At 34.0% G+C, this 144,179-nt stretch overlaps 2 protein-coding genes across 2 annotated transcripts; one reads left to right on the forward strand and one right to left on the reverse strand.

Moving 5' to 3' along the window:
- Nucleotides 1–5,314: 5,314 nt before the first annotated feature.
- Nucleotides 5,315–65,976, reverse strand: LOC149412725 (serine protease inhibitor 3/4-like). Its single transcript, XM_089645398.1, has 5 exons — nucleotides 65,899–65,976; nucleotides 64,564–64,704; nucleotides 62,900–63,109; nucleotides 60,257–60,401; nucleotides 5,315–5,493 (listed from the first exon to the last, which is right to left on the reverse strand). Exons 1-5 carry the CDS (start codon nucleotides 65,974–65,976, stop codon nucleotides 5,315–5,317), a joined length of 753 nt encoding a protein of 250 aa, XP_089501524.1.
- Nucleotides 65,977–103,906: 37,930 nt separating this feature from the next.
- Nucleotides 103,907–104,658, forward strand: LOC149412726 (uncharacterized). The gene is made up of 2 exons (XM_089645399.1): nucleotides 103,907–104,087; nucleotides 104,313–104,658. Exons 1-2 carry the CDS (start codon nucleotides 103,907–103,909, stop codon nucleotides 104,606–104,608), a joined length of 477 nt encoding a protein of 158 aa, XP_089501525.1. The 3' UTR covers nucleotides 104,609–104,658.
- Nucleotides 104,659–144,179: the final 39,521 nt, after the last annotated feature.

Below are 144,179 nucleotides of genomic sequence, written 5' to 3' on the forward strand. Positions count from 1 at the left end.
TGGTAGATAGGTACTTTCAGTATCGCCATGTTACGTGAAAAATGCAATATTTTAAATAACTACAAAAAAGTTGTTAATTTTTTCGCCGTTGAGATTGAGATTACGATCCTTGACTACGAATTTGGAGGTCGCGGGTTCAAATTAGGGCGTGCGCAAGTAAATTTTATTTGATAAATTTCTATAATTTCACAATATTTATTTTGTTTAAATAATACGTTGGTACCTAAATGATATTTTTGCGGCAAGTTCAAGAATGGTAGATAGATACTTTCAGTATCGCCATGTTACGTGAATAATGCAATATTTTAAATAAATACAAAATAGTTGTTCATTGTGTCATTGAGATTACGATCCTTGGCTACGAATTCGGAGGTCGCGGGTTCAAATTACGGCGTGCGCAAGTAAATTTTATTTGATAAATTTGTATAATTTCACAATATTTATTTTTTTAAATAATACGTTAGTACCTATATGGTATATTTGCGGCAAGTTCAAGAATGGTAGATAGGTACTTTCAGTATCGCCATGTTACGTGAATAATGCAATATTTTAAATAACTACAAAATAGTTGTTCATTGTTTCGCGGTTGAGATTGAGATTACGATCCTTGGCTACGAATTCGGAGGTCGCGGGTTCAAATAACGGCGTGCGCAAGTAAATTTTATCTGATAAATTTGTATAATTTCACAATATTTATTTGTTTAAATAATACGTTAGTACCTTTATGGTATATTTGCGGCAAGTTCAAGAATGGTAGATAGGTACTTTCAGTATCGCCATGTTACGTGAAAAATGCAATATTTTAAATAACTACAAAAAAGTTGTTAATTTTTTCGCCGTTGAGAATAATGCAATATTTTAAAAACTAAAAAATAGTTGTTAATAGTATAGTGTTTGAGGTTGAGATTACGCTCCTTGGCTACGCATTTTGAGGTCGCGGATTCGAATTCCGGCGTGCGCAAGTAAATTTGATTTGAGCCTGAATTGTTGATGACTTAATGCGTTCATATGTGTTCATTCCGTGTCATGGGGAAGTATGGGAAAAGGACACGAGGTTTCCATGTCTAATGGTGGGCTCTGGCATTTTAAAATTTGTATGACCATTTTGCAACTAGACGCGCGCGATTCGTTTCAACAGATGTGTATATTTCATATAGTTTAGAATCAGGGTAAGGAAGGCGAGAAAAGGAGGGGAATATCGGAGTGAGGTAGGGTACGAATTATGGGGAGGGGGGAAAGCGGGGAAAGTGGAAGGGTAACGCGAAAAGGAGTGACGCGGAAGGGGAACGGAGCGGGAACGGGGGTTTATGGGAAAGAACACAAAAGTTTCTATATTTCATGGTGAGATCTAGCGTTTGTATAAGCATTTTACAACAGTGTGTGTATTGCATAATGTTTAGAGGCATACATGGAAGGCGGGAGCGGGGAAGGCGGGGAAAGTGTAAAAGGAATAATTTATATGGCAGTCATTGTACAATAATTTTATTTAAAAAAAAAATGTTAGGTTCCAAATTTTTTTAATTAAAAAATTTTGTTAGGCACAAGCTTAATGTAGATGTGTAAATAATAATGATAGATACCTATTTCTAATAATAATTATGTGACGAGAATATTGTCAAAATGGTGCCGCACAAATTATAAATCCATTTATTATTATAATTATGTCCTCTGCGTGCAAACTATATCTAAATTTTACTAAAAAACAATAGCGTCATTCTCAACCGACCTTCCAGATTAGTATGGTCCTGTATATTATCTGCCTGTATAGAATGTAAATAAATACATAATAATTGTACATTTTAACGCAATATCACGTTCGTTGGTCAAATGAATTGTACATACATATTGTCTTGTATTAGTGATCGATGAACCGGTGGATGCAATCTGCTAGCCATAAGTTGCTATAATGGTTTGCTTAATCTGTAGGTAAGATAGATTATAGAAATACATTAGTGATATATTAAATAACATATTATAAATTTGTACAGAGCCCTTTAGGTGATTATGATTTTTCACAAAAACGGCGCTATACAAACCATCATTAGTATTATTATTATCCAACAGTTTTTTTACGCCAATACCGCACAAGATGACGCCTCCGTGGTCTAGAGGTATCGCTTTTGACTAGATATCCGGAGGTCGCGGGTTCAAATCCCGGTGTGCGCAAGTAAATTTTATTTCACTAATTTGCGTTATTTCACAAATCATTGATTTAAAATATTATTTAGTATATTTGCGGCACGTTCCAGACTTGAGGATACTCTCAGTATAGCCCTGGTGAAAGACCACCATTCAGAATAGAATCGTTGCTTGAAATGGCTTTAGCCGTGTTTAGTGACCAAATCTGAATAGCCAGGTACTTTCCCACCTCCCTCTTCCACATCGCCTTCCTCTTCCCACCACCTACAGCCTCACAACATACCCCATTTTTTTTTCAGAAAAATAATATCTTCCGCACATTTTTAATTGTATTCATAGTTTGTGAAACTTTCCAAATGGATTATTAAATAAATCCAACATGAACTTGACCTCTTTAAAATCGAAAAACTTTTAATTTCATTAATTTTGTGTAAATAAATTGATTACATTTTTCAGAAAACTTATTGTTCATAGATATAATAATAATAATATTTGGCTAATTTATATAGCGCCGTTTTCGTGAGAAATCACCTCAAAGGCGCTGTTCAAATATATTTCTTAAATAGTTAATACTAGAACTACCGACTTATCTCTAAGACTTATATCTAGTGACTTACGACTAAGGCCTATAACTACTATCTTAATGACATATATACGACTATGTAATACGGCTATGTAACTAGGTACCTAGGTAACTGGGCTAAATATTGGTAGGTTACAAGATGAATTTTAATTTAATTGAAAAACTTCATAGGTAGGTGGTTAATAAGAAGTGTAAAAATTAATTCATAACAAAGTCTCAAACGATTTGCTGTGAATTCACTCCGCGAACACGTGAACATGTTAACACGTGTTACTGACGTGCTCCTGCCACCGCGCAGAAAAGAGACAGCTACCCAACAGTTTGTTCCATAATTTGATTGAACCCTTTCCACATATTCTCGACCGGATATATTCCAGACAGCTATCGGATTACATCGATATTGCTTTTAGGAAAGGGTTGTCACAACCAATGATAATTAAAATACATTTTTAATATTATTTTTAGTTAGTGGCCATATAAGATTATCGGTATTATCATTCTGTGAACCATCATTTCTATTTGTTGTATTTTAGGGAAATCAACAGGAATAAACCAGTTTTAAAATGAAAAATGTTATCCTTATCAAAACCGTAATAATTACTAGTGTTTAATTTTTTATCAAATCTTGTATTATAAAATTCTAAACAATGGCCGAGACTCGCCAGAGCTTACCAATTTAATAAAAATTCCAATTCCATCAAGATCAACCCGACAATCCAATTTATTCCATTTGCCCACATGTAGAACAAACATTAGAAAAAAAATTCCAATTCCCGGAATATGTACGCATTATAACAAAAACATTCACAGCATAGACATTTAAAAAAAAATCTTCAGAAATGTCGAATAGAAGAAACGCGTACGATAAATTAATACGAAAGTATGAAATGTATCGGGAGCATCTTATATCCTTATCATATATTCCTCTCCTTTTTCTCTAACCAAACATTAATTTTAAGATATAATAAAACTCCATCTCCAAACCAATATTAGCATTAGAAACTTTTTTGGCTTGACTGCAATTCACTTGTGTGAATACACAAGTGGATTGCAGTCGTATTGTAGGTATTGATCTCTGTATTATATATTATGTAAACTGTAAGCTGTTTGTTTCTTACAAATAAATACATATCAATTAGTTAATTACTTATCTAACTTATTTAAATATCGAATAAAATAGTTAATATTTATTCAGTTGTTAGATTTGAAGAGGTTTTAATTAAGACGTTTACACAGTAATTAACTAGGTTTGAACAGTCAGGATTCGATTGTATTCTCTTTACACTCTTTTCTCCATTAATCCGTGCAATATGCCTAATCCATATAAAGCGTCCACTTCTTTATCGTGTTCATTATAATAACTTTAGTCTTGCTTGGTGACCAGATATAAATACCTAGTCAGGAACCTTTACCGCTCCATTCCCTTCTCCTCGTACCTACAGTACCTAGTACAAGTAAATGTTCGTTTCGGGACACCGACTGGATTCTGATTTGGTAAGTACCTAGATAAACAAAATACACCAGAGATTTTTCCGAAAGGCGAAATAGCGAACCTAATTGTATTGTAAGAACTGTGGTAGGTATGCGGTCTATCTTCTTTGATCTTACGAATTCGAATCAATTTACAGAATGCAGCATAATTATATTCCTACCTACTTTTTACGTATCTTTTCATAAATTATCATAAAGTCCAAGTAAGTAGCGACCTAGGTAGGTACCTGCCTACCGAAGTCTAAAACATCAAGATTTGATTTAACTATCGATATCAAGCAAGAAACTAACTTGTTTGTTTTGTGTATCCCTTGCCGGAAACCCTTTAGGTCTTGTGGCGTGATACATTTTAGCTCTCACTGGTTAGTGGTGTTATGTCACACTATCGCGTAGGGATATATAATAGTGCTATTCTATGGGAGTTCGATTTATATGCACCACTTAAAAATTTTCAACACTCCTGATGGAGAAAATTAATAATGTTTGTGGTAAGGTTTGGTCGAGGGGTAAGGCTCTCAACTAGCAATTCGGAGTTGCGAATAAATTTTATTCAATTAATTTGTCATATTTCACAATCAATTCATTTGTCTTATTTCATAATCAATTCATTTAAATAATCTGTTGTGCACTTGCGGCGCATCGCATTAGTGAAAGAGGCATTCTGAGTAAAACCACCGCTCACAATTGAAAAGTTGCTTTAAATAGTTTTAGCTATATTTAGTAACAAGATCTGAATAGCCAGTTATTTTTTTTAAGTTTTCTTAAGAAACTGTTTTTCACCTTCCGTACAAATTAAATTGGTGTGGCATGGAGTTATCAAAATATTGATCGATGAAAAACATGAAAAAAAAATATATTTTCTTCCTAGTTATAATATAATAAAGCATTGTATTGGGGTTTGGACATTTTGAAGTCTGTTTCTACATTAAAAAATATATTATGTTGCCCTACGAAAAGTTGCGGTTTCGGAATTCGGTTTTGTTATCGAAATATACGAACATTCTTATCATATCTCACTGCAAATTTTTTATATATATTTTTTAATTGTAACATTTCGATATTTATGATATTGTGATATTTCTACGAACCATAAAAAGTGTTTTAAGGGGCGCCCACATACTTGTCTCGGCTTGGCAAGCGTCCGCAAGCTCCAACATGTTTGGCTTGGCTTGAATAGGCTTGCGATAGCTTGCCGCCGATCAGGCCGGGGTCCGGTTGGTATTCTGTCCACAAGGCCCGGCAAGCGTTGGTAACTTGCGCCTTGTATATGGCAATTAACCCTGAGAAGAGTACAACTCCGAGCTGTTTATAGTAAATATCGTAAAAATGAATAACTGGACAAACAATAATCATTTTTTTTAAATTATATCAAGCAGGGTCCTATGTATGGATTTATTAATTTAAAAACATATTTAATTAATTCAAGTAAATTAGTTAATTTTTATATGAAAAAGAACAAGTCACAGAAAAATAAATAAAGTAACGGTTGAAACTGGGTCTCTCGTATATCCGGGACGAATGCATTATACCACTCTTTTTGTGTGTGAATACCGCACAAGAGTCTCAACAGCTCCAAGCCATCTGGAGCCAGTGAGACTATGGCATCCCCAATTGAGGTATGTTGTGATGCTGGAGGTAGTGGAGGAGGGGAAGATAAGTAAATGGGGAAGAGGAAGGTAGGGAAGTACCTAGCTATTTAGATCTGATCACTAAACACGGCTACAGCCATTTCAAGCAACTTTTCTGCTAGCGAGAGCACTTATTTTTAAGTTGTTTCTGACGATTTCAAATTTCAAAATTAACAATATTATCTTCAACTATTTTTTCCCATAGTTTTGGCAGCAATCTTTTTACATTATTTTCAAATTTCTTCTCAAATTATCAATAAAATTAATTTGTCTTTTTTTTGGGCAATTTCTTCGTTTAGCTTTTAACCTTTTAAATGCCAGTAGGTAGAAGTGTAGCTGTGCACAGCAGGCCAAGAATGCGAGTTAACTCGCTCTTGGCACAGAAGCGGTTAAATAGAAATATGAAAAATGACAGCTGTCACAGCTGATGTAGTTGCCTCAACGTCCGCCAAGAGCGTAGATGCCGACGTTTGGCTTGCCTACGCTTACCTAGGCTTGCGTTGCCACAAGTGTCAAGTGGCAAGTGTCTGGGCGTAGCATAGGGCGTTTGACGGCCGGCATAGTCCAGTGGTAACGCATTGGACTGCCATTCCGAAGGTCGCGGGTTCGAACCCGGCGTGCGCAAATAAATTTTATTTGTTTAATTTGTGTTATTTCACAATTAATTAATTAAAATAATATATAGTATATTTGCGGCACGTTCCAGAGTGGAAGATACTACCAGTATCGCCCTGGTGTAAGACCACCATTCAGAATTGAAACGTTGCTCCAAATGGCTTTAGCCGTGTTTAGTGACTAGATCTGAATAGCCAGGTACTTCCCCACCTTCCTCTTTCCCTTCCCCATTTACCTTCAGCCTCACAACATCCCCCAATTGGGGATGCCATAGTCTCACTGGCTCCAGACGGGGGCAGTTGGGACTCTTGTGAGGTATTCACTATAAAAAAAAAAGCATTCACTTTTCGTCGGGACAGTTTTTTTTCGAGCTTGTTGCCGTGAATTCAAGGTAAAATACTTTATTATTTGAGGTGATTTTTAAATTACTAAGAAAGCGGTGTAAGTGGTGTAAACAAAGTGATTTGTTTTTATTTAATTTGTTATTATTATTAGAAGTGAGTGCATATAATAAAGGCTTCGCATTTATCGTTCTCGATGGTAGTCAACGCGCATGGACTTGGCACGCGTGAATCGAATGTTACCTACAGGCTGTTTCAAAGTTCGTTCGTCGCTCAACAATATTAAAATATTTAGGTACTACTATTTCGGATTTTCTTCGCTCAACAATATTAAAATATTTAGGTACTACTATTTCGGATTTTCTTCGCTCAACAATATTAAAATATTTAGGTACTACTATTTCGGATTTTCTTCGATCAACAATATTAAAATATTTAGGTACTACTATTTCGGATTTTCGTCGCTCAACAATATTAAAATATTTATGTACTACTATTTCGGATTTCTTTCGGAAACTGCTTCCTTGAACCCATTATTAGAACCATTTAGCGCCCATCTTTCACAAAAACGGCGCTCTACAAATTATCCAATTATTATTATTATTTGTATTTGCCTGTGATTAATGAGGATCGTTAATTAAGCTAGTGTGTGTCGGAGTAATCGATAAATACTGAAAGCATGCCTTCCGTTCGATGTTTCCTGCTTTAATTAAGACAGTTACTATTGGCAAACTGCGTTAATTGTATCATTTTGTGGAACAATAAAAGAAATCAGTTTTAATCGAATACTAAATGTTGTTTTATTAATTTAAAACCAGGAATATTTCTGTGTCATTTATGAAAATGAGATGTAGTATATGCAGTTCTACTATAAAAGGTAAAAAAGTGTTTTTATTTTATTTAATGGTGTTACTAAGGTTAGGTAAAGAGATGCAACTCGGTAAAAAAAACTTAAGTATTTAGAAAATAAAATTGGTATAAATAGGTATTCATCAAAATTAAAAAGTAATTATGGGAATAGAGGTAAAATCTTTTTTGTTATTTGTTTTTGGGGTGTTATGCCGTTTTGAGCTAACTCATTCTTTAGCCAACGTTTCGGACAGCATTGCAGTGTCCATTATCAGGGCAGAACCAAGAATCAAGGGCAATAAATAACACATCTGCCCTGATGATGGACACTGCAATGCTGTCCGAAACGTTTGCTAAAGAAGGAGTTAGCGCAACACGGCATAACACCCCAAAAGCAAATAACAAAAATACTTTTGGCCGTGAAAATCTTAAATCATATTTGAGGTATAATCTGATTACTATAACATGACGGCCACTTTTGTCTAAATATTGACGTAAATAAACTAACGTGAAGTTGACAACACGCCGAAAATGTTAAATGCTAATGAGTATTGCCACGCTAAAAAAATCGTCACCAATATAATTCGTCAAATCTTCTTGTAAAAAATTTACAATCCGGCAGGATCAGTCCCCTCCCCAGAATAGCTAGTACGATGTTGAAGCGTCGTTTTAGGGAATATTTATGAGTAGGGCCGTAGATATATTTATTTTCAAATGTATTGACTTAATATTTAATATACGTAATAAGTATGCAAGGACATTTTAAGAAATAAAGGAAGTGAGAAATTAACTTTATATCTCCTAATGGAGAATAGGGAATTCTCGTACATTTTGTAAATAATTTATTTCAATAAAGATAATTATTTTATTATGCGCCTCTTTTTTTTCTTTTTTTTTTAAATGCATTTTCAATTTTTTGTAGTTGTTTTAAAAATTGCGTGCTATTTCGGCTCTGAAAACGGTCATGCGCCATCTTGACCGCTACGTCACAAGTGCTACGTCACACCTTTGCCGCCGCTGCCGCCATCGGTTTGCAGGATCTACTCGGGCCGGTCAACAGTGACGTCATCGTTCGCCCTTGAACGCTTGATCAATCACCGGGCGTTTTTAGCTGCATTGAAATATTTCGTTCGCGCCTGTTTTTAAAGTCATTATAACTTTAATAAATGATTTTTGAAAATTATAAAAACTATGTATTCTTGTGTCTGAAGTGTTTCTACATATGAATTATTTATAATAAGTGATTTTTTGGTGTGAAGAGAATTCCCTATTGTGATAAAAAAGATTCATCTAAATGTTACAGATTTAAAATTTAATGTGTTTTTGTTGCTGTAGGTAAATGCTTATTTTTTTTTCTGAATGTTTAGTCGAATTACACATTTTTTGTCGAAATCATAAAAATATATATTTTCAATTCATAAACGTTTCCACTCCTTTAGTAAATCCTTTTTTGGTTTGCGAAGGATTACCACGCACAAGTTTCATCATGAAAAAGATTTACGGCAAAAAAATTACTTTGTGAACTCCATATATTATACTTTGCATCAAATATGCACTCACTCATTCAAGGCTTCGGCCAATAGTGTTATACGAAAAAACTCACACAATCACAGACCAAGTTTTACTCCCCACACGATGCAATCTCTGAGAACAGGAATTGCGTAGAAAATTAGTGCGAGAAGCAACTACATTAAATGGAGCATGGGGTCAAGTATTGTATTTATTGGGTACGTACTAGGTCAGGGCTGCCTGACCAGATCTGAATAGCCAGGTACTTTCCTCTTCCCCATATCCTTCCCCTCCCCACTACCTTCAGCCGCAGAACATAACCCAATTGTGGACGCCATAGCCTCACTGGCTCCAGATGGCTGGATGTTGAGACTCTTGTGCGGCATTCAAATATCAACTGAAAACAATACAAATAACTCCTCGATTAATATATTTGTTATGTGAATACATCACAAGAGTCCCGAGTGCTCCCAACCGCCTGGAGCCAGTGAGACTATGGCATCCCAAATAATTGGGGTATGTTTTTATATACATATATGTGACACCTCACAAGAGCGTCCCTGCCTGTGCAGTGTACCGACAGGGGAACTATGTCACCACCCGGTTGGGCGGCGTTGTGAGGCGGATTAAGGTAGGGGCTGTAGGAAGGGATTTATTAATGCGGGCCTTGAAGAGACTCGGATTATAGGAGGGAGGAAAAACAGATGCCGGTAGCTCGAAATTGCTCGTTGATAAGCTAAAAGTATTGGAGAGAGGAAGGAGATGTGGAAGAGAAAGGTGGGGAAGTACCTGGTCACCAAACACGGCTAAAGCCATTTCAATCAAATTTTCAATTCTGAATGATGGTATTACACCAGGGCAATACTGAGAGTACCCTCCAATCTGGAACGTATCGCAAATATACCTTACATTATTTTTAAAGATAAATTGTGAAATAATACAATGTCATATCTGCTTTGTTTCTATTATCTATGGGTAAAACCATGTAGGTGCCTACCTAACACAAAAGTTAAAATGTGTAACGGAATAAGGAAGATAGGCCATTAATCGTTGTTAGTTTGTGTGTAGTGTCGCCAACATCATATAACCTAATAATGCCCTGCATCTACACTCCTACACAGTCACCAAACGTACAACCCGTGCAGTATGGTCTAAGCTCGATGATAGTTGGCAAACTTCCATGCCATATCCGCCTTGTTTCTATTATCTATGGGTAAAACCATCTAGGTACCTACCTAACACATAAGTTAAAATGTGTACCGGAACAGGGAAGATAGGCCATTGATTGTTCTTAGTTTGTGTGTAGTGTCGCCAACATCATATAACCTAACAATGCCCTGCATCTACACTCCTACATAGTCACCAAACGTACAACCCGTGCAGTATGGTCTAAGCTCGATGACAGTTGGCAAGCTTCCATGCCATATCTGCTTTGTTTCTATTATATATGGGTAAAGCCATGTAGGCACCTACCTAACACATAAGTTAAAATGTGTAACGGAACAGGGAAGATAGGCCATTAATCGTTGATAGTTTGTGTGTAGTGTCGCCAAAATCATATAACCTAACAATGCCCTGCATCTACACTCCTACATAGTCACCAAACGTACAACCCGTGCAGTATGGTCTAAGCTCGATGACAGTTGGCACGCTTCCATGTCATATCCGCTTTGTTTCTATTATCTATGAGCAAAAGTTTGTTGGTACCTATAAAAAAGCTAAAATTAACAATAAGTGTTAAAAATGTTTTTTTTCGATATGGATGAAATTTTTCACTCTTACCTTTCGAAAAACTCAACGAAAAAGTTTCATAATGGATTTGACTTGAAGACGAAACATTACTTTATCATAATGTACCAAATTCACAGCGCGTAAATATCTACATATTTGATATTATTATTTGTGCCATCTGGCGTAAAAAATATTAATAATTACACATTATTCCAATGGAAGTTTCCTACTTACCATAGGTCCAAAGTATGCTTTATGTACACGAAACACCTCTCTGTGAAAAGCATTATTTGAGACCACGACGGGAAATTATATATAACGCATACATTGAGGACTGTCTTCAAACTATCGTCTGTACAGAATAAAAATATGTCTTCAAAGTATGCTCTAGATGTATGTATCGATATATATTTTAAACGGTACATCATAGACGTATATAGCTGTGAGGGGGTAGTTTTAAAGGGTTGATTAAACAAAATGGCATTAAAAAAAAAGTGTATATAATGTGGCTCAAAGTATGCTTTATACAAATATATATATATATATATATATATATATATATATATATATATATATATATATATATATATGTGGGAAGCATTGAATGAGGACAGTTTTTCGAGCGCGCCCATAATTCGGGGACATTTGTATAGTTTGGGGACAGGCCCAAAGTATCTGTCCCCAAACTAACACTTTGCATTATATACGCAACGCATAGATTGAAGCCAATTTTAAAATTATGCAGAAGGCATGCTTTGAGCCATACATTACTAAAATATCCATAGATGCCACTATCGTATCGTTCTCAGATTTTTGAAATTTTCTATTGTGAATTTTCGAATTAGCAAAGGCTCGGTACCTATTTACCTAATTTATGTTTGTATTCTTTTCCGCTTGCTTTTGTCAGAGAATGTCGTATTTTTAAACCCGGTGTCCGCAAATATTTTTTTTATTAAATTGTTAGTATTATTTTTTCTCATTAGATAGTAATAAAATTAACATGCTTATAATATATGCTCGTACATAATATGATGGTGTATTAAAAACTGATTTTAAAATAATATAATAAAATAATTACACATATAACGTTTGTGTAAACATTAAAAAAAATACTTTCATAATTTTTAATCATATTACAGATACATGTATTTTCAAAATAAATTTATTTTCATACTTTGACAATGTGGGCTTCACTTTTTTATACTTTTTATTTTTTTAAAGTTTTATACTTTTTATTTTTATGGTTTTTTTTCTTGTTACCTATTCAAAAGTATAAATGTATGAAAAATAATAATGAGAAGTACATACTTCCTACTCTCATGTAACGTGAATAATGCAATAATAATATAACTATAAAAAAGAATTCAGAAATCGCGGGTTCAAATTACGGCGTGCAATTTGCATAATTTCACAATATTTATTTGTTTAAATAATACGTTAGTGCCTATATGGTATATTTGCGGCAAGTTCAAGATTGGTAGATAGGTACTTTCAGTATCGCCATGTTACGTGAATAATGCAATATTTTAAATAACTACAAAATAGTTGTTCATTGTTTCGCCGTTGAGATTGAGATTACGATCCTTGACTATGAATTAGGAGGTCGCGGGTTCAAATTAGGGCGTGCGCAAGTAAATTTTATTTGATAAATTTCTATAATTTCACAATATTTATTAGTTTTAAATAATTCGTTAGTACCTAACTATATGGTATATTTGCGGCAAGTTCAAGAATGGTAGATAGGTACTTTCAGTATCGCCATGTTACGTGAAAAATGCAATATTTTAAATAAATTTTTTCGCCGCTGAGATTGAAATTACGATCCTTGGCTACGAATTCGGAGGTCGCGGGTTCAAAGTACTGAGTGCGCAAGTAAATTTTATTTGATAAATTTGTATAATTTCACAATACTTATTAGTTTTAAATAATTCCTTCGTACCTATATGGTATATTTGCGGCAAGTTCAAGAATGGTAGATAGGTACTTTCAGTATCGCCATGTTACGTGAATAATGCAATATTTTAAAAAACTAAAAAATAATTGTTCATTGTTTCGCCGTTGAGATTGAGATTACGATCGTTGGCTACGAATTCGGAGGTCGCGGGTTCAAATTACGGCGTGCGCAAGAAAAAAATATTTGGTAAGTAGGTGTAATTAACAGTTTATTAAGTTGACTTAATACGTTGGTACATATACTATAGTATATTTCCGGCACTTTCACTTTGCACAGGCACTTTCGGAACATTTGTAAATGTGTACTTTCAGTGTCGCCAGGCGGTTAGGAGCAGACTCTTGAGTGATTTTTTTGAATACCGCCTATCTTTCACAAAAACAGCGCAATATAAATAAAATGATCCATATTTTATTACTATGATGCGCTCCGTTCAGACTTGTTTTTAACATTAATATCACATAGGAGGCCCCGAGGAAAATATTTTCTCTCATGGTATATGACATCTTTGGGGATACTGTATGAAGGGTCTTTTGGATGAGAGGAAGGATTGAACAGGGCACTGGAAGAGACCCATGTTGTAGGAGGGAGGAAACACAGAGGCCGGCAAATCGTCCCACAGCCGAGCTGTTGAACTCAAGAACCAGTCGTAGGTACCGAAGAGATCAATGATGCTGGTTCTTCAGAGCATCTTTCATTTTAATACCGGTAGATCAATAAAAGCCCACATACTTCACGGCTGTTCTCTAAAGATAGTTTTCTGCACAGGGAAAAAGGTCTTTTCAATTATTTTAAGGCTCTTGGCTATTTGGCTAGCGATTTGTACAACAGTGGGGCCCACGTAATATTTTTTTAAACAGAGACAAACATACCCAGGTGACCAATAACCTGACAATCTTTAAATATATCCCACTACTATCACAGTAAGCGGAAAATGTTACTTGTGTCATGATGGAGGACTTAGCCAGCCGAGGAATTGAATTCACTAAGCCTGGGTGGGACCCTAACCTAAACCAGACCTAAAGGGTAATTATTACATATATAGATAGATCTATTTTAATAAGAAGCAGATACTTTGTGTTTTGACATTATAATTAAAAATATAATAGTGCTAGATCTGAATAGTCAGGTACTTCTTTACCTTCCTCTTTCTCATTTCCTTCCCCTCCCCGTACCAGGTACTAGTAAACGTTCGTAACATAACTACATTCCTACAAATTGTCGTAAAATATATAATCTAAATCTAAATCTAAATTGGCTTCCGAGAGAACATGGGAACAAGTGATGCTGCATTAAAAATGATCACCACAGTCGTAGAAGCTCTTGATACTGGCAATAAAGCAATGGCCGTCTTTTTAGACTTGTCTAAGGCATTTGATACCGTATCCCACGGTTTACTCTTAAAAAAACTCAGTTCAATGGGTATTGTTAATAAATCTTTAGATTGGTTCAGATCATATCTTGAAAATAGAACACAGAGAGTAATAATTAATGATCACATTAGCTCAAATAAATCAATTGTATATGGTGTTCCTCAAGGTAGTGTTCTGGGTCCAATTCTATTTTTGTTATATATTAACGACCTCTGTAAACTGAAATTTTCTGGATCTTCAATTGTATTTGCAGATGACACTGTCTTGGTGTTTGCTGCTGACACGTGGAACGAAACGTATGCTAAGTGCGAGGCAGGATTAAGGGCAGTCAAAAATTGGCTTGATCAAAACTTGTTAACCTTAAACATGAACAAAACTAAATATATTACTTTTAGCATTTCCTCTGTAAATCAACCATCTTTGGAACGTTCATTAAAAATACATTGTTGTGTGCAGGAGTGTAACTGTCAATCTTTGGAAAGAGTAGACAACATCAAATACCTGGGTTTAATTATTGATAAAAATTTAAAATGGAACAATCACATTACTACATTAAGAAACAAAATAAGAAGGCTAGCCTACATTTTCAAAAATCTAAGAAACATATTGGACAAAGTTACATTAAAAACTGTATATTATGCTCTAGTTCAATCAATGCTTTCATATAATGTTGTCTGTTGGGGTTCTTGTAACAAGACTACCTTAGAGCCTTTGAATGTTGCGCAAAAATTTATTTTAAAAATAATGTATAAGAGAAATTTTATGTATCCATCAAAGTTATTATATAGTGAAAGCAAAATTATGACAATAAGGCAGTTGTACATAATACAGGCTCTCTGTAAATTTTTCAACAACACTATTACTGCCAAAAGATCTCAACAAGTGCGCAGCACTAGAATGGGTTCTTCTTTAATGTATCAGCCGGTGTATACCAGAACATCCTTCGGACAAAGGAGTTTTTCATATAAAGCTCCGTTGCTATATAATATGCTTGGAGAAAATATAAAAACTATAGGTACGTTAAATTCATTCAAGAAAATGGTCAAAATCTCCGTACTAGCTGAGAATGATGATTTTGGATCACCCATGTTGTCGCTTATATCATAATTCCTTGTGGAAGCTCTGTTTCGATACAATCCTTATTTACTTACTGCGCATGCACTTATTTACTTCTAAAATAACTTTTGGTTATTTATTATTATGTTACTTATTATTATTATTATCTACTTAATTATCGTATTAATATTTACTTTAATTATTGTCTAGCTAAAATATTTACTTACTTACTTTTTATTATAATATTATCTACTTACCTATCGGTTATTATTTACCTTTTTTTATTTAGTTATTTTTTATTTTTTCTTATAATCTATTATTCATACTATCCATGTTGTAATTGTCAGTATGGTTTCCCTATGCTTGTGTCTGATAAGCCAGCACAGGTACCTTGTACTTTAGTTAACAGAAGAATATTATTGTTGCCAAACTTACTTAATAATGCTTCTTTTCTTTTCTTTTCTTTTGTTGACTTTTTTGTTTTTTGTTTTTATTTTTTTTCATACATTTGTTACTAAAATTTTGTTTATTTTTGTCTACCGGTCTCGAAACGTCCGTGTCATAAACTTTTCTTTTTTTGTTTAAATTTAATTTAATGTTGTTATTATTTTAAATTTACATATATGTATTTTTTTAAATGATATTATTGTAAAGCTGCACATCTTGATACAGGAATGCCCTAGTAAGATGTGCAGAGTATGCTTTTTATGTAAAAACTGTTTTTTGAATTAAATAAAAAAAAAAAAAAAAAAAAAAAAAAAAAAAAAAAAAAAAAAAAAATAAATAAAAAAAATCATGAAACAATCGGACCATGAGATATGCACCTATCAATAGGTACCTACTTATGGTAATATAATATTATCATTTCTATAATTTGGTAAAAATGTCCGTTCCCGAATTTGTTTAGCATGAACTTGTAACTACATGTCTAGGGTTGCCGTCCCGATATATCGGGACTGTCACTTTTATTGAGCTATCTGTCCCGACGTCCCGACAAAAGCCTTAAATGTCCCGATTGAAATTACCTACGCAATGCAAATTTTAATTTTCCGTGCGTCCCATAGCCCAGATACTGTGGAGTCGATTTTACAGTGTCAAGTCAATTATAACATGACTTGTACAGAGTTCTACAATTATGTTAAAAGATACCCAGAATTGTTGAGAAAAGCGAAATCTTCTGAAAAGTATGGCCAGCCAAATACTTCTGCTAGTACCAATTAAAGTAACCTATAAAACAAACACATTTACTTACTTATTATAAAATAAAGAAATTGTTTAAGTATTACAAAATTTTTATTTGCTCCATCCTGAAACGTCCCGACGAGACCCTGGCCGAATATGGCGACCCTATACATGTCCCAACTAAATATGTAGTTACATTTAGATAGGTACTTACAGCCAGCCGTAGCGATCACGCGCCGAAGACGTGTTATAGGATGGTTCACATATAAACCTAGCTCACAAATAATAAAAATGTATGCATTTATTTTAGACCGAACCAGAACATGTAGGAGTAGGTACCTACAACAATCATACTACGAGCTGATTTCTTTTGGGAACTTTCAAACATACTTTCAAAAATTCTAATTTTAGCCACATAAAGATCGCGAGGGAATTGAACCCTTTTAATTTCAGGACTTACATTAAAATAAATTTAAAATGTTATCTTTTTTCCTTTCTCACATAACTTGAATGCCATGGTAAAGTTTCGATAAATAAAAAAAAGATCACTATTTCACCAACAATTATTTCTGGATATATTAAACTTTATTGATATGAAACATCATCTGATTCTATTAAAGTATTTAAAAATAATTCATTGCTTCTTATATCCTATCTACTAACTTTACTTCACCTCCCCGCAGTGTTAGAGCGAGGGTTAAGTATTTTTTGCATTCAGATACGATATAGATTGTGTATTTGTTTGTACTTTTTGCTATTTCTCGAAATTCCCCTATCTTTCTGTACTTTGTTTGTATTTATGGAGTTTGTGTAAGTTGGGGGGTAAATGGAAACATTGTAAGTATAGTTATTGTTATTGTTATGGTCTAAAACATCGACATAACTGTAGATTAGATCAAATTAGATATTAAATCATGACATAACACCCTTACAACATTCTACAATCCGCTTCGGAACAAGAATACCCAGTGAGGAGGTCTTTGAATAAAATTCTTTGCCTTGTGTTTTTAATATAGCTATTACTAAAAATATAAAAAATAAAATAATAATGAAATGGATGCGACCACTTTTGGTAATAGGCCTAACCCCGAGGTTCGAAAGAAAGAAAAATATATTTAAATCTTGTTTTATTTAAATTTGGAACATTAATAAAATTACTGCTAAACCAGTGCATTTCTGAACATTTTAGATGGATACAGAAAGTGTTCTATTTGGCCCATTTGTTATAATGTTTGAATTTTTATTATTTAGCCATGTAAACCTTTTTTACTGTTAACTTTTCGGCTTCGGCCAAATCTGAACTTGACTCGATGCTAGTTTCTTATTAGATTAAAAATATATATTTTTTATTTTAAAGAAAAGTAAATATTGTGTACTAAAAAATATAAAATGAGGCTTTTATAATAATAATAATAAAAGATATCATAAGAATTTATTTCATAAAAAATATTATTTGTTTCGGTTATCTCAATATTTCGTGAAAATTTGTAAATGATTAAAACATTTCCTTAGTAAAAGTTTAGTAAACATTTTTAAATACTAATTAAATAATTAATTTTAATATTAAAATAAATACAGAAAAAATCTAATAAAATTACACATTGAAGATCTCTTTGTATGTTTGGAAACACCCAGTGCAACAGTACCGATGTAGAGAGGATTACAAACAAATCCTGGGTTGCAAACTCTTGGGTTTCTCAACTCAACTCAAGTTTTTTTCTGAATTGGTTATTTTGCGGGAAGAACTTATATTCTGTGTATAGAATGCGGGGTTCTAGACATTTCTCGATTATCCAACAACATTAAAAATAATATTTACAATAATTGTGAGAATGTACTATAATTTGGTTTTCTTTAGCAGTAAATATTCAACGAAATTTCTACTTTTAAAGCCTGAACGAAAGAAAAAAGCCGAAAATGACTAGATAGTAAAAAAAACTAATTTCGTAGAATTTTGTTTAATTTTATTTGTAAAATTATATTGTGGGTTTTTAATGCATTTGCATCGGAAACCCTGCACAAAGTATTATGTGCTATTATGCCAACATGGCCTTTTTAGGTTCATGTTGTGCGTGCACAAAGGTCATTGCCCATAAAACCGGCCCTATAGAAATTTTCCAAATATTATTATTAACTTCTTCAAATTTTGCAAATAAAAATAATAATTAATATTTTTCATTATTATTATTAAAATTACATACCAAATGTAACCCGCGCAGTATGCATATGGTATACGCTCGTCGACGGTCGGCACGCTTCCATGCCATACCTCCATGGCTTCTATTGTATAAATACCTATAAAACAGCTAAATTACACATAAATGGAAACAAGAAAGATAGGCCATGAACCGTTGAAAAGTCGATGAATAGTTTGTGGGTCGTGTCTAGTACTGGGCGTTGACGATAATTCCATCCAACGCCAACTTCGTTATCGTTGACGATTTTCAACTGTTGAAAATAACGCCGACGTTAACGCAACTATAATTGATTTATTTGTAATGATTTATTAGCTCAGGTCTGTTTTCAGTGCTTAATTCTCCATACTCGATGAAACCTCATTCATCACATATGTTATTATATTTTTTTAGATAATTTAGTAATTACGGTTTTTAAATTATTTTAATTTAGAAACGGTTCCGTGTTGACCACATTCGCTGGATATATGAGCTCCAAGCAAAGAAAATTCAATCGGGTGCTTGTGCTTTAAATGGCATTTTAGATTGGAAATTGTTGATTTGTGTGAGAGTGCACGCTTACAAACATTACATTTTGCAGTTTTTTCTTTTCATCAGATTATAAATACTTCCACAAATCACTCTGATTATTGTTCGCCATTGATATTTGATATCTATTTAGGAAAGCACTTTGACTGTTTAATATTTATCATCAGTTCAAAGTTCAATCACACTACGACACTAGTTTATTATTTATTGTTTATTGTTGTATTTTAAGTAGGTACCTAGTTATCTATGTCCTAATACAATCCTTATATACATATACATATAATTATAGTAACACATTTAAAATGAATTACATATTTTCTTAATTTAATTTTAAATGTTTTTGAGTTTTCTTCTGATTTTATTTCTTCTGGTAGCTCTCCAAATATCTTCAACGCTCCGTACATCAATGACTTTTGACTCTGTGTTTTTTTCCTGAAGAGGAGTCTCAATTCATTTCTTTTCCCCGTCTCATGTGTGTGTTTGTTCTGTAGTTTATCAATTTTTCTTAGGAATTCACTAGACGTATGGCCATTGATTATCTTGTAGATTAAAAATATGGTATTAAAGTAAATAATTTGTTTAAATGACAAGATATTTAACTCCTTCAACATGTTCTTAATTTTTGTGTATCTATTTTTCTTCAATATGGTTCTCATTGCTCTATTTTGTAGAATTGTCATTTGTTTCATTAAACCGTCGTTGGATAAGAATAGGATGCTACTACAGTAATTTATGTATGGTACAATAATTGCGTTGTACACATTTTTACTGGAAACTGTGTTAAGGAATCTTCTTATTCTTCCCAACAGTGAGATTTTTTAGTTTAGTCATAAAATTTATATCAAACACTTGTATTTTTACTTCCTGAGTAAAACAATTAACAAAAACAGATTGAATAGACGCGCGACAAGCCAGTACAATCAAACTAAACGTATAAGAGATCGAAACGATACTAACAAAAAAACAAACAAAAAATAGATCAAAATCGTATTAGAATCCCTATTAACAGGTTGTTCCCCAGATAATTGATGCATTATGATTATCTCTATGCCTCACACAAGTAATAATAATCCTATAATAAAGTTGAAAGTTGAAACTGTTAGAAGACATTCATTTCGGTGTTGAAAACATTACCCTGTTGAAATATTAAAGACATGGAAGATATATTTTGCTTGTCGTTGATAAATTTGATTGTCCCTTGGCGCTGCGTATCGGCCGTATTGGATGGGAAAATAAAAAAAAGTGCAGTAGGTACGTACATTACCAAAATACCATTTCAAATTACGTATAATATCGTTCACGAAGTGTAATCTCTTGACCCTTTTGATTTAACAAGTCAACACTGTTGAAAACAATAGGTACAAAACGTATATTAATATTTACGATAATTATCAATAGGTTATTTTTTGCTTGTCGTTGATAAATTTGACTGTCCCTTGGCGATGCGTATCGGCCATATTGGATGGAAAAATAAAAGTAAAACGTCTAGCAGGAGTTACGTAACCAAAAGACCATTTGAAATATCGAGTAATGTTGTTCACGAAGTGCAAACTCTAAATCTTTTTATTTATTAGGCAGTTGAATCGTTGACTGCGTTAAGTAATATTCGCAAGTAGGTATTATATTTCAACTATTGGCTCTAATTATTATCAACAGAGTTTGATGTTGAAACAGTAAAACTATTGTTTCCAACGGCTAGTTATATTTTGATACAGTACTAGTCGTGTCGCCAACACAGTTCACCTATACATTTATTTGATGCCAATTGTATCTACGCCCACACATGCCAAACTTAATAACCTGTGCAGTAAGGACCAAGCTCGACGACGGTCGACACACTTCCACGCCATATCTCCATTGCTTCTATGATTAAACCATAAAGGTACATAAAGATATATTTATATATATATATATAATGTGTATATATATGAACGTAAACAAGGAAGATACATGTCATGACCCGTTTTTAGTATGTATGTAGCGACGCCAACATAGTTCACTTATATATTAATTCTATGCAAATCGCATCTTCGCCCCTATATACCAAACTTATAACCTGTGCAGTATAGCCCATACTCGATGGCAGTTATTCTAATGTTTCTAATATATATGAATAAAACCATGTAGGTACATATAATAAAGCTAAATTAAACATGGACGGAAATAATGAAGATAGGCCACAAACTGTTTTTTTGTTTGTGTGTAGTGTCGCCAAAATCTAATATGCATTTATAAAAATATTATGTTTATGTTATATTTCTCAGTCAGATATAAAGCATCCTTAGAGTGGTGTACGCAAAATCGGCGCTATAAAAATACTGTTCACAAGAAATGACACAGTAAGTTTTCGAAGCGAAATTACAAACGCTATTAGATACTTTCTAATTCAGCCATCGGAAATATGAGAACGTAAAAGATGTTCCAAGCTCATCTATGATAATTTTTTTGTGAAACCAACTGACACGCAAAATACGCGTGATTATTTTTTGCTACAGAATGCGCTCACGGGCGCACAGTGATTTTATTTTGAAAATTACTGGCCTATACTTTCATGTCTTCATTTTTATGGTTAGTATTATTATTGTTTACAACGCAAATAAAATAAAATAAAAATGATTTGACAGACAAGAAAATAATTTTTATCGCATTTTAAATAAATAAAAAATATCAAATTTTGTATAAGTAGGTTTACAAAGAGTAATTAATGGAAATATTTGAATAGGAAGCAGATACTTTGTGATGTGACATCATAATTCAAAATATAAAACTACAAACTCATTATTTAGTGGTAATTATTACAATTCGCCAGTGAATACAGAGCCGCTCTGTGATTCAATCACCTCAATGGCACTTACAGTATTATTTATTGGTAGCCTCTTCTAGTACTTTTATTATCTTTTTAAAACCAGATGGCTTCTGAACTTTCCAGAGTGGAAAATACTCTCAGTATCACCCTTGTGTAAGACCACCAGTCTTGAAACGTGGCTTGAAATGGCTTTAACTGTGTTTGGTTACCCTCCCCACTATTATCAGCTTCGCAACATACCCCAATTGGGGATTTCATAGTCTCACTGGCTACAGATGGTTTGGAGCAGTTGGGGCTCTTATGCGGGTTAATATTAACATAAATAAAAAATAGATTAAATGGCAGGTCATTTCAAGAATTTGAAAAACGTTAAAAATTAATGAAAAAATTATTTAAATTACACCAAGAAAAAATGTTTCGATCTGCAGTTTACAGAAGTAAGTGGTAATTACTGCAAAAGATAAATAAAAAAAATGCTTGGAAGCTAATGCTGCTGCAACAGAAATTAGTTTGTGTGGTGAAACCATGAATGCTCGTGTGAGAAATGTGGAGATCCGCAAATAGTGCAAAGCTGATGTAAGTGTAATGAGTAAAATCAAGAAATGGACGCTTAGATGGTTTGGGCATTAGAGCGAATGAGCGAAGATAGGAGTGTAAGGAGAATATATGATACAAATGTGAATGGTAGCAGAAGTCGGGGACGCCCAAGGAAGATGTGGCACGATCGAGTGAATCAGATACTAGAGTCGGGCCATGTAAAGATTCAGAATAATAGAAGAGTATGTATGAATGTGAATGACGCAAGGAGTGTGTGCCAAGACCGAGTCGTTTTGCGGTCCGTCCTCTCTGCCTACCCCTGCGGTGAAACGGCGAGATGGTTGCTAAGTTAGTTTAGCAATAGAAAAGCAAAACATCAAAATATAAATACTAAACATTTTATACATTGCTTATATGTTTCCAAGCAAGGTGCTTTTCGGTTCTGGAAAGTATAGTTGATTCTTCAAAAAATTGCCTGGAATGGACGCTTAAAATATTTTTGTTCTTACCTCTTCCGTATTTTTTTGATATAGTGACATACGAGCTTCTGTTTCCGTGCGTATGGTTTGTCTAGTCTGCGCGGGGCAAGTCATTTTAAAATAATAAAGTACTCATCTGCAATAAGTAAAAAGCGCCAGGCGGGATCTCCCGTCGAACACTAACTGAAACTAACTCTTTTTAACAGGTGGACTTTTTAACTACCGGTGGTTTTTGACAACTCCCGGTCGAGAACGCGTCTACTTTTAACTGCCGATAATTCTCCAACTTTAAGGATTACTGATTAATATATTTTTTTTTATAAAATTAAATTTTCGTAATTTATTTTAATACGGAAAACCAACATTTATTATATTTTACAATGTATAGTAAAAGGGTGCGTATAAACAGGCAAAGTTTTATCGAGTCGAACCACGAATTAGGGAAAGGAACGAAAATACCGCAATTGGCATCAATCTTATAATAGCTCTTTTTTATCTTATCTTCGGATATATATTATGTTTTCTAAATTTTTGAAATAATCTCTTATCTTTTTGAACTATACAACGGTTACAATTTTATTTATTTATGTTTAATTTAAAAGAAAGACGAACATCAAATACGAATAACCTGACAATGTTTGAAATTCTCCCACTACCCCCGTAGTAAGCGGAAAAGGTTGCTTGTGTCACGTTGGAGTCTTGGCCAGCCGAGGAATTGAATTTGCGACGCCTGGATGAAACCCAGCCGCGATGCCAACTATATAATATTATTTTATTATTTAATATTTGTATTTTTTAGAAGAGATATTTTTACATGTTTTATAGTTCCCTTAATGTGATTTTGCACAAAAAAGGCGCTACAAAAATCATCCAAATATTTTATTATTATTATTTACAAAGGAATATAAAATACAGCCTCATATCATTACTTATATTTTTTATATTCTATTTTCATTGTAACTTTTCATAAAAAGATATACTGCGTTGCATGTAAAAGATATATGGGCGTGTAAAAATTAGATAATAATTTATAAATTAAATTGCGCGTTATTTACAAAGGAATATAAAATACAGCCTCATATCATTACTTATAAATGACCTATGGGCGTTGTAATGATCTGCCCTTTCTACTTCAAACTTTTCCTTCTCTTCTTTCTACGATACATTTTCCTTAAGTCCCGTAGGTAACTTTTCCATAAGGCTTTGGTTATATATATATCCGGGGTAGGAAGGTCCTCCCTGCCGTCTTTTCTTTATTACACACCCCTTCAAGTGTGTACATCCTAGTTTGTCTACGTGACGTACGACCTTGAACGTACTCATTTCACGTGACGGTTCAGTATAAAAAGGCTTCACCGAACGTTGTGTTGGGTTTTTGTTTCTCGGTTTAGAAACCTAGTTATTTATGTTTTGTGTGGTATCCCTTGGTTCTTTTGAGATAGAGTGAGTTGAATCCATTACCGCTGTTTTTCAAAACCATTTTATAAACCTTATCTTCTAAGTCGCCTGCTCACCCCCCCCTAGCTACTCGATTCTACCTATCGTAGGGTAATGTGAATATAATAAAGTGTTAGATTTTATATATGTGATATACATACGATAAATTTATGGTGTTAGTTGTCGGCGCCATCCATGTATATATTTTGGGAGGGGAAGGAGAGGAAAGGAAATGAATTTTTTTCAAGTTAAGATTGGCTCCTCCGCTTACCAAACAAAACTGATGGATGATAATTTGAGCAAGGCGATCGATATCTGCGTGTCTGGATATCACAACCGGCCGGGTCTCCCCTTGTTCCAAATCGGCAACCTTCACGCCAGAATAAAGAAAACCAGGTCTCTTCACCAATTTCAGAATTGCCCCAATCTCAAACACCTCCAGGATAAACTACTTTACTGAGTGTAGAAGGGGAAAACCATAACATCCCTTTATCACGAATCTAGTCGCGAAAATGTGACACGCAAGGTCCTAAGTTACGTGCCACCTCCAGAAAACGTTGTAACTCCCACGCCGTCGGGGATTTACATCCTTTTCTAGGTCAATACACATATAACACACGACGATCTTGTCGACATTCTGCCTGCTTATTAACGATAGGTTGTGTGCCTACCCATTCAGCCAATTATCATGTGAGATATATGTAAGGTCTACTCGATATGCCAAATTTGGGATGAGGACTGTCTGTATTTTAATATTTGGTTCCAGTATTTATTTTATGAGGTTACTAGCATCCTCGTGTATTAGGTATGGGTAACTTCTACTGAATACCTATCCTCTCAGGTAAGGTATAAACGGATAATTGGTTTGATTTTTTGCATTTAATTTAAAGAGGCTGCCTACCTCTCGAAAGATACCTGTTGAGAAAAGTTGTTCGGTTGGTAGTTTTATTTCGGAGATTACCATCTCCCTCTTTCGACTTTAGATTTGTTTTTGTGCATCCCAATTCGTAACTTAGAAAGTCAAACAATAGATGAAAAGTATTAAATTAGAAGGTCAAATAACAGAAGAAAAGTTTTCATTTTGTTCCGTCTGGTTGTATCCGATCGCTTTCAATTTGGGACGGCATACGCTAGAAAAACTTCCCCTTTGACTGACTGTACTCCGCGCCTCTCGGCCTATATATGAAAAGGTCGTTGACTCGTCTCTCGCTCACAGCTGATTGACAATGCGTCTAGCGTATCCCTTCTTATGGGAAGATTATTTGGGTTGCAGGCGTTGCAAACTCGGTTCCTGTACCTCGGTTGTATCCTATTATTAAAAAGGTCCTCTGAAATTTAATAAATAATATAAAAACTCACCCTGTTAGTCACCTCCAAATCCTCGTGTGAAACTTACCTGGTTACACTATATAGCTAAATCACTTTAATTTTCGACCTCCTCCCTACGCTTATAAAAGGGTAATTAAATATTCCTGTAAATAAAATTGTACCTCCCTAATCTGTTAGGATTCGAACCCACAGTTAATAATCTATTTGATTCTCTGGTTTTCGGTCTCCGTGGATAGAATGCCATCTCGCCAAATCAATAACTTAGCCCGATTAAACACTTCCTGCCTTTAAGTACATTCACTCTATTTTAAAACGCAATCAATATTTTTATTATTTTCATGTTTTTAAGACAAGCAATCTAGTTCGAACTGTATACGAAATCACGTTTAAATCAACACAACTTTATAACACAATCGCGATTGCACAACACCTGGCGCCCCTGAGGTGGGTTTTTACAAAACGGCGCTCTACAAATTATCCAATTATTATTATTGTCATTATTATTAATTGTTTTCCCACTGAGTCGAATCACTTTCACTTCACACAAACACCGGATCAATAATCTTTCACTTTAATTCAATATTCCGCAATATTCTCTAATACCATTTGAATTCAATAATTAACTGCAATTTCAAACAACACTTCTGATTTGTATCCCTTTCTCGGGGCTGTCAATCCACCCAAGTTCAAACCTCGACTGTCCTCCGGTCTCTCCTTTCCCGTGGGAATCTGTTTACTCAAGGCCTGTCTGTCAATAAATCTTCCGTCGTTGTTTAAACAAAAAATTTTTTAGAGCACGTTATTTTATTATTTATCGTTTATTTTTGTGGATGTCCAAAACATCACAGCGTGTAAAAAAATATATATACATACTATATTAAAATATAACTTATTAATTTAGATACATGTTTAAATTACCCGTGAACACGGTGTCCGTAAAATTTGCAGCACAATCGGGAAATCAGTGTATCTGGAGAACCAAAAAAAATATTTTTCCGATTTGAGCAAAATCTGTTTTGCTCAAATCGATTTCTTTATATGTTGTATAAACTAGTTCCCTATCGTAAAATTCAAGTTATCGACCTTGGTACGTTTGTGCCCACATTGCTATTTAAAAAAAAACTTGCCAATATCGCCGTACAATCTAGTTTTTCTAAAATACCTTGATTCCAATGCAAATTTCGGCAAACGTAGCATGACAAATTAAGTAGAACATAAAATTTACTAAAAGTTTTTTATGTACAGTTTTTTTTTATCTCTAATAGATAAAAAAATAAAGTCGTAAAATGCGAACATGTTTAGAAAAACATTATACGTTATTAGGTTTGGTTTTCGTGAAATCCAGTGCAATTTTAGGGAAAATTTACAGAAACTAATTCAGTAGAACTTAATTTTTTTATGTTATTTTTACCGAGGTTGGACTTATGAACCAAAATCAGGTAAAAAATGAAAACGGAGGTAGGTAGGTATCAAAGATATTAGAAACTCTACTATTAGAACTTATACTTACAAAGATATTAGAAATTCTACTATTTGAAATTATATTTACCAAAGATATTAGAAATTATACTTACCAAATATATTAGAAATTCTTATATCTTTGGTAAGTATAGTGTGGCTACTGGAAATTAAAAAAAAAATGCAATTTAATAATTTATTTGCGTAGTGCGGGCGCAACAACAATATTTAAATAAATATAGTCAGCAAACTTTCATCAAATTAAATGAACTAGTTATTAAAAACAAAACAAAACCGAAAATTGGATTACACGCATATAACGCGGGTCTACTATTCCTTCGAATATTTTATCGTTTTCTTTCTTGCTTACATGGATATTTGTTTTTATTTTACTATCTATCTCATTATACTATAAAAACTCATTATTAGACCATAAATGCAAACGTAAGGCATATTTTCTCTAAGAAATAAATCATTAAATAGCTAATAAGCAATAAACCTAACGGTTCCGGTATTTTGAAATAGAAAAATCAACCCGTAAAAAGTTCGTCTACTAAATATATGAAACATCTGTTTTTATCAAAAGATGTATTTGAAAATATTATTTTTGGTTTGATTAAGGATTGAATCTTCCTCTCCAAGGACTGGGATCAACCGCGTTAACTATCTGAACTAAATCCCGATTTGGTATGACCGGCATTTATTTTTTATATTAACTGCTGTAATGTCATTCAATTTCAGAGAAATGCAAATATGTCTGCGTGTATTCACGTGATTGCCGCCCGTTCATTGTAATCAACAACGGGTCTATCTGCCGAATTTCAGCTTTATTGGATGTTGGAAAATGGGTGAATTTCCACTTCATTCATACATTCATTTAAGAAAACGCATGTGAAATTCAAGAAGGTGTATTTAAAAGTATAAAAAAATAATATTTAAAAAAAAACACACGAACATATCTTCACAGTTTGAGAACTAATAAAAATTGTACACAAAAAATGTCAACAACGAAAAAAACAGTAAAAAAAACATCTGCACATCCGGTCATCGCGCATCGGCAGTGTATATACCGACCAGCCTCATATATGTACTACCGTATTCAAAAAGTAATATTATCTCATTTGGGTTTCTTTTGCGGCAATTTTTGAAACAAATAATGTCTATTATTAAACACAAATGAAAGAATATCTTTGTTTCTTTTATTAAAGCCCGAACGAAACAGAAAATACAAAAATGACTATTACCAGTTTCTACTTTGAGATTGAGATAACAATCCTTGGCTATGAATTCGGAGGTCGCGGGTTCAAAGTACGGCGTGCAATTGTGAATTTTAATTGATAAATTTGTATAATTTCACAATATTTATTAGTTTAAAATAATACGTTAATAACTATATCGTATATTTGCGGCATGTTGAAGAATGAAAATGGGTACTTTCAGTATCGCCATGTTAAATTAATAATGCAATATTTTAAAAACTACAAAATAGTTGTTAATAGTATGAGGTTGAGATTACGATCCTTGGGTACGCATTTTGAGGTCGCGGATTCGAATTCCGGCGTGCGCAAGTAAATTTGATTTGATAAAATCGTTCCACAGCCGAGCTGTTGAACTCAAGAACCAGTGGTAAAACGAAACGACAAGGTGCCGAAGGGATCAATGATGCTGGTTCCTCGGCGCTTTATAAGAAAGAAAAAAAGTTAATTTTTGTCACAGATAATCTTAGCCATAATTCTGTGTGTTTTTAAGTACCTAGTTACTCATGTGCGTTCTTATGATAAAATACAGTTTTTAGTATTTTACAATTATATTTTAAAATTATACAATGATACAAAGTAATTGAACAAATATATGTTAATTCCACTCAAGCAAAAGGATAGGAAAAACTTTATCAAAAGCATATTTATTGGTGTTCACCTTGTAAACCGAGTCGAATAATAGAGATACTTACATCAATGATTCGTAGTAAAGATACATTTACAGATGGTCGCTATGGTAGAACGATGGTATAATAGTAATTTATGTGAATACATCACAAGAGTCCCGAGTGCTCCCAACCGCCTGGAGCCAGTGAGACTGCAGTGAGGGCATCCACAATAATTGGGGTATGTTTTTATATACATATATGTGACACCTCACAAGAGCGTCCCTGCCTGTGCAGTGTACAGACAGGGGAACTATGTCACCACCCGGTTGGGCGGCGTTGTGAGGCGGATTACGGTAGGGGCTGTAGGAAGGGATTTGTTAATGCGGGCCTTGAAGAGGCTCGGATTATAGGAAAAACAGATGCCGGTAGCTCGAAATTGCTTGTTGAAAAGCTAAAAGTATTGGAGAGAGGAAGGAGATGTGGAAGAGAAAGGTGGGGAAGTACCTGGTCACCAAACACGGCTAAAGCCATTTCAATCAAATTTTCAATTCTGAATGATGGTATTACACCAGGGCAATACTGAGAGTACCCTCCAATCTGGAACGTATCGCAAATATACCTTATATTATTTTTAAAGATAAATTGTGAAAAAATACAATGCCATATCTGCTTTGTTACTTTTATCTATGGGTAAAACCATCAAGGTGCCTACCTAACACAATAGTTAAAATGTGTAACGGAACAAGGAATATAGGCCATTAATCGTTGTTAGTTTGTGTGTAGTGTCGCCAACATCATATAACCTAACAATGCTCTGCATCTACACTCCTACATAGTCACCAAACGTACAACCCGTGCAGTATGGTCTAAGCTCGATGACAGTTGGCAAACTTCCATGCCATATCCGCTTTGTTTCTATTATCTATGGATAAAACCATCTAGGTGCCTACCTAACACAAAAGTCAAAATGTGTTACGGAACAAAGAATATAGGCCATTAATCGTTGTTAGTTTGTGTGTAGTGTCGCCAACATCATATAACCTAATAATGCCCTGCATCTACACTCCTACATAGTCACCAAACGTACAACCCGTGCAGTATGGTCTAAGCTCGATGACAGTTGGCAAACTTCCATGCCATATCTGCTTTGTTTCTATTATCTATGGATAAAACCATCTAGGTGCCTACCTAACACAAATATAAAATTTGTAACGGAACAAGGAATATAGGCCATTAATCGTTGTTAGTTTGTGTGTAGTGTCGCCAACATCATATAACCTAACAATGCCCTGCATCTACACTCCTACATAGTCACCAAACGTACAACCCGTGCAGTATGGTCTAAGCTCGATGACAGTTGGCAAACTTCCATGCCATATCTGCTTTGTTTCTATTATCTATGGATAAAACCATCTAGGTGCCTACCTAACACAAAAGTCAAAATGTGTTACGGAACAAGGAATATAGGACATTAATCGTTGTTAGTTTGTGTGTAGTGTCGCCAACATCATATAACCTAACAATGCCCTGCATCTACACTCCTACATAGTCACCAAACGTACAACCCGTGCAGTATGGTCTAAGCTCGATGACAGTTGGCAAACTTCCATGCCATATCTGCTTTGTTTCTATTATCTATGGATAAAACCATCTAGGTGCCTACCTAACACAAAGTTAAAATTTGTAACGGAACAAGGAATATAGGCCATTAATCGTTGTTAGTTTGTGTGTAGTGTCGCCAACATCATATAACTTAACAATGCCCTGCATCTACACTCCTACATAGTCACCAAACGTACAACCCGTGCAGTATGGTCTAAGCTCGATGACATTTGGCAAACTTCCATGCCATATCCGCTTTGTTTCTATTGTTTATGGATAAAACCATCTAGGTGCCTACCTAACACAAAAGTTAAAATGTGTAACGGAACAAGGAAGATAGGCCATTAATCGTTGTTAGTTTGTGTGTAGTGTCGCCAACATCATATAACTTAACAATGCCCTGCATCTACACTCCTACATAGTCACCAAACGTACAACCCGTGCAGTATGGTCTAAGCTCGATGACATTTGGCAAACTTCCATGCCATATCCGCTTTGTTTCTATTGTTTATGGATAAAACCATCTAGGTGCCTACCTAACACAAAAGTTAAAATGTGTAACGGAACAAGGAAGATATGCCATTAATCGTTGTTAGTTTGTGTGTAGTGTCGCCAACATCATATAACTTAACAATGCCCTGCATCTACACTCCTACATAGTCACCAAACGTACAACCCGTGCAGTATGGTCTAAGCTCGATGACAGTTGGCACGCTTCCATGCCATATCCGCTTTGTTTCTATTATCTATGGGTAAAAGTTTGTTGGTACCTATAAAAAAGCTAAAATTAACAAAAAGTATTGAAAATTATTTTTTTCGAGATGGATGAAATTTTTCACTCTTTTATCTTTCGAAAAACTCTTCGAAAACGTTTCATAAAGGATTGACTTGAAGACGCAACATTACTTTATCGTAAAGTACCAAATTCACAGCGCGTAAATATCTACATATTTGATATTATTATTTGTGCCATCTGGCGTCAAAAATATTAATAATTACACATTATTCCAATGGATGTTTCCTACTTACCATAGGTCGAAAGTATGCTATATGTACACGAAACACCTCTCTGTGAAAAGCATTGTTTGAGACCACGACGGGAAATTATATACAACGCATACATTGAGGACTGTCTTCAAACTATCGTCTGTACAGAATAAAAATATGTCTTCAAAGTATGCTCTAGATGTATGTATCGATATATATATTAAACGGTACATCATAGACGTATATAGCTGTGAGGGGGTAGTTTTTAAGGGTTGATTAAACAAAATGGCATTAAAAAAAAAGTGTATATAATGTGGCTCAAAGTATGCTTTATACAAATATATATATATATATATATATATATTTATCCCCTCTCGTACTATGTTGATCTTGCGCGACGGTACGCCAGGTATATGTTGATCCGTTTGCATTTGTTGATCCACCTCGGATATGTTGATCCATTACCCAAGCTGGCATACATATGTAAATCCCTATAGATCAACTTGTGTCATCGAGATTTAGCTGTAAGCCACGCCCATTTTTCGGTCGCATATACATTTTACACGATTTATTTTGTTGATCTATATATTTCTGACAAACTTGACGGCTTGCATGCGTTGTAAATTGAAAACCGCAGATTTCGCGCGCGTTGTGGTACTTTTTAGATTGTGTTAGAACATCCATATTCTATAAAAATGACTTTGTACTTAAAGAGGATAGACTGCCTCACGAGTATTTATATTGAAAAACTTTCGCAAACATCAAATCCATGCTAAAAAAATCTTTTGAACTTGATTAAACAAAAATTGTAAATTTAATACATCATTTACTACGTTTCGTGACTTAGCAGGGGTGCCCGGGTTCATGGGGTGAGGTTTGTCTGGGTTATTTTATAAGAGAAATTTTGAACTTTGATTGAATAAAATTTTATTTTAATGCATCTTTTACCATCTCTCCCGACTTAAGTTTCTTGTAATGATTAAGTTGAAACAAAGCGTAATATCCATAATATGTGCCTATTAAAATTGCGGCGATTAGATTGGTGAGAATTTAATAATTTCAAATTTTAAATTAAAATTGCTATAAATTTATTTAAATTTGTTGTTTATTAAACATGGCTAAAGTCATTTCAAGCACCGATTCCAACCAACGATGTTTTAGTATATGTTCGTCAATCAACAGGAGCCATAATGTCTGTACATCAGAGCCCTCGAGAACTATTACAATTATGTGTACCGCCGCCCCGGGAACCATTTATTAGATAACCAACACCCCTACCATAGGTCACGGCCAACCTTTAGCGAGATTGTTGTTTATTTCTTATATTTTTTACATCATTTCCACACAGGAGGCCCTGAGGAAAATCGTAACCCTCAGGGCCTATGTCATCTTTGTGAATGCTGTGTTGGGGGAATTTTGAAGGAAAGGAAGGAGAGTGAGTTCTGGGAAGTAAATAGGTTTGATGGGTGGGTAGTAATCTGGGGTTCAGTGTGTTTGAGTGATATACATAAGAATCTAACTCTCCTACTGCGTTGCAAGGCGATGTGTTGAAAGAGGACTAATCGATCCGGCCCACCACGCAGTTATTAGGCAGGCGCATCCGCCGCCAAGCCCCTCACATACCTCATTTAGACGATTTTTTTTTAAAAATGGGTATAAACTACATTTTATTATTTATCCACTGGAGCGATTTCTGCCATATTTTAGACCGGTCGGTGGCCGAGTTGACATCGCGTTTGGGTCCCACCCAGGCATAGTGTGTTCAATTCCTGGGCTGGCTAAGTCCCCCATCACAACACAAGCAACATTTTCAGCTGACTGTGGTGGTAGTAGGAGATTTTCAAATATTGCCAGGTTATTCTTAACCCGGGTATGTTTGTCTTTCTTTTCAAAAATTAGTTTATATTGTTTATGTTTTTATGTTTTCGGGGGATACCAGTACAATTGACCCAGTACTACAACTAAACGTCAGTTTTTTTTTTAAGTTTCTGTGAATACAGCTCCCAAGTCTTGCTCAAGTGCATGTCCGTCCGTAACACTTAGTCAATGTACTTATTTGTTCGTTGTCCTCTCGTTCCTAATGTGAAGTTGCTATTTTAATTTTTAATTCATAAATGAGATCCCTGAGGCGTATGTGTGGTTAAACCATGTTTGATCGTGTGAGGAATGTGGAGATCAGCAAAGAGTGCAAGGCTGATGTAAGCGTAATGAGTAAGATTAAGAAAGGGACGCTTAGATGGTTTGGGCATGTAGAGCGAATGAGCGAAGATAGGAGTGTGTAAAGAGGATATATGATGCAAATGTGAATGGTAGCAGAAGTCGGGGAAGCCCGAGGAAGACATGGCACGATCAAGTGAATCAGATACTCGAGTCGGGTCATGTCAAGAGTCAGAATAATAGAAGAGTATTATGAGACGATGTATGAATGTGAATGAGGCAAGAAGTGTGTGCCAAGACCGAGTTGTTTGGCGGTCCGTCCTCTCTGTCTACCCCTGCGGGGAAACGGCGTGATCGTTAATTAGTTAGTTAGTTAAATATACACGTTGTTTGGGGGAAAGTTTTATCTCATTCATAAAAAAAAAACTTTTTTCCTTCTTTTTTATTGAGATTAAAGCAAACTATGATATAAACATAATTTTATTTTTTTATTTTATTACACTAAATAGTTACGGTTCGTGACTAGACTGATTTTCTTGATGCCAGATAGTGTATTACGTTAAACATAATTGAAATTTTGAAAAATTATTATTCAACTAATTAAAAAACTTCTTTTCCTCGTCGAAGTTATTAAAATTGGACAAATTTGGTTGAATTGGTTCAATTGGCCACATATAGAATTCATTTGGCCCACTGTAAAAAAAACTTCATATAAAATATAATCGAACAAATTGATTAAATATAATTGCATTTGTAACCACCTTGTAGCTGTTTTTTAGTTTATGATTTATTTATTTCAAAGAAAGATGCCGACTTCCGGTCATATTGTTGTATAATATTAAATATGAGATGTTTCTTTTAAGAGCAATTCATTTTATTTAGAGAACTTTAAAATATAAACATTTCCGGTAAGGGTTCCATGATAACTCAACACAGTGACAATTCAACACACCTTTAAAAAGTGATGTAAAGTCATTAGAAACGATGAATAAAAAATTTAAACCTAACCTAACCTAACCTACTTAACCCAGTTAATAATGTTTTTGTTTCATCACTTTCCATGACTTTACATAACTTTTTAAAGATGTGATGAATTATCATTTTGATGATTTATCTGGTCATCTCCGGTAAGATGTAACAATCGTTTATACAGAATATTAATATTTGAAGTTGAGTTGAGTTCTGCGATTATTAAGCTTACGAGTTTTTTTAAATTCTAAAATAATGTGATAATCGATAAAAGATGGGTGGATTCATTGCTTATAATATAGATCATTTTGTATGTCTCTATATTCAAATTCGGAGGTATGACTTTTTTATGTGACACCTCTCACAAGAGTGCCCTTGTCTTTATACGTATACATAGAAACTATGTCTCCACCCAGTTGGGCAGCGTTATGGGGCGGATTAAGATAGGGTCTGTAGGAATGAATTTATTAATGCGGGTCTTAAAGAGGCCCGGATTATATTGAGGAAGAAAAACAGATGCCGATAGCTCGTTCCACATGCGAGCCGACTTACGATAAAACGAGTCGGAGAAACGACCCGTTCATATATGTATCGATAACATCAATCCGCTCGTGTCCGTCGAGTTGTCGAGTATCAAGCAGTTGTCGAGTATCAAGCACGTGCACGGTGCACTGGGGATCAATGCTGCTAGCTCCTTTTAACAGGCTCTAATAAAATATCTGTAGAATAGACACAGCATACGCACATTTCGTCATACATGATTTTACCGTACATATGCCTCAGGGATCTCATTTCTACAGTATTCAGTCTACTTTCAGCCTTCTTCTGCCAGTTCCATGCCTCACTTCCATATATTAGGGTAGGTACCAGCACTCCATTGTGGACTGCTAGCTTCGCTTCTTTGGACAGTTTTTTCTTAGCTCCAACCTCGTCCAATCATCCATTAATTACCCATTATAACCAAGAACCCGGCCACCCCTACTAAGTCACGAAGCGTAATCAGGAGAGATGGTAATAGATGCAAGTTCAATATTTCCCATATAACATTATGCCTTTTGCCGCCATTTTGGATTTTGATGGTCAAAAGGTATCCCTCAACCAGTCTCTTTCGATCCGGCCCGCCACGCAGTAGGTATTTTTTTAATGGATTTGATTTTTGCGAAAGTTTCGTTTCAATCTAAATACGCATACATTTCTTATAAACAATTCAAGCAACAAACAGTCGAATGAACACGTCATTTTGATTTGAAACGGTACCATCTCACAGTCATTTCATGCGATATCCGACTCTAGAGACTAATACTTTGAGTTCAATATCACAAAAGATTACGGAATCAGATAAAGCCTTGTGATGAACAGTCCACCGATTGCTCTTGATTGGTTCATTTAGTAAAACCATATATAGGGACACAGATCAACTTTGTCCAATAACTTCTTACCTGGATCAACATACTACGGGAATAGATCAATATATATGAGATCAACATAAGTATGCCAATTTAGGTAGATCAACATAAATTATGCATCCGATTTCCATACAAATTTAGAAAATTTTATGAACAGTATATCAAATGGTTTTTCTGGCAAACTGGCAACATTGATAATTATTGTACCACTGTTGTCAATTCATTCAGATGTATTCCACAATAGCCAAGTTATATGGTGTTAACGGTGGATCAACATAGTCTAACAACTTCTTACTGGATCAACATACTACGGGAAGAGGTCAATATATATATATATATATATATATATATATATATATATATATTGTCCTCTTCCCGTATTATGTTGATCCAGTAAGAAGTTGTTAGACTAAGTTGATCCACCTTTAACACCATATAACTTGGCTATTATGGAATACATCTGAATGAATTGACAACAGTGGTACAATAATTATCAATGTTGCCAGTTTGCCAGAAAAACCATTTGATATACTGTTAATAAAATTTTCAAAATTTGTATGGAAATCGGATGCATAATTTATGTTGATCTACCCAAATTGGCATACTTATGTTGATCTCATATATATTGATCTATTCCCGTAGTATGTTGATCCAGGTAAGAAGTTATTAGACAAAGTTGATCTGTGTCCCTATATATGGTTTTACTAAATGAACCAATCAAGGGGCAATCGGTGGACTGTTCATCACAAGGTTTTATGTGATTCCGTAATCTTTTGTGATATTGAACTCAAAGTATTAGTCTCTAGAGTCGAATATAGCATGAAATGACTGTGAAATGGTACCGTTTCAAATCAAAATGACGTGTGTTGCTTGAATTGTTTATAAGAAATGTATGCGTATTTAGATCGAAACGAAAATTTCGCAAAAACAAATCCATAAAAAAATCATAACTTAGCAGGGGTACACGGGTTCATAGGGTGAGGTTTGTCTAGGTCCTGGCGGCGGATGCGTTTTCCCATCTACTGCGTGGCGGGCCGGATCGAAATAAACTGGTTGAGGGATACCTTTCGACCACAAAAATCCAAAATGGCGGCAAAAGGAATAATGTTATGTAGGAAATTTTGAACCTGTATCTTTTACCATCTCTCCTGATTACGCTTCGTGACTTAGTAGGGGAGGCCGGGTTCTTGGTTATAATGGGTAATAAATGGATGATTGGACGCGGTTGGAGCTAACTAAAAACTGTCCAAAGAAGCGAAGCTAGCAGTCCACAATGGAGTGCTGGTACCTACCCTAATATATGGAAATGAGGCATGGAATTGGCAGAAGAAGGCTGAAAGTACACTGAATACTGTAGAAATGAGATCCCTGAGGCATATGTGCGGTAAAATCATGTATGACGAAATCTATTCTACAGGTATTTTATTAGAGCCTGTTAAAAGGAGCTAGCAGCATTGATCCCCGGTGCACGTGCGTGATACTCGACGGTCACGAGCGGAACGCACGTTCACAATAAAGTTGATGTTGTTTTTATGAGAACGGGTCGTTTTTCCAACTCGTTTTTGCGTAAGTCCGCTCGTGTGTGTGTTTTTTCCTCCATATAATACCGTGCACCTGCTTGATACTTGGCGGACACGAGCGGAACACAGGTTCACAGTAAAGTTGATGTTATCTATATATGAACGGGTCGTTTCTCCGACTCGTTTTACCTTAAGTCGGCTCGCATGTGGAACGAGCTATCAGCATCTGTTTTTACTCCTCCATATAATTCGCGCCTCTTTCAGATCCGCATTAATAAATTCATCCCTATAGCCCCTACCTTAACCCGCCTTATAACGCTGCCCAACTGGGTGGCGACATAGTTTCTCTGTATTTAGAGTGTAAAGACAGGGGCGCTCTTGTGATAGGTGTCACATAAAAAAATCATATTTGCGAATTTGAATATAAAGACATACAAAATGATCATTGTTGGGCAGCGTTATGAGGCGGGTTAAGGTAGGGTCTGTAGGAATGAATTTATTAATGCGGGTCTTAAAGAGGCCCAGATTATATGGAGGAGGAAAAACAGATGCCGATAGCTCGTTCCACATGCGAGCCGACTTACGATAAAACGAGTTGGAGAAACGACCCGTTCATATATAAACAGGCTCTAATAAAATACCCCTAGAATAGACACAGCATACGCACATTTCGTCATACATGATTTTACCGCACATATGCCTCAGGGATCTCATTTCTACAGTATTCAGTCTACTTTCAGCCTTCTTCTGCCAGTTTCATGCTCACTTCCACATATTAGGGTAGGTACCAGCACTCCATTGTGGACTTGCCGGATCGAAAGAGACTGGTTGAGGGATACCTTTTGGCCATAAAAATCTAAAATGGCGGCAAAAGGAATAATGTTATATGGTATATTTTGAACTTCTTACCACCTCTCCTGATTACGCTTCGTGACTTAGTAGGGGTGGCCGGGTTCTTGATTATAATGGGTAATTATTTAAAATGGGTAATCAATGGATGATTGAACGCGGTTGGAGATAGCAAAAAACTGTCCAAAGAAGTCGAAGAAACTGGGTGGCGACATAGTTTCTCTGTATTTAACGTGTAAAGACAGGGGCGCTCTAGTGAGATGTGTCACATAAAAAAAGTCATACCTCCGAATTTGAATATGGAGACATACAAAATGATCTATATTATAAGTTATAACCAATGAATTCACACAATTTTTATCGATTATCACTTTTTATTAGGATTTTAAAAAAATCGTAAACTTTATAATCACATAACTCTTGAAAAGAAAGTCCCAATGATTGGCATAAATCATTCAAATCGAATAAACATTATTTTTTAAATATTAATATTCTGTTTAAATTATTGTCACATCTTACCGGAAATCGTTATATTTTAAAGTTCTCTAAATAAAATTAAATCTTCTTATTTAAAAGAATTATCTCACATTTAATATTATTTAAACAATATGACCGGAAGTCGGCATCTTTCAGTGGAATATACTAAAAAAACACCACAAGGTGGTTACAAATGCAATTATATTTAATCAATTTTTTCGATTATATTTTATGTGAAGAATTTTTCACAGAGGCCCAATGAATATTAATGAAATACAATGAAATCACTTGCTTCATCGGTAGAGGAGACCAAAGCCAATTGAACCAATTTGACTTTAACATTTTCTACGTCTTGCATATAAAGTTTACGAAAAAAATACTTATAATCAACGTCAGACAATTTAACTGCCCACCAAATTCGTATATGATTTTTTTTCAATCTCATATAAATTAAGCTATATTCTCATAAACCAATTGAGTGAAATGCTGCAATGACCCCGACCCCGGGGTTAGTATTAGTTTAATTTAGTTAGGATTAGTTTAAACTTACTCTTCAAAATTTCAATTTTTTTTAACGTAATACACTATATATCCTCAAGAAAATCTGTTTAATCACGAACCGTAACTACTTGATGTAATAAAAAAAGAAAAACAAATATATGTTAATATCATAGTTTGCTTTAATCTCGATAAAAACAGAAGAAGAAAAAGTTTTTTTTTATGAATGAGATAAAACTTTACCCCAAACAACGTGTAAATATATTAATTAAAATCAAAATATAAACTTCACATTAGGAAAGAGGACAACGAACAAATAATTACATTGACTAAGTGTTACGGACGGACATGCACTTGAGCAAGACTTAGGAGCTGTACTCACAGAAACTTTAAAAAAACTTGGGTTTATTTGTAGTACGGGGTCAATTATTATTATTATTATTATGTAATGAGCAGGCAGCATTCTGCTGATGCGCTCATATCTGATTTTACAACAAGTTTGACAGTAATTGAGTTGTACTGGTATAATTATCCCCCGAAAACATTAAAACGGAAACAATATAAACTACTTTTTTAAAAGAAAGACATACATTCCCGGGTTTCGAATAACCTGGCAATATTTGAAAATCTCCTACTACCACCACAGTCAGCTGAAAATGTTGCTTGTGTTGTGATGGAGGACTTAGCCAGCCCAGGAATTGAACACACTACGCCGCGCCTGGGTGGGACCCAAACGCGATGTCAACTCGGCCACCGACCGGTCTAAAATATGACAGAGATCGCTCCAGTGGATAAGTAATAAAACGTAGTTTATAGGCAGTTTATAAAAAAAAAATTGTCTAAAGAAACAGATACATTTTTAAAACAGTAATAAATAAAGTACATTCTGGAATCGTTAATAAGTCGTTTTGAAATATTTAGCCGTGTTAAGTAATCAATAGTATCCGGAAACGCGGTGGCAAAACGTTGAATTCCATAGCCGTTTTTAATTTATTAAAAATATTTATAAAATCAAAGACAAAACAATTAAATGTATTCTAATCAGGGTGTCGTTATAACAAAAGAACGCCGGCATGGATATATCGCGGCGCGGGCGGTCACGCAGCTGCATTATCTTAACAACGAAGTTTAGGTCTGATCAAATTCACAATAAAGTATTATTTTTTAACGAAATTAGTTTTAATACAGAGAATATCCAAATAAACCTTTTTTGTGTATAAAAACATATCGGCTTCTTTGTCTGGATGTGGTGTGATTTGATTTGTATTTTTTTATGAAACATTATTATGAAGCATCGAAGAATTATCAATATTTAAATAAAAAAATATTGAAGTGTTTTACGCTCTCCTCTAGCTGGTATTAGTATAACATGCAGGTGTTCGGTTCTAGACAAACTGTGAAAAAAATCAGCTTCTCATTGGGTGGTCATGTAAAATGAATGTTATTCATTGATGTATTAATGTCTAATATTAGTCTACATGTTAGTCTGCTATTGTTACAATAATATTGAAATTTTGCCATTTTGCCGTGCTAAAAACACTTTATTCAACTTCTCGAAATTAGCTGTAGATTTGTAGTTTTGAATACCACACCAGAGTCCCAACTGCTCCCGTCTGGAGCCAGTGAGACTATGGCATCCTCAATTGGGGTTGTTGTGAGACTGAAGATATTGTGAACCTCGAAGGAGATGAGGAAGTTGGGAGAGTACTTGGCTCTTCAGATCTGGTTGCCAAACACTAATTGTAAAATAGTACAAATTAATTTTAGTAAAATTTATTTGAGCCCGCGACCTTCGGATTGCTAGTCGATAGCCTTACCCCTCGATAACGGAGGCCGTCATTTAGGAACGTTTTAAATTATGTTTTACATTTGAAAGTAGACGTTTATTACAATTTGGGAGGAGGGTATGTGCACCGCCGCCCCGGGAACCATTTATTGGATAACCTACACTTCTGCCATAGGTCTCCCCAAGTTGTTGGATATGTTTGGTGACTTATCAGGTGTGCCCGAGTTTATGGGGTGAGGTATGTGAGGGGCTTGGCGGCGGATGCGCCTGCCTAATAACTGCGTGGTGGGCCGGATCGATTAGTCCTCTTTCAACGCATCGCCTTGCAACGCAGTAGGAGAGTTGGATTCTTATGTATATCACTCAATCACACTGAACCCCAGATTACTACCCACCCATCATACCTATTTACTTCCCAGAACCCACTCTCCTTCCTTTCCTTCAAAATTCCCCCAACACAGCATTCACAAAGATGACATAGGCCCTGAGGGTTACGATTTTCCTCAGGGCCTCCTGTGTGGATATGATGTAAAAAATATAAGAAATAAACAACAATCTCGCTAAACGTTGGCGGTGACCTATGGTAGGGGTGTTGGTTATCTAATAAATGGTTCCCGGGGCGGCGGTACACATAATTGTAATAGTTCTCGAGGGCTCTGATGTACAGACATTATGGCTCATGTTGATTGACGAACATATACTAAAACATCGTTGGTTGGAATCGTAGCTTGAAATGACTTTAGCCATGTTTAGTAATTAACAAATTAGAATAATTTTTTTAGCAATCATAATTTAAAATTTGAAAAATTTAATTCTCACCAATCTATTCGCCGTAATTTTAATAGGCACATATTATGGATATTACGTTTTGTTTCAACTTAATCATTACAAGAAACTTACGTCGGGAGAGATGGTAAAAGATACATTAAAATAAAATTTTATTCAATCAATGTTCAAAATTTCTCTTATAAAATGACTTAGACAAATCTCACCCCATGAACCCGGGCACCCCTGCTAAGTCACGAAACGTAGTAAATGATGCATTAAAGTTTCATTTTTGGATAATCAAGTTCAAAAGATTTTGTTGATCTCATATATATTGATCTATTCCCGTAGTATGTTGATCCAGGTAAGAAGTTATTAGACAAAGTTGATCTGTGTCCCTATATATGGTTTTACTAAATGAACCAATCAAGGGGGCAATCGGTGGACTGTTCATCACAAGGTTTTATGTGATTCCGTAATCTTTTGTGATATTGAACTCAAAGTATTAGTCTCTAGAGTCGAATATCGCATGAAATGACTGTGAGATGGTACCGTTTCAAATCAAAATGACGTGTGTTGCTTGAATTGTTTATAAGAAATGTATGCGTGTTTAGATTGAAACGAAAATTTCGCAAAAACAAATCCATAAAAAAATCATAACTTAGCAGGGGTACACAGGTTCATAGGGTGAGGTTTGTCTAGGTCCTGGCGGCGGATGCGTTTGCCCATCTACTGCGTGGCGGGCCGGATCGAAAGAAACTGGTTGAGGGATACCTTTCGACCATAAAAATCCAAAATGGCGGCAAAAGGAATAATGTTATGTAGGAAATTTTGAACCTGTATCTTTTACCATCTCTCCTGATTACGCTTCGTGACTTAGTAGGGGAGGCCGGGTTCTTGATTATAATGGGTAATTGATCCCCGGTGCACCGTGCACGTGGCACGGTGCACCGGGGATCAATGCTGCTAGCTCCTTTTAACAGGCTCTAATAAAATACCTGTAGAATAGATTTCGTCATACATGATTTTACCGCACATATGCCTCAGGGATCTCATTTCTACAGTATTCAGTCTACTTTCAGCCTTCTTCTGCCAGTTCCATGCCTCACTTCCATAAATTAGGGTAGGTACCAGCACTCCATTGTGGAGTTTCGCTTCTTTGGACAGTTTTTTGCTATCTCCAACCGCGTTCAATCATCCATTGATTACCCATTTTAAATAATTAACCATTATAATCAAGAACCCGGCCACCCCTACTAAGTCACGAAGCGTAATTAGGAGAGGTGGTAAGAAGTTCAAAATATACCATATAACATTATTCCTTTTGCCGCCGTTTTAGATTTTTATGGCCAAAAGGTATCCCTCAACCAGTCTCTTTCGATCCGGCCCGCCACGCAGTAGCTGAGCAAACGCAGCAGTGTACCCCTGCTAAGTTATGATTTTTTTATGGATTTGATTTTTGCGAATGTTTCGAATAGCTCTAAAGTTGATTCTTTTAAAATCATCTCATATTTAATTTATAAAACAATATGACCGGAAATCGGCTGAACTAAAAAAACAGCTACAAGGTGGTTACAAATACTATTATATTAAATCAATTTTGTCATTTAATTCCCAAACAATGTGTACATATATTCATTTAAATTAAAATGGCAACTTCACATTAGAAAAGAGAGGACAACGAACAAATAAGTACATTGACTAAGTGTTACGGACGGACATGCACTTGAGCTTATAAAACTTGGGAGCTGTACTCACTGAAACTGGAGTTTAGTTGTAATACGGGGTCAATTTTACCGGTATAATCATCCCCCAAAAACATTAACATAGAAACCATATAAACTACTAAATGCGGTTTAAAGCTAACGAATCCACCTAGATTTAATCAATAATCCCATATTTTTAGATTCCATAGGTACCCACTCTATTGTGTACCTAGAGGTAAAACTAAGATATTGCCTAATATTGGCAAAATATGGCAGAAATGGCTCCAGTGGATAAGTAATAAAACTATTTTATAACCACTTTTTAAAAAAAATTGTCTAAAGAAACAGATAAATTCTTAAAACAATTATGAATAAAGTACATTCTGGAATCGTTAATAAGTCGTTTTGAAATATTTCGTCGTGTTTAGTAATCAATATTATCGCGGTGGCAAGACGCAGAATTCCATAGCCGTTGATTATCAAAGACAAAACAAATAAAATTATAATAATTATATGGGTTAAATGTATTATAATCAGGGTGTTGTCACATCCCGGCAGCGTAGAGTAATAATATTAATAATAATACTCTAAGCCCGGCAGTCTGCAGCTGCATTGTTTTAACAACGATTTGTGTGCTAAAAATACTTTATTCAACTTCTCGAAGTTAGCAGCTGTGGCTTTTTGTAGGAAATATGATATCTGATTATAATATTTGTTTCATTTTTTACAAATAAAAACTTGTGTGAATACCGCACCAGAGTCATACAGTCCTAACCGCTCCCGTCTGGAGCCAGTGAGACTATGGCATCCTCAAAGGAGACCTCGAAGGAGATGAGGAGGAGGAAGGTGGGAGAGAACCTGGCTATTCAGATATGGTCACCAAACACTAATTGTAAAATAGTGCAAATTAATTTTTAAAAAAAATTATTTGAACCCGCGACCTTCGGATTGCTAGTCGAGAGCCACCTCAAGTAGTTTGATATGTTTGGTGACTTAGCAGGAGTGCCCGGGTTTATAGGGTGAGGTTTGTTCGGTTCTTGGCGGCGGATGCGCTTGCCTACCAAATGCGTGGTGGGCCGGATCGATTAATCCTCTTTCAACGCATCGCCTTGCAACGCAGTAGGAGAGTTGGATTTTTATGTTTATCACTCGAACACACTGACCCCCAGATTACTACCCACCCATCATACCTATTTCCTTCCCAGAACTCACTGTCCTTCCTTTCTTTCAAAATACCCCAACACAGCATTCACAAAGATGACATAGGCCTTGAGAGTTAAGATTTTCCTAAGGGCCTCCTGTGTGGAGACGATGTAAAAAAATACAAAAAATAAACAACTATCTCGCTAAATTGTATTGGTTATCTAATAAATGGTTCCCGGGGCGGCGGTATACATAATTGTAATAATTCTCGAGGGCTCTGATGTACAGACATTATGGCTCCTGTTGATTGACGAACATATACTAAAACATCGTTTGTTGGAATCGGTGCTTGAAATGACTTTAGCCATGTTTAATAAAAAACAAATTGGAATAAATTTTTCAGCAAATTTTAATTTAAAATTTGAAAAATTAAATTCTCACCAATCTAATCGCCGCAATTTTAATAGGCACACATTATGGATATTACGCTTTGTTTCAACTTAATCATTACAAGAAACTTACGTCGGGAGAAATGGTAAAAGATACATTAAAATAAAATTTGATTCAATCAATGTTCAAAATTTCTCTTTTAAAATGACTCAATGAACCTCACCCCATGAACCCGGGCACCCCTGCTTAGTCACGAAACGTAGTAAATGAAGCATTAAAGTTATATTTTTGTTTAATCAAGTTCAAAAGATTTTTTAAGCATGGATTTGACGTTTGCGAAAGTTCCATTTCAATATAAATATGCGTGAGGCAGTCTATCCTCTTTAAGTACAAAGTCATTTTCATAGAATATGGATGTTCTAACAGAATCTAAAAAGTACCACAACGCGCGCGAAATACAAGTTACAATGCATGCAAGCCGTCAAGTTGGTCAGAAATATATAGATCAACAAAATAAATCGTGTAAAATGTATATGCGACCGAAAAATGGGCGTGGCTTACAGCTAAATCTCGATGACACAAGTTGATCTATAGGGATTTACATATGTATGCCAGCTTGGGTAATGGATCAACATATCCGAGGTGGATCAACAAATGCAAACGGATCAACATATACCTGGCGTACCGTCGCTCGAGATCAACATAGTACGAGAGGGGATAAATATATATATATATATATATATATATATATATGTTATGGTTAAGGTTTTCACGGGTGTAAGATGTAGAATAATATTCTCGGTTTACCCGCGTAAAGTAGTCCTTAAAAGGACTTTTTAATTTCTGACGTTTCGGACAGATCTCACTGTCCATCTTCAGAGGCCTTATGTCCTGAATTTCGTCTCAAACTGAACGCTTTCGCGTGTCTGTTCGGTCCGGAAGTCAAGATACAAGTGGGTGCTTATCAATTCTTATGTCTAGGACGAAGTATGCGTGTTGATTGTGATTTGACGGTAGAGGGGGTGGGGGCGGGGTTGGCAATATCAAGCAGTATGTGTGTAGCGACCCGATTGGGTTGTTTTGAACTTGTTGGAAGTGTTTCTGAGAATTTTGGAAATGTCGGTTTTGGGTTATTTTGGTCAATTATAACTTTCCAGGTGTTGGGAATTCTAATTGAGTCATTTCTGGTATTCTTATTATTTTTATGTTTATGAATTTCAATTGCTTCGCGATAAATTCTTTTTGGCTCATTGTATATGCTAGCTATTGTTGTGGTATTATTAAAGTCCATTTTATGACCTTCATTAAGGACATGTTGTACTATGGATGAAGTTAAGCGTTTATTAGTGACATCTACCTTGTGTTCTGCAATTCTACATGATATTTTTCTGTTACACCGTCCAATATACACCTTTTCACATGCCCCACAAGGTATTTTATAAATACCATGAGACTCAAGTGGAATGTGGTCTTTCGGACTTCTTAATAGAGATGAGATTTTATTTTCCGATTTATAAATTGTTTTGATTTTATTGCTTTTGAGGATACGACTAATTTTATCTGTTGAGCCTTTGATGTATGGGAGAATCGCTATAGAAAGGGGGGGTTCTTCTTCCGTTTTAGGATCAGTTTTTTTGCGTCTATTTATGGATTTGTCTATTAAATATTTGGAGAAGCCATTTGCTTGAAGAGCGCTGCTAAGAAGATCTAGTTCTTCGTGAATATGATCTTTGTCCGCTAGTCGTTGTGATCGGGTAACTAAGGTATTTATAACTGATGATAATTGAGATGGATTGTGATTTGAGTAAGCGTTTAAGTATCTATTTGTATGTGTCGGTTTACGATATACGGTATGGCCAAGGCTGCCGTTATTTTTCTTTTTAACTAAAATATCGAGAAATGGGAGACAACCGTTTTCTTCGATTTCCATGGTAAATTTAATATCTTCGTGGATACTGTTCAAATGAATAAGAAAGTTATTTAATTCTTTAATTCCGTATTGTCAAATAATGAAGGTATCATCTACGTACCGACGCCACAGTGAAGGTTTCAGAGGAGCGCTCTCTAGTGCCTTTACTTCAAAGTACATCATATAAATATTAGCGATTACTGGGCTAAGGGGGGAACCCATGGGAGCCCCAAGGATTTGTTTATGTATTTGTCCCTCAAACTGAAAGTAGGTATTTTTAAGGCAATGTTCCGTCAAAGTGATAAAATCAGCAGGAACGTCTAGTTTTGTTTTAATTAACTCTAATGCTTCAACGATTGGTATTTTTGTAAACAAAGAGACTACATCGAAGCTAACTAAAATGTCCCCTTTTTTTAGAGTTATATTAGAAAGTATTGAAGTAAAGTGCTCAGCATTACGCACGTAAGAATCAGCTTTTTCAACAAAAGGCTGAAAGCGTTGGGCTAGAAATTTTGATAATTTCTGGGTGGGTGAACCACACGAGCTAACAATAGGCCTGAGGGGTGCGTTAGGTTTATGAATCTTTGGAAGACCATACATTTTTGGACAGCGTGATGACTTTTCTCTAGGGATAAGTATCTTCTTGATTTCATCATCGAGTTCGGAGGCCATGATTTTACTTTTTGTTGTTTTCTCAAGATATGTAGTGGGGTCATTTTTATTTACTTTGTAAACAGGATCAAGTAAAATTTCGCGCATTTTTGAGCTATAATCGCTTGTATTCATTATTACTGTCGCGTTGCCTTTGTCTGCCGGTAAGACTATAATTTCTTTATTCAAACGAAGTGCCTTAAGGGCTTTAGATTCTTCTAAGGTAATATTTTTCTTGGGTTGAACGGCTTTTCTAAGAATATGACAAGTTTCTTGTCGGATAATTTCGGCTTTGTTTAGGGGAAGTTTTGAGATGGATGATTCTACTGCGGTGATAATATCTTCTTTTGGAATTTTTGAAGGTGTTACACTAAAATTGAAACCTTTTGCAAGTACTGATTTAGTGGCGTTATCAAGGGGAAAGTTTGACAAATTGTGAACGACTTTATCTATGTCTAAAGCGTGTGTTTTAGAGGATGGAGGTGCGCGGTAGAGAGAGTTGAATTTCTTTATTTGGCGTGCTGTCGTTAGTTCAGTATTGGTATCTACGCGTTTTTGAATCAACATATCTAATTGGTCCCACAAAATGTGATGTATTAAAGAAGATAATTTAAAAAAGGACTCACTGATTTGCTTGCTGACAACGTCAAGTTGGTATCGAATGGTACGGATCTCCTCTCGGACGAGGGCTAGACCGGCTTTATCCAAGATGTTGAGAGTAGCACGGCGTTGGTTGGAGCGTGGTTTAAGTTTAAAAGCACATGGAACGATATTTTTATCACGGCACCGGCGCAGAAAGGTTAAATCACAAATTAGTTTCGCACGCTTTGATCTTAACTTTTCGAATGATTTGCACGAACGTAAAGTTTCCTCCCCGTAGAGGTTTAATATGTTATGGTTATATTTTAGTTAAAAAGAAAAATAACGGCAGCCTTGGCCATACCGTATATCGTAAACCGACACATACAAATAGATACTTAAACGCTTACTCAAATCACAATCCATCTCAATTATCATCAGTTATAAATACCTTAGTTACCCGATCACAACGACTAGCGGACAAAGATCATATTCACGAAGAACTAGATCTTCTTAGCAGCGCTCTTCAAGCAAATGGCTTCTCCAAATATTTAATAGACAAATCCATAAATAGACGCAAAAAAACTGATCCTAAAACGGAAGAAGAACCCCCCCTTTCTATAGCGATTCTCCCATACATCAAAGGCTCAACAGATAAAATTAGTCGTATCCTCAAAAGCAATAAAATCAAAACAATTTATAAATCGGAAAATAAAATCTCATCTCTATTAACCTGTCCGGTGGTGAGTTTCTGGAAAGAAAACGGTCCCGCTGGAGGGAGTTTTTTCAAGAATCAAAATGTAGAAAAAAATAAATGCCACCTCGTAGAGTATAAAAAAATAATAAAAAAATCTTTAGAAACTAGCACGAAAAAACAAATACTAAGCTATTTAGAAGGAAAAAATAAAAACAATTTTGCAGAAATCGCCAACCATCGAAATCGGAGCAGATTTTTGTTTTTACTTAATAAAAATCAGATTCACTTACCACAATTTGAATGATGCCAAGGGGATCAAGGGGGGAAGAACGACCTTTTTATACACACTTACATCATATACGTATTATTATTTACACTTACACTATTGTATTTTCATTATAAAAATTCAACATAGGTACACAATGTACACGCAGTCAATAATTACGATAATAAAAACACTAATCTAATTATTACGTACACTATCTTAGGAATAAAATTGTCTTCACTAACTAATACTGCTTTTTCGCATGGTAGTCTTCGAAACATGGATATACGCAAAATGCAAGATTGCCGTCGGTGCACATATATTTCGTGTCACTTCTTTTTTGAGCTCGAACTGCTGTATGTCTACACACGTGGCGTTGTCGTTGAGTACGCTTTCCTTGGGCTGCAGTTTCTGGTACAAGACGGAAAAAATGTTTTCCTAAAAGGCGAGTTGGTTGATCCACTACTCTCCTTCCTCCAGATGATGGCGTGTGATATTTTTTGATCATTTGAGACACTAAGTTTTCCCGGAATTCGTTAAATGATAAAACCTTTTTCGTTTTCAAACGATGCAAAAAGAAAGCATTTAGTGTTCCAATGTCTATCAATCTGAAGAAAATTTTCTTATACCATTTTAGAGACTTCCTGGAACTGCTTGCAAAGCCCAATATGCGGTCCACTTTGTCAACAGCTCCCATATTCTTGGTATAATCTAAAACTACCTATGGTTTTATTTTATTTTCTCCCGTGGGGAAGTCAATTTTATCAGTAACAATCATTGCATCTGTATGTATGTTACTAAGCATAAGTACATACCTTTTATCGTGCCATTTCAGCGCCATGAGATTGTTCGAATTCAAAGACTTCATTTCAGTTAGTTGAATCGAATTCATGAATAATGGGCGTAAACTTACCCTGATCCCATTTCAAATTTTCTCTTTTTGCATGTCGAACAACTAGGGAGAGTTTCATCCTCATCAGATGTATCAAATTCGTCGGATGAGCTATCCGAATGTATTGGCAAATCACGAAGATCCTCGTAAACATCTTCACTTTCGATTAAAATATCAGCAATGTCTTGTTCATTCAAAGGGTTAACCATTTTTTATAAAAGTAAAATATTTAAATTGAACACGTTATCAATACAAATCACAAAGTCAAATCACAGTAAAACACTGTCCAAATTATAAATAACCTAAAATAATAAAATTTCAATAATAATAACAGTATAACGAATAATATTTCAAATAGTTCACAGCACTCAGATTCACTATTGAATTTTGTTCAAACTGTCAAAAACTGTATTCAAACTGAAAACAAACACTGTCAGTACAATAAATGTAATAAATATTCACATCCAAACACGTGAGGTAATTTTTAATTCAAGATGATTAGGTTATTCAGTGTACAAACAAACAAAAACCACAAATTTCACTTCACAAAAGACGTCGCTCGCAATAAAAATGTTGTTTACCACCGACTACCAGACAGTGACGTCACGAAATATTTTAATTGTGAATAACTCCGTTGGTAATGTACCTAAATCGCTAAAAACTTTTGCAAGTTATGAAAAATTGTCCCTAATTGGCAGTTCATATCGGTTTTCCGGAAGAAATTCAATAATTAATTAATTTTAGGCGCAACCGTACGGGTACGGTCATACTCTTTACGAGGAATTTTTTTCTCACCGTACCTGTACGGTCATACCACCGGACAGGTTAAGAAGTCCGAAAGACCACATTCCACTTGAGTCTCATGGTATTTATAAAATACCTTGTGGGGCATGTGAAAAGGTGTATATTGGACGGTGTAACAGAAAAATATCATGTAGAATTGCAGAACATAAGGTAGATGTCACTAATAAACGCTTAACTTCATCCATAGTACAACATGTCCTTAATGAAGGTCATAAAATGGACTTTAATAATACCACAACAATAGCTAGCATATACAATGAGCCAAAAAGAATTTACCGCGAAGCAATTGAAATTCATAAACATAAAAATAATATGAATACCAGAAATGACTCAATTAGAATTCCCAACACCTGGAAAGTTATAATTGACCAAAATAACCCAAAACCGACATTTCCAAAATTCTCAGAAACACTTCCAACAAGTTCAAAACAACCCAATCGGGTCGCTACACACATACTGCTTGATATTGCCAACCCCGCCCCCACCCCCTCTACCGTCAAATCACAATCAACACGCATACTTCGTCCTAGACATAAGAATTGATAAGCACCCACTTGTATCTTGACTTCCGGACCGAACAGACACGCGAAAGCGTTCAGTTTGAGACGAAATTCAGGACATAAGGCCTCTGAAGATGGACAGTGAGATCTGTCCGAAACGTCAGAAATTAAAAAGTCCTTTTAAGGACTACTTTACGCGGGTAAACCGAGAACATTATTCTACATATATATATATATATATATATATTTATATTTATTTTTGTTTAATATAAGTTTTTTTGGAAAAAAAAAATGATTTTATTTATTTGTTCTTGTTGGTTCGTAATACAGCCCAATTCGGAAGGGAGATTATTGTAGTTTTTTATGGCTTGGTAAATATAATGGTTTTGCATTTGACTTGTTTTAAAGATTGGCGTAATAAATTGATTTCCATTTCTCATGAGTTTGTAAAATTCTTGATATTCTGTGTTATTTTTTTCTTTACACATTTTTATAATGGAAGTTTGCTTAAATATATCATCAATATTTGGTACTGGAAACAATTTAAAAAGCAATTTTGTTGGGAAAGTAGAGTTTTTTTTAAGTATTACTTTTATAATAATTTTTTGCGAGACTTTTACTGAGTTTAGGTTGTTTTTATAAGATCCTCCCCAACCTATGATATGATATTATTTATTAAATTCCAGAGGACCCTTTTTAAAGACGGATACAACTGAGGTACAGGAACTAAGTTTACGACACCTGCCGCCCAAATAGTGTTATCATTAAAAGGAATGTGCTAGGCGAACTGTCAATCAGCTGTGAGCGAGAGACGAGCTAACGACCTTTTCATATGTAGGCCGATAACTTTTGTTTTAATTAATATCGAGAATTTACCTACCTGCCGATCTGTTATTCTTTTAAAACATAACGAATCAAATCATGACGTTGTCCCTGCGGTAGGTATTGAATCGCCGACGAAACATAAAATACCTATTACAAATTAGGCCAACCAATATAAATTCGCAGTATAAAAATACCTATCTACAGGGTACCTACCACAACACTGGCGTACAATTGAAACAGCGAACACTATGAGGAATAGAGGCGTTTAGGCTACGGCAGTGTACAGTCAGTCGAAGGAGAAGTTTTGATAGCGTATGACCGCCCGAATAAAAAGCGATCGGATGCAACCAGACAGAACAAAAATGAATACTTTTCTTCTGTTATTTGACTTTCTAATTTAATACTTTTCATCTATTGTTTGACTTTCTAAGCTACGAATTGGGATGCACAAAACAAATCTAGAGTCAAAAGAGGGAGATGGTAATCTCCGAAATAAAACTACCAACCGAACAAATTTTCTCAACAGGTACCTTTCGAGAGGTGGGCAGCCTCTTTAAATTAAATGCAAAAATCAAACCAATTATCCGTTTATACCTACCTGAGAGGATAGGTATTCAATAGAAGTTACCCATACCTAATACACGAGGGTGCTAGTAACCTCATAAAATAAATACTGGAACCAAATATTAAAATACAGACAGTCCTCATCCTAAATTTGGCATTTCGAGTAGACCTTACATATATCTCACATGATAATTGGCTGAATGGGTAGGCACACAACCTATCGCTAAAAGCAGGCTAAATGTCGACAAGATCGTCGTGTGTTATCTATGTTATTGACCTAGAAAGGGATGTAAATTCCCGACGACGAGGAAGTTACAACGTTTTCTGGAGGTGGCGCGTAACTTAGGACCTTACGTGTCACATTTTCGCGACTAGATTCGTGACAAGGGATGTCATGGTTTTCCCCTTCTACACTCAGTAAAGTAGATTATCCTGGAGGTGTATGAGGTTGGGGCAATTCTGAAATTGGTGATGAGACCTGGTTTTCTTTATTCTGGCGTGACGGTTGCCGATTTGGAACAAGGGGAGACCTGGCCGGTTGTGATATCCAGACACGCAGATATCGATCGCCTTGTTCAAATTATCATCCATCGGTTTTGTTTGGTAAAGAGGAGGAGCCAATCTTAGCTTGAAAAAAATTCATTTCCTTTCCTCTCCTTCCCCTCCCAAAATATATACATGGATGGCGCCGACAACTAACACCATAAATTTATCGTATGTATATCACATATATAAAATCTAACACTTTATTATATTCATATTACCCTACGATAGATAGAATCGCGTAGCTAGTTGGGGAGCAGGCGACTTAGAAGATAAGGTTTATGAAATAGCTTTAAAACACAGCGGTAATGGATTCAACTCACTCTATCTCAAAAGAACCGAGGGATACCACACATACATAGATAACTAGGTTTCTATACCGAGAAACAAAAAAAACCAACACAACGTTCGGTGAAGCCTTTTTATACTGAACCGTCACGTGAAATGAGTACGTTCAAGGTCGTACGTCACGTAGACAAACTAGGATGTACACACTTGAAGGGATGTGTATTAAAAAGAGGGGCAAAGGCTTGAAAGACGGCAGGGAGGACATTCCTACCCCGGATATATACATAACCAAAGCCTTATGGAAAAGTTACCTGTGGGACTTAAAGAAAATTTATCGTAGAAAGAAAAGAAGAAAAAGTAAGAAGGGCAGATCATTACAACTTATCAAAAAAGACCTTTCATCATTGTCATTGTTCATTACTGGGCTAAGGGGGGAACCCATGGGAGCCCCAAGGATTTGTTTATGTATTTGTCCCTCAAACTGAAAGTAGGTATTTTTAAGGCAATGTTCCGTCAAAGTGATAAAATCAGCAGGAACGTCTAGTTTTGTTTTAATTAACTCTAATGCTTCAACGATTGGTATTTTTGTAAACAAAGAGATGTCACTAATAAACGCTTAACTTCATCCATAGTACAACATGTCCTTAATGAAGGTCATAAAATGGACTTTAATAATACCACAACAATAGCTAGCATATACAATGAGCCAAAAAGAATTTACCGCGAAGCAATTGAAATTCATAAACATAAAAATAATATGAATACCAGAAATGACTCAATTAGAATTCCCAACACCTGGAAAGTTATAATTGACCAAAATAACCCAAAACCGACATTTCCAAAATTCTCAGAAACACTTCCAACAAGTTCAAAACAACCCAATCGGGTCGCTACACACATACTGCTTGATATTGCCAACCCCGCCCCCACCCCCTCTACCGTCAAATCACAATCAACACGCATACTTCGTCCTAGACATAAGAATTGATAAGCACCCACTTGTATCTTGACTTCCGGACCGAACAGACACGCGAAAGCGTTCAGTTTGAGACGAAATTCAGGACATAAGGCCTCTGAAGATGGACAGTGAGATCTGTCCGAAACGTCAGAAATTAAAAAGTCCTTTTAAGGACTACTTTACGCGGGTAAACCGAGAACATTATTCTACATATATATATATATATATATATATATATTTATATTTATTTTTGTTTAATATAAGTTTTTTTGGAAAAAAAAATTGATTTTATTTATTTGTTCTTGTTGGTTCGTAATACAGCCCAATTCGGAAGGGAGATTATTGTAGTTTTTTATGGCTTGGTAAATATAATGGTTTTGCATTTGACTTGTTTTAAAGATTGGCGTAATAAATTGATTTCCATTTCTCATGAGTTTGTAAAATTCTTGATATTCTGTGTTATTTTTTTCTTTACACATTTTTATAATGGAAGTTTGCTTAAATATATCATCAATATTTGGTACTGGAAACAATTTAAAAAGCAATTTTGTTGGGAAAGTAGAGTTTTTTTTAAGTATTACTTTTATAATAATTTTTTGCGAGACTTTTACTGAGTTTAGGTTGTTTTTATAAGATCCTCCCCAACCTATGATATGATATTATTTATTAAATTCCAGAGGACCCTTTTTAAAGACGGATACAACTGAGGTACAGGAACTAAGTTTACGACACTTGCCGCCCAAATAGTGTTATCATTAAAAGGAATGTGCTAGGCGAACTGTCAATCAGCTGTGAGCGAGAGACGAGCTAACGACCTTTTCATATGTAGGCCGATAACTTTTGTTTTAATTAATATCGAGAATTTACCTACCTGCCGATCTGTTATTCTTTTAAAACATAACGAATCAAATCATGACGTTGTCCCTGCGGTAGGTATTGAATCGCCGACGAAACATAAAATACCTATTACAAATTAGGCCAACCAATATAAATTCGCAGTATAAAAATACCTATCTACAGGGTACCTACCACAACACTGGCGTACAATTGAAACAGCGAACACTATGAGGAATAGAGGCGTTTAGGCTACGGCAGTGTACAGTCAGTCGAAGGAGAAGTTTTGATAGCGTATGACCGCCCGAATAAAAAGCGATCGGATGCAACCAGACAGAACAAAAATGAATACTTTTCTTCTGTTATTTGACTTTCTAATTTAATACTTTTCATCTATTGTTTGACTTTCTAAGCTACGAATTGGGATGCACAAAACAAATCTAGAGTCAAAAGAGGGAGATGGTAATCTCCGAAATAAAACTACCAACCGAACAAATTTTCTCAACAGGTACCTTTCGAGAGGTGGGCAGCCTCTTTAAATTAAATGCAAAAATCAAACCAATTATCCGTTTATACCTACCTGAGAGGATAGGTATTCAATAGAAGTTACCCATACCTAATACACGAGGGTGCTAGTAACCTCATAAAATAAATACTGGAACCAAATATTAAAATACAGACAGTCCTCATCCTAAATTTGGCATTTCGAGTAGACCTTACATATATCTCACATGATAATTGGCTGAATGGGTAGGCACACAACCTATCGCTAAAAGCAGGCTAAATGTCGACAAGATCGTCGTGTGTTATCTATGTTATTGACCTAGAAAGGGATGTAAATTCCCGACGACGAGGAAGTTACAACGTTTTCTGGAGGTGGCGCGTAACTTAGGACCTTACGTGTCACATTTTCGCGACTAGATTCGTGACAAGGGATGTCATGGTTTTCCCCCTCTACACTCAGTAAAGTAGATTATCCTGGAGGTGTATGAGGTTGGGGCAATTCTGAAATTGGTGATGAGACCTGGTTTTCTTTATTCTGGCGTGACGGTTGCCGATTTGGAACAAGGGGAGACCTGGCCGGTTGTGATATCCAGACACGCAGATATCGATCGCCTTGTTCAAATTATCATCCATCGGTTTTGTTTGGTAAAGAGGAGGAGCCAATCTTAGCTTGAAAAAAATTCATTTCCTTTCCTCTCCTTCCCCTCCCAAAATATATACATGGATGGCGCCGACAACTAACACCATAAATTTATCGTATGTATATCACTTATATAAAAAATCTAACACTTTATTATATTCATATTACCCTACGATAGATAGAATCGCGTAGCTAGTTGGGGAGCAGGCGACTTAGAAGATAAGGTTTATGAAATAGCTTTAAAACACAGCGGTAATGGATTCAACTCACTCTATCTCAAAAGAACCGAGGGATACCACACATACATAGATAACTAGGTTTCTATACCGAGAAACAAAAAAAACCAACACAACGTTCGGTGAAGCCTTTTTATACTGAACCGTCACGTGAAATGAGTACGTTCAAGGTCGTACGTCACGTAGATAAACTAGGATGTACACACTTGAAGGGATGTGTATTAAAAAGAGGGGCAAAGGCTTGAAAGACGGCAGGGAGGACATTCCTACCCCGGATATATACATAACCAAAGCCTTATGGAAAAGTTACCTGTGGGACTTAAAGAAAATTTATCGTAGAAAGAAAAGAAGAAAAAGTAAGAAGGGCAGATCATTACAACTTATCAAAAAAGACCTTTCATACGGTTTCAAACGAGCTGTTTCTTAAGAAATTGTTATCGTTTGGCATTAAAAATACAGGAATGGGTTGGTTCAGATCTTACCTTAGTGATAGAAAACAGCAAGTAGAAATAAATACCTACCGACAATTCCTCAGAACTGGGACATTCCCTTGGGACCTGTTAAATCGCATTCGCGCCATTTTGAACTAACTTGTTGAATAACAAAGTTGCTAAATTTTTGTTATTTGTTTTTGGGGTGTTATGCCGTGTTGCACTAACTCCTTATTTAGCCAACGTTTCGGACAGCATTGCAGTGTCCATCATCAGGGAAGATGTGTTATTTGAGATTGTGGTGAAATGTGAGCTTATGTATGAGGATGTGATACCGTGTTGCCAGCTCCAACCCTCTGAGCTAACATAAACGTATAATTTTTAAAGTGGTTTTCTTCGTTTAGCTCTGGTGTAGCCGTCAATTACCGGATACCAAGAACTATTGAGCTTAGCTCCATCGTCTCTATTAATAGATTTGTAGATTGTGGTGACACGTGTCACGATATAAAATCTTTTAGAAGATAGATTAGCTGTTGAACTTACGAAGTAGTCGTTGTAGGTTACGAAGTTGTCTACCAACTACCAACCTACAGTTTTCCAATAATGTAATACATCTTACCACCAATCAAAGACGGATCTTTATTTTTTCAATTATAGAAATATCACCTGCTTGGATTGCAATTCTTGTCCTTGAAATTCCTGAAATTGTCTGGGCAATTTGTAAGGCAACAATTGAAAAAACTTGTTCATTCCATTTCCAAATGAGTTCAAGTAGTTATTAAAGCCAATGTTGGACATATTTCATATTAGTTAATGCACAGGGAAATATGTTCACAAACGTTTTTATTACATGTGTCAATAGAACTCAACATAATAGAGAAAGCTAAATTGTGCGAATATGTCAGAAATACGCATCAATATTAGAAGAACAGCTGTTTTTAACCCTGCAGAGAAGAAATATTTTATGATTACACCGGATTAATCATTAATTAATATTTAAATGAAGGATGGTTTAAAAATAATGCTTGAAATCCAGTTTTCTTTATTTGTTTTACTTTTAAATAGTTTTAATTAGATCGGTACTTTGATCTTCAGTAATAATTTATAAGAATTTAATAAAAAAATTAACTTCTGACTCGATTTACTCGAAAACGAAAGCTCAATTAAAAAAAATTCGACCACAAAATCGACTCCAAATATGATGTAGATTCACCAGTTTCCCACTTGTACTACAAGTTTCCGGACACCGTGTATAAACGATTTATGCAGTCTAAAAATTCCAGGTAACATTGTTAGTTTTGCAGATGACACTGCCTTAATATTTGAGGGTAAAACTTGGAGTGAAACATTAAAAAAATGTGAAACAGGTTTAAGGGTAGTTAAGAGTTATGTGAGTAATAATATTCTAACTTTGAATACACAAAAAAAAACAAATAAATCACTTAGCATTTCTTATATAAGTCAGCCATCTACCTCTCATAACTTGATTATTCAAAACTGTGTGCAAACGTGTAAATGCAACCCCTTAAAAAATAAAGGATATGTCATGTGTAACTGCAACCCCTTAAAAACAACGGATATGTCATATGTCAATGTACAAGTATTCAATACATATCAAGATGCATGTCTTGAGTTGCAATTGTTGAAAGACTACAATCATTTGGATCTGATACTTGCTGATGCAGCATTTGCATCCACGCCGACTAATATTCGTCAAATGTTCGCAATTATACTGACGACAGGTTATCCCAACACTAGATAATAATATATGTAATATCTAACATAACAAGGAAAAATACAAAACTACATGACTGAACACATAATGCACCGAATTGGACAAACATACCAAGATCCAAAAATTGATTTTACGCTAGAAATGTATAATGAAGCATTAATCGTGTTGATCGAAGATATGTGTATTCTAATTTCAAATTGGACAATTAATCACTACGACATGCCATCGCCAGATCGCCCAGCCGCCGAGTTAGTTCATGGTGATGTGCAGCGAGAACAGTATAACAACGTTGACTTACATTTATTGTGAACAATGAGCCGAACAAACAAGAATTTATGATCGAATTATGCTCACTTTTTCTATTTAAAAAGGCGGCTTTTTCTTCATGGATGCACCAGGCGGAACCGGAAAAACGTTTTTAATAACACTCGATATCAAATAAAATATCTACGATGCGAGTGACTTGAGCATTTTTTCTATGTATGTCAAATGCATAAAATATTCGACACCAGCGCCACCAGATAAAAGGTGGTCTACATAAAATGAGGTCTATATAAAATACGGTCTACATAAAAGGCGGTCTGCGGCAGGACAACGTCTGCTCGGGCACAATAGCTTAATATAAGTTTATCATTATAAAAACCTTTCGTTGTCACTGTAAACTGTTGTCAATGCAGTAAATCTTGTAAAATCTGTATAGTTTAAAAGCCCATCAGGGCGTTAAAATTATTAAGTAAATTTGAAAAAATCAAATTCTAATGAAAAAAACATTCGCATGAAAATCACATTCATATTCAGTAAAAATCACATTTAAGTGAACATCACATTCACATGAAAATCACATTGACGTGAAAAATAGCATTTTAGTGAAAATCAATGATATGGGAATCACTTGATTCTCATAAAAAAATCACTTACATAACAATAATTAATATTTAACATCAATCAAAGACAAAAATTAACTTAGTCCGTCCAAAATGGAATCTGAAATTTATAAAAAAAACCACGAGGGAATATAACACACAAAGAACAAGACACCCGCGACCCTTGCTTTGGTCTTACCGTTGGCAGCGGCAGCTTCAGCTCCTTCCTCGTTTACATCAATGCAGGCCTTCTGTATGATCTTGGAGACCATCAGATACTCATTGTTGACCAGGAGACCTCCGAGTTCCGCCGCATGGCTGTCGAAGATGCGGCTTATTCCCAGCTGGTGGCAATCAATAAATTGTTATGTCAGTACAATTTTAATATTTTTAATGGTGGGGATGAAAATGCTAATTAATAAAATAAAAACGATACAATCATCTAAAAATTGTTTTGCAAAATGACAACAATGTGATTTACAACCAACGCAGATGAACAGGGGATTATTATGTAATCTGTACAGATGAACATGGATAGTCTAAGACCTCAAAAAACAAAAACATGTATTCCTAGGCAGCGTATGAAATGGACGAACGATTTCAATATGTTCATTGTTCGTTCATATTTTTATGTACCTATACTAGACACAGATATGTTGTTATATAGGAAAAAATTACATTTACTTTTCTCACAAAATTATCCGATTGCCCAAGTAAACGAACAAAGATTAGCAGACCAAAAAGAGCAATTTTAAAAAATAATTTTATTCCTGTAGTAACATTAGATCAGATTAAAAGGGAAGTAGCAGATATATTGCAAATGGGGAATAATTTGGAACAAATTAATACAAGTAATAATGTTATATCAGATGTTAAATTTCCAATGATATTACAGTAGATTTAAATAACTTGGACGTTATTTATAATCTTAGGGAAATCAACATTGCAAATTCAAACTTAGTAAATGATAATGTAGTAGAATTAGCTAACTTAATATATAAAAAAATAAATAGATGTAGCCCACAGTTAGACCAAAATTACCGAAATTGCATACGTGAAAGAAATTATCGAAATTAATTTTTTAATTAAATAATATAATTTTACCAAAAATAATATATGAAGATATTAGTTTTGTGGATCTTTATACAATAGTATATGCTAGTGCTATCACTGGTTATTACAGTAATAGGTTAGGAATTAAATTATCGTCCTCTGATGATAGATCATAATATGATCTATCACCGATATAATAATATTATATCGGGATGTTCTGTATTAGCGCCGTCCAGGTATACATTTAGGCACAATCAAGTTATAAAAATAATTCACAAAATATGGTAATTAAACATAACTTGATTGACTACCGCAAAATGGTACTATATTATGAATACGAACCAAATTCATTTTTAGAAAATATATTATGATAAATCAATACTAACAGACCGAACGATTAGTCATAATAGACCCGATATAGTTTTAGTTGAAAAAATTTAAAAAAATAACTTAAATGATTGATGTCGCTATTCCAATTTGCTGTAATATTAAAAAATCTGTTTCTGAAAAAATAAATAATAATAATAACATTTAGGAGACTATTACCATTTGTTGTTTTGGCTACTGGCATTATACCTAGCTCTCTCATTCAAAATTTAGGCGTATTATATCTGTCAAAGAATTTATACATAAAAATGCAAAAATCAGTCATTTTATATACATGTAGGATTAAGAAAGATTTTTAAAATATTTATATTGAGGGTTCACTAGGATTTATAGGCCCTGTTAGGACTTCTACTGAGCCGAACCCTCTGATATTAAAATTATTTTCCCATTTGATCTCTGGTGAGTTGAAGTGTTGTTCTTGTATTGTTTTGTATTTATCATGCTTGTATAATGCATTTGCATAATGTGGATTGACTAGATGATCATTTATGGAAAAGTGTGTGGAAGAGTTTAATTTTTCCTGCGGGGAAGATTTAAACCCTCACAAAAAGTCAAAATAAATGCAATTCAGTTGAGATGTCAATGAAAATTTTATGTTATTACAATTATCATGAATGAGCAGGTGGTAATGAAATAGTTAAATAAGTACAATTCTCAAGAACGAGATGATAGGAATGTAAAGATTATGTTAGTACAATTCTCATGAATGAGCAGGTGGTAATGAAATGGTTAAGTTAGTACAATTCTCATGAATGAGATGGTAGGAATTAAAGATAAAGTTGGTACAATTCTGATGAATATAATATACCTTTTAAAACGGTAGTGAAAGCTCACATTGTGATAGGCACCACCAAATAGAAGAAACATAAATAGCATATCTTCCAAAGCAAAGATCCTTCACCTTTGGATATACACTAGAAAATGGATCTCTTTAATGTGAATACCGCACTAGAGTCCCAACTGCTTCTTAATAAAAATAGGAGCTAGTGGGACTATGATATACCGAAGTGGAAAAAGTTGTGAAGCAGAAGGGAGTTGGGCGGGGAAGGAAAAAAAAGAAAAAAAGAGAAAGGTGGAAAAGTAGAGGAAATATCTGACTACTCAGATCTGTTCACCAAACATGGCAAACACGTTTAAAGCAAAGTTTGTATTCGGAATTAAATTGAACCACGAACTTGAGAATCTAATAGAGTATGAAGCCATCGTTGACTAGAGTGATCAAGGACTAGAAAACATCAACAATTAAAATCATGGCTGAGTGGACGGCCAGAGGTATGCCGAGACTGTTGCTTGAGAAATGGCCAATCGCGGGAGATCGGAGCCAGTGGAAGAGGTCAAATCTCACCTCGGGATGAAGTTGAGTGGTATGGAAAGTAAACTGAACAAAAAATTTAAATAGCACCTTGGACAGGACTTCTTGGAGGTCAATGGTGCTCTCGATGCGGAACTTGGGCAGGTTTACAGTGACCTGTTTTTGGTGAAGGTTTTGAACCAGTGACTTCATGTTGGTGCTCGTCTCCAGCTTCTCTTCCAGCGCAGTCAGACCATCGACCTTGTTGGGCAGGATGATGACCATTGACATCTCTTCCTCCCGGTAAGGCAGCATCAATATCTGTGGATTAATAATACATTAAACCATAGAATAAAGAATAATACAAGAAGTGCCTTGTGAGCGTGTTTCGTGATCCAAATATAAGTTTGATTTTGACCGGAGATGTTCTTTGGATCGAATCCCTGCTTCTCTTCATAGTAAAGTCGCAAATGAGGTGGCTTGCAAATTTTGCACTGAGAATGCCAGAAAACCATAGACATTCAAATTGATAAACCAGCCAATTAAGAAAAGGGAAACAAACTAAGTTGCGCAGAGCGCAGGAGGCAGCGGGACCATCTCTCTTTCTACGATTTATCAACAAATGCATCAGACAGTATACAGGCAACTTGAATTGTAAAATCACTATTCAGCCCTCAAAAACGAAATCTTCTTAAGAATGACTAATAATTTTTACAATGGTGCGCAAATTGCTGGCTATTGGTAAAAACTTTTATGCAAATCTCAAATCGGGTAAACAAAATTTCGGGCTTGTTTATATCAATATGATTCGCACGAACGAAGAAAAATCCGACAGTGGACTTTGCTGCAAACCGCTGCCTTAGCGAATTTTATTGTTGATTTCAATATGCGCTCTTCGGCGGTCAATTTACGGCTTCGATATTGTAGTTTTTTCAAAGCATCGTCACGTGGTTTGCCTCCAACTCGACAAAATGATTCCCAGGTTTCGTGTTTGGTATGTCTATCAATTTGGAAGTTCTATGCAGAAGACCGACTTCCGCCTAAAATAATGCTTGCAAGTTTTGAGGAAAGATGTGCAGTGGGCTGCCGATAATTTTTATTTTTTTTATTTTTTATATTAAATCCACACAGGAGGCCCTGAAGAAAATAATTTCCCTCAGGGCCTATGTCATCTTTGAGGATGCTGTGTGGAGGATCTTTTTGTGGAGAGGAAGGAGTGAACATAGGTCTTGAAGAGTCCCATGTTGTAGGAGGGAGGAAACACAGAGGCCGGCAGTTCGTTCCACAGCCGAGCTGTTGAACTTAAGAACGAATCGTAGAAGCGACCCGTTCTCATGTGACAAATGTCAACCGTGTACAAATGTTGGGCGCGCGTTTGGCGTGTATCCTGACTACGCACCGGTGCCGAAGGGATCAATGACGCTAGTTTCTCAGAGCATCTTCCATTGTGCACTTCTAATGATAAACAAAATTATCTACTTAATATGGATAGAAAATCAGTGACGGAGCTGCTAATGGGACTATTAATAGGACTCAGAGACAAGTACAGCTGTCGGAAGGCACTAATAGCTGAACGAATAAGAAATAAACTCACTGACAGGCTACTAATATGACTATTAACAGGACACTGCCATCCCAGGGACGTTTTCAGCTGTTGGAAGGCACTTAAAGTTGATCAACAATCTGAAAAGTCTGATAAAACAAACATTGAACTACAGTTCAAATATAATAAGCGCGGACGCTACGATAACTAATGGATAATTATGGAAGATTACCTTTGCGTCCAATTCAGAGTTTTCTTCGTAAAAGAATTGGCCAATCTTGTGCATCATTTTAACGGGTTTCTTTTCGGTGGCGGTGATGTAGAAGTCTCTCTCTATGGTCTGGTTCGCATCGAACTTCTCCTTCCAGCTGCCCTGCAACACAAAATGTACCAATTGAATTATTTTAAAATCTAGAACAAAAGCACATATCGTTTTATTATGTTTTATTTATTTATTAGATATTATAGAAACAACAAGTACATGAGTTACAGTGATAAAACAATTTACAGACATTAAATATTTCATATAATAAAATAATACATAACAATCTTAATTAAGTAATCACAATTCCCGGTTAGTGGAGAATTATTCTCGATTCTAACTGGTTAGTTTTTTTAATAAAAAAAAAAAAAAAAAAAGAAAAAAAAAAAAAAAAAAAGTTAGTCAATTAACTTATTTTTTTTTATTTTTATTATTATTATTTTAACGTTCTTCTAAAATAATAAATTGCTATTGCAATTATTTAATTATTATTATTATTACAATTTTATTTTGTTTTTAGTTAAGGTTTTCAGTATAATTATTTCATTGTGATTTGAATTCTTTGAATCTATCATCAAGTGATCTAATATTTTCTGCCAATTTATTGAAGAAATTTGTTCCTGAGTTTTTGTAGTTTTGTTGACCCTTGAGTTTTTTTACAAATCGGAATTGGTAACATGTATTTTTGGAATGGTACGGTTTTGTTAAGGATATCCTCTTTTTAAACTTGTAAGGTTAAGTGATACAGGGACAGAGTATTTAATTTTAAGATGTGTAATAAATCACTATAATACAAAAAAATGGTCCAGAAAAACAGGTCCAGATGCCATTCCACCATTATTTATATCGAACTGTGCTAAATCTCTTGTTTATCCTCTTCATGTTATATTTCGTAAATCTCTTAAAGAAGGTGTTTTTCCTGATCTTTGGAAAACAGCACGTATCACTCCTATCTTCAAATCTGGGAATAAAAGTGACACCTCTAATTATCGCCCAATAAGTATACTCTCATGTTTTGGAAAAATTTTCGAATCCTTAATCTATAAAAGCATTTTTACACATTTTAAACATATTTTAAGTTCTGTTCAGCATGGATTCGTATGCAAAAGATCCACTACCACAAATTTAATCGAATATGTAGATTTTTTATGTACCAATTTTCACAAAAGAACACAAGTAGATGCAGTCTATACTGATTTCCGAAAGGCTTTCGATAAAGTCAGTCATCCTCTTCTGATCCAAAAACTAAAAAGAACAGGTTTCCATGGCAACCTCCTGAGATGGATTATATCGTATATCTCTAACAGGAGTCAATATGTACAAGTTAATAGTTATGAGTCCTCTCCCAAACTTGTCACATCTGGTGTCCCTCAAGGATCCCATTTAGGACCACTACTCTTTATTATACTCATAAATGATCTAACGGCAAAACTTTTTTGTAAATGTTTACTATATGCGGATGACTTAAAATTTTTTCATCCCGTGAATTCACAAGAAGACTGCAAAACTTTGCAAAAAGACCTCCTCACATTGTCTCAATGGTGTATAGATAATAACATGGAATTAAATATTAGCAAATGTAATATCATCTCGTTCACGAGAAATGTCCGTAAAATTGATTTCCCTTACACGATCTGTGATGAAATCCTAAAACGAGTAGACTCCATTAGAGATCTTGGAATCTTATTTGACTCGAAGCTAACCTTCAGAAACCATTACCAAAACATTGTCAATCAGGCTAATAAAATGCTCGGTTTCATCACCAGAGTCACTAAATCATTTAAGAACACCAGTAGCTTCAGAATCTTGTACTACTCATATGTAAGAAGCATCTTAGAGTACGGCTCTGTGATTTGGTCACCACATTATGCAATTCGTAGCAGGAAAGTGGAGTCCGTTCAAAAAAAATACTTAAGAATACTAGCTTACAAATCTGGAGTACATCGGAATCTCAGTAACTATGCTGAAAGACTTACTCACTTTAAAGAAGTCTCACTCGCCAAAAGAAGAAACATATCAGATATAATCTCTCTGTTTAAAATCATTAACAATATATATGATTCATCTTTAATTAATCAAATTAACCTTAATATAAGACCCAAATCCACAAGAAACCCTGTAACTTTTTGGATAGATACTTGTCATAGTAATACAAGTTTTTTCAAACCAACATCGAGAATGACTCGAATGTATAATAGATACTGCAATCTTCTAGATTTAGATATATTTTCAAACTCAATTAATACCTTCAGAAAGAACTTACACATACTTATACCTGATGATCTCCTCACTTAGAGCCATTTTATTATTTCATTCTTTACCAATCACCTACTTATGCATTAGCTCCACTATATATGTTTCGTGCGTGCATATGTGTATATATGTTTGCATAGAATATGCGTACAGTGTATACACTTATGAGTGTGTTTGTATTTAAATTTGTATGTACGCATCTATGTATGTGTATACGTATGTATGTATGTGTATTTAAATGTATGCATGTATGCGTATACATATTACATATATATATATAATATATTAATAAGTATGTAAGTTTCTTCCTAATAATTGATTTCGATCCTCCTTGTTTTTATATACATTCATGTAATTAAATTTATTATTACTGTAACTAACCAATTACTATTACACAAATAATATTGAGATGAATGTTGTGCTCACCTATAATTAGAAACATCATTATAACCATGTATAAATGTAAATTACTGTTAAAATTATGTGATGTATTCTGTTGGCGAGCCAATAAATAAATAAAAAATGTCAATGCGTGATTAATTTTCAATGCCATCACTATCATATATTTTCACTAAAGCCATATTGGGATGGGGATAGTATTTAAATTTTGTTCCAGAAACTAAGTAATTTTTTTTTTCATAACAATTAGCAATATTTTTGAAAACGAGCTTATGAGACTTATAGGTCGGTAATTATAAATATTATTTTGCGTAATGACACATTTTCAATCCCTTCATTTTGAATGTGACTGTACAGTTTACAGAAATAGACCTTCCTCTTTTATTAGCTTTATGTTAAGTGTGCAAAATTTCATTAAACTCAGAACATAGCTTTAGATAAGTATCAAAATAAAATCCACTCCGCACGCCTTGTATCCGCCCGCCCACTATCAGACACTCTTCTTAATGTAAATTAATAAAAATATTATTTCTAGATTTGTATCAGTAGTGCTTTGGAACGCTTCAGGCACGTGTATTTAAGGAAGCAATTGAAATCCAAAAAAACTTGAATATTTATAAGAACGACAGGGCTAAGCTTACTAATAGTTCTTGTTATGCGGTATTAGATGTCTACACCAAAAAGATATAATGGAATTTGTGTTTTTATTTTTGTCTAGCTGAAATTATATAATTACTAATAATATTAAATAATTAAATATACTGACCTCGGTTGTCAGTGTATGTGTGCGTGAATTGAAATCTTACTCTACGTAATGCATAAAATTTTATTTTATGAAATAGTAATTACTTATAAGAAATTGGGATCTTTTGAAAAATAAATTAATTTAGTGAATATGCGTTACTGAGACAACGAGCGTTGTTTCACCGAACTATTTTAATGTTTCTCACTTTGCGTTAACGTTAAACCTTTTTCCATGATTATGTTCTGTTCAAAAATGAAGTTAACATAGATATAATAATTTAATATAGTCACAAAGAAAAAAGAGTTTTGTTGTTTAAAAGTATTTTTTTTTATTAAACCAGTTAACATTAAACAAACTACCACAAACAATTTAAAATCTTATCAATTTCTTTTTTTGAATTATGGTGGGATAGTCATCAATCATTTTACGTTTCAGCGGCCTACTGGCTTCGGGTCCAAAAGTTTTCATAGCGTTGACACCAAAGGTAGCGCCAGCAACAAACATCGAATTGGATGTTTTCTTGGCCAAATGCTCTTCGGTATTGAAACGCCGAAGATTTAGAGGATCACAGATCCTTGACGAACGCACATATCTGCGAAGTCGGGTTCTGAGAACTTTATCTCCCTTGATGACTGAAGACCACACGGGGTCAACCTTGGATGCAGATAGCAAGGATTTGTCATCAAGTTTTCTGAAGATAATTGATGCGATTTCTAAAGGCAATCTGCTTATCAAATCAGTAACATCAGCTACAACTCGAGTAACTCCCATCACACACAATAGCGAATAGAATGAATCCATATGTGGTATTATTAGCAATGCAGTTGATTAGAGTTTGTAAAATTTTGGTTGGTTTGGGTTTAGTTTTCCTGGAAATTTGGTTGTAGTCCGTTGGTTTTGGTAATACCGTGTTGCGGACTTGCATTTTCACGACACATTCAAGTTTTTAAATATTTTTTTAGGCTTATTCGTTATTATTATTAGTTTTTAATTCCAGAATGAATGCGACAGTACCTATTGTAAATTGTTTTGGCTCCAATCCAATATTCTAACCATGAATCTTAAAAAACAGGAATTAAATCATTTTCATCAAATATTTTAACTATGTTTGTTAAAAATACAGGAATAAAATGATATTCATCAAATTTTGTAACTATTAATGTTCAAAATACAGGAATTAAATGATTTTCATCAAATATTCTAAGTATGAATGTTAAAAATGTAGGAATAAAATCATTCGTCCTTATGTACCCTTAAAAATATGAATATAACAACATGCAAATCCTGATACAGGTGAAATATATTGGCTGTGCATTGATAAACAATTAACATTTAAGGCGACACAATACCCTGATAACGGGGATTTGCCCCGACGCTCACATTTTAATTATTTCTGATGAGCTTATTACTAAAATCTTAAATGTTTCTAGAGGGATTCGAAGGGATGCAAGTTATTTATATTTAAGATTAATAAAAACAGGACCTTACATCTAAATTTATTATGTAAAACGATAAGTACATTTTATTAAATGTAAAATGTTGTAAGATAAGCCTCAAGTACCAGATTTTATTTTTCTAGACGATGAATTAGTAACTTCCCGACGACTCCCTCACAAAAGATTAGAGATTTTATTAATGTATTCATATGAATTAATTAAAATAAAAACACTCGCGAAAATTCAATTTCTGGCCAGATACACGAAAGTCGACCGCCAGTACTTCAAAACTCTGGATTGTTCGTAGTATATTTGTGTGCGCGTTGGTAAGGAGTTACTACGTAATGATTCAGACGCCGCCAAAGTTCCGGCCTGTAAGGTTGTGTCACCCGGCCCGTCGCTCCGGTCATTTCTTTTATGTATTTTTTTATTTAATCAAACGATTACTTTTAAATCTATTAGTGAAATTTTCTGTTTTTTATAATTTAACTTCTTCCTCAAGTGAGTTAAGGTTTTTTATATAAATAATAAATATAAATATAAATTATAACCAATACAAAAGAATACATTATTAAATGCGTAAATGTGTAGGCACTTGAGAAAATAGATGACACTAAAGTATTGTCGTTATGTTATTATGTATCATTTCTAGCCCAAGTAGACTTTTTTACTATTAATCCTTTTTTTCACGACACTTGGCGACGCGGCTGTCTGTCCGGTTGTCACAACCAGCGGCACAGAATGTTATAGAGTGCCCCTTCACTAGAATCGTTTTCCTAGTTTTATTTATTTACGCCCTACTGGGCTTTTACATTAATTTCTAATTATACAGTCATGTTAGTTGTAACAATGGAATATCTAATAAATTATGGTAAAATAAAAGGAGTTTTTTACTAAGGAGTGGTATTCTCTTATATTTCAATAAAGTGTTTGTGAAGAGTTCGTTTCATTACTAATACTCCAGGGCAATTACCGATTCGCGATCGTAATTATTCCGGTAGTCCCAATTTTTTTATATGTTTTATAAACTGGTCCCTTGATGTAAAATCTGAGTTTCCGACCTTGGCACACCTGTGCTCGCCCCGCCATTTTGAAAAAAACCGGCCAAAATCGCTCCGAAATCTAGTTTTTCCAAAATATCTCATTCCCAATGCAAATTTCGGCTAAATTAGCTAAACAATTAAAGTAGAACATAAAATTACTTACAACTTTTGGGCAAACAATTTTCTTCAATCTCTAATAGGTACCGAGGTAGAAAGTCGTAAAGGTGCGTATATTTTTGAAAAAAACAAGTTTTTTGCGCGACTAGCTTTGGTTTTTTGTAAATATCTCGTTCCAGTACAATTTTGTGAAAAAATTATTTATACTAATTTTGTAGAAAATAAAATTTCATAAAATAAATAGGTATTTAATTTATGTGTTTTAACTCTAATATATATCCAAGCTCTAATCCACCAAAACCAGTTAAATTACCCAACAACAAATTTTTGAAATTCGAAAGTTTTTTTTCCATAAAACAAAAACTCTGCATCGAAAGTTTTTCTCCATACAGACAATTAGACATATGTCACCTATAAAGTACCTAAAGTCATTCGAATATTAAAAAGAGTCATTAATCTTTTAAGTTTAGATTGTTAGATCATTTTTTGTAGATAGAATTGTGCAATTATCTCCCCAAGTTACTGCACTTACTTACGTTGAAATGATTTTCAAATTTAAGGTAAAATTAAACCAATTTATAATAAATCTCTTGGCTAATATATACTTACGTTTCAGTTAAATATGGGAAAACAGAAGACAAAAGGAGTTTTATCCCGAAAAAAATTACGGCACCAAGGAAAATGTTTAACGGAATGGAGAAGGTACTACTTAAATACACACATAAAAATAGATCTTTGGGATACGTTTTTTACAGAACATAATTGTACAATGTCAGCTTAAATAATTTTATATATGTAGATATATACATATATACGCAGTCGATAAACTTCTGAGCATATTGAATTTGGAGTATAAGAAGTAAATTAATTTTGATTTCCGGTGACATATTTTTATTTTTACCGAAATGCATTTTTTACACCAAATAAGCTCACGAATTGTTGGTGAAAGTTTGTCGGGCATGTCTTAATACATCTCTAAATAATTAGGGAATAGAGACAGTATAAATAATTAACAATATTTCTCATTTTAGGAAAAATTCCGCAAGACTTCATCCAGATAATATTGCAAATAATAAAGAAAATACGAGTATTGTGTTAAACGCTATACCGACACTCAACATGGTAATTTTTTCACAATTTCTGTAAATATAAAGTAAATAATATTAATTTTATATGATTAAATAAGCGCTCTAAAAAAATTAACAAAAACTGACATTATTTTTCAGCACGGACCAGAGATGAATGAACCTGAAAAGTTTTCACTATTTGATGGCTCTAGTTCTTATGACACTAACGTGCATGCCGTTTCCAGCCCCTTATAGCTAGGTCTGACGCAGGCATGACGATTGTTGTCAACTTATATGTTTTCACAACAATAATTGTTGAAGAAAAATAAAATTAAGGAATGAAATTTAAAAAACTTTACCTCTGTTTCAATTTTTGGCCTGGTTTTGGTGGATTAGAGCTTGGATACGTATTAGAATTAAAACACATAAATTATATGCCTATTTATTTTATGAAATTTTATTTTCTACAAAATTAGTATCAATAATTTTTACACAAAATTGTACTGTAAACGAGATATTTACAAAAAATCAAAGCTAGTCGCGCAAAAAACTTGTTTTTTTCAAAAATATACGCACCTTTACGACTTTCTACCTCGGTACCTATTAGAGATTGAAGAAAATTGTTTTCACAAAAGTTGTAGGTAATTTGATGTTTTACTTTAATTATGTAGCTAATTTAGCCAAAATTTGCATTGAGAATGAGATATTTTGGAAAAACTAGATTTTGGCGCGATTACAGCCGGTTTTTTTTAAATGGTGGCGCGAGCACAGGTGCGCCATGGTCGGAAATTCAGATTATACATCATGGGATTAGTTTATAAAACATATAAAAAAATTGGGACTACTGGAATAATTACGATCGCAACCCCCTTTTTGGCGCTATGTGTACTGGCCTATAATACGGAATCCCCAAATATATCGACAACATTCTCCCATTTATAACCCAGATAACATGTAGGTTCGTTTATCATCAACAAATCAATACAAAAACCGACCAATATCATATAACAACAAAGGCAAAGTCATATGGCAACAAAGAAAAAAAGAACAGGTATCCGCTAGTAAGCAGGGTGAAAAAAATCAAAGGCAGAATAAAGAACACAAAAAAAGTGTGCAATTAATGCTTGCTTCTAGACTCAGCAATATACCACCTCTATCTATATTACAGCAGGTAATTTATACACTTGTATATACCCGTCTATACGTACTTAAACGCTCGTGTGTATAATTCCAAAATTTGATTGAAAAGTGAATTAACATAATGTTTCTAATATTGTTTTTATTTCATCACGAAAATACTTAATATATCAATAATCCGATGCCGAAAGGACCGATTTCACCGGAGAAAAATTCTGAGCAAGTAATAACTGATTTAAACATATAATTTTATTATGAACGTATTGAAGTCGTAAAAAATTTTCAAATACATATTTCCCATACATATTGTTTTCAATTATATATCCGTAATAGAAATTTTAAACCGTTAAATATTTATGTTATATACAGAAAGCCTACCTCAAACATTAACGAATTCTTAATGTATCTTGAATCTATTTTAAATAACTGTACAGATGATACCCTTATCTTTGGTGATTTCAACATTGACATTCTTCAAAAAAATAATACATCTCTTAAATACATCAACACGCTAGACTCATACAACTGTTTCATATGTAACACATCTTATCCTACACGAGTAACAGATACCTCTACTTCTCTAATAGACCATATCATCTCAAACAGACAAAATATTTCCTCAACTACTGCAAATATAGATGCCTACCTAAGTGATCATAAAATTTTGATATTAGATTACCAAAACAGCTTGAAACATCACACTAATAATAGAATACATTCTTTTTCAAACAACACCAAAACCGATAAAAACATGTTAAAAACATATGTTGAATCCCACAACTTTCCACACGAAACCACCAGTAATGCCAATGAAATCTATAAAAATTTTAATGAATACATCAAAACAGAAATAAAATCATCCCAACATAAATCTGAGTTACGCATAGGAGACCAACGGAGGGGTAATACTCCATGGTTTGATGCAAAATTAAATGCACTTATCAAACAGCGCAACAATGCGTTTAAAATCTGGAAAAAAAATCAGCAAAGTGATATATTCACAGCACTGAGAAATAAAACAAGAAATCAAGTTACCAACTATAGAAGATATGCTAAAACCAAATACTACACAACTATATTTAAAGAAAACCTGCGTAATCCGCGACAGACATGGAAAATAATAAATGCAATTCTAACAAATAGCTCGACACCCCAGAAAGATGAAATTGAATGTCTTCTCATTAAGAATGAAGAAATAACATGCCCAACACAGATAGCTTCAACTTTTAACAACTTCTTTATATCAGTTGGGGAAAACTTAGCAGCTACAATTGCATCATATCCAGATGATTCTATCACTATAAACACGGATCAAAAAGCAATCCAGTCCTTATACATGGCCAAAACAAATAAAACAGAAGTTCTCAGTATCATCTCTCAACTAAAGTCTAATGCATCTCCAGGTTTAGATGGAATTACACCAGTGTACCTGAACTTTTGCAAAGATATATTAGCTGACCACCTTGTTTTTCTTATTAATCAATCCCTGAATAGTCGAATCTTCCCAGATCAACAAAAGATAGCAAAAATAATTCCGATTTACAAAGATGATTGCAAAAAAAAATCCTTCTAAATACCGTCCTATATCCATCCTCTTTGTCGTCTCTAAAGTTTTTGAAAAGGTTATTAAGCTTAGGCTCACTAAATATCTCCTATCAAACAATTTACTCGCATCCCAACAGTATGGATTCAGAAACCAATCTAACACAAAATGTGCTGCCTTCGATTTTGTATACGCCCTCCAAAAGCATATAGACCAGGGTAAGCATGCTGCAGGTTTATTTATAGATTTAAAAAAGGCTTTCGATACGGTTGACCATGGGATACTACTAAAGAAGCTAGAACACCTAGGCATAGTAGGCACTCCCCTGAAGTTACTGTGTAGCTACCTCTCTAACCGACACTGTCAGACCTTTGTTGGAAAGGGGACAAGCAGCATGGGAACGATAAAATGTGGCGTGCCTCAGGGCTCCGTACTTGGACCATTACTATTTTTAATATATATAAATGATATTGCTAAATGGGGACTTAAGGGTACAATACAACTCTATGCAGATGACACAGTGATTCTTTATCACAATGATGATTTAAACGAACTTGAAAAGGAAATGGAAAGGGATGTAGCTTGCCTGGCAAACTGGCTGCGATTAAACAAACTTAGCCTAAACATAAAAAAAACACATTACATACTGTTTGCAAATAAAAAAAATATAAGTCTTAATATAAGTCTTGATAATAACCGCCTTGAAAGGGCTGATGTTACAAAATATCTTGGCCTTTTCATTGATTCACAACTCACATGGAATCACCAATTTAAACATGTTCTATCCAAAATTACTCCTATAACTGGTGTTTTATATAGACTTCGCGGGTTACTTCCTCCCTCTCTATTAAAATCGATTTACCATGCTATGATTCACTCACATCTAATATATCTCGCCGGAATCTGGGGATTTGCTACAAAAAAAATGATTTCAGAAGTCCAAGTCGTCCAAAATAGAGCCCTGCGAAATATTTTCAGTTTACCTTGGGACACACAAGTCAAAGACATCTACAGAAACACCCAAATACTTCCTTTTAATACCATTCCCACTTTTGAAATAACGAAAACTATATTACAAGTAATTCAACACTCGGCACATTCCAACACTACACTCTATTACAATTACGACGTACACCAACACAACACAAGAAATCACAACAAACTACATATACCAAAAATCAAATCAACAAAATATGGACTAAGATCCCTGGAATACATAGCTCACACAAAATATAATCAACTACCCAACGAGATCAAATGTGCAAGTCAATGTAAAAAGACCCAAACTAACATGCTCAAACTTCATCTTATTAATGACTATCTGAAATAATAATGTTGTGTATGTCCCATCATATGTCCATTTAATACATACAGCTATATGTTTCATGTAATGCGTATCATTCCCGCAATGAGTTTATTAACTCCTGGGAGTACAATGCTTTATATAATATACTATATTCTGTATTGTATACTTTTAATAAAAAAAATTAAAAAAAAAAAAAAAATTGACGTAAATAAAGTAAAAGTTTTGTTTACACAGGAAGAGAAGAAACCCGTTATTCTGGAAGGAAGGAGAATAGAAGACATATTTTTTCTTTAACTGTATTAAATAGAATTTCGCAGCACGACTCTTTTTATGATTGTAATTATCTAACTTAGAGATATTTGAGCGTATACTTCGAGATGACAAGTTCTGGGAAGAAAAAATGCTTATTAAATTAAATAATTTTTAAATGGATTGCATTCTTGTCGAGCTTATCGATCCTGGAGTCACAAGGTCTATGAATGTTCGTGATCCTCCACATATCTTAGATATTGTATGTAAAGAACGTCAATTTGGAAATCGTCGTTTAGATTTCGACGAAATGCTATTTATTGAATAATTATTTTCGTTTTTTATATAAAATTATTTTTACTATTTCTAACTTATATTATAATAAATGATGGCCTTTATACAAAAAAAGTTGCATCTTATGCTTTTTACATTACATAATTATTTGTTTTATGTAACTTTTTGTAAACGATAATAATAAATATTGAAAATGACTGATATTTTATTTATCTTGTCAATATATTCAGATATAATTATGATCAGATATTATGAAAATGATTCGTGATTGAATACCGTATTGCTTTGACATCTGTCAATGAAGAACACGTCGGTTACGAGTCATAAGTTACTGCCTACCGTCTAGCAGTATGGTTACAGAAATCTGATAAGAATCATAAAATCATGAGCTCCTTCTGCAATAGGTAACGTTTCTATCGAAATTTACCTAAAACATGCACATTCAACTTAATATTACTATTCACATAGTTTGAAAGACGCCCATTATTAAGCATTTCATGTTCAAACCTTACTCATGGGTACCATCTAGTGGATTTCATCGCTGCTCTGACTTCGAACTGTTCGTGGTGTCGGGTGTTCCCCGTTCCAACGTACTTCATTCTTCTGCACCCCGAAATATTATAATATTTAATTCGAGCGGAGCGCGTGTGAAACTAATTTGCTTCGCCCACTTAAAGCGCGTTAACGCCCATAACTGATATTTTTTTAGGATCTTATTTCGTCTTAAACAGCATATTCAATATATTAAAGATAAAATCAGTCCCTTTATTAGCGTATTAAACCGGTAATCGTATCTGTTACCAATAATAATTTAAAAAAGGTCTTTATGTAATCAGATTTGACAAGAGCCGTGTTCTTAGCATATACAAAGTGTTTAACATGTGAAAAAAGGCAGTTGAATGGCAATAGTTTATTCATTTGTTTGCCAATCTGTACTTGTTGTTTCCGCCTTGTTATATATGTCATCAATAGATTCACTGTCCTTTCGGCCATTCCTATTTTGTTTTTAGCTTAGATAGTTATATTTTATGGTCAATTGTGTTAAAAGGATATCCAGTATTAGTCGGCTACGTTAATTTACGGTCTATTGTGTCAAAACCTTTCTAGAGATCTGCGAATAAAGCCCAACATTTTTTAATATCATCGTTATTCTTTATGTCAATGCGTGATTAATTTTCAATGCCATCACTATCATATATTTTCACTAAAGCCATATTGGGATGGGGATAATATTTAAATTTTGTTCCAGAAACTAAGTAATTTGTTTTTTCATAACAATTAGCAATATTTTTGAAAACGAGCTTATGAGACTTATAGGTCGGTAATTATAAATATTATTCTGCGTAATGACACATTTTCAATCCCATCATTTTGAATGTGACTGTACAGTATACAGAAATAGATCTTCCTCTTTTATTAGCTTTATGTTAAGTGTGCGAAATTTCATTAAACTCAGAACATAGCTTTGGATTAGTATCAAAATAAAATCCACTCCGCACGCCTTGTATCCGCCCGCCCACTATCAGACACTCTTCTTTATGTAAATTAATAAAAATATTATTTCTAGATTTGTATCAGTAGTGCTTTGGAACGCTTCAGGCACGTGTATTTAAGGAAGCAATTGAAATCCAAAAAAACTTGAATATTTATAAGAACGACAGGGCTAAGCTTACTAATAGTTCTTGTTATGCGGTATTAGATGTCTACACCAAAAAGATATAATGGAATTTGTGTTTTAATTTTTGTCTAGCTGAAGTTATATAATTACTAATAATATTTAATAATTAAATATACTGACCTCGGTTGTCAGTGTATGTGTGCGTGAATTGAAATCTTACTCTACGTAATGCATAAAATTTTATTTTATGAAATAGTAATTACTTATAAGAAATTGGGATCTTTTGAAAAATAAATTAATTTAGTGAATATGCGTTACTGAGACAACGACCGTTGTTTCACCGAACTATTTTAATGTTTCTCACTTTGCGTTAACGTTAAGCCTTTTTCCATGATTATGTTCTGTTCAAAAATGAAGTTAACATAGATATAATAATTTAATATAGTAACAAAGAAAAAGAGTTTTGTTGTTTAAAGTATTTTTTTATCAAACCAGTTAACATTAAACAAACTACCACAAACAATTTAAAATCTTATCAATTTCTTTTTTTGAATTATGGTGGGATAGTCATCAATCATTTTACGTTTCAGCGGCCTACTGGCTTCGGGTCCAAAAGTTTTCATAGCGTTGACACCAAAGGTAGCGCCAGCAACAAACATCGAATTGGATGTTTTCTTGGCCAATTGCTCTTCGGTATTGAAACGCCGAAGATTAAGAGGATCACAGATCCTTGACGAACGCACATATTTGCGAAGTCGGGTTCTTAGAACTTTATCTCCCTTGATGACTGAAGACCACACGGGGTCAACCTTGGATGCCGATAGCAAGGATTTGTCATCAAGTTTTCTGAAGATAATAGATGCGATTTCTAAAGGCAATCTGCTTATCAAATCAGTAACATCAGCTACAACTCGAGTAACTCCCATCACACACAATAGCGAATAGAATGAATCCATATCTGGTATTATTAGCAATGCAGTTTTTATTTTTATTTTTATTTTTTTATTTTTTTATTAAATATCAAAAATAATATACAAAAATCAAAAAGTCCCAATAAACTACTTTAAAGTAGTTTGTCATTGGGTGCTTTTAACTTAAACAGATTATATCAAATATATACATTCATATCATGAGAGGTGTAATACAATAAAAATAAAAACAAAAAACAATTAAAGCGTATGCAGTTAGAAATAGTTTGTATTAGAGTCTAGTACAAACTATTTCTTTCAGCTAGCCAATTTTTCAACAAAAATTTTCTTTTTATATTTGTACATTTTTTGATTTCTGCAGGTAACATATTTAAACAATTTGGTATCATGTAGTCTAGCGTTCTTTTTCCATATTTGTTTACATGCTTTGGTACGATTAGTCCTTCATTTAATGTAAATCGAGTATTGTAAGTGTGTTCCAGTCTATTTATGTACATAGGGCTATTTATGTGCTGAAAAATTATTTTATACCACATAATTGCTCTTACCGAGAGGATTTTCAGATTTTGATAAAGGTGTGGAACATTATGCCTTTGTTCATATAAACTTTTATGAGCTAATAATTTAACAAGAGAATTTTGAACTGCTTGAACATGATTTATATTTGTTTTAGAGGAAAATCCCCAAGCTGTAATTCCATACCTTATGATAGATTCAGCTAGTGATAAATAAATTATTCAAAGTGTGCATATTGGAACATAAAATTTTAATTTATATAATCTACTAATAATAGATCTCAGTCGTTCACAGACTTTATTTATCTGTAAATCCCATTTGAAAAAACAATCAATAATAACACCTAAATAAACATATTTTTTAACCAGTTCAATATTTTCACATGTACACAACGCAGGGATACCAACATGTAGGCAATCTGAATTGTGTGTTTTAATTTCGGGTATAATAGTATTTACCTTGGCATTGGGTGATCTAATGTGTATCAATTTAGTTTTTTTTGCATTTATGATTAGGCCAGAGTCGTGAGACCATTTTAAAAGTTCAATGTAATCTTTTTGTAAAAGTTCAATACATAATTGCAAATCACTACAAGACAACACCAATGCAGTATCATCCGCGTACACAAAGTGTTTTACATGTTTAAAAATAAATTTAATAAAAGATACATAAATTATATATAAAATAGGACCTAATATGGAACCTTGAGGAACACCTGCTAAGATTTTTCTTTTTTTACTTAAAGTGTTCAAAAGCTTTATTTGCATGCACCTGTTGTTCAAATAATTTTCAAATAGCTTTAGAAGTTTCCCTCTTATTCCTATGATTTCTAGTATTTTCAACAATTTTTTATGGTTAATAGTGTCAAATGCCTTGGAATAATCTATAAATAAGACTAATACATGATGTTTATTATTTAAATTATTATTTATCAAGCTGGCAAACTTTTGAAGTAGCACTTCAGTGCCCTTTTTTTTTTGGAATCCATATTGGTTAGTATCAATAATAGAAAAATCTTCCAAATATTTTATTAATTTAATTTGAATGTATTTTTCAAGAATTTTTTCGAGTGATGGCAAAATACTGATTGGTCTATAATTACCCAAAAAGGTGTGATCACCTCCTTTATAAATGGGTCTGATAATACTACATTTTAAATCATCTGGAATTTTTGCTTCAAATAAGATTCTGTTTACAAAATGGGTTATAATTGGACCTAATGTTAATATATGTTTTTTAATATCGCTCATTCTGATATTATCGATTCCAGGAGAAGAGCTTTTAAGTTGCTTCACAATGTTTTCTATATCAGCAATTTTAGCCCTAGGTAGGTACATGCTTTGAGGCATCTCCTCTGGTTCAAACCCAGTTGTCCTGTAATTACATTTATGTAACATATTGCAAACATTGTCAGAGAAATAATCAACAAAGTCATTTGTTACGCTTTCTTCGGTCCGATCTTTCATCAAATATTTGGATGCAACTTGGTCACAATCATTTTTACATTTCTTTCCTAAAATTTGATTACATTCGTCCCATGTTTTTTTTGAGTCTTGAAATATATTTTTGAATTTATCATTATAGTATGAGGTTTTTAATTTTATTAACAATTTATTTAAAATATTTCGAAAACACTTATATTCTTTTTCATAGTATTTGTTCGTTGGAGCATTTCTCCAACGTTTGTATAAAAAATCTCTTTTTTTAATTTTATAAAGTGCATCAGTAGATATCCATTCATTTATGGCATGCGGTCGGTTTTTTGATTTTTTGCTTATTTCAATTGTGCTTTTTTTATACAAGTCATCAAAATAATTTTTAATTTTCAAATAAATAACAGAACATTCGGTTTCCTTTAGAAGCGATTTCCAATCATAATTACAAATATGTTTATCAACCAGTTTTTGCGAAAGAATTTTAACTTTATTATAATCATTTGAGTTTAAATTATCTACCGAGTTATAGCGTATACTTATAGCTGTTGTGTTGTGATCGGCAATGTTATAGTCACATACACATGCGAAGATTGTACTGGTTAATCCAGCGGGCAGTTTACCGCTTATTCGCACGTAGAAATGATCGATACATGAACTATTTATTTTCTGTTTAACAATTACTTCCCTAGTGACGCCATCTATACATTTTTTCAAATAGTTATTTGTAAGAATATTTTCATAATTTATTATGATAGGATCATTTTTGTTTAATAAATTTAAATTTATGTCGCCGAAAAATATTACACTTTCATTTGATTTAATATTGTTTTCAAACACAGAGGATATTTCTGACAAAAATGATAGCTTATTTAGATTCGGGGGTCGGTATATTGCTAAGACATTTAAAGTGCTCTTATTTGGAAGTGTCAATATTCCAAAAACGTTCTCAAAAAATTTGGTGTCCAGAAATATTTGCGAAAAGGAAAGGTTATTCTTTATATATAACAAGATGCCTCCACCGGATTTTTGTTTTCTACAATAGTGATACGAATTGTATCCGGGAATATCATAAAGATTAACAAGTTCCGAACGAATTGCCGTTTCGCAAAGCATGAGTACGTCAACGTGATTTAAACAGTCTTTAAAATAAACATGAAATAGGTCGAAATATTTACATATTGACCTAATGTTTAGTTGAACAAAATTAAGTTTACTTGTATCACATTTCCTTGAATCTTGCTTTTGAAACCATTCACGCAGGTTATTTACTTTACAAAAATTAATATCATTGTCATCATCTATGAAACTAAAAGACATAATGATTTAAATAAAATATTTCCAAAAACATTCATGGTTAGATTATAGTATTGTTCAGTATAAGGTAGGTTTAATAATTTGCACCAGTAAATACATACTGTACATTTTCTACATGAAATATATTTTTTTCGTTGATTGTATTTTAATTGATAACTAATTGATAATTGATAATTAATTGATAACATGATAATTAATGGATAACAATAATTTATTTGTTTCATTCTCCATTTGGTAACGATTTGTAAGTAAGATAGTGTGCGTGATTTTACGCCGCTAAAACAAGTATTGAAACAGTAGTGCAGATTTAAATGGGAATATTGGTATTGCGGTGTATATAAACTATTATACTCTTTATTTAAAATATAATAAAATATTACACTTATAACATTCCGTATAAAAGTAAAAAGTTGAAATACAGTATTTATTAATAGATAATTTAGATGCAAGGCAATGGACATAATAGTATATGTAGAGTAGGTGTATAGAACGTATTTAAATAGTGTAGGCCTATAAACAATGATTATAAAATGTATTTTAATATTCTGTATCTGGTAAAGAAAAGTGTGTAACTTTTGATGTGTTAATTTAATATTAACAAGCATCTTAAAAGAAGAAAACTTACATATCACATACGTAAGTAGTAGTTGATTAGAGTTTGTAAAATTTTGGTTGGTTTGGGTTTAGTTTTCCTGGAAATTTGGTGGTAGTCCGTTGGTTTTGGTAATACCGTGTTGCGGACTTGCATTTTCACGACACATTCAAGTTTTTAAATATTTTTTTAGGCTTATTCGTTATTATTATTAGTTTTTAATTCCAGAATGAATGCGACAGTACCTATTGTAAATTGTATTGGCTCCAATCCAATATTCTAACCATGAATGTTAAAAAACAGGAATAAAATCATTTTCATCAAATATTTTAACTATGTATGTTAAAAATACAGGAATAAAATGATATTCATCAAATATTCTAACTATTAATGTTAAAAATACAGGAATAAAATGATTTTCATCAAATATTCTAAGTAGGAATGTTAAAAATATAGGAATAAAATCATTCGTCCTCATGTACCCTTAAAAATATGAATATAAAAACATGCAAATCCTGATACGGGTGAATTATATTGGCTGTGCATTGATAAACAATTAACATTTAAACAGCATATTCAATATAATAAAGATAAAATCAGTCCCTTTATTAGCGTATTCAACCGGTAATCATATCTGTTACCAATAATAATTTAAAAAAGGTCTTTATGTAATCAGATTTGACAAGAGTCGTGTTGTCAGCATATACAAAGTGTTTAACATGTAAAAAAGGCATTTGAATGGCAATAGTTTATTCATTTGTTTGCCAATCTGTACTTGTTGTTCTCGCCTTGTTATATATGTCATCAATAGATTCACTGTCCTTTCGGCCATTTCTATTTTGGTTTTAGCTTAGATAGTTATATTTTATGGTCAATTGTTTTAAAAGGATATCCAGTATTAGTCGGCTACGTTAATTTACGGTCTATTGTGTCAAAATCTTTCTAGAGATCTACGAATAAAGCCCAACATTTTTTAAGTAATTTGTTTTTTCATAAAAATTAGCAATATTTTTGAAAACGAGCTTATGAGACTTATAGGTCGGTAATTATAAAGATTATTTTGCGTAATGACACATTTTCAATCCCTTCATTTTGAATGTGACTGTACAGTATACAGAAATAGACCTTCCTCTTTTATTAGCTTTATGTTAAGTGTGCGAAATTTCATTAAACTCAGAACATAGCTTTAGATTAGTATCAAAATAAAATCCACTCCGCACGCCTTGTATCCGCCCGCCCTCTATCAGACACTCTTCTTTATGTAAATTAATAAAAATATTATTTCTAGATTTGTATCAGTAGTGCTTTGGAACGCTTCAGGCACGTGTATTTAAGGAAGCAATTGAAATCCAAAAAAATTAAATATTTATAAGAACGACAGGGCTAAGCTTACTAATAGTTCTTGTTATGCGGTATTAGATGGTGCCACGTAACGAATTGACACGTTCAAAACTCCGGCGAATTCAAATTAGTACCTATCAGTTGTAACCATTGTTCGCGGTGCGCATGCGTGCACCGTGAGGTTGGTAAACTGCACAACGCCACACACGCGGGCATTCACCAACGGCCCCCCACTCGCAATCTGGCCTCGGCCTTGATAACATGTGAGCGTTACCGCCAACAGAGACGCAAACATAAGCGCGCCTAAATTAACAACATGTGATTTCCTTCTCAGCAAATGTCCACAAACCGTCCCAAAAAACCGTTTTTTTTTGGCGCGCTCGCAAAACTCGCTTCACAAAATGGCGGTCCTTCGTGTTCACACTTTGCCGCGTCACGAAAACAGACACGACAACCACAAACAAATACAACAGAGTTGTTTTTGTTTCTCAGCAAGCATAAACATCACGAATTCGTGTTTGTTTATTTTTTTTCCAAGCTCACTTCAGGATCGTAATGTACCTCGCATAGTAAACATTACCTTCAGACAAATCACCTTCCGCCAACGAGTTTAAATAAAAACACGGGTTTGTCTCAACACTAATTACACATTTATTCCTAATAAATTATAGGTACAACTGCTTTTTCCTCCAATGTGCAAATACGAGTGTTAACCCTCCAAGTGCCTTCGACGAGTGTTAACCCTCCAAGTGCCTTCGACGAGTGTCAACCTTCCAAGTGCCTTCGACGAGTGTTAACCTTCCAAGTGCCTTCGACAAATGTTATCCTTACAGCAAGTGACGTGAAAAAGTGAAATTAAATTCATTCCTTTTCTTCAAAATTCTCAATTTTAAAGCAAAATCTCTGGCCAATTTTTTTTCTCAACAAGTGAAAGTGACTAGTGAAACTAAAAAACACAGTTTTACAAAGCAAAGTCCTGGAAAAAAAATTTTTCTCAACAAGTGAAAGTGACTAGTGAAACTAAAAAACACAGTTTTACAAAGCAAAGTCCTGGCCAAATTTTCAAAAATTCAAAACACTTCAAAAATTCCGGAACACAATCGTCTTCTTTCTTAACAAACATCAAGCAAACCTTCAAAATGGATCCACCCACTGCACCTACAGGAATTACATTTGGGGTAATCACCAACATTTTCCAATCAAAAAGAGAAATATTACTCCAAGCTCTTCGTAAAAGGGACCTGTCGCCAACTAACAAATCAAGGAAGTCACTCATAAATTACGCCTTGTACTTCAACAAGAAATACATCAGGAATTTACGTTTCAATTGCCCCAAACCAGTGGAAGCAATAATAATTACACCAGTACCACCTGAGTCTAAAAACATACCAACACCAGTCATTCCACAAAATAAAAGTTACGACCTAACTTCCTGGAAAATTAAGTTCAACGGTCGCTCCGATGTGGAAAATTTTATTGACAGAATAGAAGAAACTGCCCAAGTCAGAGAAATTCCCATAGAAATCCTACATCGCAACTTTATCGACCTCATTGCTCCCGAATTACTCTCGTGGCACAAATTACACAAAAAAAGGGCAGATTCTTGGCCCAAACTAAAATCAGCCCTCATCAACAATTTTGGAAAAAAGGAAGCACAGCACAAAATAAAACTGTCGCTGTTTGCAATCAAGCAACTTTCGAACGAATCAGTTGCCAACTTCATACAAAGAGCTGAATTCACAAACGCCAGGCTCTCTTCACCTGTTTCGGACGACGAACTTTTGCCGGTTATAATTGATGGTCTCCTCCATAAATATGAGAACATCATTACATCACAAAAAATCCTCAGCATTAACCAACTTAACGACGTTTGCCTTCTATTGGAAACATACCAAAACAGAAGAAAGGACTCTAACGATGCAAACGAAATCATCAAACCAAGCAGATCCTCTGGTATCAAACCGGAATATAATGAAAGAAAAATCTGCTCATTCTGCAAAAAAACCGGTCATTCTCAAACTACTTGTTTTAAACAAGCTAACCTCCAAGAACCCCGGGACACCAGAGCACCTAAGAGACATTCTTCCCAAAACCGCTCTCCACCTCGCGACAATCTACGAGAAATTTTCAAAAAATCGAGACACAACCACGAGAGATTACACGCTCCCAATAAAGTTGTCAAACCTCCACCGGACTTTTCGAAACCCCCTCCAAATTGGGTAAACAAGAAACAAAAAAACTAATACCCAACCTCTCGGGAATCCATTTCACTCCAAGGCCTAAGGAATGGATAGAGTGGTTGAGACACGTAAAATACTTCAACCAGGCCTTAAATCTTTCAACTGTTAGTTGCAAAGAAGCTCAAGACGGAAGACCCTACGCTCAATTCTCCGTCAATAATGTCACCTTTTCGGGACTTATGGATAGTGGCGCATCTATTAGTTGCCTCGGCAATAATGCACACATACCTTTCGTCAATTGCGGATTTAGAATCAAAATGCATTCTACACACGTTACAACCGCAGACAACACAGCTCAAACTGTCACAGGTTCTCTAGCACTACCTGTCAGTTGCGGAAACAAAACAATCACGATCAACTTCTTAGTAATTCCTTCGATATCCCAGAACTTCATCCTCGGTGTAGACTTCTGGAAGGCCTTTAATGTCGCCCCCCAGGTATTTAACACTTGCAACAACACCTCTCACTCCACTCAAGTTAGTGAGATTCGTACAGTAATACTTTACGAAAATCTAAGTTCTGCTCAATCACAACAATTAAAAGAAATGATCAGCAAATTCGAATCAATATCTTTCGAAAAATGCGGCTTAGGACTAACTAACCTGGTCGAACACCACATCAAAACCACTGGGCCACCCATCAAACAAAGGTACTATAACCTAGCTCCCCAGAAACTTAAACAATTGGAAAAAGAGTTAGACGAAATGTTGAGTTTAGGCGTGGTAGTTCCTAGCAGAAGCGCCTGGACCAACCCAACTCTACTTCAAAAAAGGACGGCTCTGCACGATTCTGCATCGACAGTAGAAGACTTAATGCTTGCACTGAGGCTGACGCCTATCCACTTCCATTTGTTCACGCCATCCTCGACAAACTACGAAACGCCAAGTTTATATCTTCAATTGATCTAAGCAAAGCTTTTTGACAAATACCATTAGACGCTGCATCTTGTGAAAAAACTGCATTCGTCATACCAGGTAGAGGTATGTTCCACTTTAAAAGGTTACCATTCGGCCTCAAAAACAGCCCTGCCGAACTACAAAGGTTAATGGACAAATTATTCGGCCCAGAATCGGATAACAACTTATTTTGTTACCTAGACGACCTCATCATCATAACTGACACTTTCGAAAAACACATTGAAATGCTGGAAAAAGTCTTCCAACAACTCAAACTCGCCGGTCTCACCATCAATTTGAAGAAATCAGAATTCTGCAAGTCCCGCTTGCGTTATTTAGGCTTTATTGTCGACGAAAAAGGTCTGATAACGGACCCAGCTAAAGTCGAAGCCATGGCAAATTTCCCCAGACCCAAAAACGCAAAAGAAGTCTAGAAGTCAAAAGGTTTTCTAGGACTTGTCGGTTATTATAGAAGGTTCATCAAAGACTTCTCCAACATCGCAGCACCCCTCAACAAAATCACTGGTACACGCAAAGGCATCAGTAATTTCCTATGGTCCCCTGAAACCGAAAAAGCCTTCATCACTTTGAAATCTGCTCTACAAACAGCAACCGTGCTGAACTGTCCTGATTTTACGCTTCCTTTCACGCTCCATACAGACGCTTCTAATGTTGGAATCGGCGGAGTACTAACACAGGAATTTTCCGATGGCGAACACCCTGTAGCTTACTTTTCCCGTAGCTTAAACAAACACGAAAAGAACTACGGAATAACGGAAAAAGAATTACTGGCAGTAATGGACTCTATTCACCACTTTCGAGGATACATAGACGGTAGCAAATTCACTGTAATTACTGACCACAGTAGCCTAAAATGGCTAATCTCCTTGAACAATCCATCCGGTAGACTCGCTCGTTGGTCATCACGTTTGTCTCAATACACTTTCGATGTCATACACCGCAAAGGCGCCGACAACATTGTACCTGACGCACTCTCAAGAATCGAGCTTGCTCTCCTAAACACCGAACCAACTGCCCACATCTCTTCTACTAAGGACACCTGGTATCTAAAGATATTCAACGGTTGCATTAACTCTCCTCAACAGTTTCCCAATTTCATCATAAAAGAAGGACAATTGTACCGTAATTGCAAACCTCCTTTGTCTATCCTCGAAGACCATGCTTGGAAACTGGTTGTTCCTCCTGAAGAAAGAGAACAAATAATATTCAACAACCACAGTGCCCCGGAATCCATACACCCCGGAACCTTCAAGACATATAAGAAAATATCCTTGAAATATTATTGGCCCGGCCTTTTCAAACAAGTGCGAAATTATATTTCTAAATGCGACACTTGCAAAGCTTATAAACACAGCACCGCACCCCCTGCTGGTCTTATGGGTAAACCCAAACGCGCCGATAGACCACTGCAATCTCTGTCAATGGATCTTATTGGACCTTTCCCCAGAAGTTATGCTGGACACATGCATATACTCAGTGTAGTGGACATTTTCACCAAATATTGTTGGATTTTTCCTTTAAAAAGAGCTACCGCATCTGCAGTCGTAAGCCTTTTGGAAAAACACATATTTATACCTTACGGAACCCCCCGTACAATTATTGTGGATAACGGAAAATAGTTCATCGCAACTGAATTTAAGGAGTTCCTGTCCAAATACGGCATTAAGGACATATTTTATAACACTCTCTACACACCACAGAACAACACTGTAGAGCGTTATAACCAAAACATCAACACTGCCCTGGCTATCCTAGTTGATAAAGACCAACGCACTTGGTGTAAAAACTTGGAAAAAATTCAAGCAGCTATGAACAACACGGTAAATCTTACAACCGGTTACACCCCATTCTTCCTCAAACACGGCATGGAACAAATTGTTCACGGCTCTCTACATCGGAATATTGATTTTCCATCATCGGTCCCCTCATTTGAAGACCCTGTAGAAACATATGCCCACCGTTTAGAAGAACTCTCTGCTATCTACAGCGAAGTAACAGACGCTTTATTACTGGCCCACCAAAAAAGTGCGGACAGATACAACTTACGCAGGAAACATGTCACTTTTAATAAAGAAGATATTGTCTGGAGAAGAAATAACACATTGTCACAAGGTGCCATGTACTTCTCTGCCAAATTGGCACCCCGCTTTATCAAGGCTAAAGTACTGAGAAAAATCTCAGATTTGGTGTACACCCTGTCCGACATTACTGGTAAACACATAGGCAACTACCACATAAAGGACATTGTCAAGGCTGGAAATATGGAAACAATAGAAACCATCACTCCTGTCCCTACGTTTGTACCTCATTGGCAGAAACAACCACTGTCATACACTACAAACCTTGCATAAACAACTATTTATGATTTGTACTATTGATTTCACAAGCCGTCTACCAAAGTGTTATTCGTTTTTTGTCGAAATCATTAGCCTTTTGACCATAATGTTCTTGATTTTCATAAATTAATCATCCATTATGGTTTGTCGTAAGTAAATCTTACACGACAAGGTACAATAAGTGTCAATTGTAACCTTGACCTCGGCACACTATTTCATTGTATATAAACTTTTGTTCCTATTCTTTTCTCACATTTCACCTTTTCTCATGTATACACCTTTTTTGAAACTGATCATTTCAGAAAAGAGACACCTCCTCAATGTCGGTTTGTATTTTTTGGTACGCGCGATGCTCAAAAATGTTCTCCATTCCCTGTTCCCAACACACCAAGTTCTCTTGTCATATCATTTTATATTATTGTTTCTTTTTGCCCATGTTCTCGCAATTGTCCTTCATATTTGTTCTAATGGGTTTCATCGTACATAAAACAATGACCCTTTGCAACATGCACCCAATTGAGGTAAATGTTCAACCCCTGTAATTTGTAATCATAATGCGTGTGTAATTCCAGTTCGGTATCGTCATTTGATTCAAGTTACACAGGTGTAACAAATACAAGTTACAATTACCATGTTAAAGTTTTTTCAGTTTTACCAAAATTGAATGGCGCTCAACTATCCCATTTGCTCTTGTCTTTTTTCAGAATTTGATATTGACACGTCATTTCTGAAAATAGTTGTTATAAAGAAAGACAAATTGCAATTTGTCTTCCTCATCAATAACATTGTACCATGCATAACACCTTTCGGTCACATTGAGTATGTAAAATCATAGGATCTCAACTTACTGACCTAAACCTGTTATATAGTCGCACTTTATTTTGTCTTGAATGACATTAATTTGCTTTGTTAAAATACACCAAGCCAGGTCACTCATATTAAGTATCCTGTGTCTCAAGGTGCCCTTTTGTATATAAAAATGTATAACATGTATAGTTCACAACATTCGTGTTTGTGGCAATTGTGGTAACACCAAGTGTGTTTCCTTGCTCATTTTGTGTGGTCATTTTAAGTAGGTAAAACCCAATCAGGTCTTAAATAAACCACTACAAACCTTTCTATTGTAAACAAAGAGTAAGTAAAACCAAATAGGTCTCTTTAGCTATATTCACAACTTTTTTGTCTTGTATAAAACATCCTTGTTGACATATGTCTTGTATTATTGCCAACCATCCGTGTAAACTCAGCATAAGTTAGTGTCATCACACAACGTGTAAACTCAACTTATGTTTGTGTCATCAAATACCGTGTAAACTCAACTTAGGGTTGTGTCATCACAGTATATTGTAAGCAAAGAGTAAGTAAAACCAATAGGTCTCTTTCGCTATATTTGTGCACTGTGTAAGTAATTACTACTATCACATCACATGTCTTGTACAATTGTATCTGCTAGTCATGTTACTTTTTGTATTATGCTAGTACCAATAACTATCGACATTACCGTATATGTTTATTGTGTATTTTGTGTATATTCCGTTTGTATTGAAATGGAAACTTCTTCATCAACTTGAACGTAAACTTGTCTTCCACCATGATACGAGAGATCGTTATAAAATCCACCATGATACGTGCGAACGTTATAAAATCCAATGCTATACGAGAAGTTCGTCATAATCACTTATTTTTCGCCAACGCAGCGAATAGGTAATTTGTCTCAATGTTTTGTTATAAATACCTACTGTCTTACACCCTTTCAATACTGGGCTCGTCTTTTTTTCAAATCGTTCAATTTTTACATGATACGTGAAGACGTCATAATACTTACCGTGATTCGTGTGAACGATATAATATCAATTGGTTTTTCTTAAATAAGATTGCCACCTGTTTATACTTGAACTACCTGACGTAGATCATTTTACCCGGATATGTCTTGTCATTAAAACAATTGACACCTTTGTTAAACTTGCCAAACAGCAGGAAATTTCCCTCTTGAAAGAGAAATTTAAAAAAATAACATTGAAGCTGTGCATTCAGCAAATTTTGGTCGAATTGATGCCTGTGGACTTCTTGTAACTAAACCCAAGAACTATCTACTATCCATTGACCATGGACTAATCATCGGCTTCACTTTTGATTATGAGGTATCGTGTCGTAGGAGGTCAATCGGGACATGACACAAAAACACCTAACTCGTCGGCTGGGAAACGAATAAGAAAACTCCCAGGTTTGTGAAATTTGAACAAGGGTCTGTCATTTTCTCACAAATTTGTAGAAGATTAAATCGACCCCTAGTCTTTCATCCAATAAACATGAAAGACTAGAATTGTATTATGTTGTATGTTATGTTTCATCACACTTTCTTGTAAATGTAATGAGTCAGGAAACCTGCTGTCAAATATATTTCGCTCTCTCCTGAAGATCGAATCTGTACTCTAGCCTGTTTTCAGCAGATTTCTATACTCAACCGTTTCTTTTCGTCATCACTTTCACCATGTACATATTGTAGAAAATTATTCCCGGATTTGGAAATAGTACGATAAGCATTGGCTTATCGTCTGTCAAATAGGACAAACCTCATCCACGAATCCTTTTTTTCTCACCCCTTCTCCCATCATCCCTTCACTCTTCAATGAAATATATTCACTATGTTCTCTTCTTTGAAAACCTTACGTTGTTACCGCTTCAGCGATAACATTGACCATGAAAGGTCAATTGTTTTCAAAAAAGTTATTTTCTGTCACATTACACAAACATGTTCTTGTATCAGTGGATTTGTATTCAGTACTATTGCACTGAATGGACTATACAGAGTCACCTCTTGATACGAAAACATATTTTTTTTCACATTTGTAAAATCTCAATTAGTTAGGAACATCTCTATCTTTCTCTTTCTCTGGTTTCTGGCAAGCAAATCTCTTTCTTCTCTCCAAGGCACATTTGTTTCTCTCCAACCTTTATTTCATCATTGGTCTACCAGGCAGGTAAACTTCAAGAATTTTGTTCTAATAATAATTTACCCCTGGACTAAAAAGAAGCCCAGCAGCCTCCCTCACCACCAGCTGAGCCCTCTTCATTGCCGCCTTCACTACCGTCACGGAGGTCCCCTCTCTTCAGCCTCGTCATACAAAAAGCACCCGACCACACCCAACTCAATTAAGTGTGAGCCGTTTGTGCAGTTGCGAACAAAGTCGTCTCACAATATAATGACACTTTCCAAACAACAACCTCCGAGCATGTCAGCCCCAGGTTAGTTGTCCGTTCCTGCCAATCAACTGCTGTCTTTTGCTTCATCAAGCACTGACACAAGCACTGTCCTGCAAATACTAAAACACGCAGACCAACCAGTAGCCGTTCGTGCAGACTCACCAAATGCCGTTTGTGCATACTCACCACCGATCTCCACTTGGCATCAACCCATGTTATTCGCAGCCCTGCACGCTTTAATAACCAATACAACCTTGCTTACTGCCAGCATGGATCCACTCTGGCATTTCTACAAACTTGAAGCACCTATTTTTGACCTCTGTGATAGTAGAACCCCTCCGCAACAACAAGTTCCACTCCGTGTTCTTTTCTCAGACCCTAGTGTTCATTTGAGTGTAATCTCAATGGGTCATGTGTTAGTGAAAATAACAAGTGCAAAGCAAACTCCGACCACTACGCAAACACAACAAACTACGCTGCGCAAATCTTAGCTTCCCGGACCAATGATAAACTTAAGAGTCCTTTTTTTTCCATAATGTCATGTCACATGTTACTATGTTTTGTCTTGTCTTGTCATGTCATATGTTACTATGTTTTGTCTTGTCTTGTCATGTCATATGTTACTATTTTTTTTTTTTATTTATTATTGAACATTATAAATGATAACAATATGCAGACTTATAAATAATTTGTTCATTATTATTCTATTTCTCCATAAGTTGAGCTCCAGGAGCTCGTGTTTATGGGAGGAGTCTTTACATTTAGTTCTAATGATTTTTTAAACAATAATCAAAAACTTTTGAAATAAATACAAACATAATATTAACATAAGTACACAAATTAGAAAATTGTTTTTTTAAAGATAATTAAAATAATTCATCTTTTTACAGATTAAGTAAGCGTGAGGAAATTAAGGGTACAATATATCAAGAAAAATTTAGAAAAGTAGTTTTTTTTTAAAGACAATCAAATTAATATATATTTTTTACAGATTGAGTAAGTGTAAGAAAATTAGGGGTACAATATATCATTATCCAATTTTAGGGACTTAATTAACTTTTTGAATTGTTCATAATTCACAGTTTCGGTTACACTAATTTTATTTTTGGACAATAATATATTGTACCATCTCACACCTAAATACGAATAGTGGTGCTGAGCCGTGGTCGTTCTAAGCATAGGAATGGCTATTAAGCCATTTGTTTTGAATCTATTGCTTATGCTATCTGAGGGGTGAATTTTATAAATAAAATATTCTTTATAAATTTGATATAAGGCGATTCTCTTATACAATTCTGTTATAGATGGTACATTAAATTCCTGAAATATCTCTAAAGTAGGGGAGTCATATGGTTTTCTAAGGATGATTTTTATAATTATTCTTTGAATTGTAATTATGGGCTGTAAAGAAGCCTTAAAAGCCCCTCCCCACCCAATAATCCCGTACTGCAATAAGGACTGAATTAATGCATAATAGACAATTTTGATAGTTTTCTTATTTAAAATATTTCGTATATTATAGAAAATATAGATAAGTTTTCTTATTCTTTCAACAGTGAGATTAATATGGTCTTTCCATTTAACATTTTTATCTATTAAGATACCAAGATATTTTATATTGGATTTATGATTTAGTTTCGCGCAGTCCGTATTACATGTACCGTCATTTACACAGTTTTTAGAATGAATTGTTATGTTAATTAGGTTATTTGGCACATCTTCTTGTAGAGTGAAAGGAATACAATATGTTTTTTCTGTGTTAAGTGATAATAAATTGCCATCGAACCAATTTTTTATAACCTTCATATCCTGATTCGCTGCATTGGTAATTTCGTTCCATGTCTTTTTTTCGATAATTATTGCAGTGTCGTCAGCAAAGGATATAAGTTTACCATTAAGTGATAATTTAAACATATGGTTAACGTAAATTATAAATAAAATTGGTCCAATAACAGTCCCTTGGGGAATTCCAAATTCTAAAGTTTCATCTACGCTAAGTGAGTTATTAAGTTTTACTTTTTGGTTTCTTTGAGTTAGATAGCTTTGCAGCCAATACCTTACCTTACCAATAATACCGATATCATTTAATTTATTAATTAGTTTTGTATGGGAGATACTATCAAAAGCCTTACGTAAATCAATGAAAATGCCAAGGCATTTATTTTTTTTATCTAATGCACGGTATATAGTTGAAGTTAGTTCTGCAATGGCATCATGAGTGCCTAGTTTCTCTCTAAATCCAAATTGGCTAGGACTAATTATTTTATTATTTTCAATATAGTATAAAAGTTGCTTTTTTACGATCTTTTCGAAAATTTTTGCAATGTTTGAGACAACAGATATGGGTCGATCGTTTGATATTTCTTCAGGGCTGCCAGATTTAAAAACGGGTGTTACAATAGATTTTTTATAAACGGAGGGGAATATTCCACTATTTAAACTAATATTTATAATGTGTGTAATTGGAATTAATAATTCATTATAATTTTTCAACATTTCTACTGTGACTCCATCAAACCCTGGTGCAGATGCACCTTTTAATTCACTTATAATATTTTTTATGTCATCTGTTGTTACCGGTTTGAAAACTGACAGATTATTTTGTTTGTGACAGTCCTTTTCGAAATTATCTATTTTATAATTTTCATCAATCCGTGTAGCTAAATTTTGTCCGACGTTAGCGAAATATTTATTGAAGGCATTAGCACATTTTGTCGGTTCCATTAGGGCATTAATAGAATTTTTTCCGATATTAATTTTTTTAATTTGAGTTTTTTTGTTTTTTCTACTATTTATTTCATTTATTGTTTTCCATATATGTTTTACATTTTGTTTAGCCACATCAATTTCATTTTTGTAAAAGTTTTCTTTAGTTGTTTTTAGTAAACAGGTTAATTTGTTCCTAAATTTTTTATAATCTGTGTATATTTTTTTATCTAAGGGAAATTTCTTTGTCAAGCGATATAACTCTTCTTTTTTTCTAATAGACACGATTAAGCCATGTGAAATCCATGGTTTTATTTTTTTGAATTTTGATTTAATTTTTATGGTTTTAATATCTGTTGATGCTGTAATATAATTGCATAGTATATTATCAAAAATATTTGCGCATGTTTCAGCACATGTTGATTCTAATACGGAACGCCATGTTTCTGTTTTTATTTTTAGGCTTAATTTATGATGGTTTAGTGAATTTTTTGTAAAAGTATTGCATTTTGAATCAATATAATTATTAATATTAAGTTTTTGTATATAGATGCAAGTGTGATGATCAGTAATATTATTTTTTAATATTATCGTGTGTAATTTGTCGGTATCTTTAGTGTTACTCCATATGTGGTCGATACAAGATGGACGTTGACCCGTAATTTCTCTAGTATATTTATTTATACACAATATGAAATTCATTTCCGTCATATAATTGATAAATTCAGTTTTTATTCTGTTACTATTTTCGTTTGAAACATCTATGTTGAAATCGCCGATTATTGTTATGTTCTGTTTATTTTTTTTTGATAAGATAATGCTTCTCAATTCATCCATAAATGTGTACTCGTTTGATCCGTGTGTTCGGTAAATTGCAATAATATTAAAACACATTTTATTTACATTTAGATTAATATCTAAGCAATTAACTCGCTGCATAGGTACTTCTTCCACTGCGATGTTTGAATAGCAAGATTTAACAAATACAACAATACCACTATTTCTATTAATAGCACAAGATGTTGCGAAGTAGGTATATTCTGGTATGCAAAATTTATTGTATACGTTGGTGAATCCTTCCGTTAAAACTATAACGTCCGGTTTATGATTTAGTAAATTAATTGAGAGTAAAAATTCATTGAAATTTTGTTTCATTGATCTGATATTTAAATGGAGTACAGAGAATGAATTTGTTATTTTATCCACGATTTTATTACAATCTTTTAAAGTATGACAAATATATTCTGAAATATTAAGCGTTTTATCTAATTCCTCAGTGAAGAAATTATTCATTTTAAAAGAAATAAGGAAATAATATTGTTATAACTAATTGTCAAAAATGAATTTGATTTTGATGACAAACTATAAATTAGCAGCATATGTTCACGGATAATATCAAGGTTGACTTGAAATAGTTTTGGTGACAATATTGAACAACTTAGCATTATATTACTAGTGATGATATTATGAAGATGATACATACTATGTAGTATATTAATTTTGTTTTGTATAAATAATATTTTACAAACATTAACACTTTGAGAGTAGGCTAATATTTTAATGTTGTGTTTTTGTCTTAAAATTTTACAGAAATAGTTAATTAAATATTTTTTGGATATTACTGATAAATCGTTATCTCTTCGATGGTAGATTAATAACATTGAAATGTTTCTCAATTGTTCGAAAGTTTTAATATTAATAGCTAAATTGTGCGAAAAGTCAGAAAAGTGTGAAAAGTCAGAAAAAAAGCGTATTTGAAACAAAAATATAAAATTTGGTATTGAGTTTTTAATCTTGTTAAGAATTTTAAAGTTAGTTATTAAGAATGTTAAAGTAGGTACATACCTATTCATAATTTATACGCCCTTGGGCAATAGTCATCATTTTTTTTAAATACATACAATTTTTGCTATTTGCTTTATGATTTGTATCGTTTGTTGACTTGAAAGTGTTGTTTTGGAAATCACAATTTTTGCATTTCTCTTCTTTGTTTTTATTGGGACAGTCTTTCCAAGGATGGTCCATGGCGCAGTGCAGGCACGAAGCATTCTTGTCCTTATTAAAGCAGTTGACAGCTGAATGTCCAAATCTCAGGCAATGGAAGCATTGCATTATTGGATTAGCATCCTCCACCCGCACTCTGTGGTATCCAATATTAATTTTCTCTTTAGATATGAGATATTTCCTAAGTTTTCCACTTGTTTCGACTATATAGTTTGTAAGATTGTTTTGTCCTTTTGGTTTAAGCATTTTTACTAATTTTACTGAGTTTTTCGGATTTTCATCCATGATGATTTTAATTCCATCATTTTGGGTTATTAATGATTCTATTATTTCTTCTTCTGATAGGTCGATAGGTAGGTTTCTGATGAATAGTTTAGGATTTTTTTTTTCTAATTCTTTCGCGATCATAGTATTTTTGAAGACTATATTTATTTCTTCTGTTAGTTTTTTTGCGTGATCCTTTTTGGGGCAAGAGATGATTAGTTTCTTATTTGATGCTTTATGTACTCCATTTACTGCAATCCCCAAATGCGATGTTTTAATTTTTTTAACTATCATGTCTCGAATATCATCAGATGTTGTATTAGTATTTTCACTTGCAATTATTAATGAGTATTTGGCCTCTGGTATAGGTATTGAGAGGGTTGACTTGTTGTACGTAGTATTAGTTGATTCCTTTTTTTCCTTTAAATAATTTTCAATTTTTTCTGAATGTTTTTCTTCATTTAATATAAGTTTATTTTGTAGCTCAATTATTTTTTCTTGTAGTTGAAGTTTTTCCTTGCACCATATTTCCTCTAGCTGGTGTATATCTTGTTCTATGTTACTCCTTTGTTTTGCCTCTTTGACAGATGAGCATTTTCCTATTTCAATTTTAATTGAGTCAATTAATGATTGGACACTTCGGTCCATAATGAGTTATTTTTTTTGCGGGCTGTCTGGTGACTAAACGCAGCCAGCCTGCTTTATTTTTGCAACAACAATATGTTAAACTGGGTATCACTGTGGTTTGTGGTTACTGAGTTTATCGAAATTTCTGTCCGTGCGAGCTGCACGGCAGCAGAAACTAGACTGACTAGTTATGTTTTAATTTTTGTTTTGTTCTAACTAGACTATGTTTTGTCTTGTCTTGTCATGTCATATGTTACTATGTTTTGTCTTGTCTTGTCATGTCATATGTTACTATGTTTTGTCTTGTCTTGTCATGTCATATGTTACTATGCACTGTCTTATTGTGTCACTATGTGTTCTATGTTTGTCATCAATTAGCTAGCACACCCAGTCAATCTCTCTCAATCTCTCTCTCTCGCAAGCCATCTCTCTGAGAAGCCAGTGTCATGTTTTAAGTAAAAGAGGATTCTTTAAGCCTGTTGCTTCATTGCCACGTCGCTTTTTCTCGGGCGGGCGGGGATGTGTCACGTAACGAATTGACACGTTCAAAACTCCCGCGAATTCAAATTAGTACCTATCAGTTGTAACCATTGTTCGCGGTGCGCATGCGTGCACCGTGAGGTTGGTAAACTGCACAACGCCACACACGCGGGCATTCACCAACGGCCCCCCACTCGCAATCTGGCCTCGGCCTTGATAACATGTGAACGTTACCGCCAACAGAGACGCAAACATAAGCGCGCCTAAATTAACGACTGTTTTCTCGCACAAGTACTTTATAAAACCTATATCAATTCTGTGCCAATTCACGATGAAGAACCGTGCGCGCAATAGCGCGTACAGTACAGCCGATGACCGCTAATTGTGGTTCAACAAGTACGAGATTCATCCTGCAAAACCCATGTAAGCTGATAACTATAATTCCCCTGTATGTGCCTTTTATGTTGAATCATGCTCACCTACAAAGCTTGCCAGCCAGAACCTAAAATACCGATAGAGATTGACCCAACGAAAAGCTAGAAATGTTAGGATGTTTATTACTCTTTTCATGTGTGTATTCTGTTATATAAATGTGCTTTGTGAATATACTTTCATATCCCATTCATTGCGTTTCCTTTGACGAATATGGAGTGGTTGTTTGGCCTTCAGTCCCTCGTGTAAAAGCCCAATTGGCTGACTTAATCCCTGATGTCATGGAACTCAATCTCTACCACCTGAGCTAACGCCGATTTGTTCCAAGGCACCCTTTCTACGACGGGCCCCGTGGGGAATTGCGCCCCCTCACACTGGCGTCCCTTACAATGGCTACACCAGAATGATATAATGGAATTTGTGTTTTTATTTTTGTCTAGCTGAAGTTATATAATTACTAATAATATTGAATAATTAAATATACTGACTTCGGTTGTCAGTGTATGTGTGCGTGAATTGAAATTTTACTCTACGTAATGCATAAAATTTTATTTTATGATATAGTAATTACTTATAAGAAATTGGGATCTTTTGATTAAATAAATTAATTTAGTGAATATGCGTTACTGAGACAACGAGCGTTGTTTCACCGAACAATTTTAATGTTTCTCACTTTGCGTTAACGTTAAGCCTTTTTCCATGATTATGTTCTGTTCAAAAATGAAGTTAACATAGATATAATAATTTAATATAGTAACAAAGAAAAAGAGTTTTGTTGTTTAAAGTATTTTTTTATTAAACCAGTTAACATTAAACAAACTACCACAAACAATTTAAAATCTTATCAATTTCTTCTTTTGAATTATGGTGGGATAGTCATCAATCATTTTACGTTTCAGCGGCCTACTGGCCTCGGGTCCAAAAGTTTTCATAGCGTTAAAACCAAAAGTAGCGCCAGCAACAAACATCGAATTGGATGTTTTCTTGGCCAATTGCTCTTCGGTATTGAAACGCCGAAGATTAAGAGGATCACAGATCCTTGACGAACGCACATATTTGCGAAGTCGGGTTCTTAGAACTTTATCTCCCTTGATGACTGAAGACCACACGGGGTCAACCTTGGATGCCGATAGCAAGGATTTGTCATCAAGTTTTCTGAAGATAATAGATGCGATTTCTAAAGGCAATCTGCTTATCAAATCAGTAACATCAGCTACAACTCGAGTAACTCCCATCACACACAATAGCGAATAGAATGAATCCATATCTGGTATTATTAGCAATGCAGTTGATTAGAGTTTGTAAAATTTTGGTTGGTTTGGGTTTAGTTTTCCTGGAAATTTGGTGGTAGTCCGTTGGTTTTGGTAATACCGTGTTGCGGACTTGCATTTTCACGACACATTCAAGTTTTTAAATATTTTTTTAGGCTTATTCGTTATTATTATTAGTTTTTAATTCCAGAATGAATGCGACAGTACCTATTGTAAATTATATTGGCTCCAATCCAATATTCTAACCATGAATGTTAAAAAACAGGAATAAAATCATTTTCATCAAATATTTTAACTATGTATGTTAAAAATACAGGAATAAAATGATATTCATCAAATATTCTAACTATTAATGTTAAAAATACAGGAATAAAATGATTTTCATCAAATATTCTAAGTAGGAATGTTAAAAATATAGGAATAAAATCATTCGTCTTCATGTACCCTTAAAAATATGAATATAACAACATGCAAATCCTGATACGGGTGAAATATATTGGCTGTGCATTGATAAACAATTAACATTTAAACAGCATATTCAATATAATAAAGATAAAATCAGTCCCTTTATTAGCGTATTCAACCGGTAATCATATCTGTTACCAATAATAATTTAAAAAAGGTCTTTATGTAATCAGATTTGACAAGAGTCGTGTTGTCAGCATATACAAAGTGTTTAACATGTAAAAAAAGGCATTTGAATGGCAATAGTTTATTCATTTGTTTGCCAATCTGTACTTGTTGTTCTCGCCTTGTTATATATGTCATCAATAGATTCACTGTCCTTTCGGCCATTTCTATTTTGGTTTTAGCTTAGATAGTTATATTTTATGGTCAATTGTTTTAAAAGGATATCCAGTATTAGTCGGCTACGTTAATTTACGGTCTATTGTGTCAAAATCTTTCTAGAGATCTACGAATAAAGCCCAACATTTTTTAAGTAATTTGTTTTTTCATAACAATTAGCAATATTTTTGAAAACGAGCTTATGAGACTTATAGGTCGGTAATTATAAAGATTATTTTGCGTAATGACACATTTTCAATCCCTTCATTTTGAATGTGACTGTACAGTATACAGAAATAGACCTTCCTCTTTTATTAGCTTTATGTTAAGTGTGCGAAATTTCATTAAACTCAGAACATAGCTTTAGATTAGTATCAAAATAAAATCCACTCCGCACGCCTTGTATCCGCCCGCCCTCTATCAGACACTCTTCTTTATGTAAATTAATAAAAATATTATTTCTAGATTTGTATCAGTAGTGCTTTGGAACGCTTCAGGCACGTGTATTTAAAGAAGCAATTGAAATCCAAAAAAATTAAATATTTATAAGAACGACAGGGCTAAGCTTACTAATAGTTCTTGTTATGCGGTATTAGATGGCTACACCAGAATGATATAATGGAATTTGTGTTTTTATTTTTGTCTAGCTGAAGTTATATAATTACTAATAATATTGAATAATTAAATATACTGACTTCGGTTGTCAGTGTATGTGTGCGTGAATTGAAATTTTACTCTACGTAATGCATAAAATTTTATTTTATGATATAGTAATTACTTATAAGAAATTGGGATCTTTTGATTAAATAAATTAATTTAGTGAATATGCGTTACTGAGACAACGAGCGTTGTTTCACCGAACAATTTTAATGTTTCTCACTTTGCGTTAACGTTAAGCCTTTTTCCATGATTATGTTCTGTTCAAAAATGAAGTTAACATAGATATAATAATTTAATATAGTAACAAAGAAAAAGAGTTTTGTTATTTAAAGTATTTTTTTATTAAACCAGTTAACATTAAACAAACTACCACAAACAATTTAAAATCTTATCAATTTCTTCTTTTGAATTATGGTGGGATAGTCATCAATCATTTTACGTTTCAGCGGCCTACTGGCCTCGGGTCCAAAAGTTTTCATAGCGTTAAAACCAAAGGTAGCGCCAGCAACAAACATCGAATTGGATGTTTTCTTGGCCAATTGCTCTTCGGTATTGAAACGCCGAAGATTAAGAGGATCACAGATCCTTGACGAACGCACATATCTGCGAAGTCGGGTTCTTAGAACTTTATCTCCCTTGATGACTGAAGACCACACGGGGTCAACCTTGGATGCCGATAGCAAGGATTTGTCATCAAGTTTTCTGAAGATAATAGATGCGATTTCTAAAGGCAATCTGCTTATCAAATCAGTAACATCAGCTACAACTCGAGTAACTCCCATCACACACAATAGCGAATAGAATGAATCCATATCTGATATTATTAGCAATGCAGTTGATTAGAGTTTGTAAAATTTTGGTTGGTTTGGGTTTAGTTTTCCTGGAAATTTGGTGGTAGTCCGTTGGTTTTGGTAATACCGTGTTGCGGACTTGCATTTTCACGACACATTCAAGTTTTTAAATATTTTCTTAGGCTTATTCGTTATTATTATTAGTTTTTAATTCCAGAATGAATGCGACAGTACCTATTGTAAATTGTATTGGCTCCAATCCAATATTCTAACCATGAATGTTAAAAAACAGGAATAAAATCATTTTCATCAAATATTTTAACTATGTATGTTAAAAATACAGCAATAAAATGATATTCATCAAATATTCTAACTATTAATGTTAAAAATACAGGAATAAAATGATTTTCATCAAATATTCTAAGTAGGAATGTTAAAAATATAGGAATAAAATCATTCGTCCTCATGTACCCTTAAAAATATGAATATAACAACATGCAAATCCTGATACGGGTGAAATATATTGGCTGTGCATTGATAAACAATTAACATTTAAACAGCATATTCAATATAATAAGGATAAAATCAGTCCCTTTATTAGCGTATTCAACCGGTAATCATATCTGTTACTAATAATAATTTAAAAAAGGTCTTTATGTAATCAGATTTGACAAGAGTCGTGTTGTCAGCATATACAAAGTGTTTAACATGAAAAAAAAGCATTTGAATGGCAATAGTTTATTCATTTGTTTGCCAATCTGATGCTATAATTACAGCTATTGCTCCCATGACAACCAATCAGAATACCGCCACTACGCCATGACAACCAATCAGAATACCGCCAATACGCGCTCTACCAGGGCAAATGTGACGCAAGATGCAAATGAAAAAAATCTATCTGACAGTATTCAAAAAATGTTCAGAAAGGAGTTTGATTTAATGAAAACCTGTTTTGAAAATAAATTAGAAGAGCAATCCAAAATCTATGAGAACAAAATGGATGAATTATTAGAAAAGAACTTGATTATCCTGAAACAGATGAAATTTTTTTCTGAAAAATATGATGAACTAAATACAAAATGTGAGAAAATGATAAGTGAAAATAAATGTCTCTCCGAAAACATAAAAAATAAAAGCGACGACCTGAAAAATGACCTCAAAAAAATAACTTTAAATGAATCTTATGCTGAGAAAGTAAAAAAACATGAGCCTATGGTAATGATTAAACCGAAAAATAAACAAGAAAATGTCAAAACTACAATGGAAATTAAAAAAAATATTGATCCCATAAACTGCGGTGTGACGGGTGTAAGAAACGTAAAAGATGGTGGAATAATAGTTGAATGTAAAAATGCGTCGAATATAGACAAGATGTGTGAGGAGGTAAAGGGAAAATTAGGAGACAAATACGATATTAAAAAAATTACAGCGAAGAAACCAAGTATCAAAATTGTTGGAATAACACAGAAGCAAGACAGAGAGGAAATCGAAACAAAAATAAAATCACAAAATGAAGACATATTCGAAAAAAGTTCAAATATTGAAGTAACTTACATAAAAGAGTTTAAAAATAAAAGAGACCAGATAAATTATACAGTATATGCGGAAGTCGACGGAAACACTTACATGAGAATAATATAGGCCGAAAAGATATATATATATATAGGGTGGGACAGATGCCGGGTGTACAATAACATAAATATAATGAGATGCTTTAAGTGCAATGGATATAACCACAAGGCACTAGAATGCAAAAATCAAAAATCATGCTCTAAATGTGCAAAACAACATGACATAAAAGAATGCACAGATGATGGGGATATTCAGTGCATAAACTGCATAATGACAAATAAAAGATTGGGACTCAAACTTAATACAAATCATTCAGCTACAAGTAAGGAATGCCCAGTATATAAAAGAAAAGTTGAAATAGAAATGAAAAAAATCGATTTTTTAGGCTGAAGGAACAGATCTTATACCTAAACATACAAAGCCTTATATCACACCATGAAGAGCTCCAAATATTATTAGAGGAGAGAAAGCCATAAATGGTTATGTTAAGTGAAACACATGTCACAGAAGACATAGAAGATAATGAAATCAATATTCCGCAGCACAATACTATAAGATGTAACTCATATAGCAGACATACGGGTGGAGTAATTCTATTAATCAAACAAAATATAAAATTTGAAATAATAACCAATGAACAACACGATAAAATAGCGTGGATGTTGGCGATAAAAGTAAAAAGTGGCTTAAAAAAAGGGGTCTACTGTATTGTATACCGTTCACCTAATTCGAGTATGAGGGATTTCTTAACGTACTTTGAAAAATGGTGTTCAGAGAACATCAAAGAAAGACAACCGAATATTATAGTACGAGATTTCAATATAAACATTAATAAAAATGCAGACACCTATACAAAAAAACTTAAAAATATCATTGAGTTCAATGGGATGAAACAACTGGTAAAAGATCCCACTAGAGTGACTCTGACATCAAGTACATTAATTGATCTGGTGATAACAAATGTATTTGAACTACAGGTAAATCTTTTAGATTCACCCAGAATCACAGATCACTCCATAATTCAAATTATAGAGCAAAATAGAAATACGGAAAAACATTTTATAAAAACCAAAGTTTACAGGAACTATGCAAAATATGACGAAGAAGAACTTAGATTACAACTCAGAGCACAAAATTGGAATGGAATAATGGAATTAGATTTTGATATGAAGGTAGAAACACTCATAAAAAATATAAAATATTCAATTGATAAAATTGTACCAGAAAAACAAACTAAGAACCAATCAAAAAATAAATGGTACAACAATAAACTAAGAAGCATGCAAAAGGAAAGAGACAGATTGTATAAAATAGCAAAAATAACGAGGAGCTCGGACAACTGGGAAAACTTCAAAATCTATAGAAACAGGTATACCACTCAATTAAAAAGTGTAAAAAATGAATACTACAGAACTAAAATAGAGGAAGAAAGGGGAGATCAGAAGAAAATGTGGAAAACAATAAAATCGTTACTGAAAAATGAAAATAACAATATTGCATATGAAGACATAATATTCCCCCCTGGAACAGATGGGTTAAATATAGCCAATAAATTCAACAATTATTTTATAAAAAGTATTGAAGATATTAACGAGAGTATTCCGAAAATTGTTTATAATGTTCATGATGAAATTGAAGAAAGAAATATAGAATTGGAAATTAAAAAAATAACAAAGGAGGAATTAAAAGTTATTCTGAAACAAATGAAATCAAAACCCAGTCCTGATGGAATAACAATACAATTAATAATTCAATCATTACCAATCATTGAGAATTACTTACTTAATTTTATAAATGAATCTATCACCTTAGAAAAGTTCCCTCAATCATGGAAAATATCAAGAGTCATCCCAGTACCGAAAATAAAAAATACAAAAAAATGTGAAGAATATAGACCAGTGAACACGCTCCCTAAGTATGAAAAAATACTAGAACATATAATAAAAAAACAACTTGTTGATTTTATAGAAAAATGGAATATATTATGTGAAGAACAGTGTGGATTTAGAAATAACCAATCTTGTGAAATGGCTCTCAATCTAGTTCTGGAGGACTGGAAACAAGACTCAGATAAAAATAAATATGTGATCGCGGTTTTCCTGGACTTTCAAAGAGCTTTTGAAACGATAGATAGAGATATAATTATTAAAAAACTATCTAAAAATGGAATAAAAGGAAAGGCGTTGAAATGGTTCAAGGATTATTTAAGTAATAGATATCAAACCACAAAAGTGGGTGAGATAATATCCGAACCAGTAAAGATTACATTGGGAGTACCACAAGGGTCGGTTCTCGGACCTATTCTTTTTATAATGTACATTAATGATATGGTAAAAGTATTGAAACATTGAAAAATAAGATTATTTGCAGACGACGCACTGATTTATATAACAGGAGAAGATTATGAACTCATAATGAACCATCTAAATGAAAGACCTACATAATATATCAATATGGCTGAAGAAAAATAAACTTAAATTGAATGTAAACAAAACAAAATTCATGAACATTGGAAAACGAGTAACGCAAACAAAAAAAGACATATTGATAGACGGTGAAGTATTGAAAGAAGTATTTGAAATGAAATATTTGGGGGTAATAATTGATTCCAAATTAACTTTTGCTCAAAATAAAAAACAAATTATTAAAAAGATTGCCAAAAAATCTCACTGTTGGGAAGAATCAGAAGATTCCTTAACACAGTTTCCAGTAAAAATGTGTACAATGCAATTATTGTTCCACACATAAATTACTGTAGCAGCATTCTATTCTTATCCAACGACGGATTAATGAAACAAATGACAATTCTACAAAATAGAGCAATGAGAATCATATTGAAGAAAAATAGATATACAAAAATTAAGAACATGTTGAAGGAGTTAAATATCTTGTCATTTAAACAAATTATTTACTTTAATACCATATTTTTAATCTACAAGATAATCAATGGCCATACGTCTAGTGAATTCCTAAGAAAAATTGATAAACTGCAGAACAAACACACACATGAGACAAGGAAAAGAAATGAATTGAGACTCCCCTTCAGGAAAAAAACACAGAGTCAAAAGTCATTGATGTACGGAGCGTTGAAGATATTTGGAGAGCTACCAGAAGAAATAAAATCAGAAGAAAACATAAAAACATTTAAAATTAAATTAAGAAAATATGTGATTGATTCATTTTAAATATGTTACCATAATTATATGTATATGTATATAAGGATTGTATTAGGACATAGATAACTATGTACCTACTTAAAATACCACAATAAAAAATCTGTACTTGTTGTTCTCGCCTTGTTATATATGTCATCAATAGATTCACTGTCCTTTCGGCCATTTCTATTTTGGTTTTAGCTTAGATAGTTATATTTTATGGTCAATTGTTTTAAAAGGATATCCAGTATTAGTCGGCTACGTTAATTTACGGTCTATTGTGTCAAAATCTTTCTAGAGATCTACGAATAAAGCCCAACATTTTTTAAGTAATTTGTTTTTTCATAACAATTAGCAATATTTTTGAAAACGAGCTTATGAGACTTATAGGTCGGTAATTATAAAGATTATTTTGCGTAATGACACATTTTCATTCCCTTCATTTTGCATGTGACTGTACAGTATACAGAAATAGACCTTCCTCTTTTATTAGCTTTATGTTAAGTGTGCGAAATTTCATTAAACTCAGAACATAGCTTTAGATTAGTATCAAAATAAAATCCACTCCGCACGCCTTGTATCCGCCCGCCCTCTATCAGACACTCTTCTTTATGTAAATTAATAAAAATATTATTTCTAGATTTGTATCAGTAGTGCTTTGGAACGCTTCAGGCACGTGTATTTAAGGAAGCAATTGAAATCCAAAAAAATTAAATATTTATAAGAACGACAGGGCTAAGCTTACTAATAGTTCTTGTTATGCGGTATTAGATGGCTACACCAGAATGATATAATGGAATTTGTGTTTTTATTTTTGTCTAGCTGAAGTTATATAATTACTAATAATATTGAATAATTAAATATACTGACTTCGGTTGTCAGTGTATGTGTGCGTGATTTGAAATTTTACTCTACGTAATGCATAAAATTTTATTTTATGATATAATAATTACTTATAAGAAATTGGGATCTTTTGATTAAATAAATTAATTTAGTGAATATGCGTTACTGAGACAACGAGCGTTGTTTCACCGAACAATTTTAATGTTTCTCACTTTGCGTTAACGTTAAGCCTTTTTCCATGATTATGTTCAGTTCAAAAATGAAGTTAACATAGATATAATAATTTAAATATTGAAGACAATATTAGTGATTCTTAAACGCAAATCTGAAACAGAAAAATCAGAAAAGGAAACGGTCACATCTGGGACCGTTTCTTTTTCTGTTTTTTCTGTTTCAGATTTGCGTTTAAGAATCACTAATATTGTCTTCAATATTTAATATTATAATTTGAGGTTTTACTCAATAAGTTATTCCGAAAAATAATAATATAATAATTTAATATAGTAACAAAAAAAAGAGTTTTGTTGTTTAAAGTATTTTTTTATTAAACCAGTTAACATTAAACAAACTACCACAAACAATTTAAAATCTTATCAATTTCTTCTTTTGAATTATGGTGGGATAGTCATCAATCATTTTACGTTTCAGCGGCCTACTGGCCTCGGGTCCAAAAGTTTTCATAGCGTTAAAACCAAAGGTAGCGCCAGCAACAAACATCGAATTGGATGTTTTCTTGGCCAAATGCTCTTCGGTATTGAAACGCCGAAGATTAAGAGGATCACAGATCCTTGACGAACGCACATATCTGCGAAGTCGGGTTCTTAGAACTTTATCTCCCTTGATGACCACACGGGGTCAACCTTGGATGCCGATAGCAAGGATTTGTCATCAAGTTTTCTGAAGATAATAGATGCGATTTCTAAAGGCAATCTGCTTATCAAATCAGTAACATCAGCTACAACTCGAGTAACTCCCATCACACACAATAGCGAATAGAATGAATTCATATCTGGTATTATTAGCAATGCAGTTGATTAGAGTTTGTAAAATTTTGGTTGGCTTGGGCTTAGTTTTCCTGGAAATTTGGTGGTAGTCCGTTGGTTTTGGTAATACCGTGTTGCGGACTTGCATTTTCACGACACATTCAAGTTTTTAAATATTTTTTTAGGCTTATTCGTTATTATTATTAGTTTTTAATTCCAGAATGAATGCGACAGTACCTATTGTAAATTGTATTGGCTCCAATCCAATATTCTAACCTTGAATGTTAAAAAACAGGAATAAAATCATTTTCATCAAATATTTTAACTATGTATGTTAAAAATACAGGAATAAAATGATATTCATCAAATATTCTAACTATTAATGTTAAAAATACAGGAATAAAATGATTTTCATCAAATATTCTAAGTAGGAATGTTAAAAATATAGGAATAAAATCATTCGTCCTCATGTACCCTTAAAAATATGAATATAACAACATGCAAATCCTGATACGGGTGAAATATAATGGCTGTGCATTGATAAACAATTAACATTTAAACAGCATATTCAATATAATAAAGATAAAATCAGTCCCTTTATTAGCGTATTCAACCGGTTATCATATCTGTTACCAATAATAATTTAAAAAAGGTCTTTTTGTAATAAGAATTGACAAGAGCCGTGTTGTCAGCATATACAAAGTGTTTAGCATGTGAAAAAAAGGCAGTTGAATGGCAACAGTTTATTCATTTGTTTGCCAATCTGTTCTTGTTGTTCTCGCCTTGTTATGTATGTCATCAATAGATTCACTGTCCTTTCGGCCATTCCTATTTTGTTTTTAGCTTAGATAGTTATATTTTTTATGGTCAATTGTGTTAAAAGTATATACAGTATTAGTCGGCTACGTTAATTTACGGTCTATTGTGTCAAAATCTTTCTAGAGATCTGCGAATAAAGCCCAACATTTTTTAATATCATCGTTATTCTTTATGTTAATGCGTTATTAATTTTCAATGCCATCACTATCATATATTTTCACTAAACTTATATTGGGATGGGGATAATATTTAAATTTTGTTCCAGAAACTGACTAATTTGTTTTTTCATAACAATTAGCAATATTTTTGAAAACGAGCTTATGAGACTTATAGGTTGTGATATTTTCAACTTTTCGCCATTCTTTTTATTTGTTTAAAAAAATATAAAATTTTCTTCACTCTTGGCTATGACCGATATTTATTTTTTTCTAAGGCTTTGCATATCTGTTCGTTGGGATGGAAAACTCTTCCCCTACAACACATAAGCCTCCATGAAAATTGGACCCTTAATTTCTTTGATAACTACAGAAAGCTACTTAACCCATTACCTCCATGATTTTATTTTTATTTTTATTAACTTGAATCATCATTATAACCCGATAATATAGACTTAAAGGAGAGCCCAAAATCAGTTTTAGAATTTTCCGCCCGCCCACCATCTCACCGGAGCGTCTAGAAAATTGATGCCTAAACGCAACGCTTGGAGGTAACCCCCCTAAGCAAAATTTACGTAAACTATCGGTAAAATGCAATAAACTGTACGATTTATATTGATAATTTAAAATAAATAATTGCCATTATTTATAATTCAATGAAAATACAATTTACTAATGGAAAATACGCAAAATAACAAAAAATTCAATATTAGAAAAAACCTTATAGAATGAGGATAACTAACCAAATCTAACCAAATTATTCTCTAAGTGATACCGTTCGAAGCAGTCAAAATGAAGGGCGCGGTTGCAGGCCCTGCATCGATAGACTGCTGGATTTTTTTTACATAGAGCACAACGAATTCGAGATTCGCCACGATATGTCAAATGAAATTCTTGCATTCGACGCACACGATTCCCATCTTCTGCGTCATGGCCTTCTTCCTTCACACGAGAATCTCCGAATTCGGCATTGACCTGATTTGGAAAAGACAATAAAAGAGTACGGGTAACCTCCACACGGAATGCCTTCTGGGAAGGTTTTCCCTGTCGCCTAGTCATCTGGTTTCCCATATCATGCTCGTATTTCCTAAAGAAGCATAGCAATTTCCATTCATTTAAAAGAGTGCTGCTCAAGCAAGATGCAAATAAAGGCCAGTACCACTTCTTTGACCGAATGTTGACCCGATAATTTTGTATACCATTATCATGGAGGTCTATCCCACCCATTCCCCAAATATAATTTCGTGTCGGCACGCTGGGCAACCGATTTTTTTTGCATGCTTCCTTCAAAACTTTACCTTTTTTTGTCTTTCTTCAATTTCTGCCAACTCTGCACTTGACTTACTGGCTCCATTCGATCATAGTTCGTGGCCACTGTTACTTCACGGTTGTCCTAACCAACGGCATACGAGGAGTTGGCTTTCTACGTCTACCACCGCATCAAATTCACCTGCTAGGTAAATGTTCGCTATGCGCAAGGGAAATATAGAAGAAAATGTTACCTTTAGGCAATTACTTTCCTGTCTTCAACTTGCCTGAAGCTTCAAGGTTAGGGAAGCGAACTGGCTTACATATGCCAGTAGCGCACATTCTCTTATCCTTCAGGATACACATCAAATTGTGAGATGTGAAGAAATTGTCCATAAATAACTCATGGCGTGAGGGAAACTCTATATATTCCATCATAGACAGTACGAAGGATAATCTTTGACCTAATACGGGGTCATATGTATCAGATGCTCAGGAATATGGCATTGATTGGAAACAGGTAGCCTTCGGAGGAAACAAGACACCAAATCTCGTAGCCAACTTTGATTGGCTTATTCTTAATGTACATCTTGCAATAATGTCGACCGAAATATGGCATCATTTGCTCGTCGATAGAAAGTTTGTGTGCAAAAACATCAAATACAAATAAAGATGGAACGTTAGTCATTATCATACCTTAGCCATTCTGTCGGTTATATCTAGATTCTTGTTATCGCAAAAATGTATATAGCGTTTTATAAGCTCGAAATGTGGACGTTGGTTCCTTTTTTGAAGACGCTTACACCCAAGGTCGGGTCAGACGAATAATAATCTGTGGTAGATGGCAATATATTGTAGCCGGTCAACACAGAAACCAAGAAAACGATTCAATTCGTATATATCTTACTGGAATTCGGTATTGGTTTTAAATCGCGCGTATTTGATCATCCTCTCAAGAATAAACTGAATCACTTCGTCATCAAAGAATAATGAAAACACTTGAAAAGCATTATAAGACTTCAGCTTTTCGTACATGTCTTTATGCACCACATTCAGCGGTTCAGGAACGCAACAGTTTACTGTAGTTTTATTTTTTTGGCTGGTGGTGCATTTGAAATAGATATTCGCAAGGTATTACGACTCGCACCAGAGGATGTCGAAGGCTGATTCCAGTCAAGTTGTGATATGCCATCAAATCATCGTCAGTCAGCTCTTCGTCCGTCTGTTCATCAACATTATCTGTTTAAAAATATCCGAAAACTGCAGACTAACTATTATTTTTAGTAAAAATTACCCATAAAAACACAACAAAACCGTATTATTTGAAGGCAAGCTAATCAAAAACATATGAAAACACTGTTAAAGCTAACCTCCAAACGTTGCGCGCAGGCATTACCTGATTTCAGTGACATCCAGCGGTCATCTTATTCATATAATACTATGTTAAAACAGTGTTGTCGACTATTTCATCTTTTGATAACAATATGTGATTCACACATGTTTTATTTTTTTCCGTTTTAATTTTTTTTTTTTTCAAAATGGGTCTATTTTCAGGGCTTTAGTAAAAAAAATATTAAAAATAGAACAATTAATAAAATTTATTAAATTATGTTAATTATCAAAAGCTAACATACCAATCTGTAAATGCTACATAACAACTTGGTGGGATTTAGCTTTATTCACAGTGAAAAAAAATCATACTTTTCATCTATTTTTTTGATGCCTATAGACATCGTCATGGAGGTAATGGGTTAAAGCTCTCTTGTACTATATATCTTTATAGACATATGTACTTAACTAATTAATACGTTATTTACGACCTTGAACGTAAATATTTTCGTATTTATATTGTAATTAAATTCCATCAAACGTTGTGTAATTTTTTGGTTTATGATATGGGACTTTAATTACTTTCATTTTGTGGTAATCCTTTTGATTCTGATCAAGGTGTTGAGCTTCAAAATTGAATTGGTCTCCCCATTGCAAATCTAAACTTAAATGATTTCTCTAAATGAGCTAACTTTCCTTCTGTACTGTTCTGATTCCCTTCACCCTAACAAAGTCGTATCTAAACGCTGGTAAAAGATATCATTCATGTATATTTGGACAGGTAATTATTACATATAACTCAAATGGTTAATTGTTAGTAAATTTTATTTTGGTTAACTATTGTGTCTGTTTGGCGCCACTCCTTTATGACTCTGCTGCTATGAGGTACATGTAAGGATTGATTTAGTAGGTTAATGTTATTAGTTAATTGTATATTTGACGAATTCAGAATAACCCTTTTCTGGCATAATTTGGCTCCTGTCCGCCTGCAAGTAAACGAGGTGATCGAGAGTCAACGAAAAATTTGCACAATCTTGTGACACGATTAAATTGATTGGTACCTAAGTTACCGCGTCCCAAAAGAACCTTCCTTCGTCATCATGCACGGCCTTCAAGTCTTCTCTCGAGCCCCGATACCTCCAAATTCCTACTCCTCCTTGGACTACAATTTACTTAGGGCGAACCGGTTTCGTCCTATATACAATCATATACTCACGGTTGGTGTGGAATTACGGGTCGTGAATCCTCCTTCCACGTTTAAGAGAAAATGCGAAAGTGATCCGGAGACCTAAAATGCAAGTTGTATGCAGGTTCGCATTCTCCAATAAACAGTACATACGAATACATATATATATATAAACATACGTTTTGGGAAAGGTTTATAACTTGCAATACGAGGCTATCTGCTTCGCATTCCAAGCTCGGATCTCGCACAAAGAATTCTGCACAATTCTTAGCTTGGTAACCGAATAAATACGTAAAAATAAGGTGATACAAATAAATACTAATATAATAAGATCTTATTGGTAGTTTGTTTTGAAGAGCCACCGAAACTCCAGGCTTTTATTTTTGTTTGGTTTTGACGTTTTTATTTAAGAGATTCTCCATCTCTATTTTGTTTGGTTAATGGACTTGTTATAGAAGTGACCACTGCCTCCTATTGGATGAAATGTATTTTTAAATTTTTTCCTCCAGGGTTCAACATGAGATTTAGTTCATCCTATCCCGTGATTTTTCAACTGTTTCATGAAATCGATTGCCACATAAGAGAGTACACGACTCCCAGCTGTTTCAGGCAACTGATGGGGGTCTGTACGAGCACCCAATCAATAATATACAAATGTTTCGTATAATACTTCGATATAAATCTTACTAACCCGTGATTTTTCAATTGTTGTATGTGAATGATAGGTATTTGAGAGCACCTAAATCGCTGCACATTGCGCAATAATATCCTGATGGATATCTAGTTGCGGCCCAAGGCCATTTTCAAACTATTTAGTTGACCCAGTTCTCCAATGAGCGATTTATTATAAACAAATAATGTAAACTCCTCGTCTGACACTCTAACCTAAATGTGAGATTTGTTTATTCAAGAAATACCTCCCTCTCCTTATAAGTCAGTTGTGTTCTTTTTATTGTGCATAGTTAATTAAAACCTCACAACTTTGGTATTTAAACCAACATTTTTAATTCTTTTTTTGAAGTTAAACTATTTATTTCATTTTCCAAACTTAGTAAAATTACCAGAGGTTGAGTGAAGAATAAATATATGTATATATATATATATAAATACACTTATCTCGATTGCCAAAATATGTTAAATAATAGTACATACATAAATAAATAAATATAAATATATGATTCTACATGGATTTGAACATTAATAAATATATATTTTCTTTTTTTCAATAAAATAAATATGCACATAGGTAGGTATTTAAATAGTTACCATTCCAATGCTTCGATTAATAGATAAATATATATATACATATACATGTAGGTACATTCATTACTCATATATATACATTCTTTATATACAATATATTACTTTATATTTATATAGATAAATACATAATAAACATACACTAACGTGTAATTCCTTATTGTTGTTTTAAATATTCAATTGATATACCGCCACTTCACAGCACTTTTCTGCCTCCTGGGACCTGAAAATTATTTATAAAAGGAAAACTCACCTCCATCAAGGTTTTTTCGGTTGGGGTCTACACAACAAAACCTTGTAGAAGAAATCCTACCTAATTAACTAATTTCAAAATAAATCCTTTCGCCTATTTATGCCTATTTAATATTTTATTCTTGCTTGATCCATATAAATTAGCTGATATTTAAATTTTTTTCTTCTGAACGAAATCCTAATCCAGAAAACCCGTTGATTTAATAACACTTTTCTAGTTTAAACTTTCGAATGATAGCTGTTTCAAAATTCTTTTCGAAATGGTAGATTGATGTTAAAATTCTGGTTAAATCGACAAACACTTTTAACACTGTCGCTATACGCACGATGGATTATAATTGATCAATTTATTGATTCTAAAATTCTTTTTTATAAGAAAATTTATTCCGAATTGCGCAAACTTTTAATTAACTCGATTCTTAATAAATTAAATATCTGTTAAAACTTTCTCCCAAATTGCACTGTTTTCACCAATATTTTAAACTATCCACAATTAATTTTTTTTCGAACTGTTACTTTTAGAACAAAGGTTTGAGTATTTATTATTATTTCTTTTCGAACTATCTAAATTGTGTTTCATTTTAAACTAAGATGTAAGTATTTACTATTAATATTTAAAAAAAAATCGAAAGAAAATTATAATCTATTTTTAAATATTAATTCGCGATCACGTTCACTTTAGATTAACACCTTTTAACTTCTATTGAAAATCACTGAATTTAAACTCTATTTTTATTAACACTGTTTGATTAAATTAAAACTGACTTATTAAAACTTCACTGATTAAATGCGAGTTTTTTTTTCTAAGTCACTAGACTTGTTCAAAATTTAACACTTAGACTTGTTCAAAATTTACCGGTCGCGTCGTACTGTCACGAAAACCTCCCTTTTCCAATTCCACGGCTGACTGTCTGAAAACTGGTGTGCACGATCTTAAATACCCCTCTCAGGTTCCAAAAGACGTATCTGAATTTCTTTTGATAGTTAATTCTATCTCCTATCAACTCGTAAATTTGAACATATCTGCCACTAATTTCGATTGTACCTTAATATATGACCTTTAGATATGACCTTTAGATACCTTTTGTAACATTTCAGTCATCTGACTATGGGCGGTGGTTAGTTTTTATCTCTCGTCCCCAACTCCATAGGGTCCGAATCGAGTAAGCCTGCGTTAATTGCCCGATCTCCCTTTGTTCTAATGTCCATACAAAATTTAGTTAGAATATCATGATTTTGTGTTCCTTTTTTTTCCTCAATTTGCGATAGGTCCGTCCTCAATAATATATATATAGATCTCAATTTTATGCATCTCGTGCGAAAAATGATTAAATCCATGTCGAAATCTTTACTATGCAGTTTTGAATTTCAATTTGTCTAAATTATACTTAATTTTATTGTCACCTATATGAGCATTTCCATTTTCACCCGTACTTTCTCTCTTTATGTCGCAGATTTGAGTTTTCCCTTTTTTTTAAATTTTCTTTTATTCGCGACGTTTTTCTCCACAAATTTCTTCTTTATTCTTATGTTATCTCTCATAACTCTATAATTAATTATATTCCAAGTCGTATTTATTAATTTCACGGATAACTTAGAATTGTATCGCTTTTCTCCACCTGGATCATCCCTTATCCCCGTTGTTTACCCTTTTCTTATCCTCTCCACACTTTTCCTGATGTGTGTTTTCTCTAGGAAAATTTCATCCTTCATCTATTATTAATTAATATATCATTTTTGCCCCCTTTCACCGGTTCGTCACTGTAAAGTAATTAAATATTAAGGTGTTACCCGTATTGCATCTAGTTCTCTCAAAAATAGTCATTAATTTTTTGATTTATATGGAGTCATTATTATGAAATCCTTGTAACTCAGCCATCAAATCTAGCTAATGTGTCTGCCTGTCAATTTAAGGTTTTTGGTTTTATATAAACAGTCCCATATGCCCTATGTTAAATTTAATTGCTTTTCTAATTGCTTATTACTCTAACGTAAGCAAGAACCATGTTCTAATTTTGATTGTTTATCTCCTAAAATACACATGAGACCGCCAACCTTTTATCTCGTCCCATCTCTTCTGTAGTCTCGTGCAAGTCTAAGATCTATCTACCTTGATAATTATGTAGAATTCCTACTTTTCCTGAATAAAATCTATCGCTCTATGTTTAGTATTACTGTCCTCCTTTGGTACTCTATTATCATGTCCCTAGGACCGTTGTAGTAGCTCAAAATCTCTGAATTGTTCCTTTGTTCAGTCACTGCACTCTTTCTAAAATGTCAATTTTTTTCGCAAAATTTTTCTTCCAAATCGTTTTTAAATATGTCCGCTTCATCTTAAATTGATAACGATTAGCTCCCAATGTCCCCAACTCTTTAATTTTTCTTTATTACGATTTTCATCGAACTTGACACCCTCCCGCTCTCATCAGTAATTGCACGACGGTTGAAAATCCTGCCAGCAACTTTCCTTCGCTTTTCCGCCCTTTTTTATAGGTATTACGATTATAATTTTCCCATTGCATTTTTGTGTGTGTTTTTAAACATGTAAAATTCTCCAAGGCACTCGATTCCGGGGGTTCGCCACCTCATGAATGTATCCGTTATTCTAAACATTCCCTAGGATTAGTTATACTAAAACCTTGAACCGTTCGATGTTTGTATTAAAGTGCCTTCACCTCTAATTTCTGTGGGAATGAAAAGGTCATTAATTATCTCTTTAAATGTCGGGTCCAAAGGTCATTCCTTTGTCTCTCGTAGAAACACGCCTCTCCGTTCACTGATTGGTTACTCACAACTTTATAGTTTTTGTTTAAGTCTAATTGGCTGTCAAAGTTCAATATTTATTTTCTGGCCTAAACAAGGGAAATTCTCCATATCATAGACGATTTTAACGACCTCTGCGTTTAGGTTCTAGAATCTCGATATAAATCCAACTCTTACAGATGCCTACCGCAAACAAAACTCTATCAAATTTAATTCGACAGATGTCGCTAGGATGTCCGTTTTTATAAATAATTGATATATTTTTTATCCGTAAGGCAGGAGCTACTGTTTTTCTGTTTTCACTGTTGATTGAAGCCTTTCATCACAAGGTCGGTAATTATAAATATTATTTTGCGTAATGACACATTTTCGATCCCTTCATTTTGAATGTGACTGTACCGTATACAGAAATAGACCTTCCTCTTTTATTAGCTTTATGTTAAGTGTGCGAAATTTCATTAAACTCAGAACATAGCTTTAGATTAGTATCAAAATAAAATCCACTCCGCACGCCTTGTATCCGCCCGCCCTCTATCAGACACTCTTCTTTATGTAAATTAATAAAAATATTATTTCTAGATTTGTATCAGTAGTGCTTTGGAACGCTTCAGGCACGTGTATTTAAGGAAGCAATTGAAATCCAAAAAAATTAAATATTTATAAGAACGACAGGGCTAAGCTTACTAATAGTTCTTGTTATGCGGCATTAGATGGCTACACCAGAATGATATAATGGAATTTGTGTTTTTATTTTTGTCTAGCTGATGTTATATAATTACTAATAATATTGAATAATTAAATATACTGACTTCGGTTGTCAGTGTATGTGTGCGTGAATTGAAATTTTACTCTACGTAATGCATAAAATTTTATTTTATGAAATAGTAATTACTTATAAGAAATTGGGATCTTTTGATTAAATAAATTAATTTAGTGAATATGCGTTACTGAGACAACGAGCGTTGTTTCACCGAACAATTTTAATGTTTCTCACTTTGCGTTAACGTTAAGCCTTTTTCCATGATTATGTTCTGTTCAAAAATGAAGTTAACATAGATATAATAATTTAATATAGTCACAAAGAAAAAGAGTTTTGTTGTTTAAAGTATTTTTTTATTAAACCAGTTAACATTAAACAAACTACCACAAACAATTTAAAATCTTATCAATTTCTTCTTTTGAATTATGGTGGGATAGTCATCAATCATTTTACGTTTCAGCGGCCTACTGGCCTCGGGTCCAAAAGTTTTCATAGCGTTAAAACCAAAGGTAGCGCCAGCAACAAACATAAAATTGGATGTTTTCTTGGTCAAATGCTCTTCGGCATTGAAACGCCGAAGATTAAGAGGATCACAGATCCTTGACGAACGCACATATCTGCGAAGTCGGGTTCTTAGAACTTTATCTCCCTTGATGACTGAAGACCACACGGGGTCAACCTTGGATGCCGATAGCAAGGATTTGTCATCAAGTTTTCTGAAGATAATAGATGCGATTTCTAAAGGCAATCTGCTTATCAAATCAGTAACATCAGCTACAACTCGAGTAACTCCCATCACACACAATAGCGAATAGAATGAATCCATATCTGGTATTATTAGCAATGCAGTTGATTAGAGTTTGTAAAATTTTGGTTGGCTTGGGTTTAGTTTTCCTGGAAATTTGGTGGTAGTCCGTTGGTTTTGGTAATACCGTGTTGCGGACTTGCATTTTCACGACACATTCAAGTTTTTAAATATTTTTTTAGGCTTATTCGTTATTATTATTAGTTTTTAATTCCAGAATGAATGCGACGTACCTATTGTAAATTGTATTGGCTCCAATCCAATATTCTAACCATGAATGTTAAAAAACAGGAATAAAATCATTTTCATCAAATATTTTAACTATGTATGTTAAAAATACAGGAATAAAATGATATTCATCAAATATTCTAACTATTAATGTTAAAAATACAGGAATAAAATGATTTTCATCAAATATTCTAAGTAGGAATGTTAAAAATATAGGAATAAAATCATTCGTCCTCATGTACCCTTAAAAATATGAATATAACAACATGCAAATCCTGATACGGGTGAAATATATTGGCTGTGCATTGATAAACAATTAACATTTAAACAGCATATTCAATATAATAAAGATAAAATCAGTCCCTTTATTAGCGTATTCAACCGGTAATCATATCTGTTACCAATAATAATTTAAAAAAGGTCTTTATGTAATCAGATTTGACAAGAGTCGTGTTGTCAGCATATACAAAGTGTTTAACATGTAAAAAAAGGCATTTGAATGGCAATAGTTTATTCATTTGTTTGCCAATCTGTACTTGTTGTTCTCGCCTTGTTTTATATGTCATCAATAGATTCACTGTCCTTTCGGCCATTTCTATTTTGGTTTTAGCTTAGATAGTTATATTTTATGGTCAATTGTTTTGAAAGGATATCCAGTATTAGTCGGCTACGTTAATTTACGGTCTATTGTGTCAAAATCTTTCTAGAGATCTACGAATAAAGCCCAACATTTTTTAAGTAATTTGTTTTTTCATAAAAATTAGCAATATTTTTGAAAACGAGCTTATGAGACTTATAGGTCGGTAATTATAAAGATTATTTTGCGTAATGACACATTTTCAATCCCTTCATTTTGAATGTGACTGTACAGTATACAGAAATAGACCTTCCTCTTTTATTAGCTTTATGTTAAGTGTGCGAAATTTCATTAAACTCAGAACATAGCTTTAGATTAGTATCAAAATAAAATCCACTCCGCACGCCTTGTATCCGCCCGCCCTCTATCAGACACTCTTCTTTATGTAAATTAATAAAAATATTATTTCAAGATTTGTATCAGTAGTGCTTTGGAACGCTTCAGGCACGTGTATTTAAGGAAGCAATTGAAATCCAAAAAAAATAAATATTTATAAGAACGACAGGGCTAAGCTTACTAATAGTTCTTGTTATGCGGTATTAGATGGCTACACCAGAATGATATAATGGAATTTGTTGTTTTTATTTTTGTCTAGCTGAAGTTATATAATTACTAATAATATTGAATAATTAAATATACTGACTTCGGTTGTCAGTGTATGTGTGCGTGAATTGAAATTTTACTCTACGTAATGCATAAAATTTTATTTTATGAAATAGTAATTACTTATAAGAAATTGGGATCTTTTGATTAAATAAATTAATTTAGTGAATATGCGTTACTGAGACAACGAGCGTTGTTTCACCGATCTATTTTAATGTTTCTCACTTTGCGTTAACGTTAAGCCTTTTTCCATGATTATGTTCTGTTCAAAAATGAAGTTAACATTTTTTTAATTTTTTTTTATTGAATATATAAACACATTACAATAATTTTCAAATGTAAATATTTTGAGGCTGATTGCGAAAAAATTGCCCAACTCAATTGAGAAATTATTTCTCGTGTTTGAGTTGGGGAGTGTTGTGAGTCATTATGGTTTATAGGTTGTAAAATTTCACTAGTTGATGTAGCTAAAAATTAACAAATAGCTTGTCCCTAAATCCGAACTGGTTTGGGCTCATTATCTTCTTATCTTTTATGTAGTTGTTGAGTTGTTTTTTAACAATTTTTTCATAGATTTTTGCTATATTTGATGTGAGTGCTATGGGACGGTAGTTAGAAGTGTTTTTTTCGTCACCAGTTTTAAAAACAGGGGTCACAATAGTCTTCTTATAGATGTTCGGGAATATGCCCTTCTTCAGACTAACATTTATTATATGAGCAATTGGTTTGCTGATTATCTCACGTACAGTTTTTAATGTTTTTACAGTAATGTTGTCGTAGCCAGGGCTCGCTGATCCTCGTAGACTTATTATAGCGTTTTCAACTTCTTTATCAGTTACTGAAGCAAATGTGTGGAAACCTTCTTCAAAAGTTGGGTTTAGCTCTGGTTGTTGAGTTTGTTTTTTGTCTAGGATAATATTACTAGCAAGATTAGCGCCGACATTAACAAAATAATCGTTAAAGATATCACCACAAAGTTTTGGGTTTTTTTCTGTGTCAGTATTGATTCCTTGATGAGTAACTTCTTTTGGAAATTTTTGTTTTGTGCTTTTGTTGGTTATTGTTTTGATAATTTTCCAGAACTCTTTGCTGTCTTGACCAGAATTTTTTAATTTATCACGAAAATACTTTTCTTTAGTCAGTCTAATTAAAAGCGTAAGTTTGTTTCGATATTTCTTGAAGAAAGTAGCGATTTTTTCGTCGTTAGGGAATTTTTTAGACTGGTGATAGTATTTTTCCTTATTTCTGATTGAAATCACTAATCCGTGGGTTATCCATGGTTTTATTAATCTGTGTTTAGATTTTGTTTTAGAAATAAGTATTTGTGTAGAAAGGTTTATGTGATTTAGGAAAACAGTTTAGAAATTTTCCGCACAAGTATTTGGATTTTCCGATCAAATTTTTGATACCCAGGTTTCCATCTTAAGATTTGTTTCTAAAGTTTCCATATTTAAATATTTTTTTCTTGTTTTTTTTTGTCAGTTTTGTTGGGGTTGGTATTTTTTTGTCTATGTTGTTAACGAATATACAGGTGTAGTGGTCAGTTATGCGGGTTTTCCATAATATCGACATGTTTTTTTCAGTGTTATTTGAGTTGCACCATATGTGATCGATACAGGAAGGGATTTGTCCGCTGATATTTCGGGTTGCACTATTTATATATGATTTATAGTTTAGCGAAGTCATTACATTTATATAATCATCTTTCTTTTTGCTTTGTACCCAGTGTCCGATATTAATTTTAATGTCACCAACAATAATATTAAAGGTACTTTTTTGACTCAGTAATAATTTTTCAATTTCTATAATGAAATTTGTGGGATTCGATCCGTGCGTCCGGTAGATGGCAATAATATGGTACATAATGTCGTTCATTTTTACACTCAGTTGTTAACAGTTTGCTAATTGCATTTTAATTTCTGTGACAAAGACATTGTTATATTTATTTAGAATGAACACCGCTATACCACTGGTTTTATTAATATAGGTAGTTGACGAAAAGTATGTGTAATTCGGAATACTGTACAGTGTGTCAGCGTTATTTATATTTAAGTGCGCTTCTGTTAAAACAATGAGGTCCGGTAATGTTTCAAGAAGGTTTAGTGTTACTACAAACTCATCTAGGTTTTTTTTTAAACTTCGGATGTTTTGGTGCAGAACAATGAAAGCACTTGGGACTTTTTTAAGCAGATCTATACAATGTTATGAATCTTCGCAAATGTGCTGTGAAACATCTGTTAATTTGTCAATTTCCTCGCCTAGAAAATCATCCATCACTTATTCATAATCGATTCTCTGTTGAGCTATGATAACCATTCGTTTTCGGTAAGTACATTTATCGCTATTCGCACTGTGTTCAGTATTGTTTTTTGTTCCGAATAAATTGTTGTTTTTGTCGCAGTTGTAGCATTTGACTATATCTTTGGTTTTTTCGCATTCACTAAATTTGTGGTTTTTTGCACAGTGTATGCATCTAGGCTTAATCATTTTGTTCAGGCATTTTAATGATGTATGTCCGAAACCAAGGCAGTGGTAACATTGCATTAAGGGATTGCAATCTTCTATGTGCGCTCGGACAAAACCAATATTGACCCTTTGTTTATCAAGTAATATCTTTCGGATTTGGCCTGTTGTTTCTATTATCACATTGCGGAGTTGGTCACTTTTCTTGTTTTTTTAATATTTTAGTTACTTTAATTGAATCATTTGGGGCATCACTTAGTTCATTGTTTTGCAACAAAAAGTCGTTAAGAAAATTATCTTCACTATACTCCCCTCCCACACCTTTAATGACCATGCACGGTCTCTTCTTTTTTAATTCTGTAGCAGATATTCCGTTTTTATTTTTATTTATTTCCGTTTTTAGTTTGTCTGCGTCTTCTTTTTTCGAGCAAGTCATAATTATTTTATTGTTTGATGCTTTTTTGATCCCATTTATACCAATTCCTAGGTTAGGTTGCTTTGATTGTTTTAGTAATAATTTTCTTTATGTCCTCAGATGTTTCTTTGCCTTCTGCAGCAATCATAACGGCATATTTGGGTTCTTCCATTTGTACTGTTCGTTCTCTTAGTACCATTGCGTACGATTTTGGTTCATAATTTTTTTCGAGTTTGGTGATAACTTTTTTTTGAAGATCTATTATTTGTTCCTGGAAATTGTTTCTCTCTTGTTTCCAGGTTTCTTCTAAGAGGTTTATGGTTAATTCGAGGTTGTTTCGCACTTTCGAATCTTTTACGGTAGTTATATTTTTTAGGTCACTTTTAATGTTTTCGATTAATTTTAGCACGTCCATGATGTTAAAACTTGAGCAGCCGTGCACAAAATGCACGTCACTCTGGGTCAAACTATGTGACAATACAAAGATATAATAATTTGATTTAGTCACAAAGAAAAAAGAGTTTTGTTGTTTAAAAGTATTTTTTATTAAACCAGTTAACATTAAACAAACTACCACAAACAATTTAAAATCTTATCAATTTCTTCTTTTGAATTATGGTGGGATAGTCATCAATCATTTTACGTTTCAGCGGCCTACTGGCCTCGGGTCCAAAAGTTTTCATAGCGTTAAAACCAAAGGTAGCGCCAGCAACAAACATCGAATTGGATGTTTTCTTGGCCAAATGCTCTTCGGTATTGAAACGCCGAAGATTAAGAGGATCACAGATCCTTGACGAACGCACATATCTGCGAAGTCGGGTTCTTAGAACTTTATCTCCCTTGATGACTGAAGACCACACGGGGTCAACCTTGGATGCCGATAGCAAGGATTTGTCATCAAGTTTTCTGAAGATAATAGATGCGATTTCTAAAGGCAATCTGCTTATCAAATCAGTAACATCAGCTACAACTCGAGTAACTCCCATCACACACAATAGCGAATAGAATGAATCCATATCTGGTATTATTAGCAATGCAGTTGATTAGAGTTTGTAAAATTTTGGTTGGCTTGGGTTTAGTTTTCCTGGAAATTTGGTGGTAGTCCGTTGGTTTTGGTAATACCGTGTTGCGGACTTGCATTTTCACGACACATTCAAGTTTTTAAATATTTTTTTAGGCTTATTCGTTATTATTATTAGTTTTTAATTCCAGAATGAATGCGACAGTACCTATTGTAAATTGTATTGGCTCCAATCCAATATTCTAACCATGAATGTTAAAAAACAGGAATAAAATCATTTTCATCAAATATTTTAACTATGTATATTAAAAATACAGGAATAAAATGATATTCATCAAATATTCTAACTATTAATGTTAAAAATACAGGAATAAAATGATTTTCATCAAATATTCTAAGTAGGAATGTTAAAAATATGGGAATAAAATCATTCGTCCTCATGTACCCTTAAAAATATGAATATAACAACATGCAAATCCTGATACGGGTGAAATATATTGGCTGTGCATTGATAAACAATTAACATTTAAACAGCATATTCAATATAGTAAAGATAAAATCAGTCCCTTTATTAGCGTATTCAACCGGTAATCATATCTGTTACCAATAATAATTTAAAAAAGGTCTTTATGTAATCAGATTTGACAAGAGTCGTGTTGTCAGCATATACAAAGTGTTTAACATGTAAAAAAAGGCATTTGAATGGCAATAGTAAAGTTTATTCATTTGTTTGCCAATCTGTACTTGTTGTTCTCGCCTTGTTATATATGTCATCAATAGATTCACTGTCCTTTCGGCCATTTCTATTTTGGTTTTAGCTTAGATAGTTATATTTTATGGTCAATTGTTTTAAAAGGATATCCAGTATTAGTAGGCTACGTTAATTTACGGTCTATTGTGTCAAAATCTTTCTAGAGATCTACGAATAAAGCCCAACATTTTTTAAGTAATTTGTTTTTTCATAACAATTAGCAATATTTTTGAAAACGAGCTTATGAGACTTATAGGTCGGTAATTATAAAGATTATTTTGCGTAATGACACATTTTCAATCCCTTCATTTTGAATGTGACTGTACAGTATACAGAAATAGACCTTCCTCTTTTCTTAGCTTTATGTTAAGTGTGCGAAATTTCATTAAACTCAGAACATAGCTTTAGATTAGTATCAAAATAAAATCCACTCCGCACGCCTTGTATCCGCCCGCCCTCTATCAGACACTCTTCTTTATGTAAATTAATAAAAATATTATTTCTAGATTTGTATCAGTAGTGCTTTGGAACGCTTCAGGCACGTGTATTTAAGGAAGCAATTGAAATCCAAAAAAATTAAATATTTATGAGAACGACAGGGCTAAGCTTACTAATAGTTCTTGTTATGCGGTATTAGATGGCTACACCAGAATGATATAATGGAATTTGTGTTTTTATTTTTGTCTAGCTGAAGTTATATAATTACTAATAATATTGAATAATTAAATATACTGACTTCGGTTGTCAGTGTATGTGTGCGTGAATTAAAATTTTACTCTTCGTAATGCATAAAATTTTATTTTATGATATAGTAATTACTTATAAGAAATTGAGATCTTTTGATTAAATAAATTAATTTAGTGAATATGCGTTACTGAGACAACGAGCGTTGTTTCACCGATCTATTTTAATGTTTCTCACTTTGCGTTAACGTTAAGCCTTTTTCCATGATTATGTTCTGTTCAAAAATGAAGTTAACATAGATATAATAATTTAATATAGTAACAAAGAAAAAGAGTTTTGTTGTTTAAAGTATTTTTTTACTAAACCAGTTAACATTAAACAAACTACTACAAACAATGCTTCCTAAAAAATGCCTTAGCAGGAGCCCAGGACAAAGCAGGCCTAGATTTCGCAGTAAAAAGTTGCAAGCTAAGTCACCTTGCTGGCGCTCGAACTGGATCAACTTGCCACCGGGTCTTCGAGGTTCCTGCCCACATTCGTCACGTGCTGGTGGAGCAGGGGAAAGTCTTTGTGGACTGGAATGTGTGCCGTGTTCGTGACTTCATTGGACTTACAGTGTGCTCCAAGTGCCAAATGATCGGACATTCCTTCAAGTTTTGCAAGGACCAGCAAAGATGTGGACACTGCGCAGGCGAAGGTCACGCCCGGATAAACTGCCCAAAAGCCGCCGCCGAGCCTGTCTGCGCCACCTGTACAAGATTTGGGAAGCCCGCTGCACATCCGACTGGAGACAAGGACTCCTGCCCGGCCTACAAGGCTGCCTTTGCCAAGGACTTTGCAACTATTGATTATGGCGTCTAATTACATTGAAGAAGATGACGAGGTAGATTACGAAAATACTCATAATTTCTGTGATTGGCTAAAGTTTCATAGCAACTACAATATGGAAAATATTAATATTTTTCAGTTGAATGTTAGATCGATTTATAAATACTGGGATACTTTGAATGTCTACTTAAATACTTGTTGGAAGCATATTCATGTGTTAATGTTATGTGAAACGGCTATAACACCGAATCTTGTCTGTCTGTATAATATTCCTGGATTTAATTGTTACAACTATTGCCGAACTAAAAAATCTGGAGGAGGTATATTGCTATATGTTCGAAATGAATTCACATTTCAACAGAAAACAATAGAAACAAATCATTTTGAATGTGTGCTTGGCTCTATGACACTTCCAAACAAGAGTATTTTAAACATCATAGCAATATACCGCCCCCCCAACTCTAGCCAACCACAATTTCTTAATGAAATATCTGCCATTCTGCATACTATAAGCCCCAAAGAAAATGTTTTACTTATAGGAGATATTAATCTTGACTTGTTAAATTGTCAAAACCCTATTATTATGGCATATGAAAATATAATGTCGGATAATTATTTAATCAAATGTATTTGTGACGTAACTAGAGAAGCAGTTTTAGCAGGAAAAGTTACTCGTACTTGTTTAGACCACATATTTTTCCGATTTAACAGTGGATGTAAACAAAGCGATTCTCTTTCCTCATGTGTATGTAATAATATTACTATAGCGGATCACTTTTTAACTGCAGTTAATATTAAATATAGTGCAAGGAAAGAAGCCCCAGAACACGGGGAAAGAATTTCGTTTTTATCGCAAAACAAAATCGACAAAAACATTCATAATTTTAAGTGGCACTCCTTGCTTGAGGAACAAGATTGCAATATACTATATAGTAAAATTAAAAACAACTTTAAGAATTTGTATGAACAGAGTAAAATCGTTATGAATTATAAACCCAAAAAAAGACCTCTGTCAATAAAACCTTGGATAACTTCTAATATCTTAGAAAACATTAAAAAAAAGATTCATTGTACAGAAGGTGGAAGAATTTTCCTAGCAATCAATTCTTTGAATTGGAATATAAAACTTTCAGAAATAAGGTGACAAAAGAAATTATTAAATGTAAGTCTACCTTTTTTAACAATAAATTCAAAAATTATTTTGGAAATACAAAAAAAACTTGGGATGAAATAAATAAATTATTAGGACGCAAGTCCAAAAGTAGTTGTGACGAAATAATCTCGAAATATATGTTAAATACGAATAATGAAGAAACCGTAGCAGATAAGTTTGTTGAATATTTTACAAATAGTGTTAGCTCTATGATACATAAATGTGATTATTTAGCATCGACCGTCAGGCCAAATGAAGTGCAACATAGTATGTACCTACCCAGAGCTACCTGCCAAGAAATCAATATTATTGTTAGCAAATTAAACAATTCAAAGTCACCAGGGATTGACAACATTCAAATGTTTGACATTAAGACACATATTAATATTTTAGGGCCTGTTATAACACACTTTATCAATTTAATTTTATCGCAAGCAGTAATACCAGATGAACTAAAAAGTAGCATCATTAGGCCAATTTACAAAGGGGGCAAACATACAGATATTCAAAATTATAGGCCAATAAGCATATTGCCAGCCCTAGAAAAAATACTTGAAAAATACATTTCCATAAAACTTAATAAATATCTAGAATCTTTCTCTTTGTTGGATCCCAACCAATATGGATTTCAAAAGAAAAAAAGTACGGAAATGCTGCTTCAGGAATTTTCAAATCACATAAATTATGAATTAAATCTAAAAAAACAAGTTTTGGTTTTATTCATAGATAACTCTAAGGTATTTGATACCATTGATACAAATAAACTATTAGAAACACTGGAGGCAATAGGAATTAGAGGAAAGCTGCTAGTTTTATTAAAAAATTTACTAACTGATCGACAAATAAGAGTAAAAATTCTTAAAAAATTTAGCAAAAGAAAATATATCTCAACAGGTGTTGCACAGGGGTCAATTCTAGGGCCAACCCTTTATATTATTTATGTCTCAATTATGAGAAAATTGTTTTCATTTGTTAAACATTTTGTATATGCAGACGATACGGCGCTCGTAATATCGCACGAAGATCTGGTTACTGCAATGAACCTTATGCAACATGATTTTATTGCCCTACTGAAATGGTCGCATGATGCAGGCCTCTTTATAAACGCCAAAAAAACTAAAATTATGCACATCAGATCTCCACACGCCAGATGTAATGTAATTCCTTCATTATATACACACACATTTGACTGCATACATAAAAATGTTGCACAGCCCTGTTCATGTGAAACCATTGATTTTGTCAAAAGTTATGTATATTTGGGTGTTACTATTGACTGCTACATGAAATGGGATGTACAAATTGCTAATGTTTGTAAACGTCTACGAGCTATTGTGGGTAGGATTTATAAAATAAAATATTTCGTGCCTATAAGTACTTTAAAGTTAATCTACTTATCTCTGGCTGAATCCACTATACGTTATGGAATTACTTCTTGGGGACATTCTTGTAAAACTAATGTAAGCTATATACAAACATTACAAAACTCCATTATAAAATTGTTAATCCATAAATATGACAATCAACACAGAAGTAACATTAAATTAATATACAAGTCTCTGAATATTTTACCTGTCAGAGGATTATTGTTTTATAATATTGTAAGTCAACATGTTATATTGTCTGATTCATTGTATAGGGAAAGAGTTTGCCATAAACATAACACAAGATTCACTCAAAATGAAGGACTGGTAGTTCCGAAATGTACTAATAAATATGGTGAAAGAACTTTAAACTATATAGTACCCAAAATGTTTAACTTATTACCAATGACAATTAAAAATAATAACATGTATACTGCTAATGTTAAATATAATCTAAGGAAATGGTTATTGGATAATAATGATCTATACTGATGCCCCTGAAATGGAATTCATATTCTTAGAAAATGGAAAAACAATTATTTTGTAATACTTGACTACCTACCTCTATTTATGAAACTATTGATGTACTTGTTGATAATACTAATTTGTTCATACATTTATTTTTACTTGCTTATTTTATAAGGCTTTTATGTTTTATGTTGATAATACTAATTTGTTCATACATTTATTTTTACTTGCTTATTATATAAGGCTTTTATGCTGCTATTTAAACTTTTCTGCAATGTAACCAATTTATGTAATTATGTACCGTTCAAATTGTATCTTATGAATGTATAAATGTTGTCTCTATGTCCCTGCTGACAAACTACATAAGTAGTTTAGCGGGTTTAAATGTGAATAAATAAAAAAAAAAAAAAAAAATTAAAATCTTATCAATTTCTTCTTTTGAATTATGGTGGGATAGTCATCAATCATTTTACGTTTCAGCGGCCTACTGGCCTCGGGTCCAAAAGTTTTCATAGCGTTAAAACCAAAGGTAGCGCCAGCAACAAACATCGAATGGGATGTTTTCTTGGCCAAATGCTCTTCGGTATTGAAACGCCGAAGATTAAGAGGATCACAGATCCTTGACGAACGCACATATCTGCGAAGTCGGGTTCTTAGAACTTTATCTCCCTTGATGACTGAAGACCACACGGGGTCAACCTTGAATGCCGATAGCAAGGATTTGTCATCAAGTTTTCTGAAGATAATAGATGCGATTTCTAAAGGCAATCTGCTTATCAAATCAGTAACATCAGCTACAACTCGAGTAACTCCCATCACACACAATAGCGAATAGAATGAATTCATATCTGGTATTATTAGCAATGCAGTTGATTAGAGTTTGTAAAATTTTTTGTTGGTTTGGGTTTAGTTTTCCTGGAAATTTGGTGGTAGTCCGTTGGTTTTGGTAATACCGTGTTGCGGACTTGCATTTACACGACACATTCAAGTTTTTAAATATTTTTTTAGGCTTATTCGTTATTATTATTAGTTTTTAATTCCAGAATAAATGCGACAGTACCTATTGTAAATTGTATTGGCTCCAATCCAATATTCTAACCATGAATGTTAAAAAACAGGAATAAAATCATTTTCATCAAATATTTTAACTATGTTTGTTAAAAATACAGGAATAAAATGATATTTATCAAATATTCTAACTATTAATGTTAAAAATACAGGAATAAAATGATTTTCATTTAATATTCTAAGTATGAATGTTAAAAATATAGGAATAAAATAATTCGTCCTCATGTACCCTTAAAAATATGAATATAACAACATGCAAATGCTGATACAGGTGAAATATATTGGCTGTGCATGGATAAACAATTAACATTTAAACAGCATATTCAATACATTTAAGATAAAATCAGTTCCTTTATTAGCGTATCCAACCGGTAATCATATCTGTTACCAATAATAATTTTAAAAAGGTCTTTATGTAATCAGATTTGACAAGAGCCGTGTTGTCAGCATATACAAAGTGTTTAACATGTGAAAAAAGGCAGTTGAATGGCAATAGTTTATTCATTTGTTTGCCAGTCTGTACTTGTTGTTCTCGCCTTGTTATATATGTCATCAATAGATTCACTGTCCTTTCGGCCATTCCTATTTTGTTTTTAGCTTAGATAGTTATATTTTATGGTCAATTGTGTTAAAAGGATATCCAGTATTAGTCGGCTACGTTAATTTACGGTCTATTGTGTCAAAATCTTTCTAGAGATTTGCGAATAAAGCCAAACATTTTTTAATATCATCGTTATTCTTTATGTCAATACATGATTAATTTTCAATGCCATCACTATCATATATTTACACTAAAGCCATATTGGGATGGTGATAATATTTAAATTTTGTTCCAGAAACTAAGTAATTTGTTTTTTCATAACAATTAGTAATATTTTTGAAAACGAGCTTATGAGACTTATAGGTCGGTAATTATAAATATTATTTTGCGTAATGACACATTTCCAATCCCTTCATTTTGAATGTGACTGTACAGTATACAGAAATAGACCTTCCTCTTTTATTAGCTTTATGTTAAGTGTGCGAAATTTCATTAAACTCAGAACATAGCTTTAGATTAGTATCAAAATAAAATCCACTCCGCACGCCTTGTATCCGCCCGCCCACTATTAGACACTCTTCTTTATGTACATTTATAAAAATATTATTTCTAGATTTGGAGCAGTAGTGCTTTGGAACGCTTCAGGCACGTGTATTAAACGAAGCAATTGAAATCCAAAAAAATCTTAAATATTTATAAGAACGACAGGGCTAAGCTTACTAATAGTTCTTGTTATGCGGTATTAGATGGCTACACCAAAATGATATAATGGAATTTGTGTTTTTATTTTTGTCTAGCTTAAGTTATATAATAACTAATAATATTGAATAATTAAATATACTGACTTCGGTTGTCAGTGTATGTGTGCGTGAATTGAAATCTTACTCTACGTAATGCATAAAATTTTATTTTATGAAATAGTAATTACTTTTAAGAAATCAGGATCTTTTTATTAAATAAATTAATTTAGTGAATATGCGTTACTGAGACAACGAGCGTTGTTTCACCGAACTATTTTAATGTTTCTCACTTTGCGTTAACGTTAAGCCTTTTTCCATGATTATGTTCTGTTCAAAAATGAAGTTAACATAGATATAATAATTTAATATAGTCACAAAGAAAAAAGAGTTTTATCGTTTAAAAGTATTTTTTTATTAAACCAGTTAACATTAAACAAACTACCACTGTAATGTTTTTAACGTTTCGCTACATTTTTCTAGAAGTATATTATATTTAACAGTATCTTTATTTAATTGTAGATTTTTGTAATTGTACAATAACTGAGTTTTTATAAGTGGATTGTTCTCACGTAAGTGTGATCATCTGTAAAAACCCAGTATAAATAAATAAATAAATAACAGTATATTTCTTCCGTAAGCTCCCGGTCACGGCAGCCACTGAAATGATTTTAATGTTTTACTCGGGTATATATTTTGGTAACTACCCCTCTCCCGCGCAAAACGAATCGATGACTCTACCTTTTCACTTCGTGAAAATTAATGATTTCTCCCGTCTGATTTGCAACTTCTCGCGGTACATCAACCCTTCAATCTTATCGAATTAAATGTCACGTTGTGTCAATTTTTCGTTTCGACAGTGATTAATTCATTAAAGGATCCTTTTAATTGGTTGTGGTAACTTTGGTTCTTTTTAAATGAGGCGTGTTACATTCTGTATGGTTTTAAAATAAGACAATGACCGACTATCCTGATTTTAACTACCTTTTCCTACCTTGTTTGCTCGCCCAAACGTTTCCGGTTGCTGCAGTCGATAATGTGCTAATACAATGGAACAATTAAATGCAAGTACATGAAATTCTCTATAGACAATTCAATTCAAGATGCACAAAATGTTATGATGCAGGGCTAGACTCCTTTTGTTTTAATATTTTATTCATTAATTTATTCTGCATCATCACATTTATCCTCGCCGATTCTCTAACCTAGTTAGGAACTGGGCGATTGTCGCTGGTATTAGTTTTAGTAAAATTTCGAATTTTAATTTAAAATTTAACATCTGAACCCGGGCGGAAACAAAAAAGAAAAAAACACTTCTTAGCTGGGCAGTCAACGGGTGGGATCGTGAACTGCACAGCTGACAGTCACGGTGATTTTTATTTCGGAGTAATTAGTTGTATGGATGGATTCCATTCTTTCTTTTGTACCGTAAAATGCGAGTTTGCTTCGGGCACGACGGGATTCTTTTCCGCAACCTGTTAAACAACCATTCCCGATGTGGGTAATGGTGATTTCTTTGAAAGAAATGGTGTACGAGCGAACCACGCGACAATCGTAATCCGGTAATCAGCCGACAGCGGTAATCCGTAAATAATTGTCCCATCCGGCGTGAGATGAAATTATATTCAATCCTAAATTCGGCTTACGCAAAACCGTCAAGCGGGAGCCTCGTTATTTTGGACGTGTGATGTTTGGGAATACTAACCGCACGTGGCCGGCGGCCGAGAGAAAGCTACTGGCCTAAGTTGCAGCATCCTCAGAACCCGGATACATCCGCGTTATTAGCTGGAGATCGTGGATGTGGCCGGGAGATATATTCCTGCCCCTTTCGGAGGCCCGATCCACGCTTCACGGGGTCACGTCAGCCGCCGGATGGAGTCCGGGGGACGTTCCGTCGCTTCGCCAATAAGAAGACACAGTGTTCAGTAATAGGAGACGTAGTGATTCGCTCTCGTAGAGTAGATTATGATTACGGATACAGGTCGGTCTTGGGGTAAGTCCAGAATGTATAATTTTATAAATGTTTCTCAATACATGTAATAACATACTATGCACCGCTTTTTATTTTATTTACTATGTAAGACCATCCCTAAGAACAAAACAGGATTCCGACACTTAACAATTGGCTGCCCGCGTTTTTAATAAAAATACGGCGTAAGTCGTGTGTCAGGATTATGTTTTTTTTTGGATGGTTTAGGGTTATTTTGTTCTCTTGGAGCTCTGATACATAACCTAAAATGTTAACCTTGTTTGTTAAATGTTAACCCGATAACTGTAAAAGTGACAAAAGTGAAATTGTTATCGCATGATTGTATGAATTTCTTATGTGCGTTGTTTTAAGGAATTGTGTGAATGTTAGGGATCATTCCTCCTTTATGGTGCCGTTAAATAATAAATTGAAACATGTTTATTCATTAATGCAGTTGACAACTGAATATTATTATACACAAATAACAACGCATATCGAAGTAACGGGAGTCGGTTCATTGCCATTAGTTCATAGCATGGGTTAATAGCAAATAATTTCAAATAAAAAATGTATATTCTAATTAGGTAATTGTTTTCATTTTGAAAAGTGATTCTTTTTTTTATTCTCGTGTGGATTTAATACGAGAATAAATAATAATAGTACGGAAAAACCAGGGCTGGCAAAAGAAATAAATATTTTATCAAGGTTGCCACAAATTTTTTCAAGGTTGCCACAATTTTTTTCAAAATTGCCACAAATATTTTATCAAGGTTGCCACATATATTTTATCAAGGTTGCCACAAATTTTTTCAAGGTTGCCACAAAATATATATATATATATATTTTTTTTTACCTTATTTATCAAGGTTTTTATCTTATAAACAAGAAAAGAACATCTTGTTATTTCTAAATCAAGGGCATCATCATCATCATCATTCATAATAACAATTTAGATAATTGTTTTGAAATTAAGTTCAATAAAGTAAATGTCAACGGTGACACAAGAAATAATTCGATATTTACTATCAATTTTTGAAATAATGGACAATTTACACGCGACGTGTCAGACTTGGAGAATTAAGGAAAAAAAAAAAAAAAATCACAATTTTTTTTTTGTGGTATGGACGATAACGTAACGTTATCATTGGAGGGAGTTGATGGAGGTATATTCGGTCTGATCAACTGGGTCCTGGTATCAACTCGCCATCCATTAGGTCCATGAGTTCCGAATGGTGAGGATGGGTTTGTACCCCAAACGCAACGGATCGATCCGGAGTCGATCACGTTCACCAGACATGACAGACAGAGGGCGAGAGAAGCTTGCTGTCTGATCATTATACTTGGGCTGCTGGTTCAAGTACGGAACACTGTACTGCATCATCAGTTGGAAGGCGGGGGATTCGTTGCCTGTGGACGGTTTTTCCTGCAGGAGGCGAAAGGCCTGTTGTCCTCTGATCTATGTACGTACGTTAGTATTTCGTAGTGAGATATATGTGTGAGTGGTTCGGGTTGTTCTTGGAGGTTGATGATCAACCCTAACACGACACTTAACACATAAAATTCATAAACTCTATTTAAAATCGAGTTGTATGTTCTCTTTCACACGATACTATTTGTAGTGATTTATTGGAAATCACGCTATTATTCTCAAATATAACAAGTCTCACTTATAAACATGCACGCCTTTATATTGTCGTACGTTATGCTCATGAAAAGAGCCACTCATAAACAAAGTCAAGCACATTCATTATATAAAAAATCTCATTCATTCTAATATATGTATCAAAAAGTTCGTGCCATTCACTCAGTAATAATTTAGTTATTTACTTAAACTTAAGTACACAACAGACTCTAAGTGAACAAATGAACACTCATTTAAAAATATTATGAATTTTGTATAATGAAATTGGCTAATATACCTTAACATGTAGTATGTGTTAGGATATAACATCTTGAAATGTAAGGAGTTACATTCCCACTGTCTCTTTCGTTTCATGATGGTGAAAACAAAGAAGCATTGTCTACAAATTACGTGCTTGAACACTGGTTGTTCTCGTTTCATCATTAATATGTAAACGGATATTTTTGTCATTGTTTTACAGTAAATGTCTTGATGGGTCCTGAAAATATATTAAAGACTGCACCAAGCGGTGCACTGAACATTTAATCTCCTAGTGATAAAATGGAGCTGTTCGCTTTATTGCTGATGAAACGAGACATAACTTCCTTGTTTTCCTTTATAAGTACGGTTCTGACTTATAATGTGGAACGATATCCCACCACCGATCCTTCCACATTTTAAGCCACTTCGTTGATATGTTGATCCTCGAATCATATTTTCTTATATTTAACCTTAAGACCAGAACATGGGGAGATGTACTGAGACCTTTCCTTATGTTCTGAGTCAAATTTTTCTCGATAAACGTTAATTTTATTTATTGTTGATCCATTTACTTCTCATCAGTTATGTCTGTAAATACACTGGTGTTACTTGTTACAATTAATGTTTCAATTTATGAATTTTTGTATTTTTTTTTGTATTAAATCTTGCTATCATGTAAGTAACCTGGGATGTTCCTTTCCTATTGTTATAGAATTCATATTATGAATATTATAAGTTTGTATTACATACTTGTTGGTATTGTCCTGCGAGACTTACTATTATCAACTTTGTTGAACAACGGTTTACAGAGAAAACCATAAGTTGTTTCATAACAATATCGATTACGACTTCGTTACTGTTGGACGTATACATAGATCACTGCACTAATAATTGTTGCATATCACTTAACACGATTGCACGTTATATATTGATGGCTGTATACTCTATTACTTTAGCTACATTCTTATGCGATGGTTGTTGACTGCTTAACACTCTTGTTGAATTAAGATTGTGTATTTTCATTAACTGCTCTGTTCTCTTATGGATACCCCCATACGACCTAGTTAGGTAGATTAGGTAGAAACATCGACAAAGTGTTTTCTTATCTCCTAAGGAGAAGTAGAGTCAGTGATAAGTGAGGGTTGCTATGCTCCCTAAAAAGTGTTGCCTGACGGGCTTATAACCCTATTTTGGGTTAGTGATGCATTTTTACATTTGGTTGTGTAAAATGAATGTGATAGACACTCAGGTATTATGTAATTTTTATAAATGTAACGTCAACGGTTGTCCATGACGCTAAGTCAATTAGTCTTCACCCAGCATATTCAAGCTGTGGGTGTTGGCGGATCCCGTTCACGTAACATTGGTTGTTATGTTTAGATTAAGTTTTTTAAGTTTAGTTCCTACAATATTATAGTTATTTAAGTAAGAATGGCTGCACCGCAAACATGTTCATCCTGCCTTACGTTCGATGAAGTGCGACCGGAGTTGCGGCACGCACATTCGCTATTCTCACATTGGTTTAATTTTCGTTCTTTGAATACTTCCTATTGATGATTATTATCTACTGTTGATATTTATTGTTAACTTTGTTCTTCTGTTGTAGTAGACCCTTGGACCGACCTGGAAAGAATAGGGTTAGGTTATTTAGACAATTTTATATGTTTGAGGGCAAACATTTGGTGGCGAGGGGGGTAATGTTATGATGCAGGGCTAGACTCCTTTTGTTTTAATATTTTATTCATTAATTTATTCTGCATCATCACATTTATCCTCGCCGATTCTCTAACCTAGTTAGGAACTGGGCGATTGTCGCTGGTATTAGTTTTAGTAAAATTTCGAATTTTAATTTAAAATTTAACATCTGAACCCGGGCGGAAACAAAAAAGAAAAAAACACTTCTTAGCTGGGCAGTCAACGGGTGGGATCGTGAACTGCACAGCTGACAGTCACGGTGATTTTTATTTCGGAGTAATTAGTTGTATGGATGGATTCCATTCTTTCTTTTGTACCGTAAAATGCGAGTTTGCTTCGGGCACGACGGGATTCTTTTCCGCAACCTGTTAAACAACCATTCCCGATGTGGGTAATGGTGATTTCTTTGAAAGAAATGGTGTACGAGCGAACCACGCGACAATCGTAATCCGGTAATCAGCCGACAGCGGTAATCCGTAAATAATTGTCCCATCCGGCGTGAGATGAAATTATATTCAATCCTAAATTCGGCTTACGCAAAACCGTCAAGCGGGAGCCTCGTTATTTTGGACGTGTGATGTTTGGGAATACTAACCGCACGTGGCCGGCGGCCGAGAGAAAGCTACTGGCCTAAGTTGCAGCATCCTCAGAACCCGGATACATCCGCGTTATTAGCTGGAGATCGTGGATGTGGCCGGGAGATATATTCCTGCCCCTTTCGGAGGCCCGATCCACGCTTCACGGGGTCACGTCAGCCGCCGGATGGAGTCCGGGGGACGTTCCGTCGCTTCGCCAATAAGAAGACACAGTGTTCAGTAATAGGAGACGTAGTGATTCGCTCTCGTAGAGTAGATTATGATTACGGATACAGGTCGGTCTTGGGGTAAGTCCAGAATGTATAATTTTATAAATGTTTCTCAATACATGTAATAACATACTATGCACCGCTTTTTATTTTATTTACTATGTAAGACCATCCCTAAGAACAAAACAGGATTCTGACACGCGACCTTGGTTGCGAACCTTCACACCTGAGATCATTAAGTATAAACATTCTAGGTGATTAATTTTAACCTAGATTGGCGCGTTCTACCGAACAAAGTTTATACAATTATTATTTGTACCCTAGGTCAAACCTACTTAACAAAGATTCTAGGTTAATGATTTGACTATGGATTGTTAGTTTTGTGAGTTATTTCTATGAGTAGATATTTTTGGGAATAGCTAGAGACAAAACATGTGTTGCTTTCGATTGGTCTCCGTCCAAATCCCATCCATCAACGTGACCAGCTCGAGAGCAGCCAAATTGATGGTCCAATCCCAACACCTCCAGAAATTAATTGAATATCGCTCAGCGACAGGTGAAATAATGACATGTTTTGCCTTCTGCCGGAGGGTGATGAAGGTGGGATTCCTTTGAATTCTGATATGTGGGTCCTTGTTGGTAAATGATGATGTTGATGATGATGATGATCGATGAAGATTCATCTTTTACCGTTAGGTACAAGGAGCTGCTCCGGTCCGGTGGCATGATAGCCTGATGTCAGGAACCATTTGGGTCACGTGGGTAGCGCGAGGTTTAGGTCGCGTCAACCTCCCCCAAATCAATGATGAGTTAAGCTCCGCCAGCATGCTGAAAGTAAGGAGTCCACTCTACTTACCTCAAACATAAACATATACTGAAGTGGTTTGCATCAGCAACGTCAGGAGTTCGGGAGTCCCGTGAACACCCCTCTGATTTACGCTAGTAAGAATAAGTTGAATTCAGCTTTAGTTTGTTCGCCTTCGCTTCTGCAGTCACGTTACTCCAAATAGCTCCTGGCTCTAGTCTACACAGCTTCTCGTTCCAGTAGAGGTAATGACACATGTTTATCATATGTGCAATACAGGACATACTTCAAGTCTTTCGTCCACACTCAACATAGTCATATCAATATATAATTTGAATGAAGGCATCCATCCGACATAATGAATGTTTCCGGGACGGGAGATCTTACCCCACTTTGAAGTCATGGTCACTCGCTCTATCGTTTATTACCTTCCGTTCGCTTCAAATATCAAAGAATGGTAGAAAATGATATCCTCGACTTCCGGCGCTAAGGATCAGGGATACTGGAATTATCAGGTCGTGAATCTGAAATCATCCGATCTCCGTCACCTCAAACGGTTTCAGTCAGAGTCAATTCTCAACCTAATTCTGGATGACTTCTCCTCCTATAGTGGGGTAAGTATTTATTGAATTTGACAGGAAGGTCATCAGAAATCGCCGAAACAACTTCATATTTGTCACGATCCCTTCGTTTTGTCAGCGAGAAAATCCTCCCCATACGTCAGAAAAGGATAGCATAGCCATTACCCGCTATGTTCCTTCGTCTACCAAGCTAACTCAAGTAGGAAAGCCCATTGGCAATCTTTGTTCCCTTCGATTGGATCTCCGTGAAAGCGTCCTCTCACCAGCTGAAAATACTCGAAACAGGGGTCTATCCAGGGTAACCATCTTAGGCTGGTCCTCCAACACCTTCGACAGAAACCGATGCTTTTATGGGAATAACTCAACCACATCAAGAGCACGGGAAAGGCCGGCTCTGCTCTACTGGAATAGGCGCTACCTCGGTATTCAGGGTTATCGACTTTGCTAACACAAAAAGTTCCTATTAGGCCAGCCAATTACCAATTTCGATTCCTTCGCTTTTGTCGCTTTGATAAGATAGGACGCCTACGGAAAATTCGTGCACTTCGTCCCAAACCAAACTTATGTTAATGAAAATCTTACTTGATAGAATAGGGATGCCAGACAGATGCATTCTCTCGGCGACTAACTTCAATCCGCTGTGTTATCTCGATTCAAAAATGAATGAAAATTATATGCTAACAGAGAACCCCCTGTAATAAATACAATACACCGTAGCCTCCACAAAGTTCGTAAAACGAAGTTGGAAGTAAGTACTAGTAGTACGTAGATATACGCACGTAGCTCTAATAGTTGAAATAATGATGCACTCGCGGTACATGGCTAAGTGAGAGTGATGGTTGAATAAGTTATATTTAATTAAATATATTTTATGAATTCCGTATAACCTAGTAGTTAAGTATTACTTTTGAAGCATCATTAAATCATATTTAATTTACGAAAAATACACTAACTCGTAAACAATGCCTATTGTTGAATAATATGCCGTTTTTTTTGAGTAGCCGCTCGTCGTCCCTTCTTTGTTTTGAAATGGCCAAGTCTCGTAATTTATGGCCCCTTTTCGTTAAGGGTCCGGGCTTAAAATTCTTCTGTTGAAGATTTTAACATAATTACCTATAGTATTCAAGTAAAATACCCTTACTTCAAAATACAATTGTATTATTTTATTTATTGGAACGCATTACCTCTCTAAGAAATCCACAAGAAGTAAGGGTTAATAATTAGTTTATAATAGGACTAACCAATTTGTCATCTTAGTGTATTCCAAATAATTACAAGAAACAAACACAGTCACATGCAGTAAAATACCCATGCTGTTAGAAAACCACACTTTCTACACTAAATGACTTTAGCCGCGTTCGTGTCATAAAATCATAAATTCTTTGTTAACGCGTCTCCTAGCTTTTAATCGCCTTGACTATATTACAACGCTGACCGATCCTGGCTATGCTCGACCGAATTTGAATTCCCCCTGATCTTCACTATCTGAATCTCTTTGCTCGTCTTTCTACGCTTTCGAATCTAGACTCCTTGATCGTCTCCTTGCGCTCCTCAAGCTAGACTCCCCCCCACCCCCTTGTCTCCTCCTCCAAATCAACTCCGCCTTTCGCCATATGCGATATCTAATTTATGTCTTTCGAATTCTGAAAACTTTGTGTATTCAAAGACAGAAACGCACTAAAAGACCACATCAATTATGAGCTCTAAAACCCGTCACATTAATTTAAATCGTTTCAAAACCAATAACTTGTTACTCCTCAAGTAAACTGTCCAATTCTTTGTTCAAAGGAATGAAACTAGACCCTTCCAGTCCAGTGTCGTGTCGGCCTACCAGTTTGTTCGGCTCCCAAATTACCAACCTAATTCTAGGATGTATTAAATATTTACGATATAATAGTTTTATTTTTAAATCTTCTTGCGATATTTTAATTTAATTAAGCAACTCCCAAACTCGTCCTGTTAAAATGTGATTTACCTCGCCAGTCACAATTATAATTCGTCTAAATCCTTAGAAAAATTACGTAACTATATTTAACGCGTATTTTCTACTTAGAAGGTCACTTAGTAGCCTTGCTTAACGGAGTTGAATTGTTTCTTATTGATCTTGTTAGGGTTTTTTTCTACCCGCCCCAACCTGCAAAATTCATTGCTACTGCACTGGAATAAGTCTGAGAATTCAAAGTATCATCACGGAGGTCTCTGAAGATGCAGTGCATGTTCCTATTTTTTTGCTAACATCATAAATTTAAGCACTTGATTTTAGAAAAGCTATAACTCCAACATCTGGTAAGTCAGTATTTCGTGAAATCAACTGAAAAATTCCTTCTCACGACAATAAATCAATAAGGTAGGCGTAACCTGTTTATTTCGAACATTCATTAGGCCTCTCTGATTCGTTGCATCTTAACTTTTGGCGTAGACAAAAAAAACGACACGCCCCTGTTCCCTCTAGTTCTCAGCATTTTTAACTAGATGTCACCTTCGACCACGTTTTGATTGGAGAAACCAGAATTAATTAATTCCTACAATAAACGGAAAAAAAATATCCTAGGGCAAGTTCATCACACCACAAACAATTTAAAATCTTATCAATTTCTTCTTTTGAATTATGGTGGGATAGTCATCAATCATTTTACGTTTCAGCGGCCTACTGGCCTCGGCTCCAAAAGTTTTCATAGCGTTGAAACTAAAGGTAGCGCCAGCAACAAACATCGAATTGGATGTTTTCTTGGCCAAATGCTCTTCGGTATTGAAACGCCGAAGATTAAGAGGATCACAGATCCTTGACGAACGCACATATCTGCGAAGTCGGGTTCTGAGAACTTTATCTCCCTTGATGACTGAAGACCACACGGGGTCAACCTTGGATGCCGATAGCAAGGAATTGTCATCAAGTTTTCTGAAGATAATAGATGCGATTTCTAAAGGCAATCTGCTTATCAAATCAGTAACATCAGCTACAACTCGAGTAACTCCCATCACACACAATAGCGAATAGAATGAATCCATATCTGGTATTATTAGCAATGCAGTTGATTAGAGTTTGTAAAATTTTGGTTGGTTTGGGTTTAGTTTTCCTGGAAATTTGGTGGTAGTCCGTTGGTTTTGGTAATACCGTGTTGCGGACTTGCATTTACACGACACATTCAAGTTTTTAAATATTTTTTTAGGCTTATTCGTTATTATTATTAGTTTTTGATTCCAGAATGAATGCGACAGTACCTATTGTAAATTGTATTGGCTCCAATCCAATATTCTAACCATGAATGTTAAAAAACAGGAATAAAATCATTTTCATCAAATATTTTAACTATGTATGTTAAACATACAGGAATAAAATGATATTCATCGAATATTTTAATTATGAATGTTAAAAATATAAGAATAAAATCATTCGTCCTCATGTACCCTTAAAAATATGAATATAACAACATGCAAATCCTGATACAGGTGAAATATATTGGCTGTGCATTGATAAACAATTAACATTTAAACAGCATATTCAATATAATAAAGATAAAATCAGTCCCTTTATTAGCGTATTCAACCGGTAATCATATCTGTTACCAATAATAATTTAAAAAAGGTCTTTATGTAATCAGATTTCACAAGAGCCGTGTTGTCAGCATATACAAAGTGTTTAACATGTGAAAAAAGGCAGTTGAATGGCAATAGTTTATTCATTTGTTTGCCAGTCTGTACTTG

The sequence above is a fragment of the Hesperophylax consimilis genome, chromosome 22 (genome assembly GCF_061612785.1).
Source record: "Hesperophylax consimilis isolate HC1 chromosome 22, BYU_Hcon_1.0, whole genome shotgun sequence".
In the NCBI taxonomy this organism is placed as follows: domain Eukaryota; kingdom Metazoa; phylum Arthropoda; class Insecta; order Trichoptera; family Limnephilidae; genus Hesperophylax; species Hesperophylax consimilis.

What these genes read in the sequence shown, in the direction of transcription:
- LOC149412726 (XM_089645399.1), top strand. Translation starts at nt 103,907, where the DNA reads ATGGAAATTAAAAAAAATATTGATCCCATAAACTGCGGTGTGACGGGT. An exon ending in AATTACAGCGAAGAAACCAA is followed by an intron (nt 104,088 to 104,312) that starts GTATCAAAATTG and finishes ATATATATATAG; the next exon opens with GGTGGGACAGATGCCGGGTG.
- LOC149412725 (XM_089645398.1), bottom strand. Translation starts at nt 65,976, where the DNA reads ATGGGATCCTTGAGGGACACCAGATGTGACAAGTTTGGGAGAGGACTC. An exon ending in ACTTGTACATATTGACTCCT is followed by an intron (nt 64,705 to 65,898) that starts GTTAGAGATATA and finishes TTTGTGTTGCAG; the next exon opens with GGCAGCTGGAAGGAGAAGTT. An exon ending in TCCAAGAAGTCCTGTCCAAG is followed by an intron (nt 60,402 to 62,899) that starts GTGCTATTTAAA and finishes GATTGCCACCAG; the next exon opens with CTGGGAATAAGCCGCATCTT.